This window comes from Scleropages formosus, chromosome 9 (genome assembly GCF_900964775.1).
Source record: "Scleropages formosus chromosome 9, fSclFor1.1, whole genome shotgun sequence".
In the NCBI taxonomy this organism is placed as follows: domain Eukaryota; kingdom Metazoa; phylum Chordata; class Actinopteri; order Osteoglossiformes; family Osteoglossidae; genus Scleropages; species Scleropages formosus.
The window spans coordinates 26,632,588-26,776,766 of record NC_041814.1 but is presented as its reverse complement, the minus strand read 5'-3'; the positions used below and the strand labels follow the sequence as shown (position 1 = coordinate 26,776,766).

Sequence of the window (144,179 nt, the reverse complement as noted above, 5' to 3'; positions counted from 1 at the left end):
GATTTTTTTAAAGGCAGGAGACTGTATTTTTCTCTTATTTTAATAAATATATATAATGCCCAATCGTTCTGTCTATGTATGTCAGAACAACAAGGTTGAAGCATCATGTTGTATTTTTTCTCCTGGCTATCAAGTTCCTGACTTATGTATTTTACTTTCATATGCGCTTCAAGACGTACTTTGGAAACTGGAGATTAGACTTTTGAACAGATTTATAAATGTATGCAGAAATTAATATTCTGCACCTGTAATAACTGTCAGAGACATTCAGGGTACATTCACATTTCAGATGGTGCACAACCGATGAATAATAAAAAATAAATAATAAACCGGTGATACTGCAACGGCCCGTATGGGTTGGTAAATTTTAGAATTAGAGTGTACGTGGCTAGAAAAAGACCGTTTTTGAGTCCATTGGATGTACGGCACATAAAGACCCCACCCACGCTGTTTGATGTAAGGCTGAGATGGGCAGACACTGGCAAATAGCTGCTATCCATCAGGTACGCAGAAACACCCCCAGACCCATCTAGCACGTGCCGTTGGTCTTGTTCTCCCTTCTCTTAAAAAGCTCACAAAAAGGGCCGTAAAGCAAATCCACCCATGAAATATGGTAATTCCTGCCTATTTCAGGTCCTCGGAGCTTTTCGCGGAAAGAATCGATACATGCGTAAACCTAATTAGCATGTGCGCACTCCGTGCTGTTTTATTCTCAGTGATTTCCACGTTTGTCGGGTCCCTTGCTTATTTAAAAATGCACTACCAGATGAAATTTTAAACAGGCCCCTGCTCCGACAGGCTGCTCCTTATCTTCCGTAGCAAACGGAATGCGCAGCGAGTAATTGTTCTGGCTCCAAAACGGCTTTCTTTTAAAGGTACAAACCTTTCGCCATGTTCGCGACGATGCAAGCAATCGATCGAAAAAGGAAGGATGTGCCGCCGTTAAGAGTCCGTCTAATCGCGAGGCTCCAAAGTGCATTCCAGAAATTCCCTCCAAAAAAAAAACCGCAAGAACTATTTGTTTTCACCAAAAAGATGAGGTACGGCCCTTTCTACAGCTATATCCTCCCTCGCAGAAAAGGTGCCTTGTAAATAATTAAGATTTTGCTGTAGTTTAAAGGACACCAGTGTATTCGGTCCACTTTGAAGGCTTCTGACTTCATCTCCACTGCCCAGTAATGATTCCTCAACAACACCGGTAATTTTCTTTACCTGTTTTCACTCCGTGTTCGTTAACCGTGTTCACGAATAAAAGGCAACCGGGTATTGGACACAAAGGGCTGTCTAAGTTAAAAACGGAAAAAAGTCGGAAAAAGACGTTCGTTATTTCGGGGTTTTGTGTGCCGACCGCATATAGAATGACGTTCGGTATTTGATCAGGCCAGCATCACGGTTAACACGGGCAAACATGACACGGATAAGCCCTCTGTTCAGCCGAGTGCCTTTCTTATTGACACCAGCATGTGCAAAATGAAAAATAACCCCTGTTTATATGAGTTATACCCTGAAGGCTAACAGATACACACCGTAGAAACTGTACCCCAGATGAACTATGCAGTGGTGTTGCACATCTAACCAGGGTGTGGGAGTCCACAAAAATGTTTTCTTTTTCCCTGGAACATAGGAAAGGGAATCACAAAAAGAAGAGAAATTGCGTCAGTTTCACTGTTTAAAGATGTACAGTCCTTCCTGGATAGGGGCCTCGGCATAACGGAAGGGCTCGCTTGATCTAGGGATCTCCAGAACTATGTCGTCGGGAGCAGTATGCTCCTTGTAGGGTCTCCCAAAGCGAACAGGTCTGGAGTGAAGATCCAGACTAACACGATCCTAAAACTAAAATCCTCCATGGAAATAGTAAACAAGAAAACGTTTACCCTGCCCGGAATAGGGTCACCGGGACCTACCCCTCGAGCCAGCCCTGGGGGTAGCGTTGCTAGGCAAGCGCCTGGTGACCGGGCAGCCCACGTAAACCGGCCGGGCTCAGCCCAAAAAGGCAGCGTGCGGGGGCCATGTGGGCCCACCACCCACAAGGTCCAACACGGGGCTTGGGTGCGATGTGTATCAGGCGGCAGGAGCCGGGGACAGGAGCGGCTGGACCTCTCTGCTCTTCCTGTTGCCACTGCAACCCTACTAGGACAAGAGGGAAAGAAAATGGATGGATGGATGGATGGATGGATGGATGGATGGATGGATGGATGGAAGATGTACAGTAAGTAGGTATTTAAGAAAAAGGACATAAAGTATTGTGAAAAGGAATGTATTCTTGGACTTTGCAGTTTTTACATACTGACACCAGATGCTCAAAGCTCCTGGGCTGTGGGTTTGGACATTGATTTGAATCTAGCTCAGTCTGTGTGGAGTTTTTCATGCAGGTTTCTTCTGTGCGCTCTGGTTTCCTCCCACACTCCAAAGACGTGTATTTCAGAGTAATTGGTGACTGTAAATTGCCTTTAGTGTGTTATTGCCCTTGTGATGGACTAGTGTCCTGTCCAGGATATACCCTGCCTCTCACTTTATGCTTGCTGGAGAAGCTCCAGACTGCTGTTGATGTAAAACAAGAAATAATTGACACGGACTCAAAAATACTAATTGTAAATGAAGAACATTGATACAGAAAGAACTTCTGGAAATAATCATAGAAAGCCATACATAATATGAGAACTTAAGGGTACGTGTCTACATTTGCTGTTGAAAAAGGTGCTTGGAATCACACACACACACAGTCCAAAACCACTTGTCTCAAGGGGTGTCGCATCAAACCAGAGCCTAATCCAGCAACACAGGGCGCAAGGCTGGAGAGGACACACCTAGGATAGGACGCCAGTCCATTGCAAAGCACCCCAAGCAGGGCTTGAACACCAGGACCCAACCAAACCCACTGTGCCACCACACCCCCTGCAGAACAGGAACCTGTTCAGTAAATGGTTATTTGTGAATATTTATACATACGCAGACCTGCATTGAATGTCTTAGTAGTAGGCAGATAATAATTACACCTTAATCTCATTACTATCAAATGGAACAACTTTTTTCAGTTTATTTACCTGGCACCCTTGTTCAAGGCAAATTGCAATGTTTCTATACAATGCCACATGCAATGATTTACCTGGGTCATTTTTACTGTTTGAATTAAGGGTAAGTACCTTAATCAGGGAGCTTCATCAGGAGAGGGACTCCAAGAATGTTCCGAAGGTGACATCCCGAAACCCAACGGTACTCACTACCCCTCTTACGGTTGTAACAAAGGAATCAGCTGAATAAATCTTCTCCGCGCCCATGAATGTCACATGCCGCAGGGTCAAGGCGATCACAGGATTGTTGAAGAATCAAAATGATTGAACACACCAGCTCATCCCCTCAGTTCTTACATTTACAGAGAATAAATAATGGAAGGTACTTAAAGAGAGAACAAATACATCTCTGGGGTGAACATACTTGAAATTTTGTGTAGGAACATTTTTCTGTGGCTGATATCTGGTACAATTTCATTCATTCCCATTCAGGGAGTTGGAGGGTTATAATGGATCGAAGGTGAAGATGAAAGGGAATCATCTTTGCTTTCAACCCATTATAGCCCCCCAGCTCCCTGAATAATAATTATTAATAATATAATAATATCTTATTGATGCAATTATAATAAAAAATAGGGGGCGTGGTGGCGCAGCAGGTTTGGCCAGGTGCTGCTCTCTGGCGGGTCTAGGGTTCAAGTCCTGCTTGGGGTGCATTGTGATGGACTGGCGTCCCGTCCTGGGTGTGTCCCCTCTCCCTCCAGCCTTGCGCCCTGTGTTACCAGGTTAAGCTCCGGTTTGCCGCGACCCCACTTGGGACAAGTGGTTTCAGGCTGTGTGTATCTTAATAATTATAGAATTTCGCAATAGCTACTACTCAAAAGAGGGAAGAGGGTATCAAGAAATTATAATTGAATTCCGGACACCTCTAATTTACTTGAAGAAGTAATTTATGAAATGAAACATGCCTACCAAGCATGAGTCAACTGGTTTATTCACATAAATAAAAATAGGGAGAGAGGTGGTGGAATTTAAATGGCGGTAAATAACTGACCTCTTTTCACTGGCACTGTAATCACTGCAAAGGTAAGATTATGAAAACCGGAAGGTTCCAGGATCTGGAAGTGAGCATTTTTATGTAAAGTTATGATTTATCACAACCACCTGCCAAAAGTATCTGTCCAATTTCAGTCTCGCAACATCGTTTAGGGGAACAGCCTGTGGTGCTCTGCAGTCTGGTAAGCTTTGGTTCTGTCCAATATGGTTCAGCCACAGTTCACATACAATAACAATCAGAACTCTATGGATCAACTCCTAATTTTACATTTATGTATTTAGCAAACTCTTTTCTCCAAAGCAACTTCCAATGAACTCTATGTAGTGTTATGAGCCCACACACCTTATTCACCATGGTGACTTACACTGCTAGATACACTACTTACTACTACTGGCTCACTCATCCATACATTACTGGAACACACTCTCTCTGTCACTCACACACTACAGGGAACCTGAACAGCATGTCTTCAGAGGGTGAGAGGAAACCAGAGCACCCCAAGGAAATCCACACAGCCACAGGGAAGAATATGCAAACTTCTCACAGATGGAGCAGGGATCAAACCCATGTCCTCTCACACCACCCAGGCACGATGAGACAACAGCGCTACTCACTGTGCCACCATGCTCCCCGACAGGGTTATTAATCTGATTTGGTTTATAATCCACATGCTGTTATTTATTGATACTGATTAATTTAGATGGCACTTTCATCCAAAGCAAATTATAGTGCTGGGTTTGTATATTAAGCTACTTACACTGACTTACCCATTTACACAGCTCTGTAATTTTTATTGGAGCAATTCAGGAAAGTACTTTTCTGAAGGGTATTACGGTGGGATTCAAACCCCGGTTCTCTGAGTGCGAGGTGACACTGGAAAGCTCTGAATGCTACATTACACTATGCAAAACCAATGAGACTTGAATGGATTTGAGTTATTAGTCATTTATTCTTATAGCCTCCAGCCCCTGTTTTTTTTTTTTTTTTTTTTTTTTCTAGTGCAGTTTTCCTTGCCTGGTGTATAGTAACTCTGAAAAGTGTAAGGACACCTGGGCAACACCTTTATGGGACAAACTGGAAGCAAAGCAACAAACAAGTGTTCTTTCATTTAGGTGATGCTTTTCTCAAATTCAGTTTACAGTATTAAGGTTACATTTTTTTACCCATTTGTACAGCAGGGTAATTTTACCAGAGCAATTTAGGGTAAGTACCTTGCTCAAGGATATTACAACCAGAGGTGGGGGGTTGAACCTGCAACTTTCAGAGCCAGAGGTAGTAGCACTAATCACTAACCTACCAGATTTCCCTACAGTGTTTGTAACGCTGCAGAAGAGCTGGGCGAACATGTTGGCTGACTTCCTGCTCAAACCAAAATGGTAAAAACTATTTTCCTGCAAAAAAACAAATTTTTTCACTGGTATTGCACATTTAGCAGCTGAGTACTTACTGAAAAAATTTCTCCTGCCAACAGCAAAGAGTCTTGCCCAAATCTGCTTGTTCGAGTAAAGTTTCTGCAGTTCATAATAAAGAAAAGTATGTATGAAATGTCAGCTTGCTCTCTGCACTCATACTGTCATGTACAGGTGACTCAGTGTTATGATTTATTTGTTTTCAAAGTCTCTTTAACTGAATATATTCTCCATAATTCAAATCTAATGAACAAGTGGGTGAAGATCATTATTGGAGGTTTTTCATATATTCTCATTTCACATTTTCATTGTAGATGTTTGCTTTTTACCTACTCCTAACATTTTTTTTCATCACTTCTAATGCATTTCCTTTTTTAACATGGATGAATGAAAATGTGAAAAGATTGAACAGATTCAGTTTTTATTATTATTTTTATTATAAATTAATCCATGTAGGGTTATGCTCCCAAGGGGGTCCTGGGGAGCTCTGTGATGATGACAAATGATTTCTTATCAAAAGACTCGACTCCTAATGGCTCAGGTGTGACATCTCGGTCATGCAATCTGAAGACAGAAGTGAAGAAATTCTAGGGGAGACACAAATATTAAATTCAGAGTCTTTCCTGCACATTTGACACATACACTTTATATAAAGCATTTAATGAACATAGTACAGATAACTTCATACATATTACATACTGGTCATACCTGAGCATTTCAAACATATTTTAAGATTTTGCTCCAACATATAATTCTTAAATTAATACCTAACAGGTACAGTGTATACATACATTTATGAAAAAAACCAAAAAAAAATAAAGTGCATCGAGTGTTTTGTTTTTTTTTTTTGTGCCATTTATGAATGAAACCTCCATATTATTCAGTTATTTGGTTCAGAATATGCAATTTTCCATTAATTTCTTAACTTAAATACACGTTAAAACATTTTAAGCTTCAGCTGTTCTCTAGAAAGGGGGGGGCGGTGGCACAGTGGGTTGGACCACTGTCCTGCTCTCCCGTGGGTCTGGGGTTCGAGTCCCGCTTGGGGTGCCTTGCGACGGACTGACGTCCCGTCCTGGGTGTGTCCCCTCCCTCTCCAGCCTTACGCCCTGTGTTACTGGGTAGGCTCCGGTTCCCCGTGACCCTGTATGGGACAAGCGGTTCTGAAAGTGTGTGTGTCTTCTCTAGAAGTAAAATTATGCATCCATCCTCTGTAGAATTTCAAGCATAAGGCACTCGCAGTTCCACTAAATGGGCTGTGTTAATATGGTAATACTGCTTTTTAATTACTCTGAAAAGATTTGTACATATACTGTTCCACAAAGGAAAATTTCTTCCATTTTCCAGGTTCTAATCGTGGCAAACCGGACACACGCAAAACATATCTCTACTCCAGAATGTTTACGAATGTTTGCCAAGGAGCATATGGTATTCTCGGGCTCTCGGTTACCATAAACAAGGGCTACAATACATTGCATAGCAAAAATACATCACAAGCCTCAATTTACATTCAGCTCAAGGAAGTACAGAGATGGCAGTACTCAAAATGAGAAGCCATACACCCACAAAGACAATGAACCATAATTTATGGAACTGAATACCCCAGGTAGATTTACAGAAAATTAAAGCACTCGGTCTGCAACTGGCAAACACATTTATGACCAGAAGTTTGTTCAAAATTACTTTTACCGCTAAATTGCAATCAGTAAAAACAGAATAACATGTTCATCCACTTGTTAAAGTGCTAGGGTCTGTTAATACTTCAGATAAAGTCACAAGAAATAGAAAACAGTTTCTAACATTTCTACTAAACTATTACCAAAAGTTGCTTGTATGGGCACAGTGCAAATCCCAAAAGCACAGGGGGGTGAGCTTGGGTTCGCCCTGAACATGATGCCACTACATCACTCACTCACACACACACTGACTGACTGAAGCCGCTTGTCCCAAGGGGGGTCGCGGCAGGGCCTAACCCGGCAGCACAGGGCGCAGGTGACACACCCAGGGCGGGACGCCAGTCTGTCGCAAGGCACCCCAGGCGGGACTCGAACCCTACACCTACCAGAATGCAGGCACAGGCCAAGCCCGCTGCACTGTCGCACCATCCCCGCTGCATCACAGTGTAAAAATTTTATTTTCCATCAACTTTGAAAGAACATTAAAATTTAAACTTGTCTAAAATAGCTAAAATATAAAGCTAAAACAAACGACATCAGATAGTTCACAGCCTGTTTGCCTCGGAGGCACGGAAAGCTCCACCAAGGAGGCATTGGGGGAGACCGACTGCACCATTGCAGCTTGTTCTTCAGAAGCTGTTAATTTGCTTGTTAAGTGACACAGACAACAGATGGCTTCTGTGGTCTCTGAGGCGCCGTCAAGGGCACAGATGCTGTGCACCGGCGGTCCTGAAAGTAGGCCGCCGCAGGCTCGGACACATCACGGCCCACTGAGATTAAGGCAGCAATTTGGGTTCGGCACCAACAACGCAAACCTTTCACCCTCCCCGGAAAAGCAGGAGGTATATTTCTAAGTGTTAGGAGCTTCACAGAGTCACTGTGGAAGCAGTAGCAGCTCCTGGTGTTTCAGAACTGTTACACCAGCTGAGCTAATAGCCTTTGAATTGCTAATCGCTAATAGCTTTGAAAAGCTAATCTCCTTTCACATTCTCTTTCTATGTGATATCTTTCCAGACGTATCTGTTGGTAGTCCTGGTCCCACGGTGCACTGACTACATCTCACGAGAGGGCAGTCCTTGTTTTCCCAGATGTCTAGGCATCAGTAACGAATGCTTTGGAAGTGAATAAAGGTGTCCTGCGGAGGCAGAACGGAGGGCAACGTGCTGGCTCTGGCCGCAGGGCTGTTACTGTCACTTTTGTCATTTACACCTGCACAGCACCATCTGGTTTCCAGTTTTTTTTCTTTTTTTATTTTATTTTGTTGTTGCTGTTGATGTGCTTCTTGGCAGCCATGAGCTGGTGGACAGATGGAGGATGAGTTCCAGCGAAGGATAAACTAGTGAGATTGCTGTCCAAGAAAGGATCCTTTTGGTGGAAATGGGGTTGGGGGGAAGGGAAGGAAGGGGTGGTGTAAAGCTTTGCACAGGTGGAGGTGAACTGTTCCCCCAGGGACAACCCACAGTTCACCCCCCAGTGCTCCTTAGGGCACGGGGATCACCTGACAATTCCGGCACCTCTTCGGCGTCTTAAAGGAAAGCGGTATTGGGAGAAGCTTTACCCCTCAGTTTGCTTGTGGAAGCAAGAAAGACAATATAATATTAGGCTTCAGAATTGCAGCATGCTATTAATTCTCCTTTGAACCGACATGTAACAAATGAACAAACCAAGACCTGAATACTAAATGAAGCTTAGATCAGAGTGTACTTAACCACAGTGGAAATCGAATTGGACTTAAAAGGTTTCATACCTTAAGAAAAGTTTCATTAAGCATCGAGCCCAAAGAGGTGGAGAACGGGGAGGTGGGAGGGGAACGTAGGAGTGTCTTTATTAATATTTCTGAAAACATTTGTCTCCATTCCACGACTAATTGCTAATGTGTTTGCTTCAGGCATGGACAGAGAGGAGCCATTATGCCATTGCATTTCTACAATGATTTGTGGCAATATATCTGATAGCGTAATTCTTCTCAAGCTGTTAGATTCTTGACATGGACTAGTAACTGATCGCAGTGAGCAACAGTATCCCCTGATGTCTTTGCATGACCAGTTTTATTTGGCAGCAGGCCATGCGCAAGGATGCCCACAGCTCTCTCTGTGTGAGATTTTGGACAAGCAGGGAACATGCGTAACACCCCGGTCACCTTTCCCCCTCACACAACAGAGCTCCTGTGAACAGTCTGTAACCTTAGATATGAAATACATTTGATACCAAAATGAAGCGAGAGTGGCCAGAGAAGAGCACCCGATGGAGGGAATTTGAAACGTCCAAGTTTCACAAGAAAACCCAGCTGCTTATCGCATCCAGCTGACCTCGTGATTTTCGGTGCAGTGCCAAGTCCAAACAGTAGGACACGGAACTGATCTCTCCCTTTGCCAGCATGGCTGAGCAGTCAGAAGTAGAATTGCCTTTCCAGAGTTCACTTTTTTATTAACATTCCCCACGGTGGCAGGACACTTGTCAGAATATTAACAAATATTTTGCCCAATTATGTCACAGATGGAACACTCACTTGTTTGCCCTGCTCTGCCATCCCCAAAATGGATGGAAAGCAAGCAGTAATTACTTTCATTTCATGCTAATGTGCAAACTACTAGTTGTTTGTTGTGCATAACATTCTTAAGAAATCAACAATCCCTTTGTATTTAGCTTCTGTGATATTTTTGCATGCAGTCCCAGGAGTGGTAGTTAAGAAAATATGAAATAACATTACTTCTCACTAAAATGTGTATAAAGCAAGAAATAAGTCAAGAAGGTTTTAATGGCTTCAAAAGTGCTCAAACAAATCTGTGAGCTTCTAGCCCTGAATACAACAGATTTATGAAGCACGACTGATTCGTCTCGGAAAGAAGTCTCGGGGGCAGCTCTCAGGAATTTTCGAGTGGTCCTCAAAACAATAAGGTGCCAACAGGCTTTGTGTCTTTTTGTCTGTGGGGGTTTACCATTTTATATTCACTTCAAGTTCCTGCCGACTTGAAATGTCATCTGCTGCCTTAACCTGTGGGGGGAATACCAACACGATACTGATGAAAAGGTGTGAAAGTTTTATTATCATTATTTATTCATTTTACAGGTCTCCTTTTCTTAGCAAATTGGAAGATTCACAAGTAGGTTTTTTTAGTTAGTTATTAAGTTCTGCAAAGCAGATCATACTCAGTCTTCAATGTGTTCCTGACTGCATACAGTATAAAAGGTAAAGAGTGACATTTTTGGTGCTTGCAGATGTCAAGATTATTTTATAATTTATCTGCTATATTTTCTACTAATACTTCTACAGTTAGGCCAGTGTTTGCTTGATGAATCCAATTTAAATCTGTTAATAAATCTTAGTGCCACATTATCCATCCATATGAATTTGTCATGCCTCAGTTGCAAGGATAAGGATTGCTAAGGGGTCAAAGACTTTGACACTACGGGACAGATCTGTCACAATTAGCATTAGCATGATATTTAGAATAGTGTTGCTCTCAGTCATTCTAAGAGGACAAACGAAAGACTGAAAGCAAGGCACCTCCACATGACTCCATGAAGTAATTTTCCATCTTGGATTATCTCTCACTCATGGGGGATTACAAGGAGATAATGTAGAGTCCAAGACATACTTACAGATTTCAGCAAATGTACTGTACAAGAATCTGAAAAATACTTATTTTACTTAAAGACTAGTAATACATGCATGCAACAAGCTGAATTAAAAATAAATCTGTGTTGCAGTCAAAAATAAGCCAGAAGGCAACGGAGGAGCGGAAAACAAAGCTCCTAAGGCTAGCTGCACTGAAGAAAACTGGAGGCCAACGAGCTGTACATGCTAACACTGTGGTTGGGTGGGATAAGTGCTGCTAAGTCAAATTCGAGTCAAAGTAACCACTTGCGTGGCTTTTATGATAAAGGAGGGTAGAGAGTATTTTACCATTGCTTTCCACGCATGTCTTTGGATTGTAAAGAGAACCGGGCCAACATGTAAACTCCAAACATCCTTAACCAGATTCAAACCTGCTCAATGCACAGCTCAGGTTCTTTGAGGTACCAGGGTTACCCACACTACCCTTGTGCTGCTATGCTAACATTATACACAACTAAGGCAACACACAGCTTTGTGTGCAAATATCATTGTGGTTGTTTGTGTGAATTGGAGTTTTGTATGAGTATCTTTCTGTATATGTCTATCTCGGCCTATCCATTTGAGGGTGTATGGGCGTGCGTGTCACCACTAAAACCGGGGTTACAGTCGACACAGGGTCGCGGAGAGATTGTCCTTCCACCAGATTGAGGCCTTGCTCTAATTCAGTATATTTGCCTTCTTCACCACCAGTACAGGCTTCTTTTTTTCTTGAAGAGCACTCATTTAGTTACATTACTTGGTGAATTGGGGGTATCTTTGAAAGGAAAAACCAATTAAGAAAATGAAATTGAATTAAGATGAGAACTGTATTTTATGTGTGTATGGGAAAACTGCACTGCTTTCTTGTGGTCTGACATATTTGGTTTTTGATTTGCTTTCACTATCAAAGACATTATATAAAATGGAACTGTGCTTCCAGCCATATGGTATTTACCTTTGCTGAAACAGAAATATCACCTGAATTGCAAGCCGCTGGCATCACCCTCGGCAACGTCTCCGAGACGCTGAGCTAGCGTGCTACAATTAGCAACGGAACAATCCTGAATGTGCACTTTTAGGCCGCCGCACCGAGTAAAACTGTCAGTTTTCCGGATAGTGATCTGGTTTAAGTACAGTTCTTGTTTGTGTCAGGAAATTTTCAAAGAGTCAACAGTAAAAGCACAGATCTTTTGTCAAGGTGCATTTCTGAATATTTCATTAACTGCTCTTATCCATAATTAATTATATACCTGTATAGTCCTATGGTTCCCCTCCTCCACTGGAATAGGCAGATCCACTCTTGCAAAAACTGAGGTTGTGCTCTGTAACTGCTCAAGAACACAATGGCAGGACCACCTCTACAGATTTTGAGCAGCCACCTGTAGCTCCATTCTTTATTAATGATGCTGCTTCTTTCTCGATATGTGACTCTTTTGATGATATGAGAGATATTTAGTGCCGTTGTTGTGTATGTAACAGAGATGGATTACAATGTCAGTAAAAGTGACATTTCATAAAATCAAACCCATCTGTCATGACATGTAAAGGCCAACACTCCACCCAGTGATTGAGATCCCTATGATTTCCTCTAAATACATCAAGGTGTGTGAGTCCTTGGGCAGATGATTTCTCTTGGTCTCAAGAACTAGATTAACTATAGGGTTTATGTAACATTAAAAGAGACACACTGTTCAGCACTTAGCCACACACACAGCCAGGTCATTATGAAAAGTCTGTGGGCTGCTAAAGGAGCCCTAAAATACGCAATTATCAAAAAGCTAGGAAAATGCATTTCATAACAGACAACATCCTCCTCTCTGAGGGCTACATCATAAATTAGAGGATGTTACCCAAACAATGCTAAGAACCTAGGGAATCCATGCCCAACCAATGACGTCCCAGTGAACTTGCCCCCTTTACTAGCTGTGTCACGAGTAAAGTCATGACATCCCAATCCTGGTGTCAGTGCCAGAGGTTTGATTTCAGCATAACATTTTTATGTTTCAAATGTACTCTTAAAGTGGGATTCATCATTATTGCATTGTAACATAGCACCATATGGGTAACCCTGCATGAATTACTTACTGATAATTTTAATATTACCTCTCAGTCCTTTCTAGCTCAATTTATTTCGGTGCTTACTTTAAATGAGTTCCCATTAGAGAAATCACCCGCCGTGGAATGCTGAAATTGTTACTTATGAAGATACACAAAGTGCTATTTCATATATTCTTTTAATGCTTTTTTATGTCTAATAAGGGACACAATGCTAGGCCCCACATGCACATACAGGCACAGGCACACAAAAGTCGCTGTGGATTGTAGGAGGAAATGTATGGCCAAAAAACACTCACAAAGACATGGGAAGATGTTTTAATCTCCTCCCACACAGACCTGGACATGGGTTTTAACGCATAGTCCTGGAACTGTGTTACCATAAAACCACATCTTACGAAGGTAATTAATCGTCCTGCATACTGAGGTCACCTTTATCAGGTAGATTAAGAGGGGCCCCCGGGGGCCAATTCTGTTCCCAAGTTTTTGCTTTCCTTTCATTTCTTTTTATTCCGACTTTCTCTGTCGCGCCATGAGTTTCTCCTTTAGTGAGAGCCCCTTGAAAACGGGCACTTAAGCCCCGGAGAGCACATGCAGCAGCGGTGTGTCATTCCTGGGCCGTATCGGTGACTCACCGGGTCCCATGAGCGTTTGAGAGCGTCATGGATCTGTTTCTCTACTGGAGCCTGTGCCGTGGGTCCCGGAACAAAGCTGTCACTCCTCCCATGATTATCATTCAAAAGGCAGAGGAGCACAAGGGCACCCCCATTCTACCCCTTCCCACCAAGCCCAAAAACGTCAACTCGTCCTGGGCAATGGCATCCAAGAGCCAGGTTTACCCACTGGACTTCACTCGTGTGCTGAATCATAGTTCAAGGAGTCACCTTTCGCTCCCATCGATGAGCGATGCAGAGTACAGTGAGTTTCTGCTTCATCTCCGCGTGTGAGCACGTGTGTGGGTGTGTGTGAGCATTGATGGGAAACATTACAACAACGGAAAATAGCCAGAGTTTAATTGACTTTAACTTCTGGCTCTGCTAAAGTGATCTGGTTTTGTCGGCCGAATTTCTGCTCTGGGCTATGATTTTTCTCAGTGACACCTCTGCAGTGACACCCTACTTTTAATCAGTTATCCTTTTTTCGGGAAGTTATAATCATTCCTTCAAACCGAAAATCAGACAGCCAGTCAGTGTCTGCTCATTAAAAAGACAACTGGTGTTCTAAATTTACATCTATTCATTTAGCAGATGTTTTTCTCCAGTTTCCCACAAGAGGAATTCAGCAATTCTGAGTGAGAGAGGGAGCTCATTCCAGCGCACTGGAGCCAAAACAAAAAACCTCTGTGCTTTTGGTTTTGGATGACTTGTGCATGGAACCACGATTCTGGCAGAGGTGGAGGAACGAAGCAGTCTGGTTGGGACATGGTGATTGATGAGGTCCTGTTGGCACTGGTGAGCAAATCCATTGATGGACTCAGCCCGTAAGCAGAGTCTTAAATATAATAATATTATATTATAATAATATTAAATATAATGATACGGGCAGCTACAGGCAGAGACAAGATGGTGAGATACATCGGATACATGGATATACTTCGGTGGTACAGAGTTCAAGTTTTGGACCAACCACAGTGCCACCTACATGGACATTTTTGGACTTCCAGCATGTAGATGATGTAGAACTTCTCTGAAATTGTGTCGTGCTGCTTCTACACTGTCCTTAGGGGCACAAGACAATTCGGAAAATAAAATAAATTTGTCATGGTCCCTGGGGGTAAAGGAAAGTAACTGAGAGAGTTTGGGGAGAAATACAAAGAATCTCATCTTATTTGTGAGGCGGTGTTCAATCACTTAACCCAGGGCTCCCATCTCCAAGCCTCAAAATATTGATCAAAAAGGATCCATGAGCTGTGGACATCAGCAAGAAGTCAGTGTGGAGATGAGATGTGGAAAAAAACTGAAAACATTAAACGTTAGAGCATCCGACTACTTAAAAAGAATCATATTAAGAGGAGCGACCCATCAGAATGAGTTTCCTCACCTAAAGGTTTGTGTTCTACTTCACCTCTTCCCCTTTTTTGGTGAAATGACAGTGTAGGATGACAGGGTTGTGTGAGCACTATGTACTTAGGCCCTGTTTCTGTCTTCGTATGACAGAATCAAGAAATACAGGCACACAATTCCTTCAGTCAGTTGGAAATAAAACAGGGGTTTTCTCACATCAAAGGAAACCCACGCCGTATCTGGTTTAGGGATGGTGATGCTGTTTCCAAGCCCCAAGTCGGGTGCATTTATGACGTCCCACCCAGACATTGGCCACTGACTGATAGAGAACCTGAATGATAGGAGTTCTCCATGGTGGGATGTCAGGTCAAAATAAAACGCTTGTTATGTGTGTGTTTCTTCACCAAAACTTGCTGCCAGGTGAGAGTGAAATAACCAGTAAGACCCTGTAAAGCTGTGAAAACTACAACTAAACCCCAGTAATTTTCCATTCCCCAACCCAGAGTGTGTGTGCTTGTGCGTGTGACAGTTATTTAAGCCTTTGGCCAGTTACCCTATTTACCATGCAGTAGGGTACAGCTACAAAAGCACCTCTGCTGTAGCTAAATTCATCTATTTGCTGCTGTGAACTATTGAAGATCTTTAGCTATTAAATTAAAGATACCATGTTCAGGGTTTTGGATGGTCATTTAAGGTAGAGTTAAATAATAGTAAATAATAAATGTGTTAACGGCCAATAGATCAAACATTTAATTAATATTGTATCCTTTAGGTGAAAATGTGCTGTAGCACTAGGGCTAGTGGCTCACAGCACCTGGGTTGCATGACGGGGCATGGGTTCAATCCCTGTTCATTTGGTGTGGAGTTTGATTGCAGGTTGTCCCCATATCAACATGGTTTTCCTCTGAGTGCTCTGGTTCCCTCCCACAGTCCAGAGTTTCAAGCCCATGTGTTTCAAGTGACTTGGTGATTCTAAGTTGCCCATTGTGTGTGGGTGTGTGTGAGTGTGTGTGTTAAATTGCTCTGGTGTATAGATGAGCAAAATACTGTAGGGAGTTTATTGTTGTATGACTGTCATTGTCAATCAGCTTAGATAAAGACATCAGCTAAATACCCCAAAGTAATCAGTGTAAGTCTCATTGCTAAATGAATAAATGAATACTTTATCGTTGTCATTTGACAGAATTTTAACTGTTTTTGCATAACCGCTCAGCTTGTGTTTCATCATTGTCAAAAATCAAGCAAAACAATGCACTGTCTCTGCAGCTCACAACTGGAACCTCTATGAAATGTTTCCATTCACCCACTGTGCAACCATAAACACGCAGGATTTTCTGTCCATAGATATTCTTGGATTCACATTCTCTACAGTGAAGGAGATCTGGCTGTCAAAAGTTTGACTACACTGGGCAATACCTGTGTGGGACAAACTGGAAAGAAGAGTGAAAGCAAAGCGGTGTCCTCCATCTCTGGGGACCTGCTGCAGAAGAGCTGGTAAGACATAGCGCCTTATTTTCTCATTGAACTTGTTCCCCATGTGCCTGGTGTGAACAAAAAATCAGTTCCAAGCAACAAGGATTCAATTTCAACAGATACTGTATACCACAAAGTTTCCCTCTCTTTGGTGCCAATGACAGTCCAAAAATAAACAGAAGGCATCAAAACTCTTTGCTCAATACGTTGCTGAAAGTGAAGGCCAAGCGGAGTTATGACAGCAAGGAATTAGCCCCGTCACCCACCTTTGGCATTGAGTCTTTCTGTGCACCTTGTGAATAGCTATTACTTTTTCCATCCATAAAATGCCTCTGCATGACTTTGACAGTGACTTTTGTGGCACCGAATGAATTCATTCATGACCAAGTCCTCCAACCTGGAAGAAATATTTCATGAATATCTAATCCCCCACTAAAGCGGGCCAGCAGTTGTACCTCTTCGATCGGATCGCAACCGCGTGAGCGCAATGGCAACTCGGGATGCCATTTACGATGAAATAATGAGTGCAGCCTTCCCAGACACAAGGTCACGTTCGGGCCCGACCTGCAGCGAGCAATTAAACCCACGTCACGAATTAACATTTTCTGAGCAGCTCAAAAGCTCAGGACGTCCTGCCTCATCCAGAGACGGATTACAGACGGGCTATTTCTAACGTCGACACCATGAGCCAAAGGTGAAACCAATTAATCTTTCACTAGGAATGACAAGAACAGGTCTGTGGGCCACGGTTGGGTTTGAGATTGACTGTTTGACGGAAGCTGGGAAGCAGATTTTTTGGGTCAGGGAAGCTTAAAGAAATCCCAACACCCACTAATGTTCATTTGGATCATGATAATGCTGTAAAATTTAGTGATCTGTGACATTTTTCTACTCTGCCATTGCATATTAGGGATCTTGAAACCCTCGAACCCCAAAGACCTTATACTAGGTATCTTTTTTGAAACTGAGTTTGTGGGAGGTTGTTTTGTGTAATTTTACTTCTCCATATAATGGAGATACAGAGAAAATACCAGAGGTATCTACACCAGACTTGAACTCTCTCAGATTAAACAGCTTCACGGTTAGAGCATAATCAAACAGGGCAGTATATTTTAAACTCCCAAGTACTTTTTTAATCTTTTTATTTAACTGCAGCCTAGTTTTTTATTACTAAGTGTGTGCAGCAATCCTTTGCCTGAAGATAAGGCACGATCTTGGCTTCTGATATGTTAATTAGTGAATCCGGAGGCTGGGGAGCCTTTTGAAGGCAGCTGATGTGTGTCTGAGCTCCCCTTACGAAGCAAATTGAGGGGATTCAAACCACCCAGCAATGAGTCCGAAATAGATAATGAAGCTGAGACAAGAGATCAGTGACTGTGGGGTTAATGATGTGTTCGTTATCTGTCATTGTATATATTTAATTTATAGACAAGTAAACTGCATATAGTTCATGGTGGGCAATATGTTGTGTATTGACTTGAGCTGTCACTTTGAACCCTGAAGGTGCCTGGTTCAAGTCCCTAGTCTGACTACAGTACCCATGATCAAAGCACCTATCCTGCTCTATGAACAGGTACATGGCTGTGAAGTTGTTGATGTAACATTCTAAGTTGGCCTGGTCAAGGGTATTTAACGACCCGTGTTACTGGGAGTTTGAGAGGGAAAATGGGTTTATTGTAAATACTTGAATTATGGGTAAAATGGAATTGTGTTTAACCGTTGTGAGGACTTACGGGGAATATAAGGGGGTGAGTGTGTTTGTCAGAGAAAAAGGAAGAAAAGCCCAAGGGATGATAAACAGGCTGGAAGGGCTGGATTGAGGTGCAGGTTCTTGAGGAAAAGGAGTCCTTGGACTGAGAACGTTATTTCCTTGTGTGCCGGTGTTCCGATAAACGTTCGTAAAGAATTCTGTCCGCGCTTCCTTCTTTGCTCCATCTGAGCACAGCGTGCTACGGTATATTTTGAATGAAGAACAAGAAGTCAATATATACTGTATCAATGTTATAAGTCATTGGGACTAAAGCGCAGTATGTCTTTGCAAGTAATTTTTACAGCGTAAAAACATGGACAGTTTTCTCCGCTCGATCTTTCATATTTACTCGGATGCTACTCAGACTCTTTTTTGGCAATTCAGCTTACAGATAGGGCTTTGAGGAAACAAATCTATGGGCACAACAGCTATGCTCATAAAACCAGCTAAGTCAACGACAGAGACACTGTAGGGACATATTGAACATATGCCTCAATCTGAAAGGTGCTGTGGTGCAGCCTAGCAGCCTTTGAGGTCTCGTGTTTCCTCCCTGGGCTCTAATTGGTCTGTATTACCTGCAGTCCCGGTCGCAGTCACTAGGGCTCAGACGTCGTCAGCCGTTTGTGCTACTCCTCGTGATGCACCGAGCAAGGAGACAACAGGCGGCCGACCCTCCCGCCATCCCCCCGATTTTTCACGGAACAGAAGGCAGGTGAGCACCTCGTTGATTCATTCCCTTTTTCCCGTTTTTAAGATGAGGGGAATCTCTGCAGCCACTGTGTGTGTAAATCCGAGCTTAAAGGCTAGCTCAAAAAAGCCGGCGTTATCCTCTGTTAAAATCCCACATTCCAAGCGGATGGATCCAGTCCAAAGGCTTGGCTTTTCCCACCAACTGTAAGAAAGTGCAAAGATTTTTTTTTTCACAAGGTGTCACCAAACTCAGAAAGAAATCAAAGTCAGATGACCCGCAAAGGGACCATCGTGCCCAAGATTGTATCATAGCAACAATTTGCATGGTTTTCTTGGTAAAGAAATGGCTTGTTATTGTTTTCTTCCACTTACCACACGAGCTGCACATTTGTATTTGTTCACTTAGCTGACACCTTTCTCCAAACTTACAATGTAAAGATACCTGCAACTTTCTACCCATTTATGTAACTGGAGTTATTTTCACTGGCACAATTCAGGCTAAACACTGCAGTAGTAGGTTAGGTTCAAACCAGCAACCAAAGGCAACAGTTCTACCCACAATGGTATCAGTCACCATTATGCACATCCTCACTTGGATTGGAACTTACAGCTCAGGAGTTGTGGGGTACAAGCACTACCTGATGTGTCACCATACTGCCTGCCAGGAAAGCCTACAATAATACATCTTCATACCCAACGTTTTTAGGTAATGCTTGTATGTCAAAGAACCCTTTCTTTGGTCATATCAGAGCTCCAATACGTCACCGGAAACCCAAATGTATGCTGGAAAGGCTGCTGGGTGAGGACGGCCAGGGTCACCCACAATAAGATGCCGCAGGAGGTTAAGGCAAGAATGAGAATTTTTTAAGGGGCTTTGAATGTGACGTGAGTGTTATGCTGCATTCAAAGTATTGATCTACATTTATTCTTTCAGCTGACACTTTTCCAAAGCAGCTCACAACATTTATTTACTAGGTTATACAATATTTATCCCATTTATACTGTGAGGGGTGTGGTAAATGCCTGCTGTGTGGTGGGTCTGGGGTTTGAGCCCTGGTTGGGATGCCTTGTGACAGACTGGCGTCCTGTCCGGGGCCCTGCGCCCTGTGTTGCCGAGTAGGTTCCAGCTCGCCGTGACCCCACTCAGGACAAGCAGTTATTGACGATGGGTGGATAGACTTCACCATAGGTACCATGACCAAGGGTTCTGCAGTAAAAGGTGGGATTCATGTCCAAAGTGAGCCCCACTACCACTATACAATGCCTGCCAGCCCCTAAGGGATTATGAAAAAATCATGATTCTTTCTTATTGATTATTTTATCGCTTGCAGACACTCCAGAGTGAGACATTCAGTTGACAAAGTTAGATTCAGAGCTGTGTATTTGCTCAAGTGACCAATATTATGTAGGCCTAACCTTCTCAAGGGTCCAACAGAGACACACATGCTGTGCCTACAGATGCCAACACCTGGCTTGCACAGTTTTAGCTCTTATGATTGGTTTTGAGAGCGATGCTGCGGAATAGACGGGAAGAGCAGTAGATGCTTAGAAACTTCTATTGCTGTTCAAGCAGGGGAACGAATTAGTGGAGATCCACGGTCTGGCATTTCACGAAGAAGCTTAAGATGATGTTTCTTCTTTAAGAACAACAGCAAAAGTTTAATTTCTTTTTCCCCCTTTTTTCGAATCCTTGAATTTTCATCCTTCCCTAAGAAGGGGAGATCAAACGCAGGAATTCACACGCACTCGGCAGATGGTCGCTCCTTCCGTAGAGCAGCTCCCGAAATCTGCCGCCGCTCCGAATGCGTGATGGATCTCATCAGAGCGAACGTGGCACATTCATCTCCAGCTAATGCGCAAGGCAGGCGTGGATGTGCAGGCAATTTGGGTTCTCTGCCTTGTTAACTCCTGCACAGGATGTGTCTGGCCAGACCTCGAACACCCGGCTGCTAATAGATAATATTCTCTCCATCTCTTTTCCTCCCTCCCTCAAGTCACCGTGACAACGGCATCGGTGCTGCCGTCTCTCCTCCTCATTTTCATAAGAATGCTGTTTCAGGGCTCTCGATTCTCAAACCACTGATTAAGAACGCCCCCGCTACAAACTTTGCGTACGCCGAGGAGGGATTCGCAACTTCTTTTACCGCGGATGTATGCCGCTACGGTGAAGTTACTGGGGTGAAGTGAAGCTGAGCTGAAGAGCATGAAAAGAAAGGATGGCAAGGCAGGTCGCTGGCTGACATAGCTTTTGAGTTCCATTGCAGCCGTTTAAAAACCTGTCGACAACTGGGTTTCCTTGGCAACCAATACGCACCAGGCTCCGCTTACATACATGGTCTGCTATGAATGTCTTAACCCTAAACAGGAGGACCCCACCCCCACAAATGTATCTCCAAATGCAGTGGACTCAATAGTGTTAAAATCGGACTAATGATCTTGTCATCCAATCTCCTTGACATGCAGCAAACCTATTTCATCAGATTAATGCAGTTTGGCTTCATAGTTTACATTTTCCGGATGTAAATGATGAGGATAATGATAGCGATGATTATGATAATGATAACGATGATTGTAGTCATCACATCATCGCCGTAATATTTTGTAGCGATTTTTCGTCTGGCCCTCCTTTATTTTTCAGTGACAGAAGGTGTGAGTAATGGCCCCATCCACCCCGCTGCTTCCAACGCCATTACATTTACCAAAAAAAAGCGACCGGAGATGGAGATGCATCAGATGTTAAAGTATTAACGGAACTGTCGCAGCCTCTTCCACTTTGTCTACTGATGGCAGTTTAATTTGAACTATGTTTCCGCAGCAATGTGATTTGTGGGATATGTCGCCATGCATCAGGAGGGCCTCATTAATTGAAGATTCGGCACCAGAGCACGCTTGACTCTCCACTCCGCCACCCGATGAACGGCTCTTCATGAACTCGCTTCTCGAATGATATTGTGCAACATGGCGAGTTTCACCAACACTGGAATTGCATTTATGTCTTTGACTGATGCTTTTCACCAAATCAGCTTACAGTGGTGAGCTAGTAATGATGATTTTCCCATGCATGCAGCTGGGTGATTTTTAACTGGAGCGAATGAGGGAAAGTACCTTGATCAAGGGTGCTACAGCAGGAGGTTAGAGTGAAGCTTTGGTTCTTCAAGTGCAGATCCATGGGTCTCTAGCCACTACAAGACCTTCTGCCCACAGAAGGCCCGTCTATCAACAGAGTTAATGTCTCTGAGGTTACAAACAACCTCCCAACACCATGTCAAGAAAAGTTTGTCATGAAGAAGTTTAGTCTGAAGGTACATTCATCTTGTACTCATGCGCAGTGAATGCACTAATGATACTTGTATTGCACCCTTACAGTTGCGGTGTGTCAGCATATTTCACCTGCAAACACTCAAAAGCAAGTCGTGCATCCAAATAAAATGCACGCACTGTCTGAAGCCGCTTGTCCCAAGCAGGATCATGGTGAACTGCAGCCTAGCCTGGCAACATGGGGAGTGGGGCTGGGGGCGAACACACCCGGGGTGGGATGCGGGAGCAGGACCCGGCCAAACCTGCCGTACCGCCACGCCCCCTCCTCCAAATAAAATATTTCAACAATAAGTAAATAAATAAATAACCAACCAACATCCACTTGTCTTGTGCGGGGTCACGGTGAGCCGGAGCCTATCCTGGAAGCACAGGGAGAAAGGGATACACCCTGGATGGGACACCAGTCCATTGCAAGGCACCCCAAGCAGGACTCGAACCCGCCACACAGCAGGCACCAGCCAAACCTGCTGCGCCACCACACCCCCCTTAAAAAATAATCCAACTCAACTATTTTTTTCGGTAGCTGTAAACGTTTCTTCCTGCTGCTAAGTCTTTATAGATGGAATATCATCCATTGCTCAATGCTGAGGTCCGTGTCATAAATAACATATTTCTCACTAATGAAGAGGACGGGGTGAAACATGTTTCACCTTCCAGTACCACACTCCTCAGGTCTCTCTTAGAACACATAAATCATTCATGCATTATCACTAACAGCTAGACCAGTGTGGGGTTGGGGGGTTTGGAGCGTAAATCTAAAGTACATGCCAGTCCATCATAGGTCTTACACATCAGGGTTACTCAAATAAATTATATACAGTGGTACAGACACTCATATTGATGTTAATTTATAGTAACCAATAACAATTTACATTGTTAGCTCATTTATATTAGCCAATCAAGGAAAAAAAACTAAATTATTGAACATAAATTCATTCAGTTAAACTCAAGCCCAAGATCGGGTTTAATCTGGTTGAGATTACAAAATGATAATGAACATTTCTTTTATTTTAATTATTTACTTTAATTGCTTTTTTCTCCATCCGCAGCACCTCCCGCATAGCAGAGTTTGGGGCTCGTTTTCGGCTCCCTGTACGTATCAGAAAAGTCTGTGTTTGTGATATTTAAACAACGGCAGAGTCGGGGCTTAAATGCAGCCACGGATCACCGCTGTAGAAATGTCGAGTATCGGCCCTGCTGTCAAACATGAGCACGTCTCGTGATTAATCACGCAGACAAGGCGCCGTAGTAATGAGTCTACAGTTGGGGAAGGTGGAGGCTGAAAATAGATACCAAATGACTTGCAGGGGGGGGTTTGATAAAAATTGCACAAAACCGTGCGCAGAAATAGTCTGTGAAATCATATGATGAATTAAGTGTACAGACGTGTCATTTTAATTAGTCAAATTATGCGGAGTTACCTCCACAACTGTATGAAAGGGAGGAATGAGCTCGGTCAAAGTAACACACACACACACACACACACACATTTTCAGAACCGCTTGTCCCATACGGGGTCACGGGGAACCGGAGCCTACCCGGGAACACAGGGGCGTAAGGCCAGAGGGGGAGGGAACACACCCAGGACGGGACGCCAGTCCGTCGCAAGGCACCCCAAGCGGGACTTGAACCCCAGACCCACCGGACAGCAGGACTGTGGTCCAACCCACTGCGCCACCGCACCCCCCTCAAAGTAACAGAGTAAAACAAAAAGAACACTTTGTTGTGACATTAAATGGACAAAAGCCCAATACCTTCAGAATAGGTATATATCCCTACACCCCACAAGAGTGCTGTCTTCCTCCACCTTTTGCACTTGGTGGTCCCACTCACCAACAGGTCAGAAATGAAAGTCTGTAGGTTCTTTGTTTTCTCCCCATGTTAGAATGAGCATGCTCTGTCCCTCGGAGCTGCTGAATCCCTCCCTGCTTTGAAGACGGGTCCCATCTCTTTTGCACCGATTTCTCTTCCAGAACCCTCAGCATTGTTAGTTGGTCTTTCACAATCCACCTCTTCTTCTGCATGCAAGGGTAAGTCAAAAAGTGTTTTGCTTTGGCCAGATTTAGCCTCATGTTTTGATTTTCTATGTCACTTTTACAGGTAGCTACAGGAACACCCGCACTCAGATAATTGTGCCAAATGGAAATGCATTAATCGACAGAGACTCAAAATTTTTTTCACATGTACAGACACTTTTTGCCAAAACATTATCAGTTGCCCATGATATGCCGTAACCATACACCCTTCTTGAACAGCACTACATCCATCAAATACATAGCAATTAGAATTATGTTTTTATTGTAATATTATCCAAAATCTTTGTCAAAGGCAAAGTTGTCATGGCTCGTTCCGGAAGGAAGTGGCGGACCCAAGTGCAGAGCAGAATCAGTGCGTTATTCAGGCAAATACGTGAGGCTTCATCGCAGGACAGGCAAAAGGTCTCTGAGGCACAAATGTCGTTGAAGGGGTGATCCAAAAGACAAGGTCGGTACACAAGCAAGGGATCAATGCTAAACAAGGTTCCACATCAGTCCCTGCTTTGACGTTGTCTTATATACATCAGTCTGTGCTGCGCCCCAGGTGTTCCGCGTTGGCTTGGTGGCATGGATGTGGCAAAAGTCAGGTGTGATCAATAAGCTCCTTACACTGGACCACCCATTCCACAGTTGTGTGATTTTTGCAATATCAGGTGTAAATGCTTTGGTTTTGCCTTGATTACTGAGCAAAAGCAGAAATTTGAATCCGTGATTTTCACATTGCTTGCCAATAATGCCAACCACCTGTTTGTAACCACTGGACAGCTGAGTATTTGCACAACAAATGATTATAATCATGACAAAGGCTTTACCCCTTTCACCATACAGACCTAGATGTTTGATTCTGGGGTATTTCAAGCCACCTGTGCTGCTTGATGGCTTTGCAAAGTGCTACAGTTTGCCCATTATTCTAGTGCTAAATCCAAGTCAGTTTCACTACCATGTCAACATCTTAAATAACAGTCTATCGCGCTGGACTGGGAGCTGATTGCATGGGAAGACAAGCAAAACTCAGCCACATTATTCCCACAGTGTTGTTCTGACATCTTGATTCAACTGGCTAATGACAAAGCAAGACGTGGAAGTTACTTGGAACAACTGGTAGTGTAGTGGTTAGAACTGCTGCCTTTGGCTCCCTAAAGGTCACAGGTTCAGATCCTAGCTGTACTGTCCTTGCACAAAAAACTTTGTTTGTACAATTACTCCAGTAAAAATTACCCAGCTGTACCAAATTGATGGGTAAATAATTGTAGGAAGCTTAGAATAGTAAGTGGCTTTTGAGAAGAGCATCAAATACAGACGTGCGTTGCTTAATGACGCGGACATGTTCTGAAAAATGCGTCGTTAAGCAATTTTGTCATTGTGCGAACATCATAGAGTGTACTTATACAAACCTAGATGGTATAGCCTCGATCATTGAGTGTACTTATACAAACCTAGATGGTATAGCCTCGATCATTGAGTGTACTTATACAAACTTAGATGGTGTTGGCCTTCATGCAGTCAAGAGATGCGATAAACACGAGATTTATGACACTGCTACCGGCATAACACAGCATACTGTTGTACAGTAATCTTTTTTTATAAGTAGAAACTACACTGTAAAATAATGATAAAAACTACAGTGTAGTAAATACACAAACTAGTAACATAGGTTTTATTATCATTCTCAAGTATTATATACTGTACATAATTGTATTGCTATACTTTTATACGACTGGCAGCACAGTAGGTTTCTTTAGACTAGCACCACCACGAACATCTGAAACGAAAAAAAAATCCTTATCGATTAGTGACGGCTATGATGTCGCTGGTCGATAAGAATTTTTCAGCTCCATTATAACCTTATGGGATCACCGTCGTATATACGGTCAGTTGTTAAGCGAAACGTCGTTAAGCGGTGCATGACTGTAATTGTTTAGTCATTTGAAAACACAAACATAATTACATTAATGTCTATACATCAGTGTCTGTTGTTCTACAGGAGAAATCCCAGCTTTGCAGAAACTCTCATTTGTATAATCGCTGGTTCCATGGTTATTTTTTCAATGGCGTTTCCTTGATGGAAGCGTCACTTTCGGTGGACAGGTGATGAATGACAAAAGAAATATGTCAGTCGACAGCGCGCTCACTGCCACGCGGGGATTTACGTTAATTTGCGGATCTGTTGCGGGGAAGCCTGTGATAACCGCGCCATATGGCGCGAGAGCTGCCGATCGGAGGACTCCAGTAGACGGGCGGCGCTGTACACGCAGGGCCCTGCATCCGAGACCCTGATGATGTAACGGCGACTGACAGGTACACCAAACGGACTCTAATGAGCAGGCGATCGGCGTGTCAGGGCGTTCTTTGCTCGGCAGAGGAGTGGCGGGGCAGTCTGGGACTCGCTTGATCATTTTGAGAAGACCAACGGCGCAGGCTCTCAAAGTCTGCGCGCTAATGGCGTGTTTGCGCGAGAGCACGCATCGGTAATTAAGTGGACAGGCCGCTTTTTTTGATCCAGAATAGCTGCGCCTGTTATGGCTGTGTGGATTTTTTCTCTCTTTTTCTTTTTTTTTTAGAAACAGTGAGGCTTCTTCAAAAAACGCAGAGATGATCAGCACCAGCGGCGGCTGTGCGGCGAGGGGGTTCGCCCGCGTTTCAGGGAGGAACGCGACAAAACTCCCTTTAAGGCATTAAGGATGACAGACGCGGCCATGGCTCTCTTGCTCCTGTCTCTTAGCGGCCGTACTTAAGGAGGGCTTATTGTTTTCTATTTATCAAGCCCCACCGCCGCCACCGCCGCTGCCGCTGTCCCCACTACCACCCCGACAGATAACGGGGGGTTTTAAAGGTCACACCGCGAGATGAAGATCTTTCTCCCTGCCCAGGGTGGTTGACGGCAATGTGGCAGCTCACTGCCATGATTATGATTGGTGCGTCTCCCATGGGGGGGTGGGGCCCACAGGTCAGGTTGTCAGGTTCAGTCCCTCCACTGGCACCCGGATTGTCCCCCCGAGCCACAGTGCCATTTTTCCCCATGGTTTAAAAGCATTTCCTCCCACTTCCAAAAACTCCAGGTGAAATTAGAAGTATCCATCATCACAGTAATTTAAATATAATAATAATAATAGCAATAATAAATTGCTTTTCCTGGAGCTGCGATGCTTATTAACACATAAGAACCCTAAAAGAGAAATGATGCAAAAAAAAAAACTGCCCAAATTGACCTCAAACAATAGATTCCAAAAAAAGAAAAAAAAAAATCACCCTGCCCTTCTCCCCCCGGCACCCTGCCTCCGTCACTTTGAGCCAAAATGATGTAAAGTTTCTCATGTCTCACATGCAGTACAGTATCAGTCAAAGACAAAAAAAAAAAAATTTGGCATGCCCATACCAAGGGGGGCTGCAGTGGCGCAGTGGTGTGGTGGGTTGGACTGGGTCCTGCTCTCCAGTGGGTCTAGGGTTCAAGTCCTACTTGGGGTGCCTTGTGACAGACTGGTGTCGTGTCCTGTCCTGGGTGTGTCCCCGTGTTGCTGGGTTAGGCTCTGGCTCCCTGCGATCCTGTATGGGACAAGCGGTTCAGACAATGTCCACCCTGAGGCCCATAAGGACAACTTGCAGTGAGGTATAGGGGAACAGAAGGATGTTGGGGCAGAGCAGGCATGCCTTGTCTTGTTGGCATCACTCAGCACTCTTACCTGCTGGGTTTGTTTCCCTATGCTGCGCTCTAGCTGTGGGGTATGGTGATGCAGCAGGTCAAGTGAGGGGCAGGGCCTGAACGTCTCATTCATTCACGTAATGTTTGTTGCCAAAGCAGCTTACAATTATTTACCTACTTGTACAGCTGGGTAATTTTCTGCAGCACTTTAGGTGAGATTCAGCCTTTGGGAGCAAATGCAGCAGCTCTAACTACTACGCTACCAGTTGCCCGCCTCATTCTACACTAGATGGTTGTGGGACGCATCCCTGACTTGGTGAGCAATCACTGAATTTATTTAGAAAATTGAATTTTAATTTATTTTAAAAAGAAAGCAGTATGTTCATGAGAGTACATCTCAAAAATGGTCTCTGGGACATCACATCTCCGTGCTAAATAATTGCCCTCTTTAAATTACGCTGATTCATTTAGCTGACACTTTTCTCCAAAATGACTTGCAGTGTGAAGGTTACAGTTATTAGAAGCCACAATTATTTACCCATTCATACAGCTGGGTAATTTTACTGAAGTAATTCAGGGTAAGTACCTTGTGCAACAGTACTACAGCCACAGGTGGAAATCAAACATACAACTTACAGATCTAAAGGCAGCAGCTCTAACCACTACACTACCAGCTGCCCTTAACCTTGAAGTTGTTGTTTTGACGTACAGCGATTCACTTATCTCCTCACATTTAACGCGATGGTTTTCGTCTTGGTGGGGAAACAGCTAATGAGCCTCAAACCCAGCCGGACGCGCTTTAGCAGCTCCCTGAGAGCGGGACTGAAACAGCCGGCAGTGCGGTGATTGGATCGCGGCGGCGCGGAAATCTGCGGGAACCGCTTCTGGGCACCATCCTGTCCTGGAAGCCAGGCTGTATCTGGGCCGCCTGCGTCAAACGAGCTCTCAGCGTAACGAGACGGAGCGCAGCGAGACGGAGCGCATCCCTCCTTGAGCCCATCGCGATAACAGGAAATATAACAGCGTGCGAGAACAAGTCCACCTGTTTCCTCCATTGATTACGATGTCTGTCCTGTCCTTCTCGTCACATTCCAGTGGTTTCACTGGCAAATGCAAATGTGAGTCGGTCTAGCTTGGTGGGTCCTCCTGGACTTGAATGGAAAAGCACAGGCCTTCCAGTGACCATCTCTAATGTGGTTGTGCACCGTAAACTCCATATAATGACAATAAAGTATCTCATCTCATCTCAAATAATGAACCGCACTTGCTACACCTCATCTTTGACCGCTTGGTGGTCCGACACACAAGCGGTGCAAAATGAAAAGCCAAAGGGTTTTCAGTTCTGGTCCCAATGTGGTGGAATGACCTCCCTCTCTCACTCAGCACTGCTGAATCCCTGTCGACATTCAAGAGGGGTCTTAAAATACTTCTATTTTGTACTCATTCGCTTCTCTCCAGATCATTGTTCTATTCAATAAACTTGCACAACATTATCTGTTTAAAACGTTCACGGCACCATTTCTATATGCAGCATCCATTAACTCGGAAATAGACTCTGGGCCACTGTGACTCTAACGAGAGAGCGTGATGTTAACGTTCAATATTTTTTGCGTTAGCATTTTCAGTGTGTTCTCTTCATTGTCCCACGAATTCAAGGAAACGAGAAGTGTGGTTTCTTATCGCGTTCAAATTCTTGATCTTCAGGGCGGTTTGACTGAGAAGTTCCCATTTTGGACGCTAGCGATTCCAGGCCGCGTGTGGCTGACGGGGTGCGGATCAGAACCGGCTACCAAGGCAAACGTTCTGATCGGTACATAATCGGTGCTGTAACTCTCTGATTGGACAGCAGTCGAAACCCGATGGGAAGAGATGCTTGTCTTTCCTCGATTCCAGAGGAGCATCTTCAGTGTCAGGGCACACGGCGTGACGGCACTCGCTGAACTCAGGAGCCGTGCGCGCCGGACCATTGCATTTCCACGCGTCTGGTAGCTCAGAGGAGCTGCGCTGAGCGCTCATGCGCCACTGAGCCCTGTCAGGGAGAAGAGCTGCATCAGAGACGCAAGACGCCCCTTCGCTTGATGACCAGGTCGATGGGCGGAATTTGTCGTCGGCCCGGTTTTCGGTTTTTGAGCGGCGGCAGCAACAAAAACCCTTTCAAAGTAGTGTTTTTGAGGTTCGATCGAATCATCCAGAGGCATAAACCGAGCGAGGCCGCCTCACCCCAGAGCTTTTATGAGCCGCCGCTGCCTTTGTCTGAAAATTAAAACACATCCCGTCTGACGGGGAGGCGTCCTTCGCGCCTCCGACGGGTCTGAATGGGGGCCTTTGAACGTTCCGCTGAATGGATCTCGCCTCACTGAAGGTCAGACTCCCGGCTTCTGTGGCAAGCGACTGAGGAACGCTGCAGCAGCAGAACGACGGGGCTTGTTGTGAAAAAAAAAGATGAATTACACCCTTCGCGATGCTGTCGGACACATTTTACCCAGAAGCCTTTGCGCAGCAAGGCCCAGGGCGCAACCGAGTGATCGTAACACGTTAAGCACCCTCGCTGTGAAGAGAAACGTTCCATAAAAGCAGCTTAATGCTACACCCAACAGAAGCATTATAATAAGGTCCAAAGACAGTATAGAACAACTCTGGTTATTATAATGTCTTTTAATTTGGCTTCCTATAGCTGCCAGGATCAAATGAAAGACCCTGGTTATTGCCTACAAATGCATCGATAGAACTGTGCCCAGATATCTACAGGACATATCATCCGCTATGCCCCCCCTCCAGACCAATGCGCTGTTCCACATCTCCCCGCTTGGTGGTCCCGCACACGAAAGGTAAAGCACGAAGGTTCTCAGTTCTGGCTCCGTTGTGGTGGAACGACCTCCCCCTCTCCCTCAGAACTGCTGAATCTCTGTCTACATTTAAAACCCATTGAAAACTAATCTCTTCCACACTCACTTCGCCCACGATCTCTTAAGTTCATGAAGGTGTAAATGTTCATGCACCATAACTTTATGATCGTGCCCAGATAAACCCTTACACAGCTACTCCTGTAACGTAAATATTTATAGGAATCTCAAGAAAAAATAAATTATTACTAGGAAGGTGATCAAGAATCATGGATATTCCGGTAAAGCTTTACGCAGCTACTCGTGTGATGAACGTTGGTTGATATGGTGGAAAGAAAGAAACTAACTGCGCTCAAGAATCACACGTCTGCATTTAAATGTCTCTTTCTGCTAATGTAATTAGCACATTGTATTTTCTGTGAGATGTTCTTTGTTTTGGAGAAAAGTGTCTGCTAAATGAATACACATAAATGTAAATTGAGTGGCTTATTACAGGAACCCAACAATGTAAGTCACTGTGGAGAAAGCTGTCAAATAGATGACTAAATAGTGCAAATCCATCTGAGCCGCTCTGGACCAAGAGACATAATGATGCTCAGTTATACCCACAGCAGCACAAGGGTGTGTAACTGAAAAAGTTTGATGGAAGCTTCAGTGCTACAAGAGATTTTCTGGGGTGATTGATTTGCAGCGAAACCAGGTGCTGAAAGTTATTTTCCATCTATCATTATTGTGCTGTAATCCTTAGAGTAAATACCGCAGCCACGTGGGGTCCTGACACCGAGGGGCCTGTCGGAGACAGCTCAGAGTGATTGACGTCCCCTCGCTCTCTCTACAGCTCTCCCTGGATTACAAATTCGGGCATCACCATCCTTTCTGGCACTGACATGAACAATAAATCTTAAGGTGAGTTTCACGGCGGTACATTTCTTAACTGAATGATAATAATTAATTATGAACTTGTCCGCAGTGATTTATGTTCGGTTGGACACCAGATAAGCTTTTTTTTTTTTTTTTTTTTTTTTGTTTTTTCCCCTCGTGTCTTCACGTTCTTCCTTCATCCTTCATCGACTCTTGCCTGGCCTCATTCCGAAAGACCTCCTCTCCCGAGAACAGGCTATTTATGCAGTTTGTGAAGAAATTTTCCATTCCGTACCATTAATCACGTTTATGGATTCATGGAATCAGAACTTCAAACCAACGACTAATCACAAATCTCCCTTCCAATATCCTTTTTGTTTCCATCTACTAGGGCATTTGTTTGCTCCCCTGCGGGATTGTGTCACAGGCATTTGCTTGGCAATGGGATTTTAATGCACGGGTCAAGGTTTTGATTTGATCCGCGCCATCATTGCTATTCAGTACATGACACCGAGGCTGCGACCTCTTGAACGGTAAGATATTTCTCAAAGCGAGCTGATGGCTTTGTGCGTTTGGGGCTGACCAATTGGCACAGAGCTTTCGGTTTACAAATTTTTTTCTATCCAGAATTGTTCCCCGCGGTCAACATTGTTAATAGGAACCAGACATTCTGCTCCATTAAATGTGTAGAATGCTTTAAAAACTGCCAAAGTTCTTTTAAAACTTGGCGTTAGAGAACAATGAATGGATAAGTGGTTAGTGGGAACGGGGCGGGTGTTGAGCAGGAGACCGAAAATGCAGAGTAATTAGGGAGTGTGTTGCAATCCAGGCTAAAGATCATCATCATCATAACCGTCGGGCTTGATCATCGATTCATCTCTGAGTGCGGTTTGCGAGACCGTTATCTAAGCAGCCGCGGAGGTCTGGCCCTGGAGCCGCTCCGCAGCATCTCAACGAAGGTCATCCGAGATAAATGTCATGATCTCACCACTTCTGACACGTCTCTTCCTGAATGTCCCATTTTTTCATACCTCCGTTTCTATATCTTCTAGAAGCAAAAGAAGTTGATGAAGCCTTTTCTGTCAGGTTCACCCGAAGCCTGACAGGAACCCGTCCAGAATCGGCGCCGAGCCTGAGAGACGGAGGGGGAAGACTCGGGTCATTTGTCATCTTCCTCTGGCAACCATGACAACAGCAACGGTTACAAGTTCCCTGGCGTCACACGGTACACCAATTAGGGACAGGATGTCGATGCCCCTGTACACTCACTCTTTCTGAAAACACACACCACTGTTCGGACTTGGGGTCGAGCGGGGTAGGTGAGATCCGATTGCTGTGTGACAGCGTTCACCTCAGCTCCGTGGTCAGCCACGGTCTATTGAAAGTGGTTCATTTAATGGCGATTTATACGGTACGGTTTGTAACATCAGATGAGCGAGGCCTCAGCACACCATTTGTTTCCTTTCCAGCATCAGCCAGGGAAGAATAATACTGTATTTTGTAGAAAATGCAGTACTGTAGTTCTGTTAATGAGCAGAAGGGTGGAAAACAGAAAAAGTGGTATATATAAATATCAATATGATTTTTTTATTTATTTTTGGGCAGATACTCTTGAACATACTATGTGTACAGTAATTACAGTCCCATAGGTTGCACAGATTTTTTTTTAAAGGGAAACCAGCATCTTTCCATTTCAATTAACAATATCAAGTGGTATAATATTACATGTTTATCTTTTTTTTTTTGACCAGTGAATATAATCTCTGTTAATTTTCCCCAAGATATTTTTCACATCACTGGCTGTTCAGAAGGACGTTCAGCAAGCGGACAGGACTGTGGAACATGTGAATTATTTCAGATCACTTTGGGTCCTGGAGCAAATTGGGTCCATTTTACACAAAGTTAGTGCCTTATCTTCAGCTGCCATTAAAATATGTTTGTGTGTGTGGAGGAGAGGGATTCAGAAAAATTAAATCTTAATATAGTCATGCTAGGAGTTTTTTCTATCAGGATAGTATGGCAAATTACCAGTAGGCCTGTCAAGCAATGAATTCCTGATCATCCCCTACAACCCTGCAACAGCATCATGCTCCTCCAACCCTAGCTGCTTGGTGGTCCCACTCACAAGAGGTCCACAATAGAAAGCCTACTTCTTTTCTTTCTTGGCTCAAATGAGGTGGAAAAAAACTCCCTCTGACCCTCAGAGCTGCTGAATCCTTTCCAGCTTTCTGGAAGGCTCTCGATCCATCTCTTTCAGACTCATTTCTCTCCTGATCACTTGAGAGCTGCATAAATGAATCCAACACAATCTGCTATCATTATCTATGTATTTGCTATTTGAATGTCACCTCTATAAGCAACATGGTGGTTTGAGACAAACAAGTTGTGTTGTTACCTAAAATCTCATAGTCTCTTGTGAAATGCACTATGTCTTACTATGAATTCGGTGACACCTTGGAGGAAAGCATCTGCAAAAGGCACAAATGAAAATGTAACTGTCTGTGATGTTGCTTCTTGTCTTTCTAACAAGGTGTGACTATGAGCTCAACGTGATCATAATTTCACTAATACCATTCAGTTTAATTTTACCGGAAGCCATAATAACTCAGATATTACTGGTCATTACGGATTATCTATTGAGCTCTACGTGCTTTGTGATGTAATGGGAAACATATTTCTGCCACATGTGTAGCAAAGCTGAGAAATTATAGCTGCTGACAGTATAAACAGTTACATCACCAATGATGTAACGGCGGAAAATAAAGTGCGAGTTCTTCTAAATGGAGACCTCAGATTTGAAATTTGCCATCATTCCAAGCTGTTGCTAAATAAAGGCTACATCCGTCACTATGAAAATAGCATGAACTTTAAACGAGTTATGAGAGAATGACCTTTGCCCAGCTGTCAGTGCTGCTAAATGAGAGAGCAGAAATGCGCAGTAAGAACACTTCTTGACTTTTTTTTGTCTACATTTAAATAAAGACTGTTAAGTACTGTGACAAGTGGGTTCCTTAGGCACATTTGTTCTACCTTTCCTCATGTAGTTTACATTTATTTATTTTGCAGACACTTTTATCCAAAGCGACTTCCAATGAACTCTATGTAGTGTTATCAGCCCACACACCTTATTCACCATGGTGACTTACGCTGCTAGATACACTACTTACACTGGGTCACTCATCCATACATTAGTGGAACACACTCTCTCTGTCACTCACACACTATGGGGGAACCTGAACAGCATGTCTTTGGACTGTGGGAGGAAACCAGAGCACATGGAGGAAACCCACGCAGACATAGGGTGAACATTCAAACTCCACACAGACTGAGCAGCGGTCGAACCCACATCCTCCCACACCTCTTAAGTGCTGTTAGACAGCAGCACTACTTGCTATGCCACCGTGCCATAGATGTTGAGGTATTTACAATTATTTACCCATTGTTTCTGCAATTATCTGTAGAGCTGGGGTAGCTTCTTTTCAGTAGAGCAATTCAGAGTAAGTACCTTGCTCAAGGGTAGTACAGCTAGAAATGGGATTTGACCCTTCAACCTTTGGGTCCAAAGGCAGCAGCAACTCCAACTGCTGCGCTACCAGTTGCTCTACTAACCGATCTTTTTTCCCTCCTGTTACAAGTTCCCATTTTGATTACAAGCATCCTTTAAATTCCATAATTCAAAATCAGTTGCCTCTTGTCAGAACCACTTCACTAAACACTTTTATTTCCGGTCACATGCAGAGCTCTCACTTTACATTACATTTCTGGGTATGTTTTTGGATTAACCTGCCAATTTCTTATTTACATTACAAATAATAAAGCCAGGTTTCATAACCGCTTACTGTTTCCCATATACATGGGCATAGTTAGAAATGCACCGCACATTACTATGCATCGCATTCTCCGATGCTATAATGGAAAGCAATATTAATTTTGGAAAACTAAATTATAGATAAATAAATTAATATAAAATAAAATTTCCAGTCGAGTCGGTTGAGTCATCTTCCCAACAAATCTATTAATCACCCCGGCCTCTTTGGTAATTGGATTTCACAAAAAATCAAGGAGCTCATTCCTCTTGTGTGGCAAAGGTGCTCACTGGGCTACGGTAATAAACTCTCGGAACAACCTGAGGCCGTGCCGACATCTCCGAGCTCGCTGTTAAACAAGCGTTAAGATATCTCCTTTGGCAAGGCATTTATAGTGCTTGGAAAGCGTCTCCTATTCCTGGACCGCCGACTGGACCTCCGCATCACTGACTAGCTCCTACAGAGTCCATAGGAGAGCACTTCCAGGACAAAAGGTCCAACAGCGAAGGTTCAGACCAGCAGTTCGTTAGCAGTGTCCTTTATTTCTTCCTTCTGCTTCATCACTGCATTCATATATATATGGCACTCGTGTACTTGACACTTTAGTATAGAGCAGTGGGAGTCATGATGTCAATACAAATATAGCAACGTGTTTAAATTCAAAAAGTCTCCAAAGTAAATCTCATCTCAGTTTTTCATACACTCTGGCTAGCATGCTTTATTTGCAGTATCTTTTATTAGTGTTATAATAAACTTCTGACAGTGAACAACGTGACTCTCCACCCTTTAAAGAGGGACAAAATTAAAATAATTTCCCAAAATGTAAAGCAGTTCCAGTAATTACGAATCTCTGAAAAGCACAGTGAGACAACCATGACTAAGGCTTTACAGAACCCGTTAGCCGCCTTTCATAGAGGTACCGCACTAATTTTCATTGTGCGCATTATTCACCATGGTGATTTACACTGCTAGATACACTACTTACAATGGGTCACTCATCCATACATGAGTGGAACACACACACACACACACACACTCTCTCTGTGTCACTCACACACTATGGGTGAAGCAGAACAGCATGTCTTTGGACTGTGGGAAGAAACAGGAGCACCCAGAGGAAACCCACACAGATACAAGGAGAACACGCAAACTCCTCACAGGCTGAGCGGGAATCAAACCCACGCTCTCTCGCACAACCCAGGTGCTGTGAGACAGCAGCACTACTTGCTGTACCACCATGATTCCCATTTTGCATATTCTAACTCACAAAGTATCGCCTGGCACTTTCATTAAAGTTTCAACACACTGTCAAAGAGTGCTCCACGCTCTCCTTATTTACAATATTCATCTTTATATAGATGCAAAAGCATTATTTCCTACATTGCTTTTGTTCAGACATTTTTTACTGCAGCAAGTTTAATCTTCATTAAAATTGTAAGCATGGCTATTTATAAATAATTACAGGGCAAATGGTGATAGTACTGTAAATTACAACACTGTCATTATAGACTAATGACTTTTGAATAAATAATATCATGCCGACGCAATGACTGCTTTGAGTGTGCGGTTATATCAGCTAGACTGATAAACAAAAAAACTGCAAAGCGGGAAAAGCACATGGGAAGTAGTGCATCCATTGTACTGTGCGTTGTTCACCTGAGCAGGTGTGCGTCAGTCTGTCGAGACCCTGGATGTTGAAAAATGTGCGAGGACTCGGAAGCTCCTCTCGTCCAGACTCTTGTCCTGCAAGAAGGCAGGAGACCGAATGGAGGAGCAACTGTTGTGAAAGCTGAACCTTATTGGGCACTAATCATGACATGATGGGAGATCTTCCCTTTCTTAGCCAGCTTCATATTGCTCCCTCACCATTACATTTGGGCATCTGAGATGTGTGTGTGTGTGTGTGTGTGTGTGTGTGTGTGTACGTGAAAGTGTGCAAAATGTTTATCAACGGATGAGCTCCTCGCTGCAGCTCTCCTGCTGGAAACCCAAACCCTTTGTCAAACTAATAGGGTACTTATGCAATAAAAACGTCCACCTGCCCACTCATGGTGTTTTATTAATGATGCGTTATTAAGGAGACCCTCGTTTGAAGAGATTATTGGAGGCCGATTCTGGAAATGAGCTCATCCTGTTGCAGTAAATTATACTCATGAGTCCTGATGTGTTCAGGCCTACAGCGTTGTGTTCTCTCGCGCACGTTCTTAACAGCTCCTAGCGCTCTAGGTGCTGGGCTGGTCGGCGATCTGCGCTCAAAGCTTAAACATTCAGGGGTTCAGGCTGAGGGCTGCTCCTGATTTTTTTTTTTCTTTTATAATATACAGTAATTAAATTTAAGTGCTTTTATTAGAATTACCCTTAAACATAACCTGAGGTTTTGATTTTTCTCATAAATAACAGGCAGCAGATGATGTGCTGGTTAGAGATGGTATCCATGGGGGCAGCTGGTAGTACAGTGCTTAAAGCCGCTGCCTTTTGACCTAAACACTACAGGTTCAAATCCAACATCCATCTGTAGTAGCCTTGAGTGACATTCTACACCTTAAATTGCTCCGGGGAAATTACCCAGCTGTATAAATGGGTAAATCACTGTAATAAACTAAATGTAGAGCTGTTGCCTTTGAACTTGAAGATGCAAGGTTTGAATCCTATTTTATCATGTCGTAACCTTGATCAAGGTACTTAACCTGAACCGACGGAGTAAAAACTGCAGGTAGAAGAGTTAGCCGGACCTTCGGCTGACACTGTGAAACTGTCAGCCCCTTGATATGGCGGCTCATGGCCCGCTGGACATATAGGCTGGACCCCCTTGCAAGCAAACACTCAAACAGGCTCTACTGTGGAGGATGAATCTGAGATGGAGGCACCATGGTGTCCTCCTTGGGTTCCCTTTTTTCCTCTTCCTCTCTTTGGCTTGGGTTTTGGGCTTGTGGTTGGTGCCCCAACAGGTACGTGGCACTCTCCTGTATTCCGTGCCAGCTGATCATGTTTCACTTTCAGAGATGAAGGAAGGGGAGGAGCCCATTTGTACTTGTTGTACATTTATTAAGGTAATTAGGACCCAGACATTTTTGGATCGCACAGGCAGAGGCCTGGGTTTGAAATTAACTTTGTTCAGTGACTCGTTTGTTTTTCTGGCCGATCGTTTGCTTGAAAAAAGCTATTTTATTTCCATGCTAAAGCTGTATGGTGCCATTGCACCCTGGAGGTCAGTGGGACAATTGTTTCTTGTTCCCGGAGCCCTTTCATCACCAGTCGAACCCAGAAGGTTGTTTAGCTCCATGTGCCAAAGAATCACAGCTGGGGATCGAGGGAACGGGGGGTTGGGAGTGCTCTTCCTCAGATGAAGATTCCTGACCCGAAGCTGATTTAATATCCTGAGGCCTGCTGGGGCCGGTTCCGCCATTCCGCCGCAGGAGCTGAATCTCCTTCTGGAGCTGTGATTGCACATCCAGGCTCGTTGATGGGGGGCAGCAATGAGGGGAGCCACCGATTTAACACGGACCCAAGTTCAAAGCGAAATATGCACTTCCCGTTGTATAATTTCGTGACCCTGGGTGGGAAGGCCACCGGCGCATGAATTTTGCTCTGCGCTCTCATTTCCTCCACTTTCAGGGGGTGGATGGCAGTCTCCTCCAACAGCCACCTCTGTAGAAGACCCACGCAGTCCCGTCTGGGCCCGGGTGCCACTGAGGGACTAGCGAGTGCTCAGTAAACCATGAGGGGGTCAGTCTTTCTCCATGGGGGAGATTACCTTTACATGTAGATGATGAGATGCAAAGACATCATTCTCAAACTGCAGTCATTTAGTCCAGTACTTCTGTTTAACCAGCATACAATAGATGGCTAGCAGCATACGGAACCTGTAAGGAGTTAAAATTTATGGATCAGTTAGGAGGTCAGGAGAAAAGTGAGTCTAAAAGAGACATGTTTTTACATCTTTCTTGAATGTTGACAGGGCTTCGGCATGTGTGAGGAACAGCGGGCGCTCATTCCACCACGCTGGAGCCAGAACAGAGAACTTTCCTGCTTTTAATTGGACTTCTTATGAGCGGGACCACCAAGAGGCCAGAGGTAGAAGGCCATATCAGTCTGGTCGAGATGTAGCAAGTAATCAGGTCTGGTAGGTATCGGAGACCAGACCCATTACCCCTCAGCTTTGATGCCAACTGTAGTACTTTCAGTCCCATTTCCAGTGGTACAAACACAGTGGGACATCCAGCATGGTCCACTTCAGCACCAGCATTGGTCCTCTGAGGGAACTATCAGCGGATCAGGAAACAAGCAGCCACTGTTAACAAAACCCAAGATACCACAACATTTTTAAATATATTCTCTACTTACATGACGGTGAGAAGAAACGGCTAAAGTAATTCGGCACGGAACATCGTGGTTTGGGACGGAGCATAGAAGGAATGAGAGACAGCGTTCATCTCAAACAATTTCTTTGAACACCAGCACCAGGGAAACAATGCTCTTGGTCTGAGAAGTCCAGTTCTTCCAGGACCTGCACCTCCAGCCAGCCTTCCTAGCCTACTTAGGGTCCTGAGGCTCTCTCTTCCACACACTACCAGACACAGTCACCCCATCATTTCCCCCAGAAGTGCCCCCATTGGTTGCACACATTATTTACAAGCTACCCACAATGCAACTATTTACACAAAGCACATCTTCCCGCCTAAACACAGTAACGCGGGTCGTTACAGTAAGGCTTGGGGAGAAATTTTTTTCGATGCAGAAAGCGTTTATTTTATGCATACTTGCGCACTGCTGAGAAATGTGACATCACGTATGGTCAACGAAACAGTTCGAAAGAGTCAAAACAGAAACCTCAGCCCTCGGAAGCCCCTCTGGGTGAGACGGTCAATATTTCAATAGAAAGATTTATGTTGCATCAGAGGACAAATAAGCAAAAAAGCTCACAGCACGTGGGTGTGGTGGTAAAAGCTGCAGTCTCAGAGCTCCAGGGTCCTGGGTTCGAAGCTGGCACTGTGTCAGTGGAAGCTGTCCATCTTTTTGGTGCGCTCTGGTTTCCACCTACAGACCACAGACCTGCTGTGTGTGTTTGTAAGTCTCTGGGTGAGTAAGTGCGTGTGGGTGTGAACCCCACGATGAACTGATGTCCTGTCCAGGGTGAGATCATGGCTTGTGTGCAAGGCCTGCTGGGATCATTACTGCCACTATTTTATTGCTTAGCTGATGCGGTTGTCCAAAGCAACCAGTTCTACCCCTTCATACAGCTGAATACATCTACTGGGGTAATTCAGGTTAAATACCCTGCTAACCTATACCAGGGGCAAACATGGGCTGTGACCATGACCCCATTAGTCTTGAACCCATGCTGTTGATCTGTCAGTCCAACTTTCTGCCTATGGCATTGACTCTGCATCAGTGCAACCACTTTATAACCAAACACTGGTAATATCCGGACTAAGAAATATTTTTTGTAATTATTTTCTTTTTATATTGAGTAACTTACTAATAATTATCCTGGAGCTGCTTGCAAATAGGAATTTAAATGAACATCAGGCTGCCGGGCACTAAGAGTGAAGCACAGCACTCTAAAGGGCGATGTGTCAGGCTGCTTCCTTCCCCCTCAGGGAGGACTGGACCACTGTGGAGTCTGGGGAGGGCTTGACCCAGCCTAGGGCCACGAAGGTGTCGGAGATGGACCCGGTCGTCCCCCATTGGAGCCAGCGCCTGGCAGGAAGGCCTAATTGCTCCTGTGACATTGGGGAAGGGAGAAATTGGGAGCTATGGGGAGGATGGCATCAGATCTGAGGTGTGGGCTAGGTGAGGTGGGGAGGGACACTGATGAAGACATGGTAGCAGATAGGAGGTGGGCAGGGGTATGTGGTGGGGAGTCTGGAACTCAGTGCTAATGAGCTGTCTCAGAGGACAGGGTGGCAAATAATCCTCCCCGTTCTGTCTCTCCTTCTTTCTCATTCTGTTTCCGAAGGGATCTCTCGGAGGTCCAGGACACCACTGTTGGCCTTTGTCATAAATAGCATCTTTGAGTCGACCCCTTTCTTCCTTCATGTCTTCATGTGTCAGTCAGTCCCCAAGCCATCTATCCAAACGTCCTCCCTGGTGTGCATCTTCACTCGTGTTTTTGGGAGAAGAAGAGATGCTTTGAATACTGACAGGTCTATTTGTTACCATCTCAACCGCTAAGGGAGTCAAATACAGTGACTGGGGGGGTTCAGGTTTTAAGCACTCGAGTCTCTGTCGACATGGATCTTTTGTAGGAGACATCTGGTTACGGACTGCTTGCAATGTTTCGAACCAGAACGCAAGTGCTCAGCACTCTTCATTCTTGAAACGGAAGGTATCGGGGTGGTCAAAACGTCCTGATGTTTCTAGGATTTGAATTTCTACAAAGGGTAGGAGAATGCTAAGGTCTCCATTGGGCACTTTACTTGGGTCATGCAAAACCGTCCGTCAAAGACTCTGCAAGCTCATTCTAAATGGAGTATCAGTCAAAAGTTTGAGCACACCTGGGCAACCTGGGTAACACCTGCATGGGAGAAGCTGGAGAAAAGGGTGAACATGGAAGTGTTCTTGATCATTGCGGAGAGCTGTAGAAGGAACTGGGAATGGCATTGATGTGGTATCTCATTTCCTGGTCAAACTTGTTCGCTGAATGCCTTGTAGAAAAAAAAGTTTCAAAAAAGTGTACTCACTTTTCTATGGGACTGTACATACAGATGTTATCATTTCCACTGACTTGTTGTCTTTTGTTTGGTTCTTTTGAAAACGTTTGTGTTTCAGAAGTGTTCCACGCTCAATTACTTTCCGAAGGTCACTCTGTGGAAATACATGGGACTGAACTGAAAATAATTTTTTTTTCTCACTCAATGCCAAAATATTCACAACTGAGACCTGTATTATGTGAGCGCTGCAAAAGAATGCACTCAGTTCTTGGTGTCGTCTTTGACGTTTTTTTTGAAATTGCGAGTCGTGACTGTTATTGAGCGACACTCCAACTGTTTGACGCGTTTGACCTCCCGGTTCCTGAAGCGCCTTGAAGAAAAGACGCCCCAGGATTGAAAAAGGATGAATGAGAGTTACATAAACCGTGTAACTTTCCTCAAAGGGAGTTGCCTTAAATTCTCCCAAATCTTTCAGATATACGGTGAACATCTCAGCCTATCAGAGCGAGTTCCTTTGTGTCAGCAGCATGAACTCATGGGCTTTGTTTCTGTATAGTCATTTCCTGATGCAAAGTCATAAACAACAGACACTTGAATTACAATGTGTCCCCGTGCTCTCATGTGCGTAAACTTTTGCTTTTGTTGCTCCATGGTAAGCCAGCGGACTTGAAGGGAAAGCGTCTATGAAATAGTCAAGGTCGAAGAAAGCACCATTCAATGGCTTCGCCCACGTTTCCATGGGAACGCATGTTTTCTATTAACACGTGGAATGACTCCCTCTACGACACTGAAAAAAAAAAATCCTTCATGGTTTGCTTCTGTTATTCTTACTTTTTATGTTTTGAACCATCTCAGCTGATAAAAGAGGATAAATTCCAGGAAATGAGTCAGATCGATAAACTATTCCGGCAGCATTCTTACATTTCTTTTACGAATCGTATTTGACAGCTTTACAAAAATGACATTTCAAAAAAGTTACGATAACAAGACAGACATTTATGATGTCGCACCATCACCCTGAAAGAGCTATACAAACTAAATTAATGCAAACATTGTCAGTTTAAGGATGACATGGATTTATGGATCAGAGGGTTAGGCATATGAATTTCAACAGCTGGAAGTATAACTATATAGTTATAGCTAAATTTCGTATATACCAACTGGAATGAACTATAGTTCAGTAAATTAGAAGCTCAGACAAGAAGTTAGAAAAATATGACTTATGATTTAACTCTACCATTTTACAGTATTTGTTCTGCATTGATTGCTCTATGTGGGCGTGGTGGCGCAGTGGGTTTGGCCAGGTCCTGCTCTCTGGCAGGTCTGGGGTTGGAGCCCTGCTTGGGGTGCCTTGCAATGGACTGGCGTCCCATCCTGGGTGTGTCCCCTCCCCCTCCGGCCTTATGCCCTGTGTTCCTGGGTTGAGCTCCGGTTCACCGTGGCCCTGCTCAGGACAAGCGGTTTCAGCCAGTGTGTGTGTGTGATTGCCCTACATTTACATACTCTTATTTCCACACACAGACACAACTGTGCAACTGCTTGTTCCAGACGGGGTCGCGGCAAACCGGAGCCCAACCAGGCAACACAGGGCGCAAGGCACCCCGAGCAGAACATGAACCCCAGACCCACCATACAGCAGGCTCAAGCCAAACCCCCTGCGCCCCCTCCTCTTATTTCCAGTGCAATGCAAATCTGAGTAAACAAAAGTGCATCAACAATACACAAAGAGCTTCACACACAAACACAGGATAATCAACGCACAGTTTGGGTACCTGGTACCACCATATTGATGGTTCACAAGTTGCTTTCTATAAAAGTGACATTCAATTGCCAAATACATAGATAATCGTAGCAGATGGAACAGATGGTGTTGGACTCATTTACGTAGCTGTCCAATGATCGGGAGAGAAATGTGTCTGAAAGGGATGGGTTTGACAAAGAGAAGGATTCAGCAGCTATGAGGAACCAAGGGAGTTTTTCCACTACATCAGGACTTATTTATTCTGTTTGTACTTATTTCTGTTTTTTCTCGTGTTCCAGCATGATAGGACAAGATAATACTTCATTAATTCCTGCAGGCAAATTCCATCTATCTATCTATCTATCTATCTATCTATCTATCTATCTATCTTCTGGCTTACTACTTAAATTAACACTATGTGCCCATTACATGGAATCAAATTTCACAAGTATTTTATTAGTTCATTTACTCACATCTGCAATTTTCATGTGTATCCAAGTTACTCCAAATATTCATTTCTGGCATCATGAACGCACATCTGGAGTTCTTTGGAATATGCACATTACAGTAATTACCGGTTAACATAGTACTTAACAGATCCTCATTAATGCACATCTTCCATGTCCTTTTGCCCATGTCCACAGTGCCCCAATAATTAATTATTGATACAGTCACTAGGCATCGATGACTACAAAAAAATAAAAATGAACGTGAATATAATGTAATTTTTTAAAATTATTTGCTTTGTTTGGCCAGACAAAAAACATGGAGTAATAAAACTGAGCTTTTTTGGAGGGTTTTTGTGTGAGTTGCTGCTTAATTAGAGCATTGGGTCATAATTATTTTAAGCATACACTCTTCAACTGAAGGACAAAGCAGTAATGGGGTGTTTTGGGACCTGATATCTGCTTCCCCTTATGCACAGTCCACTTTAACTGCATTTTCCAACCAAAAGACAAAGTGTCACTGACGTCTGCCACTGTCTCCGGGATAAATGAGCGCTTATTGAGTTTGGACCCATTCAAAGTCCACATTGATTTCTGAAGCATCGCCACAAAATGAGAAGCAAGAGGGCCACGGCCTCCTCGTCGGCCTCTTCCTTCACGGGTTTCTTTTCTCCTGCGCTCTTTGTGCGTCAATAAAACACATTCCAGCATTTCCGGACAGGTCTCGAAATGAATTTCGTGCTGCGAGCTCCCGCTAATGAAAACAACCAGGCAACCCAACAAGGCAACATAACAAAATAAATAAATATATGATGTTATTTGAAGTGTGCTCCAGGGTAACAAGGGGAATACAGCAATATTAAGGTACAGCAGGAACTGGCTCTCATCCGCCATACATTCAAAACCTACTCTTAGTTCAGTAATAAAAGACACTTTAATAGTGGTTTATTGATTAATTTTCTAATATTATACACCCTTAAACAAAAAAAAAAAGAATTAAAAACAAAAAAAAGCTATGTTTAATATCAGTTTTCCCTTTTCACCTGTTTTAACTGTGTGATAATGGGCCTATTTCTGGCAAAACATTTGAGTATGACTATATTTATGTTTACAAACCAATTAGATTACTTTTCTCTTCTTCTGTCACTACTGTTGTACAGCTCATTCAGCTTATACATTTTTTATGCTAATTATAAAAGTAATCTGTTTACAGAAAGGCCAGCTAGATTATTGTGGAACACACTAAATTTCTTTAAATAAATACAGTCATATTGTTCTGGGATGTTGGCGTATATTTCTTAAGGAATCTTTAATATGTTCAGCTGTGTTTATTATATTTATGCATTTTTAGATGTTTATACTGAGATTACTGAGGGCACAGAGAAACCTGACACATTATTCTCTTAATATAACATGGATATTAAGTCTTATAACTCTTCTACGGCGATGAAAGAACACACACATTGACAAATTGCTTGTCCCAAGTAGGGTCGCGGCGAACCGGAGCCTGAAACGGCAACACAGGACAGGATGCCAGCCCATCACAAGGCACCCCAAGCGGGACTCGAACCCCAGGCCCACCAGAAAGCAGGACCTGGCCAAACCCACTGCGCCACCACACACCCCATTGGTGAAAGAACAGTTGGGTTTATTTATGGGTAAAAAAATTCATGGACTTTGTCATTTGTGCTATCCTACTTGGGGCTGCATTTTTTACAAAGTGCAAACTATGCAAAAATTAAGAGAAAGCACATTTCTGCACAGGATAAGTGACCTATAACCTTTTGTTTGTCTGTGCAGTTTTGTAAGAATAAAACACTAAAAATGCATTATATTTAATTTTCATTTACTTTCATTTCAATCTGTCCAGGTCCTGCTCTCTGGCAGGTCTGGGGTTCAAATCCTGCTTGGGGTGCCTTGCAGCAGACCGGCATCCCATCCTGGGTGTGTCCCCTCCCCCTCCAGCCTTGCGCCCTGTGCTGCCAGGTTAGGCTCCAGTTTGCTGCGACCCCGCTTGGGCCAAGTGGCTTCAGACTGCATGTGTTCTTTGCTGACTCATGTATTTACTCTACATTAGCCATCTTATTACCATAAAGCACTCTGAAAAGCCACCTTTAAGGGGACTATAAAAAAAAAAAAAATTAAATATTGTTATTATGTCTTTTTACTATGAGGTTTCCAGTTAGCCTCATTAAATTTGGATAATGACCCAGCGGGACTTGAAATGGTTAACGATGGGCAGGGAGTCTCGTATTATTACATTCACAAAGATCTAACACACACACCGCCCCCAGTTATTTCTTAAGCTGGAATCAGCCCACAGGTGTACAGAAGGTCCATCTCTTCATAAAGCTACAGTAAACCATCCACCCGGGCGGTGAGACTGAATACCGTCATTTCACGGGACTTCAAACCAAAGAAAGTCTTACAGAAAACTCACAAAGCCTCGCAAATGTACTGCGAGTAATTCCATTTCCCTCCCCATTTATTTCCTTCTCCTCACACTTTTTTTTTTTTTGTCTTTTTCAGCAATGTCTTTTTTTACCGCAAGCCTTGCGAGCGGCACATCGTTCGCTCTAGTTTCATCTAGGTGTGAATCAGCCTCTGCGATCTGCGCACTTGTCAGACAAACCAAATAAGGTGAGAAGTCAGAAGTCCCTGCCTGGTTTAGTGCGAACGGGAGACGAGCATCATCTCAGGTTCCTCTCATTCATTCCAGTTCATGGCGGCAAGAGCGGATTTCACAAGATCTGGACCCAGCCTGAGGGAGGCTGTCAAGACCACACAAAGATCCGACTCTAAAATCAATACGGCATTTTCATTTATGTCTTATAAAATCCTGAGTCCAATACTCTGACATTAACTCCATCCCTCATACGACCCATTAGGCTGTCAGAGAACAGCCTACATTACATTACCTACATTATCTGTTATTTTTTAAAAATACTCCTTATCAATTTCATATACAGCTGTTTGTCACATAATGTCTGCTGGCAGGAACGGTGATATTGGACTAATCGACTGCACTTCGAGAATCACGTGCCTGCGTCTATATCTCCATATGTTCATGAAAGGTACATTGGTTTTCTCCGCTTACATCTCCTCTGCAGAAAAAGCATCTGCTAAATCAATGCAAATGTGGAAATGCAAATACAAACAAATTTTTATTAACTATCTCTTGGCTGATGCCCTTTGTCCAACTTACAACATTAAATGTACTATGCAATTTGTGATTATTTACCTCTTTCAATAGCACGGTCATTTATACTGTATCGGTACAGGTTTATTCATAACCTGATCACGGGTACTATAGAGGGAGCACAAGCACCGGTCCATGGATTACAAGGTGAGAGTACTATTTGATAAGCAATTTTAAATGAATAAAGTAAATCACTTTATGCAATGTGCTCTGTAAGCTAATAAATGATGGTTCTCTATGAGCTTTGGTAACAGAGCACTCTTTGACAAGCAATTTCCATTTGTCCAGCATTACTAATTTCTACAGTAATCTGATGCTTTTCTCCAAAGCAGCTTACAATTATTTACCCATTTATTCAGCAGGTAATTTTTGCTATAGTAATTCAGGGTAAGTACTTTGCTCAAGGATCCAACAGCAAGAGGTGGGTTTTGAACCTGCAGCCTTTGGGTCTAAAGGCAGAAACTGTAACCACTACACTACTAGTTGCCCTGACTTGTCTCAACTTATATCCCATGGGACAATAAACAGGTGTACCTACAGTGTTAATTCGAACCAAGATACTTTGCTTTAAAACAAGACTTATCCACAATATGTTATGGATCATACAATTTGTTTCGTGAATGCAATGGCTCTCGCAGCTCTCAGTCCAAACATCGCATTTCCCCACCATCATATAACATTGTGATTAACCAGACATGTGGTATTCACGGGGTTGAGTGTGTTTAACCATACTGAGTACAGGGTACACTTACACAGCCGCATACAGAATTGGTAGGGAGTTTAATTTCGTAACAGATTATGTAGTGAGGGTTTATGAAGCAGATAAGAAACCAGGAGAGAAGAAAGTCTGAAAGAGATGGGTTTGAAACCCCTCTTGAATGCTGGGAGGGATGCAGCAGTTCTGAAGGACAGAGGAAGCTCATTCCACCACACTGAGGTAAAGACTGAAGTGACAGGCTTTCAGTTTTGAACCCCTGACAAGTGAGACCACCACATTGCTAGAGGTGGAGGAGCACAGCGCTCTCACTAGGGTGTAAGGAGTGATCACATGCTGAAGGGGAGCAGGTCCGTTGATGGTCTCGTCAACCATAACCATAGTGCTGGACTTGATAAGGGCAACTACAGGCAGCCAACGGAGAGAAACATGGGAACCTTTTGGCAGGTCATTAGGCATTAAATTCCATTTGGGAAAGAAGGAGGAACGAAAGCCAGCAGAAAAGGTGTTGGATTCTCCAGTTTGTCCCACTGAATTTGGACTTTCCATAGTGGGTTCTCAGGGACCAACCCCCACCCTCAATTCAACCATTTCCCATTTACACAGAGGATGCCTACGCCAGGTGGCATAGTGCTTAGGGCTGCCCACTCTAAAAACACTGATTTAGCCTAAATTCATACAGTAAAAAATACCTATATAAATTGGAAAATCATTTTAAGATGCTTTGTACTGAAGCTTCCACTAAATAAATGCAAATTTCATCTGTAGCACTTGCTGTGTTCAGCAACATACAGATAGGGGGCACTATTGCACAGCAAAGAATGCAACAATAAGCAACCCCCCCCAATAGATAGGGAGAGGAGAGCCAGGCGCACAACCAGCAGCAAGTGCTTGCCGTTTAACAGCGAATTATCCTCCAGCCACCCAAGTCTGGACCCATCAGAACAAGATTGCTCTGCAGGGAGCGTAATTTATTCTCATGGAGTTTTGTGACAGCCTCTCTGAGAGAATCATGAAATTCTCATTAGACCGAAGGAGCAGGCGCAGGAAGGGAAGGGAATCGTGTGGTGGGAGGAGGGGAGGTGCCACCATTGTTCATCTGCTACTTTGGGGGGTTATTTAAATCCAATCAGATTATTAGGGCATGAGGTGACTTTAAACTTCTGGTTCCATCAGTGGCGGGGGGGCAGGCCAGGGTCTTTCTACCCTGTTAGAGATCACTGGGAAAAAGCATTAAGTTTAGCCAATATTACCTTATTGTGTCAGTGGAGTTTCTCTCCAAGGTGAGTTGCTAGCTACTCTTTTTTTGTATTCGCCATATTCCAGAACTTTCCTAAACTTTAGGATTATGTCTGGATTTTACAACAGTTCCAACTGTAAATTCCTCATTTAAAACATTCCAACACATGGGGCAGCGTGAATAGAGAGCATAAAATACCTACACAACTCCAAATGTCTAGATGTGTGGAAGAAGGTACTTTTGAAGCCTTCCCTACTGCGAAAGTCACACGAGGAAAACCCAAGGACAGGAGATTTATTTGCAAAAACATTTATATGCACTTTAAAAAACATGTCTAAAAACAGTTTATAAAACAAACCCACAGGAAAGATGATTACACTGTAAAATTCAACACGAAACACAAAGACCTACCGGGCCCAAGATTGCCATGACAACGTGGCCTTCCTGTGTCACAATTCATCCCCTCATCTGGCGCTCCCATTCTTTAACCACTAAAAGGAACAGTAACACAGCAGTCAATGAACTAAGACATTTTCTCCATGGGAGAACTTCCCCTGTCTTGGACGTGATGATCAATGCTCAAAGTTCATCTCTCAGCTGGTGACGGACAGAGCTTCTGGGACAGGGGCTGCAGACGGTCTGTCCGGCATCACCTCAAAGTAGCTGCGGTGCTGGAACTTGAGCACCTCGTTGCCCCAGCTGGTCCAGTCTGGCTGCAGATTGCGAGCAAACAGCTCCAAGCACTGGGGGTTGGGTCCGAGGAATTCCTTCAGCACCTCTGCGGATCAGAGCCGAAAGAAGAGAGAGGGGGCAGTTCAGAGAGGGAAAGTCCAGTGCGATGTGGCAGAAGAAAAAGAATGACATTTCATGGAACTAGCACTCCACCCTGAACCGATTCTGTTCCCAATAATCCTGGGGATGGTGGGAATGATGAAACCACTCATCGCTCGCCTACCTGCTGTCAGTCACACGGCTTATCCAGTTTATACTCCTCGTTCCCACACCCACGCACCCCCATTAAACTTTGCTCCCTCTAAAAGCCCCAAAACCACCTTGTTCGCACCATTTACTACACTACCAGTACACTCATCTGCTGCCACTTCACCGTTCCAAATAATCTCTCCATCATCAATCCAGTATCTGCAACTACTTGTTTAGTACATGATCACAGTGGTCTGGAGCCTATCCCAAATAATAACAAAAATAACAAGCCACACTTGAAACTGGACTCTCAAAGCTGGAGTGAACGGTAGAGGACTGGCTTCATTACCAGGCATGAGGCATACAGGGAGCCAAAGGGGAACGTTTCGAACTCTCAAACACCACACTTCCATGAAGAGGGAAATTACATCTTCCTAAGGGAAAGGTGGACAGAATCGGCGGATTGTGAACATAGCCAGTCCACGTGTCTCACCACACTCCCAGTTCTGATGTTACGGTGTCTCCCATTGGACCTTGTGTAGAACCATTAACGGATGATTTTCTCTAGATCAGCTGCTGCGATGAAGATAGCAATCCTCGTTGATATAGAGATTAAATGAATATTTGTATGCTGTACAGTACCAGTCAAAATTCTGAGTACACTTATGTCAAACAACACTAAAACTGGATGTTTAAGGAGTGGAACTCAGAGATGTATGCCAATGTGTCAAAATGTCAAATATCTGGGTCCAACCACAGAGTGTTTTTAAGGTGCAAAGAGGGTGACCGCATAAGTTGTGCTGGTGTGGTTCACACTGCCCAGCACAGCAGTGGCAGTGTGATGGTATGGGGTTACTTTACTGGTCACAGAGTTGGTGACCTTTGGTGTCCAAGGTGATCTCAACCATCACTACTATCATAGCATACTTCAAAAGCTGGCTGTTCCATCAGGGTTATAGTTAGTTGGGCAGCCCTTCGTTACCAAGATACCCAGATACCAACCCTAAACACCCCAAAGATGTGTAAATATTACCTGGACACAAAATATCAATTATGAAAAAATGTTTCAATAAAGTACCCTCAAACTTTTGACCTGTACTGTGAATGTGAGGGAACTACCCAGAAAGCAGCACCAACAGACTCAAGTGAAATGGTTTTCAGCTCTGAACATTTTAAAAACAGTTGCTTGTTAGACATTTGAAACATAAGGACACCCTACCCAAAGTAATCAATAAGTGTCCCATAACAAAAACCTATTACATAACACCTCCAGCAGAGATAAAAGTAGAGAAGTTCTTCTTCGCATGTGGGCGAGCAGATTCATGCTCCTTGCAGTCCACTTCATAATCAGCATCCTCAATGGTGCAGAAAAAGAGTCCTCAAGGACCATGTTTTGCGGAGCCATACCTGAAGGTGATCTGGTGTGGGCCTGACCCCAGCTCGAAATCCGCGAGCCTTGCAGCTTTCTCAGACCCACACAGTGCCGTCCCTGATGGCATGTTACATGAGCAGCCTGTCGCATCCCAATTAGCGTTATATGACGGAGGCCTGGGACGACAGCTGGGATGACCGCAGCACCACTGACAAATTAACCTCACCAAAAGTTGGGCTTGCTTTCGCGTGGGCACATGTGAGCATCCTTGCTTCTGCATTGTCCTCCAATTCTCCATCGTCCACGCCAATCTGCACATATCCGACTCGCTAATTAACCATCGCCTTCTCGAAAGAACTTGTTCCGTGCGATGCGAGTCACGTGCACAGCGATACCATCACTTCCAACCTCTGGCAATAATGCAAGTTTGTTTACAACACAATTGTAAGTGCTTTCAAGTGGTTGTTCAAAGAATGTCAACTCGTCCTCCCGAAATGCAATTAAAAAAAAATCTAAAAAGAAAGGGTAACGCAGACATCGAGGGTGTCCTTGGGCTGCGGTGGGGAGAGCAGAGCAGGATACAACTGTCAGATTGAGTGACACACAGAGCTGCAAGTGCCACCGTGTCAGGCGCTGGAGTCTCTTCTGCACAGGCGGAGTTGATTCCCTTCTAATGCACAGACGAGCCCTGATGGTCCGCGGGATCACCCCCTCACCCTGTCTCTCTATCTGCCATCCAACTCCCCGCAGTAAAAGTCAACACAGCATTGTCTTCTCAGATAAAGAGCCTTCATGCTACTGCATGCGTTCCTTCTTTGGGTGCCCCTCCAATCTCCACCTGCCCCCCCCTGCACAGACACTTGGTGCCCCTAATCCCACTTCTACCTCTGGAAGTTAATAGTTGCCGGCACCTCACCCTGTCCATTCAGCAGGCGGTCAAGTCCATTTCCTGCTGACATTTAAGAGCCGTAGTTAAATTTTAAAGCCCATCCTCCAGGACAGGCTTTCACAGGAAGGGGGGTTATAGAGGGAGAGACCACTGATGTGAAAACGATGGCACGGCGGTCGACAGGATGCGCGTGACACCGCATCGGCAGTTCTCAACCCTAGAAATTGAAGGACCCCGGCCCATTTGAGTGGACATGCACCTTTCAGCTGTGCATGGGCACCACTCCAAGCAGGTGGAGGAGAGTTGTAGAACACCATGCATAACGCACACATGGCACTTTCCTCTCGGAGGAGCCACCATCCAGAAGGGTGCTACTGGGTACCTAGGGTACAGCCCCACTGGTGACCAGTCCACACTGAGTCCACATCTATACTGCACCACCTGGGTGATTCTCTAGAAATAACCCCAGTTGGAAAATAATCACCAAGGACAAGACTCGGAGGTGGGCAACGATTAAGAGGCAGCAGTATCACTGGCACTAGAGGAAAATTCAATAACTCAACCAAGTGAGCAGCCTCTGAATTCATTACTAACAAAAACACAAATTATTGATTTACAAGTCACAATTCCATTAGCTGACATTTTTTATTGAGCATAAAATGTCCCAGCCAAGTCTAGATATAGAAGAGTTCATTTTTTGGATCTTGCATATGCTTTAAATCACCTAAGGCAGTAAGGAGTTGCAGTTAACTAAACAGACCAAGGAAATAAATATCAACTCAGCCCGTTAAAATCAGAAATGATGATGTAAGTTACTTAGAATGATTTACCATTTATACAGCTGAGTCATTTTTACTCTAGCAATTCAGGGTGAGCACTTTGATCCAGGATACTAAAGCAGAAGGTGGGATTCGAACCTGGGTCCTTCAAAGTCGCAGCTCTAACCACTCTATCACCTGCAGCCTAAACAGACAGAAACACTGATTTGGTGTCAGTAACTTTGTGACTCTTTCCTTCGTTTTATGACAAAACACCTCCATTTGCCTTCCACTGGACCGGGACAAAGTGTCACAGAATCTCTACAACCCCAGGTGGTGCCGGTCCACTTTGATGTGGCCGCACTGCCCTCTTCTGGTGTCACTGAGTTATAGCACACAATCTGCTCAACAAGAGTTTCAAAGATCCCGTCGCCAATGTGACACATGCGAGTGTCCCGAGTGTCTCAGAAGTTCGGCCAGGATGGGAATGGCGGAGCTCACCTGCTAGCGAGGGCTTGTGGGAATGCAGCCTACATGGCACGCTGACAATCAGCCTGAGGTCCGGGAGGGCAGCTCCCCGCTCCCTGGTAGAACTGCTCAGGGACAGGAAAGAAGAGGACAGGTAGTCAGAGTTCACGGGGCCAACTGGGTGGGGGCTGAACATGACAGATGTGTGGGAGCTGATGGGCTGTACCTGAGCAAAGCATCGGGTCCCCTGCGGACCCTCCCAAGGACCAGGACTTCGTAGGGTTTCTTGTGTGGCGAGTCCAGAGGAAATACATACGCTCCTGAGCGGGTCACCTGATGGGGCAGAGAAGAACAGCAGGATATATATATAAAAAAAAAATAATAATAAAAAAAATTGAACCAAAATCCAAACCTTGGTCTCAGCTCTGTCGGACCACTTTCGGGCAACTAGAATACCTCCTTTCCAATTTCCTCTATTTTTGCTGCTTTTTGATATTAAATTTCATCAGATCTGTTTGGAAGTTCTAGTAGTCAATGAATAGAAAAAGAGGGGGAAAAAAATTACACCATTACTGTTTTCATGTCATTACCTTGGTGTAGTTTTTGGTGTGAAAATACCACTGGTGTCACTATACTGCAGACAATACTGGTGTTAGGGTGTCAGACCATAACTGCTTAGGGTTCCAGGGTGTCAACATGAGTGGGGTTTTGAGTCACCGTCTTCTTATGATGCCACTGAAAAAGACAGGACATGGGGGCGGCCGCAATGGAGACCCCACCCACTCAAGCTACTCGCCTTCACCCAGAGCCATTCAGCTTGCGGCTCAACGCCCCACAGCGGGTACAGATGTTCTCGAACGAAGCGGCGGTGCTGCTGACGGTTGGTCACCCACGTGGCCACCACGCAGTCTGGGGCACACAAGTCCGCCACGGGCAGCCGGGCCAACTGGGAAGAGGGCAGGGAGCTGTACCTGGGTAGGCAGGAGGGGTGACAGTGAGACCCCATGTGGTGGGGAACAAACTTCACAGTCTCGTTATATGAGCATCTATCGTTAATGTTGGATTTAAAGGGTTTTCTGCATATCGGGTAAACGACTCAACCAATGTTTTGTTGTGTTTTGAGGGTATTTTTTGACGGGTGTTTGATCCGTTTTACTCTCTGTGTGTGGGCTGTCGTGTCTCTGGAGTTCAGGGGTGATTGATGACACAGATGGTGTATTTCAAATCACTGATGTTTAATTCTGGGTATTTTTTCCTGTTTGTTTCAAGTTGTTCATTAACTGTTGATGTTGAAAAAGTGTAATTCTGAGTTTATAATTTGGGTAATGAAGTCATTTGTGTTTTGTGAGCATATTCTGTCTGTTGTACGAGTTTTGCATTTCGTTAATTAAGGGTGTAGTATTAATGTGGTGAATGTTACCGAATGAATGTGCAGTACTTGTTTTTGAAAAACTGGAAGTGGATCTTTTTGGGATTAATCTTGGAATTGCTGGGAATTGGTGTTTCTTTGAGGATCGGCAGGGTTGATGTGTTTTTACGGAGAACTGTCTCTACTGCCCCTGTGTATGAAGCAATTAGACCTACTGCCTTAGGCCCCAAAGGGCGCAGGTTCGAAACTCACCTAAGGTTGTAGCACCCTTAAGCAAGGTACAGCAATTTGGCCATTTATACAACAATTTAGCCATTTGTACAGCTTTACGGTATCTTAACTTTTATGAGTCGCTTTGAAGAAAAACATCAGCTGAAAGAATATATGTAATTTGTACATTACCAATGAACACTTCTGGATTAGTGCAGATACACAAATGATTTTGATGGTGTCCATGTGTGAAGTCCTTTTTTGTTGATGAAAACATGTATAGTCTTATAAAACCGTGCAGAGCTGATATGCTGTAGCCCACTTCCACCCCCCAAGGCCTCTGTCCATCACCACCCAGCACAGCACTGCGCTGCACTTACTGACCTGTTGCTCCGCTTCACGGATTTATTTTCCCACGGCGGGTCCAGGACGACAGCGTCAAACTTTTTCCCATCTGCAAATTAAATATTGGCAGACTGAGTCAGGGTGTCAGATGTCACAAAGACAGCGTCAGGGCACCGTGAAGTGTGAAATCGCTGCAAATCAGGTGTCTAAAGGCCACGTCAGGGCAGCGTGAGGTTGAACAAATCGAAAAGGCTGATGATGACAATGAGGATGAGGATGATGATGATATGGCAGAACACTAACAAAAACAAGTTACACAATCCTACTGTGAAGAGAAACTAAGCGCCCAGCACTTTAAGATTAGTCCGGCCCCAGGCTTCACCGAGAATCAAGGTTTGCAATTATTAGGCCATTATTATTACTTTTGTTATTTTTTTCCTGATTCTTCAATGACACTTGACACCTTTGTTCCAAAACATATTAAAATGTTACATAAGCAAATTTACAGTTACTTACTTGCCCCCTGGCAATGCAGGTATTCTTACTGACATTCAGAATAAGTACCCGGATCGAGTGTTACAACAGGAGGAGAAATTGAACCCAAGACCATCCACTTTGCCACCCACTGCACCATTGTACAGTACCTTTGTCCAATGGAACTCTAACATCACAAATACAGGTGGTCCCCAATTTACGATGGTTCGACTTGCGATTTTTTTTCGACTTTACAATGGTGAGCTTGTGATGGACATTCAGTTGAAATGGTACTTTGAATTTTGATTTTTACCTGGGCAAGCGATACGTGGAGCGGTACTCTCTCGCGATGCTGGGCAGCGGCAGCAATCCGCATCTCCCAGTCTGTCACGCAGAGGTGTGTATTAGGTGTATTAAATGCATTTTCGACGTATGATGGGTTTTTGGGGAACGTAACCCCAACGTAAATCAGGGACCACCTGTACAGCACTGTCATAGAAGGAAGGTGTGGGAAATTAATTTGGCACCAAAACATCCCTAATACGACCACCAGGTGGCAGTAAATATACATCCTGCTCTAAATTACTTCATCATGGCTCTGCTCTTCTGTAAAATATTGATTTAAAAATTGCATTTCAGCTGCGACCATCAAGTTACCTTTTCCCCAACAGTCAGCATGCAAAAACATGAGTGTTCTGGGGGGTGCAGGAAAAAAAAACAGATTTGGAAATGAAAGCGAAAATAAGGTAACATGAAAACATGGTGCTGTATTTACTATATGTAAACTCTTTGTTGAAGAGTACTACAGCTAGGGGTGGGATTCAAACCTGCGACCTTTGGATCGAAGGCAGCAGCCCTAACCACAACACTACCGCAATGAACCACGCGAAGCCGCCACGTAATGGGCCCAGGGCTGCCTGTACCCCCTCAAACAGGCGCTGCACGTGGGGGGTGCACAGCTGGAGCACGGACTCACAGTTGAGCAGCGGCTGCAGCCTGGAGACGTCGGAGAGCAGGAAGCTGCAGCGTGGCGGGAGCAGGTACGTCTCCCCCAGGAACGCCACCTCTCTGGCGAAGGGCCACGGGTTTTCCGTGACCCGCGTGAACAGGTCCAGCGTGTCGAGGGACTCGTCGTCGCTAGGCACGCGCTGCGCCGGGTGCTCCTCGCTGTCGTCCACTAGAGGGAGCTGCTTGGCCGTGTCGCACAGCTCCGCCAGGCGGTCGTCGGGTCCGGCGGGAAGGAGCCTTCGCTCCCCATCCACCTGAGCGAGGTACCCGCACGAGCGGCCCGCCTCCACAAAGGACTCCATCCCCTCCAAGATCACTCTCCTTACCTGCATTGACAAGTAAAAACGTTGTTTATTCATTGTTCTTACGAAACAAAGTCTTTACCTTCAGCTACCAGTCCAGCACCTTCACAGCTCCATGTCTTGGAGGAATTTCAGAGGAAAACAGGGTGAAACATCACTTTTACCTTCTCATGATAGTGCTGAGCGTCGATTTCTCCTTGGTTCAACTCTTCGCATTTCCGTTTCCGCTTCTAGAAATAAGAAAAAGAACAACAAGGGCCAGCAGGTGGCGTAGTAGTTAGAGCGGTTCCCTAGTGATCAAAGGGCCAGGGTTTCAATCCCACTCCTATTGGAGTACCTTTGATCATGGCATTGACCTTGAACTGTTACAGTGAATATTACCCAGCTGTATAAACAGGCACATTACTGTAACTAAGATCTCAGCTAAACTAATTATTACACACACACACACATTTTCAGAACCGCTTGTCCCATACGGGGTCACGGGGAACCGGAGCCTACCCGGCAACACAGGGCGTAAGGCCAGAGAGGGAAGGGGACACACCCAGGACGGGACGCCAGTCCGTCACAAGGCACCCCAAGCGGGACTCGAACCCCAGACCCACGGGAGAGCAGGACTGCGGTCCAACCCACTGCGCCACCGCACCCCCAAACTAATTATTATTATTATTATTATTATTAATAATGGTTATTAATAGTAAATTATCATTGTCAAATAATTGTTAACTAGTTGTTAATACAGTATTATTAATAATTATCCTATCATTAATATTATTTTTGATATTCATTCAATCAATAATATCACTGAATCTGCAAAGTCAGTTGTGATATTGGAGAAAAGTATCACCTAAAAATTCAAGGACTTTTGGACCTCAAGGAATCAGGTTCGAATCCCATCTCGTACTGCTGAACAGCTCTTAACTTAGTGTAGCGGTTACAGCTGCTGCCTTTAGACCCAAAGATTATAGGTCCAAATCCCACCTCCAGCTATAGACCCGTGAGCAAGGTACTTACCCTAAATTGCTGTAGTAAAGTTACCTGGCTGTATATTAAAAGGATAAATAACAGTAAGACTTAGTGGCTCAATAGTTTCTCCTGCTTTGAAGACACGTGTCAGATAAACTGCCTTTTCCTCTGTGATTTACTACCCTGCTGTATTAATATGTAAATAACTGCGGTCACTCAGTGCCACCGTCCTAAGTAATAAGAATATTAATTCAAATTTATCAACATTAAGAACACTATTAATATCATATTGTGTAAAGCTTTCTCATTATTATCCAACTCTTTTGACGTTGTCCCAGGAGAACAATGTGTGTTAGACATCCGCTTTACCGGGATTTACCCATTCCTGGGTATTACTGTAGTAATTCAGGGTAAGTACCTCAATGAAGGGCACTGAAATTCAGGAGAGTCGAAGGAGTGGGATTCGAACTAACACAACTATTAGTCTATTCCGTTAAAGGCTACCCCCGCCCCGCCAACAGTGTGTTTATACACTCACCCGCCCCCCGCGTCCGGGGGCCCCTCGCGCTCCGTTGTGCTCGTGCCGAGGGCTGCCGTCGACGATGTGCGGCTTCAACGTCTCAAAGTATTCACTTTTATAAGAAAAGCGCACAAACCGCTCGCGACTCGCCGTCCCGCCCGCGATGCAGCGCTCGAAGCCTCGGTTCGCGTGAGACAGCTGATCTACGAGCCAGCCTCGCGCGCTTTGGAACAGCACGGACATGTGCGCGGGCACAATACCTCAGCGCGTGTCACACGAACGCTCAACGGACCAGCAGGCGCGACTCTGTTTACATGTATCGAACCCCCTGTTTGACGGGATGCCTCCAAACGCGCGCGCCCCGATGACGCTGCGAGTCAAAGACGCCCGCGCATGCGCGAAGAGGCCTGCGTTGCCTGCGTTGCCTGGGTTGCCATGTGCGCTTGGTAGATCCACATTAGCAGCGCTCTTTCCCGCCATTATGTCCGTCTGATTTTCCCTCTTGCAAACAATTTAGAAGTGATACTTAGTTTGTTGGGGCATATAATGATAATTAATCTAATGACAGTGTCGTATCTTTAAGTTTTAATAAATCAATTGATTAAGACAGAACACTTCACCCTGAGTGACCCAGAGTGCTGAACAAAATTACTGTAAATGATGCAATAAAACAGGGTGTTACAAGTAACAGCTACTCTGTTCGAGAGTCAGTTAGCAGCTGAGCAGAGGGGCGAAAAAACACTTCAAATGCAAAGAAAGGGCCAAAAATAAATACGCTGGAGTCCAAGTACCAGTGGCTTCCCACCCCTCCTGGGCAAATGAATGAGAAACTTGTTTCAGCTCCCAGGAGGCTATATTCCACTGCCAAAAATGTTTGTGATTTTAACTATCCTTACAAAATATCCAGGTATGAAGAATAAAAAGTAGGAGGTTATTGTTTTAGTAATATTATGAGACTGACTACCACCACAAGGAAACGCAGCAATTCTTTCAGAACATGAAAGGCTCTGCTTTATTGACCATTGGCAACTCTTAAGCCATCTCTCTAGGAGTGTGAGACACCAACGCAACAAACAAAAGTGGTCCCTACCCTTCGTCACACTATCGGCTCTATCCAAATAAAACAAATAAAAACACACCGGTCTAACTTGACTCCTAACTACAGAAAAATGGTGGCACACCGAGTAGCCCTGCTGTCTCACACTGAGGATGGTGCAAGAGGATGTGGGTTTGATCCCTGCTCAGTCTGTGTGGAGTTTGCGTGTTCTCCCCGTGTTTGTGTGGGTTTCCTCCGGGTGCTCTGGTTTCCTCCCACCATCCAAAGACATGCTGTTCAGGTTCCCCCATAGTGTGTGAGTGAGTGACAGAGAGTGTGTGTGTGTTCCACTGATGTATGGATGAGTGACCTGGTGTAAGTAGTGTATCTAGCAGTGTAAGTCACCACAGCGAATAAGGTGTGTGGGCTGATAACACTACACGGAGTTCAGTGGAAGTTGCTTCGGAGGAGAGTGTCTACTAAGTGAATAAATGTAAGAGGCAGAAGTTTACCTTTACCTGCTGTTTTTCTCCAAAGTGACTTACAGGGTTGAGGTTACCATTATTTACCCATTTATACAGTAGGGTAAGTACCTTGCTCAAGGGTACAACACCCAGAGGTAAGACTTGAACCTGTGACTTTTGGGTCCGAAGACTGTAGTTCTCACCACTACACTACTACCTCTCCCCGCTGGTTAGATTAGTGTTACGTTAATTTTAGTTTAAAGTTATAATTAAGTTAAGGTTAGGTTAGGGTTTGGTTAGGATTGCCGTTTGGTTATGTTAACGTAGCTGTTGTTTTTCTTTTTTTTTCTCTGGGGATAAAAGGGGAAAACAAACAGATGGATCTTGGGTCAAATAAAGACAACTCTGTCTGAGCGGAATTACCATTGAGACAGAGGTTGTTGTGCTTTGGACGGGACATTGGAAGACTGGATTCTCTCAAAAAGATGGTGTGATGATGAGCTTGGACAGTTGGGAAGAAGGACGACCAGTAACCGGATGGATTCAGTCACGGGGACAATGGACACAGCCCTTTGCACAGAACATTCTGGAGGGAATAGATAGCAGTATCTAAATATATACGATCAAAATATTTAAAAATAAATGCAAATAAGCAAAACATCCAAATCATTGTATACTTGGAAACCAAATAAAAAATATGGAACGCAAAACACCACTTTAATACTATATCCCGCTTATGAAAATAATAAATATAGAGGGATTTTGTGGAGAGCCGCATACCTGGCAACCACGCGTATCGGTTCCGCCCCCTTTGCGCCAAAACACCAGTGAGCACGTGACGGCGTGGTCCGCGGCTGACTTCGGAGGAGGGGGCGGAGTGAAGCGAACGGAAGCAGAAACGCGCTCTCTCTCTCAGACTTCTGAGGGGGTAATACGTTCGTCAGGTGTGCGCGCCTGCACGCACCCCTAGATGAGGAAGCGCGAATGCGCGTCACCCTCTCACTAAGGCTGCGTGTGTTATCTGCCTATCATACTCATACTATAGCATCTCGAGCTTGGAGATTGAACGCGAGCCCAGAAGATGGCGGACTGCGACCAGGAGCAGGACGCGCAGCGCACCGTCTTCGTGTTCGATTGCCGCTGGGAGAGCGACGATGGGCGCGAGCGGAGCGCGAGAGCAGTGCGCATTGGCGACCTGGACTTTCCCGCCTTTCTCCGGGCCGTGACGCAGGTACAACATCCTCGCGCATCCTAGTAGCTGCTGTTCTCTGTGTGTCTGTACCGTGGTCCCCGGGCACGAGCTGGAGTCGAACCCACAACCAAGTTGGGTGCAAGTTAGTCACACAGAACGGGCTGAGGCGATTTACGTGATTCCGTTGTTCACCGACACTTTTCTCCAGCCGCTTACACTTATATTTACCTGCTTACAGCTGAGTAATTATTGCTTAAGCCAGATTAGTGCCACAGCTAGGTGGGATTTAAACCTGCGACCTGGGGTCCTAGCAGTTCTAACACGAAAAGTGGAGCTGCTCTTGTCATGAGTGATAAGTCACGTGAAAAATGAAATGACTAAGGTATTTTTTATCAACCCTAAGGTGGAGTAGCTTAGGCAGCTGGACCAGTTTGTGGCAAGTATACAAAAACAGACAAAAAATAAATAACTAGCTAACCACTTTACAAAAACCAACAGCCAACGAGGCAATCGAATGGGCTAGTTATGAGTTATGAATTATTTTAAAAAAAAAAAAAAAAAAGGATGCTGGTAGCATGGTATAGGATAACTATAATCTAATAATTATGATAATAGTTTAAATTAGCAGCCTCACTTCAGTAGAAAGGCAATAAACGATAAGACGGCCGATTTCAAGTCTGTCTTCCTGCATTTGCTTTCCTTCATTTAGTAGTTAAAACCCTGAAGTACAGCGGTTAGCAATGCGAAAAGCACGGTACGTTCTGGAGGAGACTGCGTTCGGTTCGACTAACATCTTGTTGTAGAGCTGTAATTGCAGCCACCTGAGAGCGATTCGGCCGAATTCCCACCTACGTTCCGTCTGAACTGAGGATGGTCCTGTTCTGTGACCATACTCTCAAGCCCCCCCCCCCGAAAACTGCTCCGCATGCTGCCCCCAAATTGCAGAAACAAATGTTTGCTCTTCCTTTCAGGAGTTTTCCATTGACAGCGAGGGAACGTTTGTGTTGACGACGACTGACAGGAAGGAAATCACCGCTGAGCGATTCGGTAAGTGTTTGAACTCCGGTCTAATGTGACCGTTGGTCCCACCCACATCATCGTGAGTCTTCGGGAGAGCACTCTCTTCCCCAGGTTCAAGGAGACCCCTCACGACCCACTCTCAGTGACAGCTTGCACCTCTTCCCACCATTTTCAGGAGAGTATTCTCCTCTCCAGGGCCCCCTGGGGACCTGTGCTTTGCTACACCTCCCAAGCCTTGGGTCCAAGCGCCGCAGGCCGTCCTGTTGTCTTGTTGGCTTCTTCCTTCGCACTGAGAGTTGCTCTTCTGTCTTTGGGGTTCCAGTGCTGCTGGATCCAGCTTCTCGTGGTCTGACTGCATCCCACTTCTTACACCAATGTAGCGAGTGAGGGTTTGGCCTCCGAAGGGGCAAAGAAAAACGACCAACAGCTGTGCATCATGGAACATTTATTCAAACAGCATAAGGTATCTGCAAGTGCAGACATGGACAGGCAGGAGTGCACTCTAAAATAATGATAAAAAGTACAGTGTAATAATTGCATAAATTAGTAACAAGTGTGTATTAAGTGTTATGTGCTGTATAGAGTTATATACAACTGGTAACGCAGTTGGTTTTGCAGCAGCATCACCACGAGCACATGATCAACGTTGTGCTACAATTTTGCTAGTTGAATTTTCATGTCTGTTATCCTATGGGACCACCGTTGTATATGTGGTCGGTCGTTTAGCAGCGCATGACAGTTCGTGGAAGGAAAAGTCGCTCTTGATCCGAGAAACCCGTTTCTCGAAACATTTAAATCTCGTATTTAAGAGCAGTTCCCTCCTTCTTTTCCTTCACCATTCAGCTGTTTGAGTCAAGGACCTGCTCCTCTAGCCAGTCTTTTCCGTCATGTGGTATTTTGCTCACCCCCTTCCTGTACATCGCACTTCTCTATGGTTACATTTGCATTTACGTTTTTTTTCATTTAGCAGATGCTTTTCGTCGAACAATACAGAGAGTTCATGACATCAACAGAAGGAGACATTTGGATTCAGACTCGTAATTCTAGAGTAGAATCAATGTGTCACATTCCACCAGTGTATATCACACCAGTAGCTTGGTGCAGGCTTTTCCGTGAGTAAACGAATTATTAAAAATGATTAGACATAATAAACACATACGCAATTGTCAAATCCTTATTGGAGCAGGGGAGATGCGAGTCCACACGCGAAGTGCGTGTTCAAGAGGTTCACGTAATTCACAGGGCTTTTTCACTTACAGGAAAGCTGAGTTATAACAGGGTCATTGGAACAGAACCCCATCATAAGCCAAGGACCTCCTGTAAATATTTAATTTCTCATGCATTGCTGCATAGCTTGCTACTTTAATAGCTTGTTCCTCATAATCCATCATGATACATGTTATATGTATGTAAGCTACCTGTGAGTTGAGCAACACTACTTTTTTGGGTGCTTCTGATCTTTTTTCTATTTCCCAACAACAATTAAGGTGTCTTGTCACCCAGGCAAACGTTGTAAAGCAGGAAAGGTTTGAATGTGTTTTTCTTTGGCTTGTAAATGAGTGTTTGGCTCCCCTGGGCTGCAGCTGGAATCTTCCTTTTAAAAAGGCTTCTGACTGCTAATGGAAAATGTTTTTTCTTGCGGCCAGAACAATTCTTGTGATAAGCCAGTATTCCTCATTGATGCTCCTCCAAGTTCCCTCAGCCGCAGTGATCTGATGTAGAACAAATTTGCCCTGCCTGCTATCTGCCCCTCCTAACCATGGCACCAAAGTGTAAATGTGATGCAAGCGATAGTGATACATCCAAGGAAAGGAAAACAATTAGGGTTGAAACTAAAGTGTAAATAATAAAGTAATCGGAAAAAGGTGAAATGCTAACGAACATTGGAAAAGCGGGGTTTTTATCATTGTAAAATTTTTTGTAGTAGCGCCTTGCTTTTATTATATCATAAATATATTGTTTTATAATAATTATTGGATTATTGTCACCCATTGGATGAGTCTTAACTGGCAGCGAGGTCTTTTTACTTGCACTTTTTTTTTCCTTTTTTTTCCCCCCTTCATGTTACTTGGCTGATTTTCTGAGTGTATAATTTTAAATCTATCTATTTATAACGGATGCCTTTATCCGAAGAAATGGGTTTTATGAGACCGTACTTAAATGCTGGAAGGGATTCAGCAGTTCTGAAGGGCAGAGGGGCTTTATGCATTCAGTATTAATGTACAGTTGTTAAAAGATGTATTTCTTGAGTTAACTTACATTTCCACTCAAAGGTTGCTACACTAATTTTGTAAAAACACTGTCCTGAGAGTGGCCGAAGGTATCTGTGGTGATTTTCAAGGAAATGGAACAAGTCACATATACATTTACTTTTATTCATTTTATGCTTATTTGTTTAGCAGATGCTTTCCTCCAAAGCTACATACAACTCAAAGGGCGAAAGAGCTCCTTGAGCACCAATGAACCCTGTGCTTTACACACAGACAGTGGATTATTGATGCACAGCTTGTCTGTCTGATACCACTATGTTGTTGGTTTCCATCAGTCCAGTAGCTACTTATAGAAGTGAAATTATAATAGCAAATGCATAGATAATCATAGCAGAAGGTGTTGGACTCAGTCATGGAACTGTCAGGAGATCGGGGTAGAAGTTGGTTTCAAAAAGATGGAGTTGAGACCCTTCTTGAATGCTATGAGGGACAGAGGGAGTTCGTTCGATCACAGTAGAGCCACATATCTGGCAACCCCACGTGTATCGGCTCTGAAGAATCTAGTTATTAATTCAAAAATGTTTGATAAAGGATAACATAGCTCAGTGGAAAAGTTTAAACCCTACTCTCTTCCAGCGGAACTCAAGGATGGGAACACTCTGCACCTGCTGCAGTCCGTCGATCAGGTGCTGCCCACAGCGACCAAGGAGCGCATCCTTTTCCTGCCACATTATGACACGCTCATTAAAAGTGGCATGTATGAGTACTATGCCAGTGAAGGCCAGAAGTCTCTGCGTAAGTACGCCCCGGGCACCACAGTACTGGTGCTACACCATCTTACCCTGTGGGAGTCGACCTAAAACCTACCCAATTTGCTGCCCATTAAGTACCTGCTGGCCAGGACTGGCAGGGTTGATGTTCCATTTGCGTTCAGTAACTGAACAGCTGAAATGTGTTGACAGCTTACGCATTAGCAGAACTGATCGACAACTCGCTGTCGGCAACGGCCAGCAACCCCGATGTGAGGACTATAGAGATCAGACTGGTAAATTTCACTGTTTTTCACTGGGTGTAAAGCAGTACCTTGTAACATCATGTCCCATTTTCCTCCACTTGCCTTTTTCTTTATTAAAAAAAAAAAAAAATTCAGCATTTGATCTTACTCATTTAAGAACTGGAAAATTTAAATTGGAGTGATTCCCTCCTTTCTTCCTCACCGTTCAGCTCTTTGACGAGTCGCAGGGCAAGCCTGCAGTGGTTGTCCTGGACAACGGCTGTGGCATGACGTCCAAGCAGCTCAACAACTGGGCTGTCTACAGGCTCTCCAAGTTTACGCGAGAAAACAGTACATTCAGAAGGTTTGTGTGGCTACTGTAGTATAACTTGATCACCCTTAGTTTGCAGTTCCCCTCAGTATTGCATTTGGACTAGCTGTATTTACCTGTACGCTGCCTTGTTTATTTACAGCATATTGGGACTTTAGGTCTATTTTTGATTTGCTTTTTTCTTTTACCAGAGAATGAGGCAGTTACAATCAATAAAAGCTGTGTAATATAGGTTTCCCTCCATTTATTCACTGGTTTTATTTTTGAGTCTAACAATACATACATACGGTATACATACAATAATACAGATGTCCCTGAGTTTATTTAAAGGTTAGGTTTTGTTTTTTTTTAAAAAAAAAAAAAAAAAACTTGCATATGGCTGTAATAAATGAGAAATGCTTAGTAAAACTTAATTGTAACATTTTATTATTTTTGTTAGACACTACAATTAAAACTAATCTGAAATGAGTGAAAGGTATGTACTTTAATTCCATAAACTCCTGGCCAGTGCAGATTATTGACCAGTTCACACCACTTATGCACCATTCCTCATCTATGTACTCATCACTTACACCCCGGAGCACCAGAACTGAGCTGTAAACACAATGGAAGGGAGTTGAATTTAGGCGTTGCCACACTGATATTTGACTTTTCAGCATTTTTAAGGCTGAACAGGCTGATGATGGAAACATCACATTTGCTCTTCAGCAGGAAGAAGTTGTATAAAAGTAGAACGGTGAAGAAAATGCAATTTACATTTATTTAGCAGATGCTTTTCTCTAAAGCGACGTACATTTCATAGAAATAAACTGGAAAATGACTATTTATAACTGAAATGTGGATCCATTGTAGAGGGTTGGGTTTCCTGGCTGGGTTTCCCTGAAGGTGTCTCACAGCGCCTGGGTAGTGCGAGAGGATGTGGATTCAATCCCTGCTCAGTCTGTGTGGAGTTTGCATGTTCTTCCTGTGTCTGTGTGGGTTTCTTCCGGGTGCTCTGGTTTCCTCCCATAGTCCAAAGAGCTGCTGTTCAGGTTCACACATAGTGTGTGAGTGACAGAAAGAGTGTGTTCCACTGTATGGATGAGTGACCGGTTGTAAGTGGTGTGTTTAGCAGTGTAAATCACCTTGGTGAATAAGGTGTGTGGGCTGATAACACTACATAGAATTCATTGGAAGTTGCTTAGGAGAAAAGTGTCTGCTAAATATATAAATTTATTGTAAGGTAACTGATGTTTGCTGCTCGTTGCTTCATTCCTTAAATGGCCATCCCTCAGTTTAGGACGAGAGGGTCACTCCTCACTGCTGATCACCATAGCCTGAAAAGGTCTGTAGAGCACGCTCACACAAGCACCAGCTGAATGCTCCTGAGGTGTCAAAACATGTCCTCCCTTTGTGTTCCTCTGTTGGACTTCTTTGAGCCCCTCAGTTATTGACAGACCGATTGAAACGTCATCTTGTTTTTTGTGTTGCCGTGTCTGGACAGCGATCACGCAGACTACGTGCGGCCGTGCCCGGTGCCTCGCAGTCTCAACAGCGACATCTCCTACTTTGGAGTCGGGGGCAAGCAGGCGGTCTTCTTCATCGGACAATCTGTCAGGGTAGGTCCGCACTCCCTTCACCGTTGCGTTGCCTCATCCCTTGTTTTCTGTACTCCGCTGTGTCGCCGTACCAAGGCTGCCTTGTCCTCTTATTGGACAATGTGGTCTGTGTTCTGTGTTTTATAATGCACTTCCTTGCTTCTGTTTCTCCAATGTGGATCTCGCTGTGTACTTTCATTATGCTTGACATTTATCCATGCGCACATGGTTCATTTTGAGTTTTTTTCTTTAGTTTCATGCCTTCGACAAGTACACTCAGCTGATTGGGGCCGAAAGTCTGTTAACTCGATTTGTTCGTAAATCCAAGCACAGCGTCACAGTCACAAAAACCTTAGCAGGATGGCGAGTTATTCCAGGGCTTGGTTCTGTAAGAACCCTGGTTAAAGCTATAGCAAAAATTTGTTGTACCCTTTATTTGTTCCCTTTTCCTCAACCGTTTGCTCAGTAGTCATTATGTTCAAGAGCCCATCTGAGAAACCACAGGTAACGTTGGCTTCGTAACGCTCACTTACACATTAGTCATTTTTTTTCGATTAATAGAAAGGTGAAAAAATTAACAATATGCATTTGAGTATATTTTAGAGTATTTAACTTTGTTCATATTTCCAAAAACTCATAACCCAAAAGTTTGTAACACGAGGACCCAGTGTACAGAGGCACTGGGTCTTGATGTGATGAGTTCATCTTTTTCGTTGTTCAGTGCTACAATTAAAACTAATCTAAAATTGTACAAAATGCTCTTTCCCCTCCGAGTGTTGTCGTCATTGTCATTCTCTTCTCCTCTGTGCTAAAGATGATTACAAAACCGGCCAGTTCACCCGACGTCCACGAACTGGTGCTGTCCAAGGAAGAGTTTGAAAGGAAAGAGAAGAATAAGGAAGATATTTACTGTGGGTTTATTCGAAACAGACAGGTAAAAGTTTTACTTGTACATTTTTTTCCTTTCTGAAATGAAATTATAATTCTGAGAACCTCTTAGCATTTAGAATCGGTTCTCACTACAAAGAAACCTTGACTGTTATGCAGATGTCTGTCTGTGAAATGTCTGCAGTAATTGGTCTACAGGTTACATAAGTACAGGTTGAGTTCTGTTATGCTTTTAAATATTGTGCTATGGAATTGTCAGGATAGCATTACAGTAAGTGTATAAGTGGTGGAGACAGTAATGATCATCACTATTTGATTGTCTGTGTCAGGGTTTCATCTACAGTTTATCTGTGCAGGACCGGATATCAGAATAACAGGACAGACTAGTGAATTACGATATATTTAAAGATATATATTTTTCGGAATTTAAAACAATTGGGGTAAAATGGCAAAGTGATACACAAATTGTTTGATCACTTTATTTCAGTATTTAAAGGGATTTACTTCCGTAAAACTTTTAAATAGTAATAAGAAAAATTGTATTGCAAATGCAGAATGGATAATGTCTTAAATGCTGTGGCATCTTCCAGTATGGTAACATTATTCAAGATAGGTCTTGATTAATCAATTAATTAAAAGCCAAATTTTTTAATCTTCATCCTTTCAAGTGATTTTTTTTTTTTTTTTTTTTTTTCCCCCCCCCAATCTTAAAATTCTGGATAGTAACAATTTTAAATTATTTTTTGTAAATGCAGAATTGGAATGATTAGGACTCCTCCATCTCATCAGGACCATAAATTTAAAAAAAAAATTTGAAAGAAAAAATTAGATGTATCCAGACCCTCCTCTCCCCTGTTAGTGCAGACATGTGGAGATGAACTGAGCCACTGTTCAGTCCACAATACCAGCAAAGAATGAATCACCTTGCTGGAAAATTTTTTTTTTTTTTTTTTTTTTTCTTGTTGTTGTTCACATTCAGCATTTGATAATGAGTTTTGTGTGTTCCGTGTGTATTCATTACCTTCATGGTGTGCAGGAGACACACAGGTTTCACTGCGCGCTCTGTACACATGTTGCGTGCGCAGGATGACTGTAAACTTGAAACTGGAACTCCAGACACGCATACGAAAGATTGCGGTATTTCAGAAGTATCCAAGAGTTCATAGAATTCAGAAAGGGCTCCAGAATTCTGGGAATTCCACAGTGGTCTGAGGTGGAGTGAGCGATAGGGTCCTGCAGGTATCAGGAGAACAAATCTGTTGATGGATCTCCTGCAGGCTGTAACCAGACACATTCCGTATCTTCGTAAAAAAGTTTGTGGTTTAACCTGAAGTAAATAAGGATCAAGGACTGAAGTCTGATTTGACACCACTCTACCAGTGACACCAAGGCCTGTTCTAATGGCCTGCTGAGCTGCCCAGCCCACCTGGACCGCTCTGCACGAAGTTCCCCATTGCACATTCGGATGGTTGGTGTAAACATGTAGTCCTCGAACTCCCTGTCCCTCCAGCCAGGCGACTCCTCCCACATAAGCATGGAGGAAGAGCGCTTCCTGCACGGCTTCATTCGCGAGGAGCTGCTGAAGGAGCACTTCACCGCTGTGGTGGTTACCGGAGTCCAACAGGAGCACATTGCCTTCCTCAGGAGTGACTTCTACACATGGACCAGGGAGCTGGCGTGAGTATCAGCCCTGAGCCCAAGGCTGTGCCCTTCATGCAGGCTTCTGTCTGTCTCAGATTTGACCCAAACCCCTCTTTTACCATGGTACAGCACCCTGCCTTTGAGTATTTCTGAACTGTCTTTCCTGTTTTTCCGCCTCCTGATGAGTGATGGATGAGTCATCTCTGCTCAGCGGTGATGTGTACACTGAGTGTGTTTGTGGTTCGGATGCCACTTAAAGACTGGCAGTCAAAGTGCTGATGTCATCTTTCATTTGCCTTTATGCATAAATAATTGTTACTGAAATAACATTACTAGGGATTTTATCTGTGTTCTTGAATTCAATTTATGGTGAGCCCTCTATGGCAAAGGATGGTACAGGGGTGGTTTACCCAACCTTCTTCCACGTATCTCTTTAAGTTGAGAACACACACTCTGAACACCCTGAGCTGGATTTGAACCTATGCCCAACTGAGCAACTCAGGAGCTGTGATGTCCAAGTTATTTGCTGTGCCACTGTGCTTCTCAGCCTTCAAATTTATACAGCTTAAAGATATACAGAATTTTTAAAGATTTACAGCCAGCTATCTTTTGACTCTTCAAGCTATGAATAGTTAATAATAAATTTAATTAATTTATTTATTTAGGGGTGTCTGGACAGAGTTATGACTTTTATGTCACTTATCTTGTAGGCATGTGTATCATTATTATATTCATGGTGCCCATGGAAATGATAGGAAGTCAACTTACCATGACCCCAAAATGACCAAAATCAATATTCAGGTAAGATCTGTTATTTATATGAAACTGTGGGAATATGTATATATGAGGAGCTTTTTCAAAAAAAAAAAAGACATTGCAATTTCTAAAAATGTTTTTTTGTGTGATTCAAGCAGCTGATAAATGTGGGTTCATTTGCCCCGCAGGTCTGCCTGATGGAGAGATCCAAATTGCCACGGATGCTGAACCTTAGAGAGGTGACTGACGACATGCAGACGCTGTACATAAACAGCGCGGTCGATACATTTGAGTTCAGAGCCCATGTGGGCGGAGACGGTGTTGTCGAGGGCACCATCAGATATCATCCATTCCTTTATGACAGGGAGACGTACCCCGAGGACCCGTACGTCATAACCAGTGGGTTTGGACGTTTTGCCCTTTTGTTTCCTCTCTTGTCGCCATTATCAAGACTCGCGTTGTGATTTTTTTTTTTTTTAAAAAAAAAAATTTATTTTAATCAGCCATGCCGGCAGATGATGACGACGAGTGCGTTGTCGTCAGTCATGAAGGCCGCGGCAAGAGGCCCGTATTTGAGTGCTATTGGAACGGCCGGTTGATACCTTACACAACCATATCAGAGTAAGAATCTCTCTCATTCTTGGTGCTGGGCTGTGAGGGCTGTACTCAGCTGAGGGGAAAGTTTCCTTAATGTGCTCCTCACCATGATTGCGGTGTCATCCCAGGTTCGAGTGGTGTGCCTGGCCCAAGAAGAGCTGCCCGTTGCCTGTCGAGTGTTTCAGCAGGATCTCTGGGGTCCTGTTTGCCAACGACCACTTCCAGGTCAGCACCAATAAGCTCACTTTTATGGACCTGGAGCTGCAGCTGAAGGACAAGGAGACCATTTTCACCAGGGTGGTCAATGGCCAGGTAAATGAGAGAAGTGGAAAAAAGTGTCCTTGTGACAGACTTCCTTGCAAGCTCATATTGCTTTTGAGGGAGAAGTAGAGACAGGATGTTTGACTCTTCAGGTCCAAACATGCTGAGCGGTATTACTCTTTTACTTCACTCCAGGAGCAGCGCGTGAAGATCCAGAAGGAGTTCTTCCAGTGGCTTAAGGACTGCCATGAGAAGTGGGACAAGCAAGTGAAGTTCATGTACTTCCAGGGAACCACCGTGCGCACAGACGTTGTCACCAAGAAGATGCAGTCGCCGTGGGCGCAATTCACCACCATCGAGTGGGACGGCAAGATGTACAGTGCTGGCCAGTATGTGAGTACACCTTTCGTTTTAATTTTAGCAAAGTTTAAGAAGCCGTTACAAGTGTGTTAGAAGCACACACACACACATTTTCTGAATCGCTCATCCCATACGGGGTCACGGGGAACCGGAGCCTACCTGGCAACACAGGGCGTAAGGCCGGAGGGGGAGGGGACATACCCAGGACGGGACGCCAGTCCATCGTGTGATATTTGTACATTTTGGTCAGTATTGCACATATAGGGACAGTTGGTAGTATAGTGGTTAGAGCTATTGCCTTTGGATCCAAAGGTTGCAGGTTGAGTCCCCACCTCTGGCTGTAGTACACTTCAGCAAGGTACTGACCCTAAATTTCTCCAGTAAAATTGCCTAGCTGTATCAATGCATAAATAATTGTAAGTACCTCAACATTGTAAGTGGTATTGGAGAAATCAATAAATGCAAATTATGTGTTTTTTGAAGTTAATGAGAATGTTAAAGTTATGCAATTGACTGGCATCTTGTTTATGGTATTCTCTGCCTCATGCCCTGTGTTTCCAGGATAGACTCATGAACCTAGCAACCCTTCATAAGAATGACTGAATGAGATGAGTTGTTAATGAGTAGAATAAAAAATCTTTCAGAATTTCTGACTCGTTATAGCTTTGTCTGAGGTTTTTATTAAATTTGTTATGGTGATTGCATTTATAAATTTATGGGGTTACAGACTTTCATTGCCAGTCGAACTCGTAAATTCAGGATCCAGGTACAAGTGCAAACGTTTCTTGTGAATGTCTGAGTGTTCCCATGACTATGGATGGAAATGGTGCTTATAACGTACTCTATATGTTAGTGTAGTATGATGAAATGCTGGTTTTTATTTTTTTCTTCACCAACCCAACCCTTCTGTCCTCCAGGTGAAATCGATAAAAACCCACCCCATTTTCTATGGGTCCATTGTCCAGTTCCTACTCTACGGTGACCATGAAGGAGATGTCTATGCCACTGGTGGACAAGTCCAGATCGCTATGGTACAAGGACACTCCACGTCGCCCAGACATTTGCATATACTACTAGAACAGTTTGTTCCTGACTGGGAGTTTATATAGGAAAAACTTTGCTTAAAATTCACGTCATACTATAACATGCTCTACAGGTGTTCCTCCACTTATAGCAGGGTTCTGACCACCCCCATCCTAAGCTGACTGTCATTACTTGCCATCCCCCTTATAAATACATCAGTAATTACAGTAAATACATGCAACTATTTACTTTTACTACTGTAATTATGAATACTGTAGCTCATACTGTATGATATTAATGAATAATTGGTGTAAAATCCATTGAAAAAAATAAAATCTCTGCTAGACAGTCCCAAACAAGAAGTACGGTGCCTTGTAGTAGCACAGCTAGCTGATGTTACTATACAGCAAATGGACCGCTAATTGTTTGACATTACGACCAAATGATGTAACTCAAAAATAAGGTTAACGGCCATCATAAGTCCTGGTGGTCAAAAATTGCCTGTTGTGTAACTCGCGGACTACTTTTATCGTTTAAGCACAGAAAATGAGTTACCGTACCGTAACATTTAAATGCTCTTCAAGTCATCAAAGAATCAGTTGTGTTTTAGTGTTTGACAAGAGTTGGCCCCTCCAGCAGTCATTATGCTCCTGTAACTAGCTTGTAACTTATAAGAACAAATGTAAGGTGGTTTGTTGAGAGGCTGTGTTTGAGTCCTGTTTCTCTCTCGCAGGAACCCAGGGCAATCTTCGATGAAGTCCGAATCATACCGATTTCAAAAATAGATAGGGGGGTGTCTCTGGCATCTATAAAGAGCTACATGGATTGCGAACTGGCCAAGTAAGTATAACGTATGGTTACTTTGTCATCTGTTCTCTGATTGTTGTTTGGTGAAATGGGAGGCTAATAATGTATGTGTTTTCAATGGGACTGGACAACAGGCTTCCGCACAAGCTCAACGTAACCTGGCCAGAGGGGAACGAATGGAACCCAGATGCTGTACGTCCAGCTGGGACCCCATTTGGTAGGATACTGATCAGTGGAACTGCCTGTAGCTGCAGTAGGACAATGGCAATTAAAAAACCTATTTGCTTTCTGAGATGGTGAAGTTCCTCTAAACAGTTTGTTTCACGGTGTAATGATGCTTTGCGTTAGTAGTAACATGCACTTAAATTCCGCACACTTGCATGTGGAGTAGGAATTTGTGTCGAGGACAAGTGGTCTTAGAATCTAATTAGTAGCTATTTAGCAGAGGAGCAGTTTAATCTTGTCAGTATATTAAATTGCTCATTTGACCCAACCAAATAGAAAATGAGAGAGGCTGATGAAAATTCCCTGCATCATTTAGACATTGCAGTGGGTTCTGCCTTCATATTGGGCAGTTTTTGGAGCAAAATACAATGGCTCCTAGTTTTATGAACAGTGAAAGCTCTCATTTTGTCAGTTTCCCAGCATCACAAATTTTATTCACTTATCTGTTTTCTGAAATTTCTGTCTGCAGCAGAGCAAATGAGACCTGCATTTTCAAACAAAGACAATAGTTGGAAAAATTGTGCCCAAATGAAATGGGACTGAAGTGCTGTTAGTTTGAGATGAACAGGTTAATCTGCTTTGAGTAGGAATTCATGGAGAAAACCATTCTTATTTTTGGTCATTTCAAGCTTGTGTTGATGTAGCTAGATAGTAATGAAAATGTAAGCATTCATTTAGCTTATGCCTTTTTAACACAATGTTGCATTGGCACACTAAGTTTCTTACAGTGATTTACCCATCGATACAGTAAACAAGTATGCAGCTGTATTAAGGTACTACAAGGGCTGGGATTCACACCGATGTCCTTTGAGTTCAAGATGATGGCTCTAACTGCTATGTCACCTGTTACCAGTATAAAAAGAAAGTCCTAGACTAGATTTATTCATTACACCTGTATCTGAGACTTTTACAGAAACTAACCTGTAAATAAATTGACAAATGCTTAACACACATTCCTCAATTGTGATAATACTCAGCATGTGTTAAGAGTTATGAATGAATAAAATTACAAACAGATTGTGTTTGTAAGACATTGTATGTGAAAATGGAAATGCCTGCTGCACCCTTTTTTTGGTTTTGGACACATGATATTGAGTTCAGGGGCTCTTGCCTATGGATAGAAAGTGTATTAATGCATTGATTATGCATAAATCCATGTAAATCCCCTTTTTTCAATTATTTCTTGTTGAAAGTCTGAGATGTATTTAACATAGAACATTTTGACATGATTATAGTCTTCCTGCATTCCTCTGTACCTTGAGAAATGATTTTGATTGGAAGTAAGTGTAATTGTTGGTACTTCCAAAGGCCCGATTCAGGTCGAGATTCTGAATAAGAAAGGAGAGCCAATGATGCGAATGCCTGGACCCAATTCCAGTGCGTCAAAGAAGCTCCTGGTCGAACTGAAGGTGGTCTGGCACTGTAAGTATTCATGACATGCCAGAGATACAGAACTTTGCATCCAACCAACGTGGGCAAGTACAGCTTTTCTGCTGCAGTTCTTCTTGTTGAGGACTTCAGTCTGAACTTTGGGACATGATCTCCTTCTCTCATCCTTTCCAGCTCCCAAAGGTGATGTGGAGACCAACTGTCATACCTGTCAGCATGGTGGGAAATGGCCGTACTGGTTTAAAACGATGGGTAACTCGCCTCTCCGTACTGTTTTTAAATGGTTGCGATGTTGCCTTTGAACCAGCCTGTTGAACACCTCATGGTACCTCATGGCCTTTGAACACCTGTACCTCATGGTACGAACATCCACGTTACAAACTATTGAGCATTTTGATGTAATTTTTTTTGATAGAATTTTCTTCACCCTTCTATTTTCCTAAGATTTTGGCGCAAAAGTATTTCTGCTTGTTGCCATTACAGGGCAGCCAAACTCATTCAATACAAACTTGAATGGTAGTAGAGGAGGTGGCAGCCTCTCTGAGCTGTATAGTAGCGATTTTAGTTAGCATGTTTATCTATTATAGCTGTATCAAGGACTTTTATAGAGATTAACCTGCAAGTAGATGTAGCATGTGTCTATTATACCATGAAACATGCATTGGGATGATTCATATTTTTAACAGAATTTAAGCCATGAATCAATTCAGGAAATAATCTGTATTAAACTTTTAAAGATTTTGGTTTAGTGGCTGTAATTACAAACTATTTGAGTCTAATAAATAATATTAATAGCATATAATGAGATACAAGTGCCCTGCAGAAATCACTGTATTCGGTAGGGGGACTTGATGGGAGGGGGACTTGGCCTCAAGGTGAAATATTGAATTTGCCCCGCCCCGCTTTTTTTTTTTTTTAAAAAAAAACTGCTTCCAATTCATGTGGGTCTCCAGTTAGCATTTTTGCCTTTTTCTTCCACTGCATAGAGAACCTGAGCAACCTGGGAAAGTACACCCTGCGCCTGCAGGCTGTGCTGAACGAGAATGGCGCCACCGAGTTCGCAGGCCGTCGACTGCCCTCCCAGACCCTTCACTTCTCTATATGTGGTAACTTCCTTTCCTTTGAATGAATGAAACTTTATTAATCCCTGAGGGCTATTCACTTTACTTGCAGCAGCAAATAATGTACAACAAATATATAAATATGTACATACACGCGACATATATACCCATTATGACCCATTGTAAGTGGTGTATCTAACAGTGTAAGTCACCTTGGTGAATAAGGTGTGTGGGCTTGTAACACTACATAGTATCCATTGTAAGTCGCTTTGGAGAAAAGTGTCTGCTAAATGGATAAATGTAAATATATACACACACACACACACACACACACACACACACACACACACACACACATTTGCTGAACCGCTTGTCCCATACGGGGTCGCGGGGAACCGGAGCCTACCCGGCAACACAGGGCGTAAGGCCGGAGGGGGAGGGGACACACCCAGGATGGGATGCCAGTCCATCGCAAGGCACCCCAAGCGGGACTCGAACCCCAGACCAACTAGAGAGCAGGACCCAGTCCAACCCACTGCGCCACCACGCCCCCCCCAAATGTAAATATACACACAAAAAGTAACTGAACAAAACAGAAGAGTAAATGTTTGCAAGTGAGATAAGTAGAATAATAAATGTTAACAAAATAATTAAAAGGCTAAACCTTTAAATGTAAGACAGTGGAGAAGGGTGTAGTAGGGTGTAAAGTTTAGTGCTGCACAAGGGTGCCTTATAACCAAAAATGCAACAGCTTATGAAGTATTTTTCATATACTAGTCATCATTCAGTAATGGCATTATTCGGTAAAGGATTTTTTTTCTTTAAAGGCATTATTAAGTAAAGGCTTGTTGAACCTTTATGTGGTCATTCTGCTTCCATTCATTTTCTTCGTGCCTCTTGACAAAGATAGTACAGGAGAACCACACATGAACTCCAGCCTATGTAGGTGGTTCCCAACAAAACAACACAACTCCAGTCCCCAGTTGTCTGTTCAGAGCAGTTATTCAGCACAGCAGCAATCAGCGTGGAATAAACTCTGGCGACGTCAGAAGCTTAGCTCTGCTTGATGCAACAAGGCATGGGAGAGCTACTTCCCATCACATTGACTGTCAGCCAGTGATAGCTGTCAAAGAATACATCTGATGTCCTCAGCTGTAAAAGTTAGTACAGTATTATCTCTAGCTGATCTGATGGTCCCCCTCAAAGTGACTTACATTGCTAAGGTACTTGGTTATTTACTACTTATACAGTTGGGTAATTTTTTGAGTATGACTTTTTGTCACTAGCAGGGCTCAGTTTGGTAAGTGCTCACATTCCCCACAGAGGGTGCTGCTGAGAAGTTTGTGGTGGATGCAGTTGACGCTCCTGTACACGTTGGGGTGCCTTTCAGCATCACTCTGCAATTCCGCGATAGGTATGACCACATCACCCAGCCCCCCTCTGTCCTCCAACCCCGATTGGAATGCAGGTGAGTGAGATGAGGTGTGGGTTTCCAGTTAGGCAGTAGATCAGTCAGTTGGTTTCCATCTCATGTTGAGTCCATCTTAACTGTTCTAGAAAATGTTATTCTCACTCGGGGGGGGAAACTAGATTTAGAGCAATTCTTTTATGAATCATCTGTTGATTAAGGTATACTGGCTCCCACTGTTATGACACTTTGAAATTTGAACATTCATAAGTGCAGACATTTTTCAGTTAATTTTAATTGTACTTTGTGTAAGTTTTTTTTTTAAAATTTGTTTGTATTGTAATGATTGCTAGTGCAGAAAATGTGCTTTTTTGACCTCCTTTTGAGAATAATCACCAGCTGTAGGAGCACCTAAGGATTTAGTCATCATTGTCTTTACCATTGGCTGTTGAGCTTTGACCTCTTGTATTTCAGTGCCTTCGATATCAGTTATGATGAGACAGTGGTCAGTGGGACCAGTTTCACAATCAAAGGCATTAGGGCCAAAGGACTGCTGAAGCACTACCCAGGGAAGGTGAGTGAAACTCAGAGCTGTTCTCCGAGCTCTGGTGACAGAGAGGAAACAAACCCCTTATTTTTCCTCATGTTTGTTTGCCTAGATAAATTCAGCAAGGGTGGTGTTCTTGCTGTGCACAAATACTGTACAAGGTAGCGGGGTAGAGGGAAAGGACAGGTGGTTTTCCAAACCAAGTATGACTTGGGATGAAAAACCAAAACAAGTTGGGGGCAACCATTTGTGTAGTGGTTTGAACTGTCACCTTCCTCTCAAACCATCTAGGGTCAGCTCCCTTCTTCTACTTCAGTACCCCTCGATTTCCTTTGAGAAAAGGGAAAGTCTAACAAAAACAGGCACAGACCAAGAACAGAAACATCTGTGGCTAAACAAAACCTAATTCCTCAGACAAGCTGCCTCAAATGTCCATCTTGATTTTCTTTTAACTGTAAGCCACTGGTCTTTATGTTGAACTGTTGTAGGGCTGACAGTGGAGAGCCGTTATGATAATACCCGCCCCTAAGCTGTGACTTTTTCGATAATTTGGTAGTTGGTTGTTCTTGTTGTACCTGTTTCTAATTTATTTATTTATTTATTTTTTTTTTTCCCCCGAGGTGTTTAATTTTGTTTTAATTTTAAGTTTTGTCTGTCATAGCAGTGTTTCAGTATAGAGTGTCTTTTATGTGGTCTTGATCTTTAGTTTGGCTTATACAGACTGCCAACACCTACAAAACCTTCAGTGGATTAATTTAGAGGTGCCATTAAGGCTTGATTGTTTTCCAAATTGTGAAGTTTATATTCTTGGTTTAAATTTCTTTCTGGACAGGCCTACAGTGTGAAGGTTGTCATACCAGGATTAAAACAGGAAACTCAGATGCTGAAAAAAAGTGTCTTCCCAGGTAGGATCTATGTGCCTAAGTCAAGTGAGTCCCCACTGTACATGTTGAGGTCTGTCCTGAACCTGCAGATAGTTTGGCCTCCACATCAGCAGGAAGAACAGATGCCTGGGATCTGTTGATTTTGCTTTCCCATGGGGCCCAACTGCATCTATGAAGAACCAACCCGTGGAGACGGGTTGTTGTTGTTGTTCGATGGCTTTCGCTGACTTGTGGTGCATCTGGCTGATGTGTCCCAAACCCACAGGGCCTCCGCATTCCCTGGTTGTCAAGCCTGATGTTGAGGAAACAGTAGTGGAGAACGGGACATCGGCCAAGTTTGACGTGAAGGTCCATGATGAGGCAGGGAACGTGGCAATTCAGCCCAAGCTCATTGTGCGCTGCCAGGTAACACTGGGCTACAGTCAGAGTTGTACTTCCACATTAACATACATTCATTAGGTAATGCTGTACTTCATTTTGACCGGAGCGTTGAACTTTGGTTTATTTTTAAATGATTTGTTTATTATGCCCATTTTCCCTCATTTTCTTGAGTGGTTTGGATTTGTAAGCACAGCCTCTGCAACATCAAAAAACAATGTGGCTCCATATTCTTTATTCCTTCTTGTAAAGGTTTTCAATCATTCCAGAGTATAAGCTGTGGAATGGCAGCACATCCACAGGAAGCATTTACTCAGAATGCCGTCATACTTCGCCTACATGAGGGGTGGGATGGGGGTCTGTGTTGTGTTGCCAACATGTGAAGCAGCCAAGGGAAACAGAGCCGTACTAATCCACGTGGTAAAGCAGGGGCTGCAGGGTGAATTAGGCTGGGATGTGCTTCTGGGCTGCTCCATGCAACAGCCTGCAGGCGAGGGTTCAAGGTTTGAGGTCCAGGGTGGTGCCACCTCAGCCTGATGGGCCTCCGGTCCAATGGCAGCACATGGGGGTTTGGGGGGTGAAGTCTGAGTAATGCTGTCCAGTGTCTTAGAGCAGTAGTCTTAGTATATAACTTTGACTTGTTCATCACTTTTCTCCAAAGCATCCTGTGTGTTATGTCTTACAATGATTTATGTGTTTCTATAACAGGGTAGTTCTTACTGTATCAATTCAATATAAGTACCTTTCTCAAGGGTACTACAGGAGAAGGCAAATTCAAACCCATGTCATCGGATTGGGAGATGATAGCTCAAAATGCTGTGTAATCTGCTGTCAATTTAGAGCCAATGGGGCCCCAGGAGGCGGCAGAAATGGTCCAGCGACGTAGTTTGCATTTCATCTTGTTGCTCCAGAGAAACTGAGATTGTCCCCCCCCCCCCATCTTTTTCGTTCTTGTGCGAAAAGCAGACTGGCGTTTTCCATCAACAGCATGTCATCGCCTGCCGAAATGAAGGGGCCACAGGAATCTGGAATTGTGCCTGAAAAGTTTACGAGATCTTTGTTTCTTTAGAGATTGCTCTGCTGAGGAGAGAGGCTCATCGTACGTCTTCTGTCATTTGTCAGCACTAAGCACATTTTATACTGACATTTATATGTTTAGCAGACACTCTTCTCCAGAGGGACAAAGAACGAATACTGTTGTGTTTAGCGGATGCCTTTTCGTCCAGCGTGACTTAATGTTGGATACACTACTGTAGGCGGTGTACTGCAGTGTATTTATTCTTTCGGCAGATGCTTTTTTCCAAAGTGATGTACAGCTGGGAGGAAACAAAAGTGTGTTTCAGAAGGAAAGCAGACACAAAGTACAATCACTTAGACCAGTAGCACCATTTTTACCATCGCACATTACATGTACGCACATATATATGGTGGCGCAGCGGGTTTGGCCGGGGCCTGCTCTTTGGTGGGTCTGGGGTTCGAGTCCTGCTTGGGATGCCTTGCAGCAGACTGGCGTCCCTTCCAGGGTATGTCCCCTCCCCCTTCAGCCCTGCGCCATGTGTTACTGGGTTAGGCTCCAGCTCGCCACAACTCCGCTCAGGACAAGCAGTTGTAGACATTGTGTGTGCGCACATTATGAGTCACCATAATACAGGTTTTTTTCCTCTTTTTTTGAATTTTAATATAATTCTTTCACCAATCAGTAAAATATAGGGTGAGCTACTGGAAATCTCACAGCCCCAAGATCAGTTTTCTGGTCTGTCGCTTTGAAGAAAAGTGTCTGCTAAATGTATGTAAATGTAAGGTGTCCCAGTTATAACAATCAGTTTAGGGGAACTGACATAAGTTCAAATACCATGTCTTTCTGCAGCACCCCTGATATAGGCATTTACCCTAAACTGAGTAAAATTACTATCATGTATAAATGAGTAAATAGTTGTAAGTTGCATATGAAGAACAGTGCCAGTGAAAGGAACAAATAACAGCTGGGTATTTTGCTGTAGAAATTCAGGTTTGCAATGTTACATACGGTAAGTGTAGTACAGCTGGGACACCCCCCTGTACTGGAACCTGCAGTGTTCTGGTTAACTGTTATTTTATTGGTCCACTGATGTAGGTTAGCTTTCGTTTGTCCTCTGCGTTCCTGTAGCGGGGTTAGGATTTTGGGCCTCTCGATAACTGGGTGCGTGTTTCGGCAGTTCCAAGGTGCCCCTGACCTGCCCATGGATGCAGTTGACTGCAGCAACACAGGGACAGGACTCTTCACAGACAAGCCGCTGTGGTTGAAGAACCTGAGGGCAGATCAGGTCGTGACAGCAAAGTTTGACATACCTGTGAGTCATGTGCCACTCTCTTCTGCCCTTCCCAGCATTCCGTTGTCGCTGATGTCCAAGCTGATGTTTCCTGTTTGGAAGTCTCTTCCAAAAGAGTTTCTCTTCAGAATCTCAGATTAATGGTGTTGCCACCCACCCCCAACAGAGCTGCACAGCAGTGGCGCCAGTGGAACGGAAGATAAGGGTCACCCCCAGTGGTCGAGTGGCCAGGCTGGAGGTCTTCAGTCAACAAGAGGACGGCATCATCGCACTAAAGGACGGGGAGAAGATTGGTTGGACCGCAGGGGACATCCTGCAAAACCTGTACTATCGCGTATTCGACGAGGCTGACCGCCCAGTGCCCATCACCACTGCCCTGGGGAAGAAAATCAAGGTTTGGGGAGCAACGCAGAGCTGAGACTGGAGTTCACTGTTTAACCCACAACACTTGAAAACAACAAATGTCTGTTCAGCAGTTTCTTTCCTTCCCTTTACCTGTATGTCACCTTTCAGGTGAACTGGAAAGCAAGCAGTAAGGAACTAGAGAAGGGGAAGCTGCCAGATGTCCCTGTCCCTACAGTGGTGAAGGATGAACACTATTACAGTGTGACCTACCAGGATGGGAATGTGTCTGTGGCATGCTCCTTCACCATTATGTAGGTCAACCACTGTTTCACGTGACTCTGCTTTCCTTTCAGGCACCAAGGTGGTTCATCCACCTCCAGTCTAGGGGAAGTGTGAAAGCCATGTTCCTTTATAGAGATTAACATAGATCCATCTATCCATTATCAATAAAAGTTGTCCAAGTTGGGGTTATGTGGTCCGGATTCTAGCCAAGAATCATAAGGTGTAAGGACACCCTGGATGGGGCACAACTTCATCATAGGGCAACCACACATACATTCATTTATTCATACATACACTAAAGGCAGTTTAGAGTCACCGCATCACCTGAAACACATGTCTTTGGGCTGTGAGAGAAAACCAGAGCACCTGGAGGAAACCCACATGTTCTAAGGGAAAATATGCAAGTTACACACACACACAGAGTGAAATTCAAAAGCTAAGCTCAGGAGCTATGGAGCACAAGCATAACCTGCTGTGCTGCACTTTGTAGTTTGAGTTTGGTTAATTCTTTTCTTATTAATTTAACTGATGCTTTTTTCCAAAGTAGTTTAAAATGTTAAACCACCTAAAATTATTTAGCCATTTATATTGCAGAGCCATTTTTACAATTTCATGTTAAATTCAGGGTAAGTACCTTTTATTAAGGGTATGACAGCAGGAGGTGGGATTCAAACCCGAGTTCTTTGAGTGCAAGAAAGCAGCTCTAACCACTGCTCCACCCGCTCTTCCTAGCTGAAATGAGTAATCTCGTATTATAGCCCACCGCAGTTCCAGTGTTGAATTCCTTTATTTTTGGTGCTCGAGTGCAGACAGCCTTCCAATGAACTGTGAGATTGTCAAGGTATCGCTGTCGATCCCCTGTGCCTTGCAGGCCGCACCCAGACGAACCGAAGCGCATGAAGGCTACCTGGAAATCCATCACGTCCGTGCAGATGAGCGAAGAGCTTCCCGGGGACATCTGTGAGTTTTTTGGCATAACCTACGTTCACAAAGGGACTGGAGCTTAAAAACCTCTTCATCTCTTTGTGATCTTTCCCTTTTTGTTTAAAAGCCATTTTATTTGAGCATGAGGGAATATTTATGATTCCAGTTCTTCCATAAGCTGTGAAACTTTTTTTTTTTTTCTCTTTTTCCCCCCTCTTGTAGTGTTGGACATCGTGGATCAGTATGGCAACAAGACTCAAACGTTGACATCTGCTTGTGTGAACTCTCTTGGAGTGTCTGCAGATGGTCTGGATAAATCGGCTTTGAAAATCTCATGGGAAGTAAGGAAAAACATCTGTGTCATATTGCAACGTACTTTTTATGCAGTTGCACCCGCTCCTCACATTAGTCATTCATTTTTACAAAAAACAATAATTTTGATTAGATTTTCTTCACTTCTCTGCAATTCTTGTTGCAAAATGAATGTGACCCGTGCCAAGAAAAGACCAAAACAAAAGTATTGGACCTCCGTAATTAGTCTTTCACAGTGTTTACAGCTTGTGCTTGGTGTTCCTGAATGTTTATGATCAGTAAGGAGATTATGAATATTGCACATTTTCGTGTGATGAATGAGTCTGTAATAAGAATTACATAGGAGGTTGTGGAGGCAACATTTTTATTTTCAGTCATTTTAAATTTAATGCTGTTAAGCAGCAAAAAAAAAAATCAAGGGAGGTCTGAATCTTCTGACTAATCATTAACATTCAGGAACATCAGGCACATGCTGTAAACACAGTGAAGGGGAGTTTAAGCAGGTCCAACAATTTCATTGTTTGGGGGTTTTTTTTTTTTTTTTGACATGGGTCACATTGATTGTGAAGCAGTGATAAAAGTGGCTTTTTGCTCCTGAACAAATGTTTGACTTCTGATCCCAATTGTGTTTGAAAAGTGAGGAACCAGTGTACTGAAAATTAATCTGGCAGTAGATTTTGTTCACCAGCTCACTTAGAGACCTTTAAAGTGCTAATGTCTGTTTTGTGTGCTGCATCCCTGATCCAGGAGTGCACGCAGTCCATCATCATCCGGGGAGTCCGCTTCCTTCCCGGAGAACCAGGCCCTCGGGAGCTGTGCCTGGCATGGAGGGAGTTCGTTGAGTGCTTGCGCATTAATGTGAGCCCAGGCCCTCCAAAGAAGGTTCAACTTGTGGATGCACCTGAGGAGGTATATCTCACCATCTCAGACTTCCTCAGAATAACAGCTCAGTTGATGATGGTGATGTTGGAATTGGCATTGACAGTGAAGTTGCTAATGACGTTGTTAATGTTGGTGGTTTTGACGATCATCATTATCATCACATTTCTGACTTCTTTTTGGTTCACATTCTGGAAACCAGTCCCTTATGGGTACAAAAGCAGGAATCGACAGGTTGATTTTTCTTTGTTTCCAAAGCCATTGCAGGTTTTTAATGGGAGGGACCTAGAGAAGCCACTGGTGGTTCAGCTGTGTGACGAATGGGGAAATCCCTCCCCTGACCCAAAGGCCACCATATCCCTGAAGCCCTCCACACCAGACCTGAAGGTGGGGCATTGCATGTTCCCTACCATCTTTTAGGCAGAGACTATATACACATGGTACTTGGGTGAATTTTGCTGTCAGCTAATGGCTGGATGCTGAAACGTAGATGACATTAACTCAACGAATTTTTGATGGGACGAGAACAAATACATTCATGAACAAATTATTTGAATGGCTGAAACTGGGAAATTCATAACACAGGGATTCACTGTGGATTTTATGGTTTAACCATTTATACTGCTCAGTGCAAAATAATGCATTGTCAAAACTGACACCAATATGTGAGGTTATATAAGGTGTAAATGATGCAACTAACCAGAGCACAAAAAAACTTGGTATCTATAACAAAGGCAGTAAAAAGTCACCAGTTGAAATATAAATGAACATTTTCAGTTTTAGTCCTAAATGTAACTGTTTTTGTCCTTTTTCAGATTAAACTGTCAGCTGCATCACAGTCAGTTGATGCAGAGGGAAAAGCAAGTTTCATTGTGAAACAAGTGACAGCAGCAAAGTGAGTTTTGTCCCCAGGAATCAGATGTGATTTTGACTTCCTGGAGCTGTCATGCGTAAACATGCTTTACAATAACTCAGGTTCTCTACAGATGGTTAGAGTACTGGCCTGAAAGGCAAACTAAATTGATCACTATGTTGTACAAACCACACTTGCTCAGCAAACTTAAGTTCACATTTATTTATTTATTTATTTGGCTGACTCCCCCCAAGCGACTTATTACACATTTACATAGTTGACTAATTTTACTGGAGCAATTTTGGTAAGTACCTTGCTCAGGGACACTATAGCTAGAAGTGGATTTGAACCTGCAACTCTTGGGTCCAAAGGCAGCAGCTCTAACCACCATGCAGATGATTCTAAACTTTCTTCAGTTTTGCTGCAGTAATCCTGGTTGGGCATCTTTCACATGTCAGACTTGATGTTTCTCTTAGATGTTCCTTAAGAGTCTTGTGTGTGTGTTGCTAGGTTGCCTCAGTGGTGTATAAGCGACGCCCAGCTAATTGGACACATCCTGCTGAGTTTAATCATGTCTTCTCCCCTTGTAGTGGGGACTATGGACTGGAGTTCAAAGGCACCCTAAACCGCCAGCCCATTCCGGGGCCAGTGGTAAAAGTGAAGGTACTCCCAGACCCCAACAAACCCATCAAGCTTGCTGTGAGCTATGATTCAGAAGCCGTGCATCCTGCTGGAGGGGTCCTCACCGGTGGGTCTTCACCTGTCTGGTTCCAGTCCACAGCATTGGTTCTACATTCTTCACATGTACATGGTTGGCAGTGTGGTCGTTTTGGTTCTGAATCAGACTCTAACACTGTGTGGCACCAATGGTGATTGAATTTTTTTTTTTTTTTTCTCTCCTCCTCCCCCTCCCTCTCTCCCTTCCTCTGCTGGTGGAACCACCAGTGTTTTCTGTGACGGTGGTGTCTGAGGAGGGCAGCAACATAAGGAACCTGAACCCTGCATCCATGTCCATGATGTTGTGGAAGGGCGAAGGGTCAGGGAACAAACCACCCGGGGGGGTGAGTACCTCTTGCAGAAGAGTGGGAGTGTGCTAGGTCCTTGTGTTAAGAATGTAAGGATACAAACATCTTCCTTTTTATTTTTCTTTTATTGCATTTTTTTAAAATCTGTTTACTTATTTCAGTTTGCTGCAAAGCAAACTCAACCTTTTATTTATTTATTTATTTATTTATTTATTTATTTATTTTATAGTCAGTCACTAGATCACTCGGCAGTAAAACACATTTACCTCCACAGTGTTTGTCTCATGTCTGGTGTTTCTGAGTGTTGATCAATAAGAAGTTGAACATTTCACATATTTATGCCTTGAATCAGCTGACAGTTGCCATCGAACAGGAGTTTTTGGGGAGTTTTTATTTCCAGTCATTTTAAATTGGTTTTAATATTAATGTACCTCAAAGTTAATAAAAATATGAAAATGAAAGTATATTTCAGTTATAGTTATTTCAAAGACTTCTAAAGATATTAATCCATAAATAGAGGGACATAATTATTGTAGTTATTGATTTTGACTTAAAGGGTGACTAGAGGGATATGAACAGGTTCCTAGTCCCAGCTATGTTTGTAAGATGTCAATTTATTAAAAAATTGATTGGGTGGTTTTGACTCTGGGTTACAGTGTTGCTTCTGCCTTTTGTTTCTTAATATTTTTTAGCTGAGACTGTCATACTGCCTTTGTTATAAACAATGGACATTTCCTTTTTTAGGCTGAAACGCTGAAGTGCAGTAAACCCAAGGAAACTGAGAGGGATGATACTTTCTACTTCCGGTACATTTAAATTGTGAATCTCCTGATCTTATTTTCTGTCTTTCTCTACTGTAGTTAATGCTGTTCATGCTGAAGGGAGGTACAGTCACTGGGAAAATATCTTTACGTTAATTGTCCACATGTTGGCTGGGTATGCTGTAATTCACAGTACAGGAAGAACAATTTAGAAGGGCTTCTACGTGTTACACTCAATAAGTCAGCCCTGTTTCATAATTTAGTCCACTTTTTTCGAAAACCATACCTGTTCCCAGTATTTGTACAGGAAGCCTCCCTGGGATACGTCCAGTCTCCTTCCTAGGACTTTTAGTAATATCGATTTCTTAGTATGTTGGATTTTACTATCCAGAGTGAGTCATTTTATTACTACTGCCATATAAATTGTAATCACTACCCAAAATAATATTCGGATACAAATTATGTACTGATTAATTTTTGTAGAAACTAATTTGATGGAAATGAGACATTTTCAGAAACTGCATGTAATACAAATAGTATTAGACCTATAATACAGATAATTTAGACTTATAATGTAGACAAATAGAAGTTCCACAGTATAGTTTATATTCTGAAAGATTTGTCTCATGTTCTTGTAAACGATATTAAAATTCCACCCAACACAGTGACAAGTCCTAAAATGCTTATTTCTCTTTATATTTCCATTTAATAATTTTGCTTTCCCTTCTTTGTTTAGAGACAAAATCATCCCAGAACATGTGGGAAACTACAAAATTCAGTTTTTTTTCTGTTTGGACAAAACGAAAGGGCTTTGGAGTGATCAGGTTGGTTTTGCCTCAAACTCAACATTCATATATTTGTTTAATAGATGATTTTACCTGTAGCATACAATACTTCAAAAGCATGTTTTTGTGTTTATTTTTGTGCAACATTTGTCTCACATACAGTATGTTTCTGATACACATATGATATTCTTAGCTTTGAGCTACAGAGCACTACAGCAGATGACTTTTAGCCTGACAGTTGCTCCTGTAGAACTGCTGTGTAAATTACCCTGCCTTACCGACAGGCTAAGCAAAGAAATATATTAATACTGTTAAGCTCAAAGGCTTCAGTTTTTGGACTGTTGGGCTAAAGTCCAGTTAGGGAGATGTTTTCAAGATTTGGAGTTTATGGTTCATAAGTAATTGCAAATGTACATTCATTGACTCAAATTTTAAACCTACTAATGTGAACGAGCATATGCTACATGGTTTAAGGTTTTTTTGTTGTTATTATTTTTAATTAGATCCATACATAGTAGCCACTTTTCTCCACCCCCTTCATTGGTGTGCTGTGATTCTCTCTATGCTGTTTATAGTTTGTCATAAACGTGGTGCCCAACGTTCCAGAGAAATTAATGCCAGATTCCCAGCCCCCTACCCCAGTGGTTTCTAACATACTCTCCGTTGAGAGTCGGACCCTCTTTAAGAGCCTGACCCTTGTAATCATGGTAAGCAGCTCCATGTCGTCGTGAGGAGAAATGTAAGTTACAGATTTAATGCACACATGTGATATGGTGCTGATCTAACTGTCTTGGCTAAATCAGTGGTTTTGAGTCTCAACCACAGGGAGCATCATGCCTTTTTCTTAGCTGGTGCCCTTGCTTAGTTTTGCAGCTCTCCTGCCTCTCAATCATGTCCACAACACGTGTCCACTTTTACATTTGTTTAGCTGACACGTTGGCGTGTTTATGCCCATTATGGTATGGGACTGTTCTAGTATGAGCCAAATGATTTTCATCACATTAAAGGACCTCTGTCTTTAGATGCGAATCTGAGAAACGTACTTTTAATCACAGGACAAGTACAAAAACCCAGCAGGCACCCACCTGGATGGCACGGTGGTGGTCTCTATCAGGGGCTCCAGCGAGGAGGATGTGGAGCTGCCTGTGTTCGAAGGGAATGCCAAGACCGTGTCGTTTGCCCTCTCTGGTGGCAAGGCTGAGGTCACGGTGGGTTGAATTATGCTTTCTCATTAAACGAGGATGACTACTTACACCCTAGTGGACAAGTGGGCCTTGAGTACATGCTGTGGTCTGTGCTTCCCTTCCAGAACCTGACTATCATGGAGAACTGCCCAGGTACAGACGGCATGGAGTACTCTCTCCACTTCCAGCCCGTGGTACCTGAAGACAACAACCCACTCAAGCCTTTTGAGCTCCCTTTCATGTTTTACAATGGTGAGTTGTGGAAGTGGTGATGTCCTGTAGCTGATCAGAAGAGAGGTTTGCAATCCCTGGTGTAATTCTTTGCATATTAACTAAGTACACTAAATTACTTCTGCGCAAAAGTTCTGGAACTTGCACTGATAGGATTCTTGTCGGAACATGTGTCCACAGATTCTAAAAATCAAGAACAAATGGCAGTTTTGACCAAAAAGAAGGACCGACTCTCACAGTCCATCATGGCTTACAAAAGTGTGTTTGATACCAATAAGCAGTTGATCTCTGAGCTAAAAGGCAAGTTTTGTCTTCATGAGGATGAATAAGACAGTGTTGGGATCCCATTGTGAATTTCTGGTAAATTACGTGTTACACGTCTTTTTTTAAATTCTATTCTTGCTCTACAGACCAGCTACAGAATGCTTCCAGCAAGGAGCTGTATCTGAAATCTGAAATTAGGAAGAGTAATATGAATGTGGCACAACTGTCTACTGTGAGCATTTTTGCTTTTTCAAATCACTTAAGCATTGTGCTTGTCTTCATTAACAGCAATTTGTTGCAGAGACTCGTGTTTAAAGTTAACATGTACTTACTCTTATTGCAGGTCGACGCCATCGATGCTCTCATTGTGCAGAAGAAGACAGAACAGGAGAATATCCTGAAGCAGCCCAGGCGGACCTGCTCCATCCCTGTTCTATCCCATGTTTTCAGGACCAACCCAGATGTGCTCGGAAAGGTACGTGTCTCCCCTGTGGGATGCAGCAGTGAGTTCAGGCTGACTAAGTGTTGGGTTACAGAGGTGAAAGCTGAATGCTGCCAACAATATTCCAACATGTCAGTCAGTGAGTAGTAGCTCTTCGGCATCTCACAGTCTGACTCCCTTTTCTGTGGGAGATAACTATATGGAGTGGCCATAGTTGTGACATCTTTAAATATGTCTTCAGTTCATATTCTCAAGGATACCTATATTGAGGGTTAATGGACAAGCCACCCAGGAGCTCCAACTGCAATGTATGACATTTAAGGAGAAACTCTGCTGACCATGGTTGGATCCTCTGGGCTGCACCTCTTGATGTCAGTTTGGTGTGGTGTGGCAACATTGGAACTTCTTTTCTCCCTGGAATGTGTGCTGTACCACCATGAATTATACTCCAACCTGAGCTGTGCTCCTCCTCCTGTTGATTGCGCTGCTGCTAAAAGGTGGAAAAGGACATTAGAGCACACAAAATTAAACTTTTTCAGGCACAGATGAGAACTTAAACATTGAAATTAAAGTCAATTTTTAAACCTGTAAGGATGTAGACCTGGTTTAAAAGCATGTTTTACATTGATTTGTGGAAGTGAAACATTTGGTCACTTGCATCCCAACATGGATCACACTTCCGTGAATGCCTATTTATCACATTCCTCTCCCTTCAGGTGGCCCACTTGGCCTTGGTTGAAGACAACGATGCTGCCCAGGTAATTTCCTGGCATCTGTCTGGGGACATGGACTGTGTAGTGACCCGAAACACCGCGGCTGCCCGGCAGATCTACGACTACACCCAGGGCAGGCAGCAGGTGATGCCCCTGGACTCGGTCTTGTGGAGGAACAACAGGTGCATGCTGGGATTGGGAGACTGAAAACCTGTCCTCTGTTTAGTCTGGCAAAGTTTGTTTTAAGAGGTTAGCAGAACCATTTGAATGGTTGCTCCAGAAGGAAAATTTAGTTACGGTTCATTCAGCTTGGAGGGGCGCGGTGGTGCAGTGAGTTGGACCGGGTCCTGCTCTCTGATGGGTCTGGGGTTCAAGTCCTGCTTGGGGTGCCTTGCGACGGACTGGCGTCCTGTCCTGGGTGTGTCCCCTCCCCCTCCGGCCTTACGCCCTGTGTTGCCGGGTTAGGCTTCGGCTCCCCGTGACCCCGTATGGGACAAGCAGTTCAGGTGGTGTGTGTGTGTGTGTGTGTGTGTGTGTGTGTGTGTGTGTGTGTGTGTCAGTCATCCAGCTTGTTCAGTGTTAGAGGTATGTTTAATAGGAACCGTTGCTCTAAGTTTTTAGAAGCATCCGCCCCCGAATGTTGGGTAGCGTGTTTTCGGATAGGGGGACCGCATATTATTTTAAATGAGGAAAAGTTAATAAGGCATTCCCAGCCCATCGCAAAACACCAACCAATTTTTACAAAATAGTCATGTGCCACTTAATGACATTTTGCTTAACGACTGACTGCATATACAATAGTGGTCCCATAAGATTATAATGGAGCTTAAAAATTCTTAATGGATAGCGACGTCTTAGCTGTCATAATGTCGTAGCACAACGCGTTACATGTTTGTATCAACAAACCTACTGTACTGTCAGTCATATAAAAATACAACCTCTCCCCTGCTTATGACTTATGCAACATACACCAATCCGTACATACACTCAAAAAAAAAAAAGTATAAAAATTACGCTTAGTCATACGTCCGCCAGTGCTAACAGCTGCGTGCGTACAATAGTTATTGTCAGACGATAACCTGGTGTCATGGAGAAGAGGACACGGAGAAGGCTGGACACAAGTGCAGGATTGTTTATTCAGAACCAAGGGATTACACTTGTTCTCGTGGTCGGGGACAGGTGAATGGCGAGGTAGGTTGGAGAGCACAGACTGGACAATTGTCTCAAATGAGATTTCGCAACTGGGAAGAGGCTGAGAAGTGTGTTTTATAGCTGAGTGCTCTGATTGAACTCAGGTGCTTAATCAGAGCCAGGTGCTGCTGGTTGAGGTGTCGGCATGGTCGTGACAGCTGCTTAAGCATTAAAAAAAGATAATCATGATTGAAATTGAGTAAGATAATGTTGTACAGGTATACGACTTCTACATGCCATGCTAACATACGTCCGACTTGCGTGCATTTCAATATCCGACTGGTCAGTCAGAACGGAACTCGGATGTATGTCAGGGAATGGCTGTAAGGGACATACAATTATGTATAGTACATACTTGATAATGATTATAAACACCTGTTACATAAAACAGTATTTACTGTACCTTTTATTGTTTTATTGTACTCTTTCTACTTTTAAAATTTATTGTAAAACAGTATGCTGTGTTATGCAGGCAGCAGCGTCAAATCTTGTTTACCACATCTCTTCACTGCATTGAGGCTATACCATGTAGGTTTGTAGAAGTACACTCTACGAGGTTCACACAATAATGAAATCGCCTAACGACGCATTATTCATATTGTGTCCCCGTCATCAAGTGATGCATGTCTGTATCTCTAAACACTCTTAAATACCTATTATCACCAAGGATTTTGATTATAAATCATTTAAAATGCCAGTTACACAACGCAACAAAATTTTTCAAAGTTCTTAGTTGTGTCGATTTTCCTGCTGATGATGATTACTTAAAGTTTACTGATTTACAAAAATACTAATAGTTCTTGTAGTCTGTTTTAGTTTGGTACTTTATAGTCACTGGAAGATTCTGGAAGGCACCAGAACATTCTAGAGAGTACCAAAACATAGAAAGCAACAGATCCTAAAAAGTACTGGAGTATTCAGTGCTTGGAACCCGGCGTCAAAATTCACCAGAATTTGCTAATTTAAAGAATGTGGAATATTTTTTCTAAAAACTGACACATATGACCTAACACCAAAAGTATGATTAATTTAACAAAACTGAATGGAAAAAGCTAAAAGTTTGACTTATTACATTATTACCCAACTTAACATTTTAATTCATTAGTGGGTATGTTTGAGTGTATTACACTACAATATTGTACAATATCGGACACATTGTGTATGCAATAAGCAATGAAATAATGTTAAACGTGCAAATAACACCTAGCAAAATGAAGTATACAAGAATTTTTAAAGAATGGTTACTTACCCTTAGAGCACAAGACATGATCCTATCGGGAGAACAGCTGAGGTACGACTTCAGCTCTGTCTACATCCTCTTATCCGCACTCGTGCACAACTTAAACATGTTCGCTGGCACATACTTAGACATTTTTTCGGATTCATTCTAGCAGGTTCTACTAAGAGTGAATTTTGGGTAAAACTTTTTGCAAGTCATTTTGGCGGTTATTCGGATTGCGAGCGTTCAGATAAGGATAACTTGTACTTTTGTGTCCCTGGGTTTTCCACACCCACAGCTGGCTGAAACTGTCCACCCTGTTCATACTCAGTGTCTTCCTTCACTTATGCTGATTAGTTTTGCTAACTCTGTGTTGTCTTTCTTCTGCTTCACAGGCCACTGCCCCACATAAAAGGGCCAAGCAGTTTCCCGGCTATCGGAAACCCCGTGTTCGCCCGTGACCTGCTCATTTTTCCCCATCATGTTGAAAGCTGTCATACAGGTAAGTTTCCCCAAAGGGATGGATGTCACTGGGAGTAACCAACCTTCGTGTGGAGGATCAGTCCAACCGACACTATGAATACCATACCATGAAAGTCTCTGTTCAGGGTTCTTGTGTGCTGTAGTTTCAGCAAGGTTTCCCGCTCTTCCTGGAACTGAGAGAGCATTTTCGAGCACCAGTCAAAAGTTTGAGCACACTTGGGTAGTGCTTGTGTGGGACAGACTGGACAGAACAGAGAAAGAAAAACAACCCACAAGTGCCTGATTTCCTGATCAAACTAGCCAAATGCTGAATGTGAAGGTAAAATAGTTTCTGGCAAACAAAAATAGTGTTAACTAGTAATGCAGTATCGTGTGCTTTGGTTATAGGAATAAATTGTATGTAAAGCAACTCAGTAGTCTGGTGCTTAACTTATCAGGCTGATGGAAAACCTGTGAACATCGTGACCCTCCAGCAGACGGAGACCTAGCCTGTTGCTGTGATTTGAGTGTTGCCCGACCCCCCCAAGTGTCCTGCACATCAAGCTGTGGGATAAATGCTTCCATATGGAATTCCTTCTGGTTGCCATCTCATGGCCAGTAATAAACAAGCTGCTACATTCAGTGCCTTCATCTACTGTGCTCAGCCACTATTCCTACCGAAGGATAATGGAGCCATAATAACCTGATCTGTGGAGATGATCATAACCAGCATGTTGTTTATGTTCTTCCATCAAAAGGCTTATTATTCACCCCTTCCTGGGAGCAGAGGTGTGCCTTGGGTGTTTTTTTTTTTTTTTTTTTTTTGGGGGGGGGGGGGGGGGTCCTATCATCTAGCTGTTATGGTGTTTTAATGGCAGCTTGCTGTTCTTTTCAGTCTTCGGCAATCTTCTGGGAGATACTATTCTAATAGACAACCTGGATGCTGCAAACCACTACCGAAAGGCGGTTAGTGCTGCATGTCATTCTGGCCTAAACTGTAATAAGTCATTCAGCAATAAATCTGTCATTTTGCAGTGCATAAAAGGCTCCTGTTGTAAAATTAAGAGTAATATAAATGTAAATTTATTTGTTGCTTTGTTCAGGTCATACAGAACAAAGTGCAGTGTCCCACACTACTGACGAGGCAAGGTGAGCGAGTGCGCAGTAACGGGAAGTTTGGGGGTCTTCAAAACAAGGCCCCGCCCATCGAAAAGTTGCGTGGTCAAGTATTCGGCGCTCCACTCCCAAAACAGTACCATACCCTCCGCAGTCAAATAGGTAAGTCTGCCCTTGATAGTGGCTTTTCAGGTTTTATAGCCAGTTCTGCACTGAGAAGTACACTTGCTCTTGAACTTAAGAACGCAGTTGGGACTAGAAGTCTGTTGGCATCTAACCAGGTCATAACTGTCATCTTTACTACTAAATCACAATCAATGACGGCTTAAGACTGCCTTTGATTTGTGTCTGTAAAAATCTGAATATAGCTATAATATGGAAATGCTTTGGAAGACATCTTAGAAACTTTACCTAGATTACTTTGAAATCACTAAAAAAAACTAATATAAATTGTCTGCAAACTCTTGTTCAGTGCCAGCTGTTGACCAGTACATCCCATGTTATCCTGACCGTCCAACACGGTCAGTTCCATTTGTGTGTTGTACTTTGTGACTCTCTTCCACGTGACTGTTGGTAGATCATCTGCAGCAGTACCGTCTGGCAGTGTCCGAGCGTATGAAGGTGCAGAAGGACTATGATGTCCACCAGGCTAAAATGCATTCGCCTGAGATGTTGCAGAATGAGAAGGAGATGATGGAACAAGAGAAGCAGCTGATGGAAATAGAGAAAAAACTTGGTACTGCTGCCAGCAACCTCTTCCTTTAGTTCTTTTGTTGGCTGATGCTTGTGCTATTGAACTAGTTGGAATACGTGCTAGATAGAGCATGTGCCTAATTTTGTTTTTCCCCTGCCATTTTTTCCTTTCCAGGTACACCACAAAACAATAGAATGTCCAGTGATTCTGGGATGAAACGGTCAGCACCAGTGCCACCTTCTGAAATAACCCCAAAACGGCCGCGCCGTGAGATGAGATCATTAATGTAAGTGCATTGTATGTGAAAGTCGTTTTCTTCTGCATGGTGGAGTTATCCAACCCAGAAGAGGGAGGAGGACAGTGATATATATATATATATATATATATATATATATATATATATATATATATATAAAAAAAAAAAAATACTCGCCTTCACTCTAGTAAGTAAACACATTTTTGTCTTTTCAGCTCGGAAGCTTCTAACAACATGGAAAAAAGAAGAAAAACATCTTAATCTTTTTTGTTTTTCTGTTTTCATTTTATTACTTTTCTGTGAGGCCTGCAATGTTAATTGCTGTAAATTTTATTTTCCAAATGAAGCAGGTGATGTTGCACTAAAATGTACATTTAAAAAAATACATTTTTCTTTTAACTTTTTAAAATGTGAATCTTTGTCAAGGTTATTTGCATGTTTATAAATGAAAATGATATACTTCAGCAACATGTAATTCATTTTAAGCCGCATCTGTAATTATTCCTGTTGCGGTTTTACTTCAATTATGATAACATACCAGTAATTAATGGTGTTGCAAAATGTTCTATTATTCCTTGTTGCTCAGCTCTCCTACTGTGTTTATTTAGAGCAGAGATGGTCAGATTCTGCTCTTGGTCCAGAGGAGATATGGGTTTTCTTTCCTGTATAGCTTTTTACTTTTCCACCCCCTCACATTTCCCATGTTGAGACAATCATTGTTCAGTTGTCTTAAATGGGATGTTAGATCAAGGAATAATTTCCATAGTAGTTACCAGCCCTCAAATACTCTAAATCTGACAAAGGGAATATGCTGCATTTATTACTACAAAATCCAGGAACAAAAAAGATGGGTAGTAGTTTAGCCTGATGCATTAACTTCAATGTGAATCATACCATTTATTAGTAAAAAAAAAAAAATTTTGGAAGCAAAGATTCAACTAGAAAGCAAACCAGTCTCCAGGATCACGAGGGCTATAATTCTCTAAACCTGCTTTATAAACACAACTGCAAGCATAACCTGAATAACATGCTAAGGAATGAATAAGCAAATCATTACTAACTGTGGGTGGTTTGGTAGTATAGTCGCTTGGACCTTTCGGTATCCTAGCTGGAGTGTCTGCCATCTGGAGTTTTCATGTTCTTCTTGTTTTCACTTTGTCACACACTGAGACACTCATGTTAGAGCATGTGTCCGCTGATATATCCATAGATTTTTACTGCCTCGTTAGTATTTCCAGGAAAAGCTTTGGCTCCTGTACTGGATTAGAGCAGAGTATGTTGGGATGGGGGGAAGCTCTAATGTAAAAACAGGAGCAGAACTTCTGCCAAGGGCTGGGGAAGCAACATTTTAAATCATAACCAAGTACCATTTCGCACGGGCTACTTCGAGAACTTGTGCCATCATCTCTGTGCTGAGCTGTTGACTTTTAAGGAGTGTTGACTGAGACTCACACCACCCAACCTCCTGGCTGGCAGGATGGTGACAGAAGAGCTGTACCTCAATCGTGCAAAAATGCCTCATAGATTTAGTCACCGGTTTCCCCATTTGGGATCTTGACCTATTAAATCATTTATTCGTAGTCATAACTATAAGACGACTAGTGTGTTTTACTAGCTTTTCCATCAATCACTGGTTCACACAATCCAGTGTGGGGAGATGTAATGGCATTAGGTGTGGTGCATATCAATCATGATTTGAGGCATAATTATACTATTATGAATGTAAATGTATTTTTAGAAAATGTCTCACACAGCCAAAAGTGACAGTTTTGGTTTAAGTTTTGCTTGAACATATTTTTAATAGCTGTAATAGGAGAGCTGCTTCACAGGACTGTACATGACTGCTGCAACCTCCACTTTTACACCTACAAAAATCATATCTTAGCCTTGTATAATTACACTGAAAGGCCACTTACATTTTACGCAGTACTCCTAGCCATTTACGCACAAAGCAGACGAGACAGCAGAGGAGAACGGCAAGATGTGTGAAAGCTATTGTACCCCAGGTCAGCAAATACCAGCTCAGTAGCGGTGAGGTGCAGAAGGTTATCTCAGAATGCATAACTCATCCTACCCCGAAGCAGATGTGCTACAGCATCAGAAGATGTGAAGCTGGAGGTGAGGTTAGTTGGAACATGCTGATGCCAAAGTCAAAGAATGAATTATGGATTCAGCCTGCATTCAGTCAAGGCTACTGACCGAAGGGGTAGTGTAATGTGTGAGAAATGTTTTCTTGGCACAGATTAGGTTAGGGTCTACTGCAGACCAAGAACCTTGTGAACTGTGTCCTGCACCTTGTTACTAAATTCATGCTCTTCTGAAAGTAAAATGCTCTCCAGAGAGTACTGGCTTGATGTTCCTAATAAAATGGCCAATGAGTGTGCGTGTCACTGAACTCTTAGGACTAAGAAAAGAAATGACCAAATATAAGTATTTCAGCAAGTGAAATCGGAACGTTACCTGGCCATTATCAGCTGTGAGTTTGTAGGTCCAGGTGAGGTGAGGAACCTACCAGACGGAGGAGACCTGCGAGCTCCACGACTTCAGAGCAGTACCTGAGGCTCAGCTGCAAAAGCACAAAATAAACCCAACGTTTGTCTGTTAGCTCTTCTAACACATCCTGTGCAAACATGCATTTACAAAATTGTGATATCTATTGTCGCATTACGTATATTTTTTTTTTTTTTTTTTAGCATGGCACCAAATAAATTATGGTATTTTTTAATTAACATAAATAACCCTCTAATTTTTTCAAAAATTATTTTCGTTCACGTGTCCATTCGGAGTGACTACATTATTGTTACAGTTGTTTATGAGTGGAACTTCTATCGGAAACGGTTACAAAGTCGGCATTTTATCACGTAAAACAAGGGCAGCGAACGAAGCGCGCGACTACGTGAGGAAGACTTAGACTCCGCGTCTCGTGCGCTTTTTTTTTTTTTTTTTTTTTTTTTTTTTCTCTTTTCCCCTCTTCGCTCTAGCACTCGGGGGGTGGGTTCTTCGGGGCTCGTGCACACCGGAGACTTTACGTTTTCTCCAGTTGTTCTTTTTTTTTTTTTTTTCCTTCCCTGGAGGAAGAGTTTTAAAAAGTTGATGTGGGGCGTTCGCGGAGTCAGTGTGACTCCCGGGCCGAGGAAAGGAAAGGAGGAGAGAGAGGCTCTTAGGGTCTTACACACAGACTCGCGCATCTGACTTATCTGCACACAAGATAATGAAGCCCGCGCTTCAACTCATCATCATCATCATCATCATCCTCTTTACCCTGCTGTTCCACAGCCCTTTTACCAGTGGAACTCCATCACGGTACAGCTTGTTTCAGGGCGCTGCTTACTCCTCCGGCACCGCTCACAAACACGGCAGCAAGTGAGTACCCGGCCGCACCTCCCTAGCTGTGTATGTTTTTCTTCTTATTTTTTTTTTATTTTTTATTTTTTTTTGTACCTCTTTATGCTGTGTGACGAAACAGCCTTGATTAATGCGTGTGTAAGCCCCAATTTCTAAACACTTTGAAAATTGCTGAAAATTGAGCAATAATTTGTAGTGCAGAGATCATTAAGCAAATTCCTGAGCACTGTTGGGTAAAAATTATAGACAGGATGTTTTTTTTTTTTTTTTTCCTCTTTCTCAATCCATGTAAAATGTGTGCAGAATTTCCAGCCACTTGCGCTGTAACTTGTAACGCAAAGCGTGTTTCGCTCACGAAACGAAAATGACGTTAAATCGCAGGAACTGGTGCGCGCACGTCGTGCACAGGAACGTCACGTGCGCCGTGCTGGGCGCCACCGAGAGCTTCGTGGAGCCGGAGCTCGCGCCCTGCCCCGCGCGCTGGCCCGACTGCGCGCGCCCGGTGATGTAAGTGTCCTGCGAGCCCTGGGTGGAAGCCTCTTTCAGTTCATGATTGGTCCGGAGAAGAGCTTTGGGTCACAAAACACAATAAAAACACGTTTAAACCGAGACGGTGATCAGTAATGACACTGACTGATGGCTTTAACCCATTAAGCAAAGACTGGCCAGTCTTTAAGTTGAACAAATGAATGTTTTTTTTTTTTTTTTTTTTTTTTTTTTTTTTAAACATGGTTTCTAAAACCTGATTTCTTAATGGCTTTATAGTTTAGTCGCAGATATAAGCTGGTTGCGTATTAATCTTTTTTCAGCTTCTGTTGTGTTTTCACTGCTTTTCATCTCCTTCTGTTTAGTTTAGCTTTTTCTGTCTCCACTTTATACATCATTTAGATCACAAGGCAGATGTGAAATCTGTGTTGGTGGAAAAATTTAATTTATGTTGTGAAATTGATTGATTTGGCTGAAAATCTCAGTTCCCCCTTTTGTTACTCTTTCAGTGTGGGAATGCAGTGATACTTAGGAAGACAAACCCTCCTTCAACATGTTCTTTGTGTTTGTTGCTCATCTCACAGCTTGCTTCACCTCATTCTTACTGCTAGAGGTTGTACTGGATTAATTCCAGTTAACTACTTTTGTTTTGGAAAAAAAAAACTGTACAATAAAGCCCTTTGGAGACTTCTACTCAGAAAACTTGGGCTTACCTACAAGACCTGAGGCACCCTACACTCGAGCAAGGGAACTGTCACTCCTTCACCTCTTATGATCTCACTCACAAGGGGTCCAAAAGTGAAAGTCTGCGTAGGTCATTTGGTTTGGACCTAATGTGATGGAATGAGCGCCTATTGCCACTCAGAACTCCTGAATCCCTTTCAGCATGAAAGAAGGGTCTCAAAACACAACTTTCAGACCCACTTCTCTCCTGATCTTCTCGTTACAGTATCTGTCACAATCACCTATCCTTCTCGACTCTACGTGCAGCTTCTTTTGTGATATGCCATAGCAAAAATGGTGGTATTGGACAAACTAACTGTGTTTCAGAAATCATCTGTTTTGTATTTAAAGCTTTCCATCTGTTTTAAAATGCAGCCTTGCTTTCCCTGAGATGCACATCACTTTGGAGAAAAGCATCAGCTAAATTAATAAATGTAATGGTGCAAATTTGTGTTTTGTTTGTAGCTGACATTCAGTTCCAACTTTCTGCGTGGCATGGTGTCACAATGAGTAACCTTACTGTCTCAGAGCACCTAGGTGGTGCGAGAGGACATGGGTTTGATTCCCGCTCAGTCTGTGTGAAGTTTGCATGTTCTCTCCACGTTTGCGTGGGTTTCTACCAGGTGTTGGTTTCCTCCCATACTCTAAAGACATGCTCCTTAAGTGGATTGGTGACTGTGATATCTTCCATAGTGTGTGTGTGTGTGTGTGTGTGTGTGTATGTGTGTGTTTGTGTTTCACTGGTATATGGATGAGTGACTCATTGTAAGTAGTGTATCTAGCAATGTAAGTCACCTTGGTGAATAACTTGTGGGCTTATAAACACTACTGCACAGGGTTCACTGGAAGTTGCTTTGGAGAAAAGTATTTGCTAAGTGAATAAATGAAATGAATGACCAATAGGTTAACCCAGATAAAAAGTGACATCTTCTTCTTCTTCTCCGCCACATGAATGGACATCTTTTTTTTTTTTCCTCGCTCCAAATCATAAACAATATCCTAGCATAGTTTTCTTTCTTAGAAACTATTCTTTGTCCAGCTTCCCTTCTGGTTGTCATGATAAACTAACAGTTGACTCTGGGCAGTCTCCAAGGCATTAACAAAATCTTCATCCAATTTTCTTTTATGTGTTTTCCCATCAAGCTGGACTGCCACAAGGGAGCTGTGATGGAGCAGAAGATTGCATTGTACCCAATATTTGACAGGGCGTAAATTGTGGACGCTGTAAAGAGTTGCATTTAAACTGAATTAAATTAATACAGACCCAGAGTGCAAACCACTCTGGAATTTGTTGTCATGAAGGGAGTTTTGGTGCAGGAATCCCGAATTCTCTGGCTGTCTTGGGTGAAATTATGCAGCACACTGATTTACGGTTAGGGGCAAGACTTTGACATTTGATGGAAAGAAAAGATCTTTGTTTTCTGCAGCTTGGTCAGATATAAAATGGTTTATTTTTGTTATTCTAGGAACAGTTGTCTGCTTTTCTGAAGTCATGTAGTTTGATTATGAAGTCCAAATTTATTTATGGGGTTAACCCTGGCAATTGTTTTGGACATCTGTGTCAAGTGATTTACTGTTATAAAGCTTTTAGTAACAAATATTATACTATAAATTAAAATTTGTATGTCAGTGTCTCAAATTCTGCATCATGATCATTCATTTTTCTCCCAAGTGGCTGTTTAATATGCAAAATTAAACAATAGTTAAAATCACTTAATGTAAGTTTTTGAAGTGATTTATAATGATACAACTCTTTAAAACAGTCTTGTTATATGTAAATAATATATCAAATTATTTTTTTGAAAATAACATATATGATATATTGGGATAACAGTAGCATATCCAGGCAATCATACCCCCATTATTCCTGTCGTGAGAGGATGAACAGTGGTTTGTATGAATGTAGTTTTTGGAAATTAATAGCAAGAGTCATGTTCTGTATTGTATCATATTCTTTCTTAATCTTTTTTTTTTTTTTTTTTTTGGAAGTTGTCTTCTGAGCTCTCTGTATGGCCCTCTGGCAAAAGTAAGGGAACTGTGTTAGTAAATGTTCAGATGTGTCAATGTGTAAACAGCAGGCCATGTGCATATCTTTGAAGGAAAAGGATGCCTGCTTAATGTTAATGGTGATATTATGGATTTTTTTTTTAGCAAATGCTTAATGGATTGATTACAGTTGATTTACAAATGTTTGTGAAATGAATATTCACAATAGGTTTTGCAGACTTTACATTTCTTAAATCTTGCAGCTTTTAAGTATAACGCACAGCTAGTGTTGAGTGAAGCCAGCTCACCCCGTCCACCATGGAACAGGTACCGGACACGCTTCCGACCCACATACAAGATTGGGTACAAGATGGTTACAGAACTGGAATGGCGATGCTGTCCAGGACACCAGGGTCCAGACTGCAAGGAGCTGAAAGACAGCCCGCCCAGGCAGGCACCGCCAGCATCCCACTCACCCCCTCCCAGCCTGGGGCAGGTGGAACAAGTGCAGAGTAAGACATTGGAGTGATGAAGCTCCCATCTCAAGTATTGCATTGAAAAAACGCATACCCCACAAAGACCATATGATTATGGTGTGTGTCCACTACATCAGGAATTGAACTTTTTACTTCTGATTGTTTAACTGAAGTTGCTGCAAAGATGAGAAGGTATCTTTCCTGGTGTTCCAGGTCTAAATCACTCCCTCATTGCAAGGTAACTTAAATTTGGCAGCAGCATGTACAGACCAGTCAAAAGCTTGAGTACGCGTGCTTGAGACCATGCTTGCCTGAGCCAAAAAACATTTAAGGAATGGAAGTCAGTCTTATGGACTGACGACTCAAAATTTTACATACATGGGTTTAGCTGCTGAATATTTGTAAGATGCTGAGGATAGGCTCATGGGTTATACTTGTGTGGCTCTCACTGTCCAACATGGAGGTGGTAGGGTGATGGTCTTGGGGCTGCTATGTTGATCATAGAGTTGGTGATCTGTACAATGTCCAGTCTCAACCAGTATGGCTATCACGGCATGCTTCGGAGGCTTGCCATTCCACAAGGGTTACGATTCAACAGGCCATTCTTCAGTAAGATAAGAACTATCTGGCAGAGAAAGCAAGTGGTAGACACCTCAAACTAATACCCTGGATGTAAAATGTCAAGTTATGAGGGGGACTAATTTCTAGCAACTGTTCTCCAGCTTTTCACTAGAACTGTATGTTATACTTTATCTCAAAGATACTTAGTTGCAAATCAAAACAGGTTGTACTTAAAAAAAAAAAAAAAAAAAAACCTTAAGAAAACTTTGATTGCCCGCATTTTAATGTGTGTTTTGTTGTTGTTGTTGGTGTTGTGTGTTTTTTTTTTAAGGGCCAGAGGTAAGGGAGACAGGGTTTCATGGCCAGCAGCCACAGGGTGGAGATAGAGTACATTACCTGGAGGATGAAGTACAGCGTCTTTCCCAGACTGTGCTAGACCTGCAGGCGGCCATGACGGGCATGACCGAGAACCTACGGGTCACAATCCAGGAGGACACTAGCAAGATGCTTGTGAAGCTTATCAGTGACCTTCGTCTGTCTGACACATTGCTTACCGGCGCCACTGAAAGCATTAAATTACCGACCCAAGGGCCTGGAGGGGGGCCTGGGGAAATGGAAGAAATGAGGACAAAGCTCAGTGATGTGACAGCTGACCTGAAGAGTAAGAGTGAGGCCCTGGAGGAGCTCCGGGTCACGGTGTCGACACACGAAGGTCAACTACGGCTTCTTATGGAGGCTAACCACGAGCCTTTGGAAATTGCTCCGGCTCCTACTCCACCATCTCAGGAAGCTCTCCTAGCCTACACTGACGACAAGCTCAAAGAGATAAGAGAGGAGCTAATGGAGGGTATGGAGATAAAAATGGCTGACATGAAGAACTCCTGTGAGTACAAGATCTTGTCTGTGCAGGAGGAGTGCGAGGAGCATGAGACCAGCTATCTCAGCTTGGCTGAGCTTCTTGACTCTAAGGAGGCTGACCTTAGGAAGGAGATCCATGACCTCCGGCTTGACCTAAGTGAGGTTCAGACCAAAGCCCTATCTATTACAGATGAGCGACCATCAGATATAAGGGACCTCCAAAAGGAGGTGGAGAGGATAGCAGAAGCCCATCAGGCTCTCAATGCTAGGTTGGATGGTGAGATGGAACACCGGTCCGCACCACTGGAAGTGGATGGTTTTTTCAGTGAACGTCTGGAGGATCTAAAGGCCCGGCTCAACATAAGCGAAAGAAACGCAGAGGTGCACTGTTTTTACGTAGAGGAGAAGTTAAGTCAAATTATTACAGAGGAGGTGGCCATGCTTCGGGAGCTGTTCTCTGTGAGACTTGGTGCTATGGAGGGCCAACTCACCACTGTGCTACGTCAGATGAACAACAGCTCCTTCTCTGGGGTGATAAGTCAGAAAGTGGAAGGTTTACAGAATGAGATGGAATCCAACAAGCTTCTTGTCCAGGGTTTGGAAGAGCGGTTGAACGCCCTGAGTCAGTCATGTGCTGTGAAGTGCAAGTCAGAAACAGGAGATGCAGATAAAGTTGCACAGGATCTCCATATTTACAAAGGCAACCTGGATATGATACAGTCTTATGTAGAAAGCAACTCTGACGAGCTCATAAAACTAAAGGAAATTATCAGGAGGCAGCTGCAGACTAGTCAGCATAACAGCAACCAACTTGCCAATGTTCAGGGTGAGTTTGGCTCCTTTAGGGTTGAATTTGGGGTTCTCCAGGGCATCGTCAGTTACTTGGGTGATACACTGAGCAGCTACTGGCTTGGCCTCCAGCAGGTCAACTCCACCTGTGGCCAGACTGGAGCCAGCGAACTGCGGGAGCTGCTGGACAGGCACGTATCCCAGGTGGCCGTCAACAGGAGCGACGTGGAAAAGATGGAGGACCGACTAGAGCAGGTAGTCAGTCAGCTCATGACAGAGCTGGACCAGTGCAGGGAGACCACCGAGAGGACCCGCAAGGAAGTCTCTGGAGTGGGTAGCCGGGTTGCTAACATGGAAGCCGTGTGCGGCAAGCTGGATGGTGTTGCTGGCAGCCTGCAGAGGATCAAGGAGGGCCTGAACAGACATGTAACCAAGCTGTGGATATGCGTCCACCAGATCAACAGCACTCTGAGGACCCATTCCAGGGATATCAGTGGTCTTAGGGGTTCCTTCCAGAAAGTCCAGACCCAACTCCCTCAAATCAGCAAAGGACAACAAGATCTGGAAGCCAAACCAGCCTCCAGCCCAAGTAAGTCACAAAGCTGCTGGATGCATGTTGCTTTTTTCCTTAAGAAATGCTTGCGTTCAGTCAGCTGTTGACTATTACCTGTCCATATGTGCGGAATGAGTTAAAGTAGTAACAGCAAGAGTTTTCTCTTCAGCTGTTGAGTCTTATAATCTGCCATCTAGGCTTTGTCAGTGAGTGCTTTTTCAAAATATGAGTTGATAGCAGGAGCAATCCTAGGAGAGCATGGTGATGGTCTGTGTTCCTTACGAATGATTGAAATGGCTTTTTTTAAGCTCTTTCTTTTCCCCGAAAGCTATTTCCATTAAGAGACCCCTGACGCCATCCTTGCAGGGGGGATTGGACACACGTGGCTATTTTAACTACAGTATTTTTTGAGTTGTGCAACTCTTGGCCCGTAAATGGGTCTCACTGCAGTGGTACAAATCCGCCCATCTGGTGTTCATCTTTTCCCCCCAAAATCAGACCTATGTTACAGAGAAGGGTTTCAAACAACACTCGTGTCACAATAGAACAATGGCACTTTGCTTACCCTGGTCAGGTGGTCATGGTGTCAAGGGGTGATGGAATGGACTGTTCCACTGCCCCATCTTGGGGATTGGGATGTGATGAGGAGCGAACTCATTGAGTTTAGGAGTGTGAGTCCTTGTTCTCCTTCCAGCTCAATGTGACTCACTTAGTGGCTGTGCTTTTTAGGATTTCATGGATAATAAAGCGAGGAGTTTGCCAAGGAAAAGTTGCTGTATGTTGGCGAGTGCAACGGTATGATGTCATTCAAAAGCTCCACCGTCCTTTCTAAAAAGCACTGTTCTGTACAAACCTCTATTTTTACTTTGAGTTCCGGTGGTTACCGGTGTATTTTGGACAACAATGACTGCTGCTGTCCTTTTCATAGCTACTGCAAAGCTGGTTGCTAGTAAGACAGAAAACAAAAGCTTCTGATAAAATATTTTAAGCGCTGATGTAGTCCCTAGTAACAGCATATTTAGTTTCGGACAAGTTAGGATGTTTGAGTTTGAGAACGCAGCATTTCGACTGCTTTACGGGGAGGGACGAGAGGGAACTTTTAGGTGTGTGCGGTGAGGTCAGTGAAGTGTTAACCTCCCCATTCGCAGCCTTCTGCGAGAAGGACATTTCTCGCAGGACAGGCCCGGGATCGAACGTGGTGTGCGGTCACGGAGAGGGGGCTCTCTGTGGGTACGGAGGCTGCGCGGTCAGCACGTATCGCCGCCTTTACGTTTGGTATCCAGATAAGCGCAATCTCACGGAGAAGCTCGCAGGTACGATGTTAGTGTGGTGTACAGAGGTAACACAAAATGTCAAAGTCTGGCTTTGGGAACTGCTCACTGATTTGCTTTTAATTAATTTCTTAGCTTCGGGTTTTCTCAAAGCGGCTCATTACTTGATCTGTCTGTACAGCTTTTCCTGAAACAGTTCAGGGTACCTACAGGTCAAGGCTACTACAACAGACTCAAACTAGCAAAATGCAAGTTTACAACTCCCTGTCCTTTACTGCCAAATTACCTGTGATCGGAAACCTGTGACGAGTGGACATGTCGCATATCCTCTGCAACATACAGTATATTTGTGCAGTGGCTGCAACCGAGCCAGGTTTGAATCCCTGCTTCTGCTGTAGGTCCCTTGATCAAGTTAATTACGCTATAATGGTAGAGTAAATATTGTCCAGCTCTGTAAATGGGTCGGGGGTACAGTGGCGCAGCGGGCTTGGCTGGGTCCCACTCTCTGGTGGCTCTGGGATTCAAGTCCCGCTGGGGGTGCCTTGTGATGGACTGGCGTTCCATGCTGGGTGTGTCCATTCCCCCTCCAGCATTACTGAGCGGCTTCAGCCAGTGTGCGTAAATGGGTAAATGGCTGTAAGTAGCCCACAGTGTACTGTGTAAATTCTCTTGGGGGGGGGGGGAAACTTCACATAAATGATGGCTCTTTTATGTATCTTTCGATCGGTGAGGTGTTCTTGCGCATATTGCTGACTTCATGATATGGAGAAAAAACATCTGCAAATTGATCCCACGTTTTGTTTGGTGCTTAAGTCATAAAGAACTTAGAACTGCCCGCAGATGTGATGCTGTATACAGTAGTTTAACGAAGACCTCATGGCCTTTCAGTGTCTGTGAGGTAGCCCGCCCCCATGTCAGATCTTGTTCGACGTATCGGTAACGTAATAACTTCTCCCAGCGGTGTCCGTGAACTCTTTTGTTCCCATTAACTCTTGGAGAGGTACAATTTGTAAGAAGCGTCGCATGTCGGCTGGCGTGGAGACAAGCCTCGGAGAAGCATACAGTACAGAGCTAAGTACTAAGTGAGAAAAACATTAAAGTAAATGTTTGTGGTATTACTCATCAACTTGAGGGATGATCGTTAGCCAGAGTGATCTGGATGCTGCGGAGCCTCTTCATCCATCCAAGCTCCAGTAAAACAGCTGTTTGAAATACCAGTGGAACCGCTTAGTTTCTTCTGAATTTACTGTCATATTTATTGTGGGATATGTGCCAGTGTGGTGGGAAGAACTCGTGTTCCCTGCATGTCGCATCCTTCAGCCCCAGCAGAGCTTCCTCACGCATTCTTGATATCCAGGATAAAACAAGATTTTTTTTTTTTTCCCCCCCACCCCTCATAATTCAGATTTTTTTTGTTTAAGCCCAATTTCACTACATGTTTTGACAGACTGGGGTCTTGGCTGTCAGGCTTTATAAAAGAACAACCTCTAGTTGACCACTAAATGCAGTGGACAGAAATCTTGCCATTTCTTGATTGAAAAAGTGAAGCATTGAACCACTGGGGTGTAAAAATTCTAATTCCACATCATGATGTTCTGAATCCACAGCAAGGAGCTGGTATTGTGCCATGCTGGCAAAATTGAATGGCGGTGGAATTTGCTTTTTCTCATGTTATGCAAAGCAACCTATTTTTGCCAAAGTTTTTGCCTATTTATAAAAATGTCTGTCTGAACTTTTTTATAATATGTTTATATAATAAACATTTTTGGTACAATACTTTTGAATGTAAAAAACAAAGACATTGATGTCTTATTGTTACATGACCATTTGAAAAATGTACTCTATTAAACTTATCAATAACAAACCTACCAGACCATGAAGAGAACAGTTTATAACATTGTCACTTTTCTGCCATATTAGTCAGCTCCTTTGTTAGGACTTTTGCCCGAATTCTCTAGAATTCCAGAGAAACAGTCTTCAGGTGTACTGTATACGCTGAGCGCTGGGTGCTACTAGGTTTCCGTCGTACAAACGCAATTCATTTCTCACAAAACCTTTGCAAGGTGAGTTCTCGTAGCTTGAGGAAATGGTTACCATTGATTTCAATGGTAAACGGGAATTCATTCCTGAGCCATAAAACGGACACCAATTTGTTAAATATTACTCAACCCCTTTAAAATGGGCAGTTACTGCAACGGTTAACGCTCGTTATAGCTCAACATAAGGCTGTTTCCCTATATTAATAATAATATTTTTGTCTAAGGGTACACTTTCGTAGCTATTATGTACCTTTTACTTCACAAATTGTGGGTTTCCTCTTGCAATCCAAAAATGTTTCAGCTGGAGCAGTGACTCTAAATTTCCTGGTGTGTGTTGTGTTGTGTTACTCTGACATATAGCTGTATGAATGATTATGGAAAATTAAGTGCAGTGTATGTAACACTACAAGTGACCTTGGATAAAAGATAATAGCTCATACATTGCTTTGGAGAAATGCATCGGCAAGATGAATAAATGTAAATTTAAATGTTTCGCACTTCTCAGCCGTCAGGAGGTGTGAAATTCAAATTTGGGCCTCGTAACTTGAAGTAGAGGTATTCAAGAAACTCCTTGTGAAGTCGATTTTTGGGCCTCAAGCGGACGTATCTCAAGTAAGACTGTATTCACATCAGCTTGTAGCTGGTTTAGGCTCACGTGAGCTGTACTGGGGAGGCATGGTGGTGCAGCGGGCTTGGCCAGGTCCTGCTCTCCGGTGGGTCTGGGGTTCGAGTCCTGCTTGGGGTGCCTTGTGACAGAACGTCGTCCCGTCCTGGGTGCGTCCCCTCCCCCTCCGTCCTTACGCTCTTTGTTGTCGGCTTGGGTTCCGGCTCGCCGTGACCCTGCTTGGGTCAAGCAGTTTTTGTGTGTGTGAAGTGTTGGGTGTGAATGCGATGCAAGTTGGCACCATTGAGTCCAATTTATTTTTAATGAACGTCACGTGGCAATGACTGTCTCGGCATGGTGATGCCAGTGAGCGTAAAACGATGAAAGGGCTATCCCTGCTGTCCCACACCTGCGGATTATTAATGATCAATAGAGTAATTACCCTCTCGAGACTTTAAAATGATGCGATCAAAGCTAAGATTAGTCATGAAGGCCCTCGATGAGTTCGGAGAGTGAGGCTGGTCATCTCATGTGGCCGCTTCTCCGGGTCAGGGATGTGAAGGGTTAACTGGGGTTAATGACCAATGTTTCAGAAGACAAGCATGAGGCGATCGGTACGAAGTGTGTCTTTTGGGTTGCGCTGCAACTCTACCCTGAGGGTCACTTAGAGCCGGTGCGGTCAAGGGAAAAACTAATTGAAGGAGACGAGAATGAGTGCATTCAGTAATGAGGTACGAACCAACTCAGAACCCCCCCCCCCTTGCAATAGAGGTCATTGGCGATCCTCATTAGGAGATGAGGTGTCATGGGAGAAATGGGGTCTCTAAGTCAGCCTCCTCATTGATTAGCCACCCGAGACACGGTCATCCCAGACTGCGATAAACCCTGACCGTGTACCCCGACCTCCACATTCAGCACAGAGGGAAGTTTGTCGTCTTAAAGCACACGTAGAATGCTCCCGATGGGGGGGGGGGGAATGCAAACCCCTCCGTAGTATCTCAAGTTTCCCTTTCCTGTTTCTGAGGTGGGGTTGCATTATCCTCTTGGCGTGGGGCTGCGGGGTGGGAGGCTGCAGTCATCGTCTGCAGTCATCGTCTGCATCCACTTAGAGTGCCTCTATTAAGTCATGCTCTGGTGGGGGTTGGCACAGTATTGCTGGTTTATACAGATGCCTTGATTTGTGCTCACAGGACATAGCCATAAAGTAAGCGTATGTGTGTGTATATTGTCTTACGGATGCTTAACAAAAAGATCTCGGCAGCAAACTGGACGACACCCCTCCGTATAGGTCCGAGGCGTGTTGGAAATCCAGTTCCGTATGTGGACTTGTCCATATTGGGTGGGGGTAACCGTATAACTATGCGGCCTCCTCGATTCCTCTGAAACCATTACCCGACAGAGCTGTTCCTGGAGTTTACAAAGTGTCCTGCGAGTGTTTATCGAGTGAGCGGGAAAACTACGCTCAAAGAGACTCGCTGGGAGACGCTGCGAACCTCAGGTTTTGGTGCCTTTTAATTGTGCCGTCTACTTCTTGACCCCCTAATGACAGGGCCCGCCGTCCGTGCCCGTTTATCGCGATGAGAGAGCACCGACTCCCCGACCGGGGACGGCAGATTCCCACGGAAGATGGCATGAGAACATGAGAAATTTGACATCCTTGGCTAATTGAAGGAGATGAAGGCGGACTCGGTAATTTAGGAGGGACGGAGCAGCGGGCGCTCCCCTCGTCCCCGATTGGGATAAACTTTTATGTAGCTACTGGTGTGACGTACAGTGGTTCATGTGGCGGAAAGTAAATCATGTGTCTGCATCTAAGTGTCTTTCTGTTGATGTAATGAACACTTTGTATTGGATGTGATATGTATGTTGCTTTGGAGGAGAGCGTCTGTTAAATGAATAAATGTAAATGTCCTGCATTTCCCCGCCTTCTTTATGCTGATGGAAGTCATCTAGAAAGCCTGACCTTGCGTAAGAATGCAGGGTCACGGAGTTCTGCCGCCAACGGAACGGGTCGCAATGGCCGCACGCGGCCGTTCGTAGGTGTCGCCTCAACGGAAGGGCTTGGCTGCCGGTCGCCGTTTGGGCTCAAGTCATCCAGCGTGCCTCAGTCGATCACGTACGACCGGTGGAACGCATCAAGGAAATTGCGCGATGCCGCAAACCTTCTCGGCTTGTGCTCTTCCTGACCGCGAAGCTAAAGAGCATCTCCGCTGTACGTCTGCATGTGACCCGTGATCCCCTTTAGCACCAAAAATAGTCTAGAGGGGTAAACGCCACCTGGTCCAAGGGGCCTCGGACCAGAGACCTTATTTGATGGCCGTAGAACACTTTATTACACCGAGTCCTGGCTGGAGGTGGGTGAAGTTCCCTCGTGGGGACCCGCTGAAGAGCACGCAGGAGCCGCGCGGCCCTCGACACGTTCGCTCATCCTTTCGCATTTCATCGCATCTTCCTGGGTCGGCAAAATGCGTCGGGTAGGAAACTTGATCAAAGCATTCATGCAGGGAGGTGGCGGTTGTAACTCTGTAACTGTTCTCTTAGCTGCAGTTGAATGTCTAGCTGGAGAAAACTCTAAATTAAGTAAAGCGATTTGAATTATTCAAGTTCTTCAAAAAAAAAAAAAAAAAAAAGTTGTGAAAGATTGTTTGTTGCCATGAATATGGTTGCTCTTGTCATGTGGAGGTATTTCAAAGACAAACTAAGAAAAAGTTCAGCACTGTATGAATTTTTTTAAAGAGAAAAAGAAAAAAAAGTGTGTTCTCTCTGGTGTTTGCACAGAGGGGTCTTCCCCCATCCTGGACGTAGCTGTAGATGGTACCCTCTTGCTAAGTGCTGACCACATCGTGAGCGCAGGCAGAAGATGGCGTGCAGAGAGTCATCGCTGTGACTCTCGTCTCCGACTACATCCGTGTCGTGAGGCTGGAGGACGGAGAGATACGGGACGGTTCCCTTCGTCTCTTCCGCACGCGCAGACGTCCGTGACCTAACGTGGCGTCGTTCCTCTTCCCGTTTTGTCTCTTTTCGTTCCCAGCTGCTAATGCGGAGGAGCGGAGCCCTACTTCAGGAACCGAACCTGTCCTGCCCCAGCAGCCCGTCCTGGAGACGGGGGAGGCGGGGCCCCCGGGTACCATTCGCCTCTCGAGCCCCAGGCTTCCCGACAGCGACGGCAGCGCGACGACCCTCAAAGGCTTCGCTGGGGCGCCAGGTGAGCGGAACATGAACAGGAAGTGATGTCAGTGGCCCCTGCTGTTCACAAACACCTCGCTCGCATGTTTATATTTCGTTGCTGACACCGGTACTAGAATGTCAGCACGTTGCAGGATGGCGATCAGGCGCAGCATCTTCACGTTTGTTTCCCCCCCCCCCCCCCCCCAGGTCACCTCTCTCTTACGCCGGTGTCTTTTCAGCCGAACATCATTCCAGGTACCCCCCTCCCCCACAAGATGTTCCCAGCATTTTTTTTCAATTCTACTTTTCTTGAAATTGCACAATCCATATGACCTGTGTAAAGCTGATAGTTCCCTCCGCTCTCTTTGACAGGAGTCCACACGCGCCAGACGACAGCGGCACGCAGTCACGTGACTCCAGGTGACGCTCGGCGCCGTCTCAGATTCTCCCGCTTGTTTCGGAGAGCGGTGTGTTTTTAGCAGCGGTCCCAGCGAGCACGGCTGGACGTGTGTTTGTACATGGGCACGTTAGCTGTGTGCCGCGTGAGTTGTAACCCGCGTCTCCCCCTCCCCCAAAGGGGCGGAGCTATCCTTCTCAGCCGGCCTCACGGCGCTGCCCGTCTCCTGGGAGACCGGCTTAATCCGCTTCAACAAGGTGCTGGTGAACGACGGCGGTCACTACAGCCCCCACACAGGTAGCTGCATCGCTGCCGCTCAGGGAAATGACAGCTCGTGAATTTTAAGGCACAAGTTGTAATCATTATTCATCTGTTAAATGTAGCACTCTCATGCCCTTTGAAGTGTTACTGCCACTTGATGCCATGTTAGGAACTTGAGTTCATGTCCAGCTCACATTTATGAGGTCAAGACTTTAAACAGCACATTAACAGAATAGTGTAAAAATTAAAGCATAAATTGTGTGAATTGTATGTATGCTTAAATGTACACGTGTACGTACACACACACACACACACACACGGGGTGCGGTGCATCTCTCTAAGCTGTTCCACTAGCACATCGAAGGATGGTTGTCGGAGTGTGAAAAACTGGACCACTTTAAACTAACAAGGCAGCAGATAAGGACTCAGACTGTCTGTGCGGGGCTGGATAGCAGCAACAAGGTGTGGTGCAAGAAAGAGTCTCTGAAACGTGGTAAAAGGCAGACAGCAGCATAATGACTGTGGATTCTTCTTTAATCAGATGCTTTCTGCAGATTTTTCAGCACGCCGTTTTTGTCGTCGTTCGCTCCTCACGTCATTGTTTACACTGGGCTCCCGTGACAACCTTCTTCGGTTCCCCTGCAGGAATCTTCACTGTACCGGTAGATGGACGCTACCTGCTCAGTGCGGTGCTTACGGCGGAGCGGGGCGAGCGCGTCGAGGCCGTGCTCTCTGTATCTAATCACAGCGTCCAGAGGTTGGTCACCGCAGGCTACTGGCCCGACCGGGATCGGCGCTGCTTCTGCGGAGGCTCCGCCTCTTTCAGCCTTGTTCTGGCCCTGGGGCGAGGCGACAGGGTGGGCCTGGTCATGACCGCCGGGAAGCTGGAGCTTTCAGACTCAAGCGCATCTCCCTCCTCCTTCAGCGCCCTGTTCCTCTACCCACCTCCGCCCACCAGATAGCCCCGCAACCAAAGATTGGAGGCAAGAACACAATGCAACTTTATCTTACGGAGCTTTAATATATTTGGTTTTAGTCTAGGTGTGGGATTTTTTTTTTAACATTTGGCAAAAAGTCATGTTTATGAAAAACAATTTTCAGTGTTCTGTGGTCTTTGAGATTATTGTAAGCTGCCTCTTTGGAGGACCTACTGTACTTGGAAAAATGCTGTACCTTCTCCTAGGGGCATTTCCTGAGAAGCCACTGGTGGGATGGTGTTGTGCTACTCATCCATCTCCTCACCTCGCTCCATGGGCACCCCACTTTGAGTTCTTAGAAGCGCTTGTTTATTATTGCACCACTGAGTCTGGCAAAAGGTCTTCATACGCTGCAGCATCGCTTGCAGTTTAACTATTTCAGCTGTTTTAACTTCAACGAAGTACCTTTTCATCCTTGAAAAGTCGAGTAAAACGGGAACAAATTTTTTGAATCCATTCCTGTGTGTGATATACCTTGATGCCCCCATCTTTGTTTTGCCAAAGGCAAATTAATGTTTACTAAGCTACTTGGAACAATTTACCTGTTTATATAGAAGTGGGTTATTTCTACTGAAGAAATTTCAGGGTAAGGGCCTTAAGGAAAGAGCAGAAGGAGCATGGATTCAAAGCCTGGAGTTTTATAGGGCAGAGCTTTTACATGACAAATGGCTCCCAGTGAGATAACGGTTCCTTTGCTCACAGAAGTTTTGGGAAGTTTAACTAGTATGGAAATAAATATCAATCCTGAATTGATTTGCTCTGGTATGAATTTACTGTCAGCTGGTCAGTAATACAAAGCAGCAGCAATGTTGGCAACAATTGGTCATTTTAATTATAGATCTTTGTGTAAATCAACACCACTGTTGATGTACAAATTAATGGCAGGTACAAAGCAATCAATTGGCAAACATGTTAAACTGAACAAAAGTTTCCTTACCCTAAACTAATGTAAGTAAGGTGGCATTTAAGGTTGGGGGGCAGGGCTGTCAAAGACATTGTGCTACTGTGCAACTACATTAATATTCATATCCAGACATGATTTCACCATGTTTTAAGACAAGTGTGTTCCTTTCACACAAATTGATTACTTTCATAGAAAGAACAGAATCACTTATTACATAGAAATGCTGTTAAACTATATGACCCCCCCAGGATCCTCCAACACTGACTGAAGGGGTGTTTCAAAAACACAGAACAGGAAACATTACAAAGCATTCAGATAATACAAAGACACTGCCTGGGGCTGTTCTTCCATGAGGCACCACACACACCCACCCCAACACAACTGAGATCAAAGAATGTTGGTCAGCAAGGGGAAAAAAATTGATTGTGCTTAATCAGTGTGTTCATATGTACACTCTGTATGATTGTGTGTACGCGCGCAGCAGACCACCACAAAGCCACGGCATGACAGGACCGTTTGTGCTCGTTTACATTGCGTTGGTCTCTTCATCCTTCCGCAGAAGGGAAAGAGTGCAAAAGAACGCATCGCTTGAGGGGAAACGGCGGCTGCGCTCCATCCACACAGTAAGGCATCACAAAGTCATCTAGAAGTCCAAACACAAATATGTGTCCATATATGGACATTGTTTCCCAAGTGCTTGAATTGATTGCGTGTTTGCAGAACACTTGTAAACACTTTCACAACACTTACATGATCAAATGTACATATGATTTCTACCAATTAATAGTTCCAGGTCAACAACTATGTAAAGCCCAGTAGACAGCTGGATGGAATTCCAGTTTCCTTTCAACACCAGCTGTGCAGAAGCCCTCCTGCAAAACACTCCCTGATACCGTGTGAGCACGCAACGAAAAGCCACGGGGTCTAAGTGCAAATAATTCCAAATCAACAACAGTTCATCTCTTGAAGAGAGAATTATTTCAACTCGAGCACCTCCCCACCCCATCTCCAGGTAGGGAAGAGAACCAAAGCAAAAGTCCTGGCATGTTGGACCATCTCCTTCAAAAAAAAAAAAAAAAAAAAAAAAAAGCCAAAAGCAGCTTCTTAGGAAAAGTGCTCTTTTCAAAACTATCAGATACACAGTAAAGCCACGAGATCTTGTCTCGGTGACACTCCAGGTCTGTCCTCTTCTCTTCGGGAAGGGGGGAGCGAGCCATACTGCAATCCCTTTCAGAGGAGATCCTCGAGGGCCACCTCTGGGATGGGTTGCCTCCAGAAGCAGAAGGAGCTGAACTCGGGGAAGATGAAGGCTGAGCTCTGCTCCGTGCTCAGCAGCGGGAAGACGTGCTCCACCAGCTCGCTAAGGTGGCTGTACCTGCGGGGCGGGGCAGGGAAGGGGGAGTCAGGCTGAGGGGCAACAGGACATCCTCCCAAATTTACAGTGGTTTGTGATACCATTGTGACAAAGCACCCGCTGTTTGGACACGACTTGCATCTTTCGCCAGGAGATACTAGATGACAGTATCAGACAAGTTTGACCTTTGCGCATCTTCCTGGGTCAGTCTCATGAACCACTGAAATGCTGTCTCTGGTGACTTCAGTTACTTAATCAAGCTACAAAGTATTATGACCCTCCAACTGTTTAAAGAAATTTAAACTTACAAAAATGTTACATTACCAAAATGTACCGATTTAAAACAATCTATATGCATTTGATAAGTGTTCCCCCCCCCCCAGCAACCCAGATTAAGTCTCAAAGTGTGAAATAAAAATGATCAAATGTATAAATATTATTTAAAAAAACCTCAATCCAGTATAAAGAAAAATACTTTAAGGGAATTTATACTGGCGAGACATGTTCTCAGTCCGTTACCAAAGTCTAATGCCCTGCAGGGGTGGGCAGCCACTAGTACTTGGACCCCCATAGGTTTATTTTGCACTCTTTGGCTGCGATTGGGAGTTTTTCATTTTCCTCTCCACTGTTTCCACCTGGCTGACTTCATTGTTAATCATGTCATTTCTGTAGTTTTGTATCAGCTTCAGTAACCTTGTTCAGCACTCTGCATCACTCTAAAAATAAACTGAATTACTATATTTGTTTGAGGACCTGTCTTAAACATTAATAGTTTGAGTCTTTCCTGATCCCTCATCCAAAAGTTAGATGAAGACAAGTTAATCTCATTTTTCTATACCTTAAAAATTTCCTTTTCCACTGTTTCTCCTATAATACCATTCTCATATTCTCATTATCCTCTTAAAGAGGATCTTGTTGAAAACCTTAAGGAAGTTTAAGTGATGAACCATTTTGAAAGACAAAGGACCTATGATGTATATTGCAAAATACTCACGGCTGTCACCATTGTGTGCAAAGATGCTAAGGATTCTCACTATTGTAACAGACAAATTTTTATTCTGGCTTGGTTTAAAGTTCATGAGCCGGACCCTCCCGAGTTCTGCTCAACACGCAGCCTCTTCCCATAGTTGCGTTTACGTGTGTGAGACTACACTCACGAAGACTTGTTTCCTCTCGTCTGCTCCTGGATCAGCTCGCCCTTGGGGTTCACCGTAAAGATCCTGCAGTCGGGGACACCCACTTGTTTGTAGGCAAACACATCCTGCAAGGTTCATGAAGGTGGACTTAGGAGAATGACCTGAGGCAGTGGAATTCCAAGGCTTCACATCAAACACAAAAGTAAATGTGCCCAGGAAATTCTTTTCTGTTTGGAAAACCAGATTTGTAATCCTCCTGTTTCTTCACAGCTGACCTGTTCATGACTGATAAAATTGACTAGTTAGATGTAAAGTGAGGCTGTTATTCACTTCAAAGTTTCCATTATTAATTGCTAAAGACAGACAATGACATGCCGTAGAGATCAAAAAAATGGCTAATTGCATATATTGCCGTATTCAACATAATGCAGGTGTCCTTGAGATACGGAAACCAACCCAAGCTCCCATTAGCTCAGTACTTCATTACTTATTTTTTTTTAGTTATCTCCTTTAACTGGGGAAACCATGTGTCAAAACCACTTCGAGACATCAGTTGGACAGAAACACAATGTGAAGACTTTGAACCCCATGTTGGACCCAAAGGTCATGATCCACCCTGAAATAACACTTCCCACAACTCTCGCTGGCTGCAAGCTCCACAAGAGTTACATGTCTAGTCCATCTAAAGGCTTGTTCCACACCTACTTCACTCTGTAGAGGTGAAAATGAGAGCCACACTTACATTGGGTCGGTTTCCAAATGCAGCATAGAACGGCTGCTTATTTGGGTGGAACAGGTTCTTAATGTCAGTGAGGCATTCGATCTTGAACTTCTCTGGCTTCTTCTCGATGACCTCCCTGCCAAGCAAGAGGAGAGAGCCTGAACCCCCTTCATCTCCACCTAGAAGCTTGTATTCTTAACTGTACTAAACCATATTTATACACTGAGTTACTTACATTGGTTTACTCATTTAAACAGCTGGGTAGCTTTTACTGTATCAATTCTAAAGCACTTAATAAAGCACTTTGATCAAGGGTCCTACAGCAAGAGCCATGCTTTGAAGCTAGGCCCTAAAACTGTAAGACAGTAATTCTAACAATACTTGCTGCCCACTTATAGCTGAGCTCACTTGCCTTTTTCAGTCTTGAACACTGGCCACGCTACTAACCTGTGGATGGCTGAGAAGAGGCTGCTGGGAGACAGCATGAGGGGTCCCCGGGGCAAGATGGTTCCCCGATCATTCACCCAGTGCAGGTAGCCCCTTGTCATGTCCGCCATGCCGATGGCACGTGCAGAGCAGTATAGGAACTTGTACCCATTCCTGCAAAAGGAAGAGCAGCACAAATTCTGGTGCTAGACTACAGCCCAAAGAAAAATGCATAGAGCATAGTATAGAGAGGGAAGACCATAGTGGACAGTGAATAGAAGAAAGTGGAAAAGATGGTCCACCCAGCCCTGGGAAAACTCTAATGTAGCAGAATTCCTTATAAAAAAAAAAAAAAATGTATGAAACTGCACAATTGGGTTCATGAAGGAAACTTGCACGGTGAGACGTGTGCGCCAAAGGCCATAGTGAGGGTCACCTGGAATCTGCTGGAGTTGAGAACAACGAGTCATTTGTACCACAGAGCCTACTAACATGACTTTAACAATGCACACACAGGATGTAAGCACTGTCTCCTTCCTGTCTTCCGTATCAGCTCTGCCAGCAACTTCCTGCCCTGCAACCACAACTTTCTGCATCAGCGGCACCTCAGGTCTAACAGAGGAGTGACAGGTGATAGGACTATCTGTACTGCTTCAGCTCATTTGCTGCGAGAGGCAAAAGGCCAGGACCGTGTGCAGCTTACTCATGTACAGCGTGGTACAGCTTCGCAATGCCTTGGTGAGTCCAGTCCTTGCCAAGCTGGGGAAGGATCTGCCCAAAAACATCAGACCTAGAAAAACAAAGGACATTTTTTCATGGTGAGGAACTCAGTCAAACTTCCATTTGTAAAAGAAGGAACCATGAATTTAAAGGGTTGCTTTCAGAGAGATGAGCACAACAGAAAGATATAACTCATAAAAATAATTTCTTGAGCAGATGTATTATTTTTAATCCAATATTAATATTTCTGCCTTGCCTATAAATAGGTGGGCAAGCAGAGGCATATCACAACAGCCAAGACACCATCTTCCATTTAGATGTAGCCTCAAGTCAGAGTATCTACAGCTCACCTTTAATTTTATTTTTTTTTAAACTCCAGACACAACTACTGGTATCATGAGGAAAGATGAGCGAGCCCTACTTGGTGATGGTCCCATCGATATCGGAGATGATGACCTTGTCGTCCCAATTCCACAGGTAGATGGTCCCCTCGCAGCGACACGTGCCCTGGTACTGAGTCGTGATGCTGAAGGTGACATTGTTCGGCCCCTCCTTCAGCTTCAGGCTGGCCTGCGTGATGTGATAAATGGGGTCACCGCAGCAGGCCAGCAGGGGTCTCAGAGGCAGCACAATCTACCCAGCCTTGGGTGAACTGCAATCCTGACTTGCATTGGACATGATGTCACTGCCTTGCAGCGTGGGTGTTCCAGCACTCCCACTAGGGGCTGAAGTCATTGTTCACATTGCTGACTCATCACAACACACACACTTCAAGCTTCTGTACACTGTGTGTGTGTGCGCGCGTGTGTTGGGGGGTCACTTCCCCAACAGCCTGGCCATAGTGAGCCATCTTCCTGCTGTAGGACCCCCTGGCTGCTTCGCTCACCTCCACTGAATCAGTCTAGCACAGTCAGCATACAGGGTCTCAAAGGCACTGCACGTATCTCCTCAGTGAGTTCACACATCTAATGAGCAGATTGTAGGTGCTTGTGTGTGCATTTCTGCCTGTCTGTATTTGTTTTACACAGAAATAAAAGAAATCATGATCACCTGAATAATATACCAAATCGAGAGGTGCTTTGAAAGCAGAAACAAAGAAAATCTTGCCGGTACGGAATGGGAAAACAGCATGGCTGTCAGTCCTCAACTCACTACTGTCAAAGACAAATGTAAACAAGCTGTCCACTGGCAGTGACTAAGCCTGAGTAAACAACATTAATTGGATTACTAGTAACTCCTCATCATGCCATTACCATACAACGTGATACTGACCCAATACTGTGATTCTCTTCACGTGCTATTGTCAGGCACTTACAATCTGCTCAGAGGAGAGACGCAGAGATTTCTTGTACGAGTGGGTGCTAGTTGGAGTTGGGAGCGGTGGGGGGATTGGAACCGGGCCGAGGCCTTCTGTCTGATGTCGCTCTGATAGGGCGGCTGCCTTCACTTCCTGGGACTCTTCCTCGCTCGATGAGTCCTCAGCTTTCTGTCTGTGAAACCAAAAAATGCACTCTTTAAAAGGAGGAACTCGTGACTGACAGCACAAACTATAACCACGGACTATCAGTAAATACAACCTATAACTGGACAAGTAGCACAAAGAAGTCGCTGTAGCTTTGAGTGCGACAGCTCTGCTCAGGTTCTGCACTGACTAAGCTGTACTTTGACTGGTGGACAGCAGAGGGAGCTCCAAACACCAACACCACACAGCTAGAGCTTGAAAAACTTGCGTTTTCCGCTTGTCACAAATGCAACTTAGGACAATTTGTAATTATGATTGTCCCATTAGCTTTACAATAGTTTCTAGTCCTAAGATCTGGATGTAACATCTAGTGATGAGCACTCCACCTGCTGTACGATAACATCCGGTGGTTCCACTGCGACAAGGCACCATATTTCTAATAGGATCTCAGTGTTTGGCTGTCTAGCAGTGATTGTGTTGTGTGAACAAAACTTTTTTGATTAAGTCACTGTTTATTTACAATGACTACCAAACATAAAAGGAAGCGTTCTGACTTATGAAAATAAAAAGTGAAAGACATTTAGAAGTGAAAGTGGAAACAGCACAGGTTGAAAACACTACTGTATATTAGATTCTATATTCATTTAACATAATGAATAAATGTTTGCACATAATGTGAGAAATTGATAAGTAAAATACATTATATAATAGGTCTTATATGGTAAAGATTAGTGAATGTTATTTTTATACCCTTACAATTCATATAACACAGCGAAAGGAAATTTGACTGGCACTGAAGTTGACTTACAAAAGTCATTATTGGAACAGAACCCCAATGTAAGTTGAGGACCACCTGTACAGGTAAATAAAACCAGTCCAGTCCATAATCAGGTTTTTCCACTCTTAAGATAGTGAGGAAACACTATTCGGATATCGAGTTCATGGCATAGAGCACACATCTAAAAGTTTGGAAAAGAGATGAGAAGGTGTGGGAGGTGCTCACTCACTGCAGGGCGGGGTTCTCCTGATTGAGGCCCGGCCGCTCTTCGTTTTGGGACTCTGATTCCGTCTCCAGCTTGAGCTCTGACTGAACACAGGAAAGAGGACCGATGATGAACCCAACCGTAGAAACGATACACGCTGAAAGCACAGCTCTCATACTCCACATCGTCATCTAAAACCCTTCAGTTTCGTGGCTGAAACGTGCATCTATGTGCCGAGATCCCAGTGGACGCTGCAGACATGTACAGTATGGTGAGGTTCCTGCCCCCTCCAATCTGAGTTTCCTAAATTGCCAACATTCCACGTTACAGAAAGCAGAACACGAATGTTGAGTAAAACAAGATTATATTACGAACAGGAGTGTCTGGTTTGACCTTGAGGGCCCTGGATTGACTTTGGCTGCATCTCAGTGAGAGGCAGATGTTCATCATGCAGGGAGGGGCAAACCCTTCTCATAAACCAGGTCACCAACTCCAAGCAATAACTCCTGTGGTTTCTTCAGACTGAATCTTCCACAACACAGACACAAATCAGGACACCAGAAAGGCAACAATTACTTATAGAGCCCGATCCACCACCCCACCCCAGACCGTCGGGCTCTATACCTGCTTGGCAGTCCTGTCCACTCTCTTGGGCCAGAACCACCAGCGGCCTGACTTCTTGGGCATCCTCTCTTTGACCCATGCTTCTTCCGTGCTCTGGAACAAGGACAGAGACAAGAAATGGGTGTGCTGTCATCAAGAGCAACATGCCTGTACACAAATGGCAGAACAAATGAAGTGAGAGCCTATGAGGCCACACCTTAGGCAAACTCTTCTGAAATGCCTGCAGACTCAGTATCAGTGGTGCTGCCAGGGTCCAGTTGTAATATCTGAGACACAAACAGAGTGATCAGTCGGTGTCCACTGAACAGGTACCCCACAGCAACCTTCCACAGCTTTTTGAAGATTAGGTGTTAACTCACCTGTTTGCAATTCTTATAACCAAATTGGGATTCTCAATAATTGCTGGGTTTTCTGCAAATTCGTGATATGTAATGATGTGTTCCATGAATCTCTCTGTAATCAGAAGAAAAAAAATTGTGGTGTCATCATTACGAAAAGGATGGGCCAAGAACACCTGAGCACAGTGGGTAGTGTTGGTACCTCACAGCCCCTGGGGTGTGAGTTTGGACATGGGTTCAAAAGTGGCTCAGTCTGTTAAAGAGTTTTAAGGTTTTTCCTCATGTTCATGTGGGTTTCCTCTGGACACTCCAACTTCCTCCTGTAGTGCAAAGGCATGTGTTTTAGGTGACTGCAAATTATCTTTCGTGTGCGTGAGCGAGTGAGAGAGAGAGAATAATTGTGTGTATGATTGTCCTGCAATTGACTGGTGTACAATCCAGGGTTTACCATGCCTCACACCCTGTGCTTCAAGGACTGGCTTTGGATCACAGGGACCCTGCATGGGACAACCAGCTACTGGTGATTGATAAATGGATATGTAACCTCAAACCCCGTTCAGCATCTGCTGGCATGGTAAAATACAGCAGTATGTAAACTGCTTCATGAACACAAATGTAGTGACACAAACCCTGGCTGCAGGTTCATGACCAAAGAGGTCCAAATCAGATCTGCCTGTTGTACCTTATCTCTTTAGAAGAAATCTGAGTATGAACAGCTTCAATGTACAGGTCTCTCTATTTGCACTGTTAAAAATACCAGCATATCTACATGTCAAATAAAACAGCCTTCTGTCACCTTTGGAGATGTGGGAGGTCTCACTGAGTCCTCCGCACAGGGACAAGGTGACATCAGGCAGGTCGCCAGCCGAGTCCGACAGGCATTCCGTCCCACTATCGGCTGCCGCACTGCCCACTGACTGCGGGGACTGGGAGCCGGAGCGTGACCCACCCTCTGTCCAGGGCTTGGAGGCAGAGTCCGAATCGCTGCCACCGAGAAAGAGACAAATTAATCAGGCAACAAAGAGCATCTGATCTTAGGAGAGCCCAGTTTCAAAGCTCCAGATGTTTCTGACAATATCTCACACATATAATGAAATTACGAACAATATTTCAAAAACAAGGGGGGCACGGTGGTGCGGCGAGTTTGGCCAGGTCCTGCTCTCTGGCGGGTCTGGGGTTTGAGTCCTGCTTGGGGTGCCCTGCGGTGGACTGGTGTCCCATCCTGGGTGTATCCCGTCACCCTCCAGCCTTTATGCCCTGTGTTGCTGGGCTAGGCCCCGGTTTGCCGCAACCCCGCTAGGGACAAGCGGTTTCAGCCTGTGTGTGTGTCTGTATTTCAAAAACTTTTCAAACACAACAGCAGCTTTGCTTTGTATGTGGGAAGCCTCTCCAGTGAGGTAAAAGGCATGATGGGTACCTCTTGGGAAAGTAGCGTGCAGCCACATGAGGTTCAAGCACATTCAGATCATCCAGGTAGATATCTTCAGGGCCTTGGTGCTGGCTTCTCTTACGAACACCTGTGAGTGACAACAAACCAGTCTTCAGCCACATAAGATACCATAATGTTTTTTTCTTCATCTTATATCCAAAATGAACTAATATATAAGGTGTAAATAATATGTAGAAGTAAAGCTAAATAGTTTGCAAAGGGAAGAGGAAATTTTTTAAAAAAATTGCTTCCACCATAATAACATCTGAAGAAAAAAAAAAAAAAGTGCAGAAGGCACAAGAGGGAGCTAAATATAACTGTTCAGAATTCACCCAACCCCCTCCCTTGAGAAAGCTGGGGCTTCCTTCCTGTCTGGGGCCCCTGAGAGACCTCTCTCTCACTCAAGAACTTCAACCGTTACTCCTAATGTGCACAGGGCCTCTTCTCACAGCCACTGGTTTTCCTCAGTTAAGCTTCGAAGCAGAGATGCGAGAGCGTTTCCCTCACCAACAGCTGGCAACCGACTCATGTGACCGTGTCACGGCCCCAACAGCTTTTTGATAAGAGCTTCAACCCAACCACCAACATCAGATCTGTTACACAGCACTGGCTGCAAGAGTGCCGCAACATCATCCTGCTATCCTCCTCCTAACTGGGGGGGGGGGGGGGGGGGGGGTGTGTGTGTGTGTGTGTCTGTCTATAAATTTTTTGTTAATAAAAGGTGAATGAGTTTTGGGCTGAATCACAACTAAAAAAAACTGAGCAGGGGACATAGTGGTTAAGTAGGTGTTGTAGGAACAGAGGTCAAGCAGCTGAAACCCTGAGAGCATACACTGAATAAAGTACTTCTATATATTTTCATTACCAGTTTCTCTTATTACTTAGCTGACATTTCACCAAGGTGTACAAACCTTAGACTGAAAGTCAATCACCTACTACAAATGATTTACCTATATATAAACTGTTCTTACTGTATCCAATTGGTATAAATATCTTGATCAAGGGTGCAACAGCAATGGTGGAAATTCAAAACAAAAGCCTTCAGGTTCCAACGCAACAGCTCTAGCCACTGCAGAACCAGCTCCTCTTTTTACTTTCTAATGCTCATCGTTGTCAACAATGAGAGGAGAGCATTAAGTGGCGATTAACCGGAGACTCTAATCCTTCAGAGTTTATTTAGGACGGCACATGGACAGATGTGTTACATTAGTGATGTAAAAACATTACGTTGTTCTGCCAGTGACCCTTCTGACTGACGAATTGCAGGGGGTGTATAGGAGGGGGAGAACTAATCCCCACCACTTCCAAAGAGACAATTCACTGCTCCTCCACTTTAGTTCACAATGTCTACAGTAGTGGTCACCGTTTTTGTGTCAAATGGAAGTGAGCGGGAGGATGGGCAGCTGGGCAGAAAGAAGGGTCTCACCTTTCTTCTTGGAGGGTGAGTCAGTTTGGGGGCAGGGCTTCACCACCCCACAGACGTGGCCCATCTCCCCAGCCATCTGGGCAGCAGCAACAGAAGCAGAACTGGGGCTGGTGGGTGTAGAGATCGCCAGGCTGGATGTTAAGGTAGGTGTGGCTGTGGGCGTGGACACAGGTGCCGGAGTACGGGGCTCTGGTTTGACAATGGCGCAAGCTGGTGCCGGCCGTGGCCCCAACCCCATGGCCTCAGAGCTTAGAATAACCCGGAAGTGTGTGCTCTCTGATGGTGTGATGGTTGCAGTCTTTGGCAACTCTGCCCGCTCCTTCTTGGTGACCTGGAGTGAGTCATTTCCGTTGTTAACATCATCATAATGTAGAGGATTTTTACTCCTTTGTGAGGAAAGACTATTTTTCACTTATGACCTAATTTCTGCCCAAATCGATCATTCTGTTCATTCAGAACATGACTCATACTTGTATTTATCAACGTCACAATCTTGCACACCACCACCAGCTTCTCTAAAATTTATTTCTAGTCCTTTTCCATGTACAAGGTACTGGCAGTGTGGGTAACAGCCCTTACCCTCATGGATTCTGGGAACTCGCCCCATGTCCACTGCATGTGAGACTCAGCCCTCAGTAGGTTGTCGGAGGGCTTCAGCACCAGCTCTGAGTCACTCTTGGGGGAGAGAGGCTCCGGCATCAATTGGCTGGTGAGTCCAAAAAAACAAACGATGGAAACAACCTTGTTATCAACTTAACTCTGCCTTAAAGCTCAAAATTTGAAAATCACTCCCCATTAAAAAGCTGGTCAATCAGCTGCAGACATTAATTATAGAGACAAGTTCCTACTGCTACTCTTTTAATGATAGGTAACCCAGGTACTTAAAAGTTGAAGAGAACCACCTGTCAGAGGGGGACCAGTCACCGTCCGAGAGCGGATAGCTGTCGTGAGAGTGCAGGGCCACATGGGGCTTGTGTTCCACCTCCTTCCCAGCAGAGTAAGATGATGCCCTGGGGGGGACGACAGGTGTTTTTCCCCCTCTTTCTACAGCCAACAGTTCTTACAAACAACACCCAAAATGATCGTGAAGGACATGGTCACAAGTCAGTTGGGATCGCATGAAGATTCATCCCCCTACCTGGACACATGTGCCGCAGGCTCCTCGTCAGAGCTGAGGTCCATCTCGAAAATTTCCTCTACTCCACCACCCATGGATGCCTGCTCCTCTTTGCGAGGGTCTCCTTTGTGCTTCCTCTTTCGTCTTTTTTTCTTCTTGGCAGGCTGCGTGGAACCAGGTGCTGCTGACCCAGGCCAGAATGCAGGCTCCTCTGTGGGGATGGGGGAGGTGGCCAGGTGAGCCGGAACAATCTCCTGATAATGAGAACACGTGGGTAAAGGTGTTGAGAGCCATACATAATGTATGCATAGTAATGACTTGAGTGGTGATGAGACCAAAGTAAAGACAGTACTCTAGCCGAACCCGGTCCCCAGTGACGCTTTTCTAGATTGTGTGAAGAAGGGTCAAGCAGTATGCTGTGCCCAGGACACTCACATCCTGCTGGTGAGCCTCCTGGACAAAGAAGGCTTCTCCATTATCACCCAGTTTCATGTGCAGATCCACTGGCTCGCCATTGATCTCTATGTCGATCTGGGCCAGAGGAGGGGAGAGACACCCTGTCAATGACCATAAACAACTACAGCATTGAAAATAAAGAAAAGGGGGAAAATGCAGAGAAAAAAAAGACCTGAAAGGCAAACTGTGAAAACATCCACAACTAACTGCCACTGATTTCCTTGAAAGGAAGCACAAATGACCTGCTTTTCATTTTACTACTCTTCCAGCTTATTTTCCTGCCAACTATTTGATACAACTAATTTTTTTTTTTTTTTTTTTTTATTAAGCACTCTTTCTGCAACCCAAGAACAGACTGCCTATTTCTGAATGATTTTGTAACACAAGATGTGAGCTGGAAACTACCTTACCTGCCCATTAGTGAACAATTAGCCCAGCTGGATATAAGGCAGCATAGTACATCACTGGCAATTATGTAACAGCCCAGAAGATTCAAGGCAAGTGAATAAGTAGCATTAATAAATAGCAGTAGAACATGTATGCCCACTAAGATTTTACATGACTGAATTAAAACAATGTTCTTAATTTGTTTTAGTTAATGATATTTCCAGTATCGAGGACCTGAGCTATTTTGTAAGCTACAGGAATTTTGCTATTTTGGCAAAAGTTTAACAAATTGTAGTTTCGATAATGGATGCTACATAAGAGTTTCATAACACCTTCATGCACCAAGTATAATTTTAAAGTAACTCCATGAAGCAGGGTCCCTTTCACTTGGTGTTCCTGCTTAATCTGTACTAATGTGGAATAATTTCGGAACCCTGAGGGAGCATGAGAAGAGGAGGGTTCATCATTAGAATCCTTGGCTTACCACCAGACAGGAGAGTGATGGCACAGAGTGTGCAGTTGCTGCTCCTCTGTCTTGGTCTCTAGGTCTCCATTAATAGACCAGTGTGGGCGTGCCCGTTTTCGCACATCAATACCTTGCAGTTCCACAGGAGGAATGACACGATCAACTGCGCTGGGACGCACAATATAAAGTTAACAATCGCAGCCACCTGTCATCTCATACTTTGGTAGGAAAGATGAGACGCTGCAGTGTTCCCAGCCAATTCAGGTTTCCCGTTCCCACCACCCCAGAGACTGGCCTTCTATGGGTAAGTTTGCTTAAGCTCGTCTTTGCTGCTGTTTAATGTCAGGACTACAAGGAAAAATTGGTTGCCGTGGCAACGGAATATTTCTTCCATCTGTATCAAGATCTTGAGCTTGAAGTGGTGCATCCTACTCCCCTGTTCCAGCCCTCTAAAGCACAGATTCATTTTATTTTCCTGTGGTGCTTTTCTGAAATGATTTTTTTTTAAATCTTACCTCAAAACAAAAAACAACCTTTTGTAAACTGTCCAACTGGTAATGAAATTTATATGCACAGTCGATCTTCGATTTGATTATACTGGGGCCAGAGATCCTGCTTTCGCCATGCCACCACGTGTACGTATTAGAAAACTTACTCCTGGAACTATCCACAGTTCACTAACAGAGCAGCAAAAAGGATGCAGCTGTAAAGTGACATTTCCAGACAGAACCACAGACTAAGAAAGTTTCTCAAGTTCTCTGTCCTTACATTGCACAGTTAGAAAGCATCTGGCTGCTTGTGCATGACCCATCTAAGGTTCTCGAAATATGACAACCTGCAAGTGAAAATTGAAACACCCAAAAAAAAAAAAAAAAAAAAAAAAAAAAAAAAAAAAAAAAAAGAGAAAAGGAAGCTGCTGCCATGACAGATGAGGTGAACGCAAACTGGACTCCCTGTTGGGTAATACAGGCTGCATTGTGTTCTCCACAGTCAAGCTGATTAAGATTTAATACGGCTACTGAGGACAGGGCCAACTGGAGGAGAAGTGAATCATGGGGCTGAGGAGGGACAGTGTATTCCACAGCGGATGGAAAGGTCTTTGCATGACAGGGTGGGGTCCTGCATTTGGTCACAATGGAAGGCAGGGTGAGAGACCCTTGTTTGTTCCTTCTTAATCAGAGAGGTCACTGGTTTGTACAAGAAGCACTGTAAAAGTCATAAAATCTGGATTATTTACTGCCGCACATACTTGTACTGTGAGTGAGGTATTCCTGCAGGACTATAGGTGAAACTGTGACTCGTTTGTCATTGTCCATTACAGTACTATTAATATACAGCCCTTATCTCTGCTTTCCACAGAGCCCATTTGGGTCAATCCTGATGGAAGGTTCTGGAACACAGAGCTGGGGGCACAGAACTAAGCCTAGCTTGCTGCAGTGTGCCCAATTCTGACTTTACAGGTTACTTTGAACAGGAGTCCCTCATCAAGGGCAACTTTTCAAAGAAGTTTCTCTCTTCACACAGGTTGTATCTGAAAGTAATGTCAACCTCTGAAAATGTAACCATTATTGGACTCCTGGTCACAATATCCAGGTTCAAACCACCACACCAGCCACACCCAGCAAACCCAAAAGCACTCACTACTTTCTCCTTGGAGCGCAGCACCCCCAGCTTGCCAAAGCGCACATGGAAGGGGGAACACTGGAAGGAGCCGTCTCGCTGGCGCACCACCACAACATCAATGCATCCCGACAAGGTGGCCTGGTTGATCCCCTTGTACAGCTCTCGCACCGTCACCAGCACCTGGCCCGCCAGCTGGCCCACGTAGTTCATGGTGTCTGCCTGCCAAGGGAGAAAGAGAGAAAAGCTCTTTTAAAGCCTTCATGCATGAGTCTTGAGTAACCAGTAAGGGTCACCAGGTCACCTGGATATCATGTCTTTGGAAGGTGATCCCAGACAGGACAGAGGAAACTCACTGAAACCTGTGACCCTGGAAGAGCAAAACCCCCCTACAACACCATGTCCTTCAAAACCATCTTCACTTCAGATTAAAAGAAACAAGTCCCATGACACATTAAACTGCAACTATAAACAGCCAATGATGATGTCCTTACATACATTTATTCATTTAGCAGACGGTTTTCTCCAAAGCGACATGCATCTCAGAGAAAACAATTTGTACATTACATTAGGAGAAAGACACATGGTCACAAACATGTTATTCTTAAGTAAACCTAATTTGTTTCTTTCCACTTTATGCACCGATGTTCATCGCGTGAGTAGGTGCATAAAAGTCAGGATAGAGAAGTCCTGAACACTTTCCTACAATTTTTTTTTAAAGGCACACAAACATTTACATACAAGCTGAAGGAGCTGTGTAAAGGCTTATCTGGGCATGATCATAAAGTTATGGTGCATGAACATTTACACCATACATGAGCAAAGAGTCTGGAAAAGGTGAGTTTTCAGACCCTTCTTGAATGCAGACAGTGTTTCAGCAGTTCTGAGTGAGAGGGGGAGGTCATTCCACCACAATGGAGCCAGAACTGAGAACCTCCATGCTTTACCCTTCGTGCGTGGGACCACCAAGCAAGCAGAAGTAGACAAGCGAAGCAGTCTGGTTGGGGCGTAGCATAACACACCTCTTTATACTCCATGTCCCTGTTTTCAGTTTTAAGTTAAACAAGGAATAAAAAAAGAACAAGTTAAACATTATCAGTGGTTAAATGGCTCTGCAAGTTAAAGGTTATCCTTCCCTCCCTCAATTATTTCCCCTCAGGGCCCATGAAGCAGCAGGTGGTGTAGTGGTTAGAGCGCCAGCTTTGAAGTTAAAGGACCCAGGTTCAAACCCCCCTGTTGCTGCAGCACCCTTAAAATATTACCAAGCTGTATAAATAGGCAAATCAGCATAAGCAGCCAATGTAAAAAACCTAACACTGTATGTCATCTTGGAGATAAGGGGGGTGGTGCCCCTATGGGAGCCCCTTGGAAAAACAGCACGAAGGAAGACCCTGTGGGTCATCTCCTGTGCACTCCAAAACTGCAACAAGGAAACATGAGAAATGTATGGCTGAGGTGAATCACACCACTCTGTAAACAATTACAAGACACAGTAAAATAGATAACAGCACAAAGACCCTGTCCAGACCATTTCTCCTAACATCCCATGTTGGTCAAATGCCAAGGTCATCTGCAATTTTCATTTTTACAGATATTTAACTGAAGCAAAGAACTGTGGACTTGCATGTGTGCCAGAGGAAAAGAAGCAGACAGATGTGGGTCTCAGATAATAAAAAAAAAAAAAAAAAAAAAAAAAAAAAAATGAAGCGCACTGATTTGCCATCTTGATTATGTCTTTCTTACAGACTTGTGAAAAAAACTTCAGGGTTTACAAAAAAGTTTAAACTTCAAAAGCTCCACAAAAAGTTCTGCTGAATTAGTGCCAAAAATAAAAAAACAGGCTTATTCTGTGTAATATTACATTATATGGTGGAGAGAACAGCTTCTAAGAACCAGTAAACATTCATAGGTCCGAGAAAAAGGATAGACACCTCCAATCCCCCAGCTAGTGGCAAACTGATCAGTGCTGCTAACTCTCCCCACAGATGGCCTCCTAAAAAACCCCTCTGCTCTTGCTGTCCCTGCTCCACATGTGCAAGGCTTCAAATGCAGGACTTCCTCTGTGTTCCCAGAATTCATTTCACCAAAGAAATACATCACTGCTACCTGAGAGGGCATCTGAGACAGATCTGCCTCTTCACATTTATAGAAGGAAGCCTGAAAATCCTTGTTTGTAAAAGATACCAAAGCTTCAAAGACCATTTTAGCAATACTCCCTTCAGCACCATGAAACATCTTGATATCCAAAAACCATGGGGGTGTGGGTGACTAAATTAAAAAATTACACAAAATAATCTAATTTAGAAGAGAAGACTCAACCCAGTTGCCAAAAAGAAAACGGTGCAGGGCTTGACATTCCCAGAGGAGAACCAGTAGAACTGAATTGCAGCATGATGCTGAAACCATAGGCCCCCTGCAGGCTACCTTCAGGGTCCACAGCCAGTGTTGGCTCTCCAAAGACCTGGCATGGAGACCGGATGGCTGTGACAGAGCATGTCAAATCTGCAGACCTGTGTTCTTTGTTCATTCCTCAACCAGACAAAACCAGCCAATGGGAAAAGCAATGCAATTAGAAGTGAAAATGCTGTGTGTGTCACTCTTAGTTCACCACTGGGCAACTCACACAGGAAAAATGCTGATTCTGCAATGAAAATGCACATCAGCTATAACAAGACACCTGAAACATGTGAACTAAGTGCCAAGAAAAGGGGCATAAACATAAAGCACTCAACTGCTCCAGGAAACACAGGGTACACAATTTACATATCCTCCCACTGCTACTGTATTTCTATAGTTAGGGTAGAATACACTGCATATTAATCATATTACAAATTATATTTTAATTCATAAAAAAAATTAAATTTATATTTTTAGTTTCTAGAAAAACTTTATTGCACCTGAGAATGTGTAAGAATTGCTCAAAAGTAGAACAGCACTAGTGTGACAAACAAGCAAGCTTCAGGTTGCTAGTTTGACCAGATTGATCAGACGCTTCACAAAAAAAAAAAAAAAAAAAAAAGAAAAAAGCCACATTAACTTTAAACACAATGCTGCTGACACGCAACCACAGGCAGCTTGTCACATAGCAACACCAATCTAAACGGACCTGAAAGAGGGTTTTATTTTTTATATATAAAAAAAAAACCCATCACAGCACTCACTGACAGGAAACCAGAAACAGACAAGGAGTGCAGTGGAGCCTGAATGAACACCTCACACACATCCACCATCCCAACTGCTCACAAGGCTTGTCTTTGCCTCCCAGAGGTATCTAACAGTTTTTGTCTCAATTATTGAATCATCTCAAAAAGACAATGCAAAGAATCTGCTGGTCTTCCATTTTATCAGGGATAAAGTTACTAAAGGATGGCATGGTGACAGTGTGTAGCTTTAGGGCCTTACAGTTCCTGGAGTGTGTGTTCTGATATGGCTTCTGTCAGCAGTTTGCATATTCCCCGAGTTCGCGTCAGTTTCCCCTAGGTGCAACGGTTTCTTTCCACCGTCCAAAAACGTGTCAAGTGAATTGTCAACACTAAATTGCCCGTTTGTGTATGTTAAAGTGAACCCAGGATGTGCCCTGTCTAGTGTCCTATGCTTTGAAGATCGACTTTGGACCGCTGGAAGCCTAAATTGGGCAAGCAACTACATAATGAATGAATGGACAGATTCATTAAATCCTTGAGGGGAAAAAAAAAGTAGAAGTAGAGGCACATGCAGCAGTTCATTGGCACCGTTCCAAGCCAGAAACAGAGGGTAGAAGCGGAGGGTAGGGGTAAATTATCACCCACACAATCACCCCTGAGAGATACTTAGAAGCTGGATATCTTGAAGTTCACATTAACATTTCAGTTGGGGGGGTGTGCTTTTAGCTAGAGAGCACCTAAACTCTGCAATAATGTACCAGGTAGCATCAGCAATGCTCCTTCTGTCTCAGCCTTTAAATCCAAACTTAAGACTTTTTTCCTTAAGTATCTGTAAAGGTACTCCTGATGTATTCATTGTGAACTCCAGCTTGTTTGTAACCAGAGTAATTACCTTGTTTTTGAATATTTTGTCTGCTGCTTCCCCTTTTCCGGCTTTTACCAGCACCTTACACTAATACAGGAGCAACTGCCAACCCAGGAAGCCTGGTCTACTCTACTGTTTTCCTCTCCACTGTTGCCACTTGGCTTACTTCATTGTTAATTACGTGTCATAACTAATTTTGTATAATCCTCACTAACCTTGTTTCACATTATAACTTTGTTCAGCATTATGTGAGAAGAGCGCTCTAGAAAAAAATTTATTGAAATGAACTGATAGAAGGGCAGCTGCATGAACAAGGCTGTAAAGCAGGTGGACACCTGTCTCCATGTGACCATCTCTTCTGAATCTGAAAGGGAGCAGCTTCAGACAAATTATTCAGTGCCAGGAATTCACACTATGGTAACAACTTGTTCATTCACAAGTTCCACTTGACTTCAGGAACAAAAACTCTTTTCCAGTGGTCACTGTTTCATTGCTTCACTGCATATGAAGAAAGGATAACTTACACCACCAAAACTTCCCCAGCAGTTTTATTTCTTCTTTAAAAAAAAAAAAAAAAAAAGTCATAGCCACACAGTATACCATGCTACACTTCCACCACATTCCCATTGCTGAATATTTAACATACACATTTTAGATTACAGGCAGTTCCTGACTTGACATAAGTAACTCAGAAGGATTCTGACTTATAACAAGGCTGATGGGATGGCGGTTGTATTTTCAGATCCTGGCATTTGGTTCCGCTCCATCTGCTGTACAATAAAACTGGCTGGTCACACTGCCATAATGTACCCATATTTGTTATTCACCCAGTCAGTGTATCAGTCACCAATGAAACCGGTAAAGAAAACAGATTCAGAAATGTAAGTGCATTATTCTATACTGCATTAGTATTATTTTCACGTGTGAAATTTGTGAAAAAACAAAACCTTATCCTAGAATGTTACATTTATGCTTGTTAGTTGTTTATAATATAAACCATAGGGGTCTATATTTACATTATTACAATTATATATTTAATACAGGGTAAGGGAATTTGCAACATATGACATGGTCATCACAACAGAACCCCATCGTAAGTCAAGGACCACCTGTATCGCCCTTTTACATTTATATTTATTCATTTAGCTGATACTTTTCTCCAAAGCGACTTAGTGTTAAGCTACTCATAATTACTCTCAAAATTCCCAAGTTGTCTATATGGGTAAGTACCTTGCTCAAAGGTACTGCAGCTGGAGGTGGGATTTCAACCTACAACCTTTGGGTCAAAAGGCAGCAGCTCTAAGCACCATGCCACCAGCTGTTTCCAAAGGGTATAATTATGTCCCAGCACCAGGCAGCAGATCTAGAGACGTGACGCTCCTCCCACACACACTCGCTGTGGCTTCCCTTCTGGCCCTGAACCCTTCTCCTTGTGGAGCACCTCTACTCTAAATTAACATAGTTGTCATATAAGGAGTGTGACAAAGTTCAAAGGACAGGTATTTTGTTTATGAGCCTGCATTCACAATCAACAGCTATGCCCATGGGCACACCCCTTTGGATACAAGTTCATGCCCCAGACTCTAAACCCTAGTCTCTCCTCCAGCGCACAAGAGGTTATGGGGGCAGCTATGGGTTTTTTCCCCCCACAGCTAGGTTTACAGAAAGGTGAAGAAGGAAAGGTACAGAACATGTTCTCCTCTAAACATTGCCATTCAACTAACAATGCATCACACCCCTCAGGACCCCATACCTCATTCCATCAAAGCAATGACACACCCTCCTGCCATCCTTCTTTCTAAATGGTGTGTGAGTGTGGCTAGCATCTTCCTCCTCCATAGCAGACCTCCTGCCAGTTAGGAGTGTTATCTGCATGCTCGTCTGGCCCATTCACCCGGTCAATCAATACCACAGAGCTGATAAAAACCCACTTGTTTCACCCCATCCTGTCTTTTTCTTATCAAATTCACAGCAACAGGAAATATTTTTTCAGGTACTGGCTCAACAGAAAACTATACTTCCAACAACATAATATCAGTCAATTCTAACGTTTTTTTTTTTTTTCGGCTACTCGTAATGAAGGATTGTTATAAATTTTCCAAATATAAACAATAGTTCATTTTTTATTTTATTTCCTAAAAAAGTATTTGCTGTGGAGCAAATGTGACCTATTTTATCTGCCCAAATGAAAGATGACAATAAACAGCACCCAACAAGAATAGGAATGTAGAACCACCTCAATTAAACTTGCTTCTACAGTGCTTACAGCTCATGTCCGGCGTTCCTGCATATCAGTGATGAACAACAGGCACGATGCGCGCACGTTTCTTTAATAAATCGATTAACAATCAGTACTGAACAGGACTTTGTAAAGAGAATTTTAATATTTTAATAATAAAAAAAGCTGATGTTGACAACTCATAAAGCCATTTCTGAATAATTGTGTTTACACTATATAACTGTTCTCAATCTTTTAATTTGTAAATATGCTTGGTGACAAAAACACTTCACATGCATCAAATTATATTGAGCAAAAAATGTCTGAAGTTATTGTAATCCCTAGCAAAAATAATATGGGTAATTTTTGACCCAGTTATATATTCTAGGAGAGTAAATTATTTGTACAGTGGGGTCACAGAATTTTTTTTTTTAAGGTTTCAGTTTTTGTGCAGCTCAAAATTAATATATTTGAAATATGACATTTTATTTATTGAATTATTTAGACAATGTAACCTGCAAATAAACGGGACATTTGTATTCTTTTGTATTATTATGCTTTGACAGATTGTCACTTAGTAGTAATAGCAGCTTCATAAACAAATCAGGCAATGACCAGATTCAGATGTTTGTAAGGTGAGAAGTCAGAATACTGGAAAAATCTGTTTGCCACTTGAAGTGTTTGTTCTAAGATTGCAAAACTCTGCTCATAAATGGCAGCATTGTAGTTTAATTTACAATACCTTTTTGTACCTCTGTGCAAAAAAATCTGTGTAGCCTCTTATGAAACAAATACTGTAATTCTTATGTTCCTTAAGAAAAAAGAAAAAAAAAAAAGACTTTCATCCAAGCTTATTCCTTAAGCAGTGCTGGCTTCCCAGCTGTTAAATCCTGACCAACTGACCCTCCATGAACCTCAGCCCTTGCCATGCCGGTCAGCAAATGCTTAGTTGTATCTGCTGCACTGCACAGTTTGTGAAACAAAAGGCTCAGTACAGCAACTGTGTTTACATGGCAGCCAATAAAAAGGGCAGGGCAAAGATTCTGCTGAGCAGGGAGTGGGTCACTGTGGACCACGCAACCACAGAAGACGAAACAATGGGATTAAAGCACTGGTGAGATATAGAATTGTGGAGTACAAAGGTATCTTCTAACAGCAGTGAGCAGACTGAGAAATGACTTCAACCATTTTTACATAAATTTCTGAGATCAAAACATTAATACAAGCATGAACAGCGAGGTCCAGCGAGGCACACGTTCCCCACTCCAGCACTACTCCACCAGCACTACTGTTCCAACCAACCACTTTGCACCAAAAGAGCACCATAAAGTCTAAGATGACCACTTGTCATTATATGTGTTTACCAGACACAAATGGAAACTATTTACATAGCTTACATTTTTTCTCCATTTAAATTTTGTCAAGATTTCTGACAACTTTACTTCAACAAGTTTCTGAGGGCAGTACTTTCCCCTTTTGCCAAGTGCACAGTAAACACTTTTTCCAGCAACATGTCACAACTTAAAATCACCCACCAACCCCCACACCCATCACTAAAAAGACACTTCTGCTTTGATGATATCATCTTAATCGGAGGTGTTCTACAGTTACCATTCAAGGTCGTTTCCATTTCCGGGGCGATGCGCTGCACTCTGTGCTGCGAGTTTTTCACACGATGCCTCCATGAAAATTGTCTTGCATACTCGCTCACATAAATCGCTCACTGACTGATCTAGTCTTCACAGAAAACACTAAAGGGGAACTGTTTCTGGAAGACTGCAGCTGAAGGACAAAGTGGAAGATTCCACTAAGGAATAAGGAGTACCATCATGTCACCTGGTCCCTTCTCTGTCCACATTACGAACATAGAGTAGCTGCATCCACTGCGCAAGAGCTGTGTATGATTGTGAAAAGCAAAAGCAGATTGCTTAAAGAATCCGGGAAGCGAAGAATCGGAGCAAGTAAAGTCGGCAGACACTTGCACATGACAGGAAACGATAAAAGCAAAAAGAAAGTCTTCAATTCACATTTTAATATCGTCCACATATAGCTTCACTCAACTACACACAAATACATGACCTAGTTGAGCAGTGGTCTGACAAAGACTTACTAAGTTACCCAACACTGGGATCTCTATTTCCTCTCCTTAGTCTCCAACTAACTCCTGGTCACCCAGAGATCACATTACCCAGAAATCCCAGTAAATAAACCAGGGAAACACTCCAGTCTTTAGTGAAGGGATATAACCATCCTCTGTGTCAGGTATCTCTGTTCTTCAAAGAACTTGTTCTGCACCTTAACAATATTTAGCAAGGTGACAGACATTTTACCTTTTCTCAGAGGTTCATTACCTTCAATCTTTTGAACGTTACATTTGTTGGAATTGTAAGAAATCCCCTGGAAATTGAATATTAACAGATTCACAGAGTGTGTCATAAAATGTTTACACATTTTAACATCATCTATGCAGTTGTCTGGATGTTAACAGTGAACATTTGAGCCAATTCAGAATTTGTAACCAACCTTTCTTTGTACAAATACCCATCCATCTCCAGCAAATTGTTTTTTTTTTTTTTTTTTTATATATACTTTCAAGTGCATTACATTTTTTGAGACACTCTTTGAAAAACAGACAAGGAAAAGTGCATGTCACAGATGCTTCGGAAAGTACTTAGGATATCTTGAGGTGGCGAAAGCATTCAGTTTGTTATTCTTGGTGCGGCTGAATTCCGTCAGCATTTTTTTTTTTTTTTTTGGATGCGGACTATCAGAGGAGAGCCATTCTTGAAGGTCATTTTGTCCCGGGACTCTGGAGGGACAATGAGCTCTGACAGCGGACATGGAAACAGGCTAGTCAGAGCCAATAACAGGCCCAATACACATGTCGAAAAGACATGCAGAGATTTATCATGAGTTTATATTCTTTTATAAAAATTGTCATTTATGGTTATACAGTGTTTTTGCAGAAAACTGTAGGTCACTTTGGAGAAAAGAATTTCCTCAATGAATGAATGTAAATACTACACAAGCATGTCCTTTAAAGTATATGACTGAACATGTTTTCTAAAAGTGTTTGTTGCCTCTTGCAACTACTGAATTCAATTCACTGTGCTGTCATAATAAATGTTCTTTTCACTGTATACTTGATGAAAATGTTTGAAAACAACTTTGGTATTTTGCTATAAATATTTATGGTTCTTGGGTTCTGACTAATAACGAGATTTAGCATTAGACCAGAGAAATTTAGTGATACTTGGCCCGCATTAAGCGTGTTCCATTATTTCTTAAGGGGGGGAGTCCAGGTATATGCATTCACTATTTTTTTTTCTGTCCATATGCGAGTTAAATAGAGGGAAACCCCTGTCCTCATACTAATGAAAGCAAACTGAGAAAACAGGGCCAGTCGGTCTAGGAGAGAATGCCCTGCTTTTTAGCAGCCGCAGGGCTGTACTCTAATCCAGTCTTAGCAGAACAATGAGGGAAAACAACTTCCAGAAACTGCTAATTAGCCATAAGCCAGACATACCATCCTTAATACCCACATTCAGATCACAGGCATTTGGACAAGTTTTACTTTTTTCCCATGGAAGCAGGCAGTGGTTGTTTCAGACAAGTTTTTGAGAAGATAATTTCCCCCCCAAAACTAGACCTCTGGAGTTGAACATCCAGACTGGTAATGATAAACCAATGAATGGATACACCTCAGTTGAAGTCAGAGGAAATTTCCTTTGACATCTCTACCTTCTGGCCCTGGTCCCACTACATCCCTGTCACCCATCCTCACTACATTCTTAAAAAGCTCGATGAGAATGTGACGACTGACTGAAACGTTAATTCTGTTAATAAAATTAACATTTTTTGGTTTCCAAATACAGAAATCCAGGAAAGACTTAAATTTAAGCATGGGCACTTCCTTCAAAAACAATCCAGCTCTTTTCGACTGCTTTGGACACCAACTAAAGGAAGAACCTTTACAGAAGGTCCTGACTGATGTCTCCTACTCAACGATCATGTATGATCTCAAGAGGGAAAAAAAAACAGCCGAACACCTTACTGTATATCATCAATACTACAATCATCAGGTTTCAAATTGTTCTGATACCATGAGCATAAATTTATTTTTCATTGTAATAGCATTTGAGTGTTATGCTTCACTAAAAGACAGAAGCAGAACACAAAGGAATTTAAGGTTTCAAAAAAGCAAAAATTTAGAATTGGAAAATATTATAAAATGCCAAATTCTGAGTTTTTCTTCCATTTTTAAAAAGAGCATATTGAATTCCATGTGTATTTAAACAGACATGGTCCAGGTTTGAACCCCTGCCCCTGCTGTAGTGCCTTCATCCTGCACTGCTCCAGCAAAAATCATCCCGCTGTACCAAATTTTAATTGAATAATTTTAAGTATGCAAACCTTGTAAGTCAGCTAAATAAATCACAGAAGTAAACTCACCACTCACCAGGCCAAGCATTAATACAGGCAGCGTGGTTCCTCAGGTGAAGAGGTTGTCATCACCGGCCCTTTACCAACATGGTGTCCAAAACACCAGATCTTACATTTACTTCATTTTTATGGTGAATAAAAAAATATTGTAGTAGAAATGCACACTTCTGTGCAAGCAATACTGACGCCACCTTTTGTCACATAGATCAACCACATTGGGGCAACGAACGAAAACCCCAGGATGCGACTTTGTGCTCTCCTGCAGCAGGAGGCCAGGACGTCCCTGCAGCCATGAGCCCAGTGCCAGATTAGGGAGGACACCTTGAGGAGTGTTAGGATTTATACGGGATTAGAGCCGCAGTCGGGCTGCCCAGCGCCTCCGAAACGAGGAGTACAAAAGGGGTGTGGTCCAACGATGCGAACCGAAACTCGACCCAATGCACCAAAATGGGCCACAGGTGATTATTAGCATTACGAATTTGTTGCTCAGCCAACAATGTTACGCAACGTGATGTACACTATATGATCAATTCAAATGGCCAGGTAACTGTCATTGTACCTACCCAGGGCAGGGACTTGAACCAACACCTTTAAAGTTATGAAAACAAACTGTTAAGTGCAACACATCCTGTTCACACATATACCTTTCATTAGACTGCGGTAAACTCGTGTTGTGCAATTACAGAAGCACAAATAGCAGAGAAATGAACCAGTTCCAGGTTTAAAGAGCTGTGCCCACAGCTAAAAGCCCCATCGTGCGACTCCGCAAGAACCATGCCAGCATCATGGCCTCGGGTTCAAGTATCTTCCAGCTACCCTTTCGCCCACCTTGTAACCCACCTGCTCCTTACCATACTAACCAAACTACCTGTACCTACCCTCCTCTTAGCAACCTTTTCAACTACCGCCATTATCCAGTTAACCACCCTCCTTCTTACTAACCCTCTCGAGACAAGAGGCTCCCCTCATTTTGGCTTTGCTCAATTAACCACCTAATTACCCTATTATTTACACTCAACTACCCTTATACCCACTCACCTACTCTCCTCCTTACCCTATTAACCACCCTGTGCCTAATTACCCTCATCACCTAGGCTAAAACTACCTGGTCAGTTTACTACCCTTTACCTCAGCCTGCCTTGTATCAATTATCCTCCTCCTGCCAAGCCAACCTCCTCCTGTTTACTTACCCTGCCTGTCTCGCTCACTCACTGCCGTCCTCCTTTGCCCCCTACCGTACCTATCCATCTACCCCACCTGAATTACCCTGCTCGTTACCCTGCTTGTTCACGCGCCCTTCATCCCGCCGCCTCACCCACCTGTTTGCCTCGCTGCTCGCGCGCGGCGCGTTCTGACTCTGAGGCGATGGAAAGCCGTAAACGTTCCGGCTCTTTTGCCGTTCGACTTCTCGCTCCCCATCCACCGTCCGCCCGTGCGGGAGCCCAGTGGGTCCGACCTGCCGGAGCGGACGAACGTGGCGCTGTCCTCCACACCGTCCTTTCCGGAGAAGGACCGCTCGTCGCAGTCACAGCCGCCGGCGCCGGCGATCGACTGGCGGAGGGCCGGCTCCCACATCGGAGTCGCCTCGGCCGGTCACGTGACACGCACCCGCCTTCCTCCTCCCCCGGGCGAAGAGATGTGGTCACGTGACCCTCCCCACAGCGACTCGGATAAATCACGTGATCCGACGGCGACTCAGCTCGTTCACGTGATTACGGAGAAACGGAGGCTTCGAGGCGCCTGTATTTCGCGCCATAGTAAATGTTCGGTCAGAAAGGAATTCATTGGTGTGCAACACATTTAGAAGAAGGCATGTTATAAAGACCGTGCCACCGATATCGCGGCAACAAACTGACAGCATGATGTAAAAGTACGATTGAAATGTGTGTGTCACCATGCGTGTCCATCAATGGCCCCATGTTCCACCTCAGTTCTATGATGACTCATAATACACTTCAGTTGAGAGCTCAAACACAGCAAAGTTGGAAACCGAAACCATTCTGCAGGAATTTGGACGTTTCTTAGATAATGCCATAGTTAAATGTCTTTGGGCTTTATTTCATAGTAAGAGTTTCTCCAACTTGCAGGCCTACACCTTTACCTTGTTTGAACGCAGTCCTTCGGGGAGATTTCAGCTTCTGCTTTTTGTGCTGCGTTCACGAATGATCTTGTTAATGAACGCACAAGCGACTTGTGAGCAGAGAACGGATGTGGTTTCGGTCGTGGATATGTGGCCCTGCGACAAAAGCCTTTGTCTTAACGACTCGGTTTTACTTTCCACTGCTGCTCTCTCTCTGTGAGGTTATAAGATCGATTGTGGCGCTGAATTGCTTCTCTCATCATAAAGCCGGTTGAATTAATTCACAGACATAGCCAAAACGTCAGCGTTTATTATATAGTGATCTTTCATCAAAGTCATCTCTCATCTCAACATGGTTAGCAGTGGTAGTGATAACTGAAACTGGCAAAAAAAAATGAAATCCTCACATGTACACTTCATAGTCACTGCAGTAAAACGTAGTATAACAAAGGCTTGAGAAGTTGTACCAACACTTCAGACAAATCATTTTAATCTGTAAATATTTGCAGCAGATAAGATGCATATTACAATCTAAAGAACTGGATCGTGGTGCTAATGAAGTCATATTCAAACACGATTTTATCTAAAGTGGTATCAAGAAGCCATTATCTAATCACTTATTTAACTGTGTAGAAAACAATATTTAATATTTCAATAAGTCATTGATCCACCCCAACAAATTTTCCATGTGACAAATGACCCCTCAAAGCCTGGTAATTTCCTTCAATTGAGAGATTAACTGGTTGTTATCCACCTTTCAGCTAAGTCGATTTCTCCCTGCAGGGCTTTAGCTCAGAAACAATCATCTGAACTCTTAAACTTTTTAATATATATTCTATAAAATTTGCATAAATATTTTTATATTTGTCTCATATTGTCATTGAATCACTGACATAGTAATTAGATAGTCAGTATGTTGGATAGTCTAGGCACTGACTCTAAATTGTGTGTGTGTTGAGATTGCCCTGCGATGGACTGTTCAGTGTCCTGTCCAGATGATTGATCATGGATGGATGGATAGGTGTTACCACACCTGGTTTTGAAGGTTCAAATGGAGTGCTAATTAAAGGTTTTTCTCTATAACATTACATGTGACCCGGACCAGATGTCGCCATCCAGCTTTAGCTTCTGGCTCAGGTTTGAGGGCCTTTCCTCCAACTCCTCATTGAGCAGTGACTCCATCTGATTTCAAACCTCCAACAGTGGTAGCCATCTGAGATGAGGCCTCCTGGTTCTCAGTTACCGAGACCCT

The 144,179-nt window shown here is 43.7% G+C and overlaps 4 protein-coding genes across 8 annotated transcripts; 2 read left to right on the top strand and 2 right to left on the bottom strand.

The window, feature by feature from the left end:
* Positions 1-49,398: 49,398 nt before the first annotated feature.
* Positions 49,399-59,150, bottom strand: mettl4 (methyltransferase 4, N6-adenosine). Of its 2 annotated transcripts, XM_029254600.1 has the most exons (9): positions 58,838-59,150; positions 57,498-57,563; positions 57,000-57,357; positions 55,589-55,658; positions 54,422-54,596; positions 53,852-53,958; positions 53,659-53,750; positions 49,871-49,995; positions 49,399-49,708 (listed from the first exon to the last, which is right to left on the bottom strand). In XM_029254600.1, the coding sequence occupies exons 1-9, from the start codon at positions 59,060-59,062 to the stop codon at positions 49,682-49,684; spliced, it is 1,245 nt and encodes a 414-aa protein (XP_029110433.1). In that variant the 5' UTR covers positions 59,063-59,150; the 3' UTR covers positions 49,399-49,681. The 2 variants fall into 2 exon arrangements, with proteins under 2 accessions (XP_029110433.1, XP_029110432.1); XM_029254599.1 differs by having other exon boundaries at positions 49,399-49,995.
* A 2,033-nt stretch (positions 59,151-61,183) lies between these two features.
* On the top strand, positions 61,184-96,457 carry smchd1 (structural maintenance of chromosomes flexible hinge domain containing 1). 3 transcript variants are annotated; one of them, XM_018756836.1, is made up of 49 exons: positions 61,184-61,263; positions 61,365-61,550; positions 62,483-62,558; positions 65,378-65,536; positions 65,704-65,786; positions 65,966-66,099; positions 67,550-67,664; positions 68,458-68,577; positions 70,042-70,208; positions 70,883-70,973; positions 71,117-71,327; positions 71,432-71,549; positions 71,654-71,837; positions 71,982-72,179; positions 73,064-73,177; positions 73,903-74,009; positions 74,111-74,193; positions 75,510-75,623; positions 75,765-75,842; positions 76,577-76,696; positions 77,975-78,119; positions 78,534-78,633; positions 79,439-79,511; positions 79,756-79,895; positions 82,064-82,198; positions 82,344-82,571; positions 82,691-82,833; positions 83,676-83,764; positions 83,951-84,069; positions 84,788-84,949; positions 85,178-85,306; positions 85,735-85,814; positions 86,363-86,520; positions 86,718-86,833; positions 87,542-87,603; positions 88,295-88,382; positions 88,919-89,050; positions 89,399-89,551; positions 89,653-89,779; positions 89,939-90,058; positions 90,169-90,254; positions 90,366-90,497; positions 91,181-91,359; positions 93,983-94,089; positions 94,945-95,015; positions 95,153-95,327; positions 95,743-95,901; positions 96,034-96,145; positions 96,331-96,457. In XM_018756836.1, exons 2-49 carry the CDS (start codon positions 61,401-61,403, stop codon positions 96,374-96,376), a joined length of 5,988 nt encoding a protein of 1,995 aa, XP_018612352.1. In that variant the 5' UTR covers positions 61,184-61,263; positions 61,365-61,400; the 3' UTR covers positions 96,377-96,457. The 3 variants fall into 3 exon arrangements, 2 of the variants coding, with proteins under 2 accessions (XP_018612352.1, XP_018612351.1); XM_018756835.1 differs by having other exon boundaries at positions 61,184-61,550; XR_001966324.1 differs by lacking the exons at positions 95,743-95,901; positions 96,034-96,145; positions 96,331-96,457 and having other exon boundaries at positions 61,184-61,550; positions 91,181-91,321; positions 95,153-95,315.
* A 2,636-nt stretch (positions 96,458-99,093) lies between these two features.
* Positions 99,094-116,713, top strand: LOC108937083 (EMILIN-2-like). 2 transcript variants are annotated; one of them, XM_018756837.2, is made up of 9 exons: positions 99,094-99,478; positions 99,842-99,967; positions 102,983-103,167; positions 104,024-105,928; positions 112,838-113,011; positions 113,182-113,229; positions 113,347-113,394; positions 113,552-113,668; positions 114,278-116,713. In XM_018756837.2, exons 1-9 carry the CDS (start codon positions 99,327-99,329, stop codon positions 114,592-114,594), a joined length of 3,072 nt encoding a protein of 1,023 aa, XP_018612353.2. In that variant the 5' UTR covers positions 99,094-99,326; the 3' UTR covers positions 114,595-116,713. The 2 variants fall into 2 exon arrangements, with proteins under 2 accessions (XP_018612353.2, XP_018612354.2); XM_018756838.2 differs by lacking the exon at positions 113,182-113,229.
* A 2-nt stretch (positions 116,714-116,715) lies between these two features.
* Positions 116,716-142,424, bottom strand: LOC108937085 (phosphatidate phosphatase LPIN2-like). The gene is made up of 20 exons (XM_018756839.2): positions 142,167-142,424; positions 130,200-130,400; positions 127,685-127,780; positions 127,271-127,503; positions 127,035-127,142; positions 126,712-126,838; positions 126,133-126,463; positions 124,695-124,794; positions 124,074-124,261; positions 123,299-123,392; positions 123,136-123,205; positions 122,940-123,032; positions 122,340-122,419; positions 121,186-121,360; positions 120,292-120,440; positions 119,854-119,940; positions 119,172-119,324; positions 118,746-118,860; positions 118,025-118,128; positions 116,716-116,888 (listed from the first exon to the last, which is right to left on the bottom strand). The coding sequence occupies exons 2-20, from the start codon at positions 130,389-130,391 to the stop codon at positions 116,744-116,746; spliced, it is 2,640 nt and encodes an 879-aa protein (XP_018612355.1). The 5' UTR covers positions 130,392-130,400; positions 142,167-142,424; the 3' UTR covers positions 116,716-116,743.
* Positions 142,425-144,179: the final 1,755 nt, after the last annotated feature.

Coding starts and splice junctions, on each gene's coding strand:
- mettl4 (XM_029254599.1), bottom strand. CDS start 59,062: ATGTCCGTGCTGTTCCAAAGCGCGCGAGGCTGGCTCGTAGATCAGCTG. Junction 53,959..54,421: donor CTGAATGGCTCTGGGTGAAG/GCGAGTAGCTTG, acceptor CTGCCCCATCAG/GTGACCCGCTCAGGAGCGTA. Junction 49,996..53,658: donor CCACAAGCCCTCGCTAGCAG/GTGAGCTCCGCC, acceptor TCTGATCCGCAG/AGGTGCTGAAGGAATTCCTC.
- smchd1 (XM_018756836.1), top strand. CDS start 61,401: ATGGCGGACTGCGACCAGGAGCAGGACGCGCAGCGCACCGTCTTCGTG. Junction 82,572..82,690: donor CCCTGGGGAAGAAAATCAAG/GTTTGGGGAGCA, acceptor GTCACCTTTCAG/GTGAACTGGAAAGCAAGCAG. Junction 85,307..85,734: donor CCTCCACACCAGACCTGAAG/GTGGGGCATTGC, acceptor GTCCTTTTTCAG/ATTAAACTGTCAGCTGCATC.
- LOC108937083 (XM_018756837.2), top strand. CDS start 99,327: ATGAAGCCCGCGCTTCAACTCATCATCATCATCATCATCATCCTCTTT. Junction 105,929..112,837: donor CAAACCAGCCTCCAGCCCAA/GTAAGTCACAAA, acceptor TTTCGTTCCCAG/CTGCTAATGCGGAGGAGCGG. Junction 113,230..113,346: donor TCAGCCGAACATCATTCCAG/GTACCCCCCTCC, acceptor TCTCTTTGACAG/GAGTCCACACGCGCCAGACG.
- LOC108937085 (XM_018756839.2), bottom strand. CDS start 130,391: ATGAACTACGTGGGCCAGCTGGCGGGCCAGGTGCTGGTGACGGTGCGA. Junction 121,361..122,339: donor CAGGAGAACCCCGCCCTGCA/GTGAGTGAGCAC, acceptor TTGGTTTCACAG/ACAGAAAGCTGAGGACTCAT. Junction 120,441..121,185: donor GTCTCTCCTCTGAGCAGATT/GTAAGTGCCTGA, acceptor CACATCACGCAG/GCCAGCCTGAAGCTGAAGGA.